Below are 144,179 nucleotides of genomic sequence, written 5' to 3' on the forward strand. Positions count from 1 at the left end.
TGTATGTATATACACAAACACAGAGACAGAGTTTGAGTTAGCAAGGGGAAGGAGAGAACTGTAAATGAGGGTCTGACATATTGTGATTACATGGAGACCATAGATAGCAGAAACCCATGTTCCACCAAGCCATTTAACAGCATATGATTCTAATTTCTTTCCAAAAAATTGTCTTTAACTCACAGTCGGGCTAATGAAATGGCCCAGTCTCCTGGCGAGCAGCATCCTCATGACCTGCTTTTCAGCATCTGGAGGTCTGAGGGTCAGCGTGACCTGTTCATATCACAAGATTTAATGATGTCTGGAAATGTTCCACTACCCAAACCTAACCTATTTTCCCATTTTCCTTGCAGAGTGAAAATGGAGCTTATTGAGTGATGAAGAAATGGAATTCCAAGCGATTAGCTGCCTTGGTAACCAGAATGTGAGTACGAACTGCACAGGAATCATGAGTGCTTAGACACTACAGTGGTACTACAGTACTGTTAGTCCTCTACCCCAAAAAACATCAGCTACATCAATAACATTACATCCAACAATACACAGGCTTTGTGAGGTTTTTTTTTTCTGTGTAGTGTCTGGTATGATGTACTTGATGAATGTTCAAAGTATAAACATGATTTGTATTTGTTGACCGCTCTAAACATCCAATGAGAAATAAATACCAACTGTCTTAGTCATCACTGATAAATACGTTGTCTTTGCTTTCAAAGTGTTCTTCAGGACTTTACTGTTGAAATGACAGAACCACATGATTAAAAAAAAAAAAAAGAAACCCTTTGGACAGGAGGAAGGGTGAAGTGGGCGGCTCTAAAACTCCGCTTATTATGTTCATGGTAAGACAGTTCAAGGTCATTAGAAAATTCAGTGAACTATCACTTCAAAGTAAAATGGACCCATAAGAGATGTTTTGTCTGTTGAACAACAAAGAGTAAAGGGGCGGCCAGAACCTCCCAAAGAATTTTTGGACCGGCGCCATTTAAGCGAATGCTCTTCTCTCTGGTTTGCACCTCTACACGGCCCTGTGCCGACCTCTTCTGGTTTGCACCTCTTTCTCAATTTGTGTTTTGGCTTAATTCCATGGGTTTTCACTCCATCTCTGCGATTTGTACCCTCTCTACCCTGTAATGCGACCAATACTTCAATACAAAAATGCATCTCATTTATAAACACTTATCAGACAGTAATATAAAGTTAGTGCAACGTGTTTGTTTTTCAGACAATCGTGTATTTTTATTTTATTTAATTACAAAAACAAAAGGGACATCTCTCATGAGAGAACAGTCAATTACTAAAGAAATTCATTTTAGAAAATCTATTCCTTATGAGTTTTGAGATGAATAAATGATCTAATGTATTTCAGATATAATAAGACAGAAACAGTGTACCTGTTTTTTTTCCCACAATATTTCTCAGACATCGTTTAATGAAGCCGCTAGAATGAACACGCTATCAGCTTTATTTATCTTTCTACACGATGGTCGTGTCACTTTGATCTCTATATACTAATGATCTCACTGAAATTTAACAGTTTTAGAGAAATCTCTCTTACAACTTTAAACTAAAAATTAAAAAAAAAAAAAAACTCTTCAAGGAAGTGTAATTTTGAATAGAATCATGCGTTATTTCAGTTATTTTCCGGACGGCTGACTGACCCCTGGTAATGAGTCGTTACTCCTGGTTGCGTAAGGCCTCTAAGATGTCTTTAAGCGGTGGTGGTGCAACAATTGACTAATCTTGAGAAGTGCGACAGACTTCTGACCTAAGCTGCTGATGACATAGTGTATAACAAATTTGCAGTGGCTCTATGCGCTTAGAGAATTAGGCAGTGAAATCAGGGAACAGCGCCATCTGCTGGACCTCTGGGTGCACAAGTGGTTTATCAAAGACATTCACACTAATATTACCACTGCAAACTGCACACGGTCATTGGACGGTGTTTACATTTCCCATATGAATATCTCAGACATGTCACATGCTTAAAATAAAATATATTTAAATACAATTAAACGAACAAACCTATAAAACCTCATATGATTGATACTCAGGATTTTTTTTTTCGTTATATATGAATGATTGAGATAAACTGCTTCGACAAAAATATTTCAATAAGTGTTCTGTGTAAGTTAATGGAAATTCTTCTCTCTCTCTCTCTCTCTCTCTCTCTCTCTCTCTCTCTCTCTCTCTCTCTCCTCTGAACCAGAGTCCACATAAGCTTGTATGAAGCAGTCTAGCACTGTATCGATAATACGACTTAACGACTTATTTATTTTCATTCATAGTTTTATGGAGTCCATGAATCGTAAATCTTTTTCCTTTCATGCTGAAGTGACAATGTTCATAACTAGAAATTACTTCTGCGTTCTTGCCATGGCTGGCATCATTGTGTTTAGATTGCCATCTGGTGGTGATCTTAAGAATAGGCCTGTGCTCACCGGAGACTCATTGTCAAAGCGCTGTTATATCAGTATTACCTCTTATAAAAACATTCGCTAATTGTTCTTGACAGTCTCAGGTTCCGATGGCTTAAAGAACCAGCATATCTCGAATAAGCTGTTACAGCGACTGGCGAATGAAATCTACCACTCAGTTCCCACCACTGTTGAGCATACTAGTAGACTTACTGAACTTCATATAAGGTAGGCCTATTTGTCTGCTGTTGATCGTTGGCAAGTTGTTCTTTAAGCTCTCGGAGGAGGAAAGGCGTCAGACGACTAGCAGTTCCGTTTCAAGAAATGAATTTCTTCCCCGCTGTTTACTCATAGATGTATCATAGTGCAACAGTCTAATCGTACACAATTTTTTAGGTACTTCCAACTAGCTTATCGGTTCCCCGTTCAATGAAGGTTAACAAAAAAATATATATATATTTTTTTTAAAAAAAGACAGGTGTCTAGCTACAAGCAACTGAGAGCACACATGCAACTTCTGACCCCAGTACTTGTGTAACTTCAAAGAGGTGACCCCTCAGTTCTTCTGGGCAAAATTGGCAGTTCAGAACACAAGGCCAAGAGATTTGCTGAAGTTCTTATTAAAGAGATTCATTCATTTTGAGATCATTCAGAGAACAATAAAAATACAAATTCCTCTTCATTGGTAAGAGTACATACTTTCAGGTTGCAGGTAAGAAAAGATCATTTACAAATGTACAAAGGTATCAGAAACAACCTATTTACAGAAACAAAAAAAAAAGAGGTAACATCGTGATAATATCATTTCAAGTCTTTAAACGCTCCTTTAGTCCATTTTCTCAGTAGTAAACTAATGTCATAGAAGTCATAGGACATCATTTAGAGCGTTACAAGATTACGACAACTAGCAGACCAACAGAAATGCTGACTAGGTCTTGTCACCTCTGGGTGTAAGGATTATTTTTAACAGCATGCCTTTAACTGATATACTGGGAAATGTCCCTGAGGATGTGAAATAGTTATGTATATGGAATTATGGATGCAAAAACAAGTAGTCCGTGGGAGTAACTTATATTACTTTGTAAACACTTCAGCAAAACCCAAAAAGGAACATAAAGCTTATATGTCTTTAAAATATAAATAGGTTTTCTCATTAATTGAACTGGTTACAAAAGAGCAGGACATCTTACATATTGCACCTTTGAATTTGATATGGCACTTCATACAATGCATACAATTACTGCTGTACAATACAAGTTGTTGTATTTCGCATTGCGGCACATTTGTAAATCTGATCAGCTGAGATATTTTTGACTTGTCCAGAGTTGAGGTATCCAAGGATAGAGTTACCAGTCCAGAGACTGGCTCCCACCAAGGCAAACCAGACACGCCCAGTGCTCCAGGTCGCCACGGTGAACTGAGAGCGAATGAGGAAGATGAGAAGTACGATGGTTCCCTGTAAGATCAACTTCACGGTCACTTACTGTGGTCTCAGCGCATTTTGTCTTGTGTGGTTAACACCAGCATGCAAATGGGGCAAATTATAATAATACTCTCCTGTTTGAACCTCATACATAGCCTCAGTTGTTTTAATTTAAACAAGACACTGATAAGTCAAGACAGAGGGTGAGAAAATGCAGTCATTCTCATACAGCCAGAGCCACCGATACAAATTAAAATGTAAATTTTATATATCCCCGGAGCAGTTTGTTCACATATTGTAACAGATGAATAATGAGTGATGAAAACTATGCTGCACACAAGTTGTACTTTTAAGGAATCAAAAGGTGTGTGTTCAGTTTGCATGTACTGACCCACAGGATATCATATACGCTCCATTTTTTTCCAACCACCCTTTAACGGTTGTATTAATAACATAAATTGTAAATCACATACCAGGGCTCTGCTGCTGAATTTAGATGCCTCAGCTTTGCTGTGTCGGTTCTGAATTGCAAAAGACACAAAGCTGTCTCCAACCATCATAGCCCCAAAGGCCCGGGTTAGGTGCAGTTGAAGTCCGTTCTCAGACTCTGTGATCTACAGGAATAATGGAACATTCTTTAGAAACATCATTTAATTCCTAGCTCATTTCACTTTAGAAGTGAAAACATTTCTCCATCTTAGTGGCATTATTCATTATGGCGTTTTTGTTTTTGTGTTGGGTTTTGGGTTTCTTTCTGTTGTTTTTTTTTTTTTTTTGTTTTTTTTTTAGAGTTGCAACACCAAATCCCATTTGCCATTTGATTCTGAATCTCAGATTGCATTGATTAGTAAGGTCTTCCAATTTCAAAAGACAATATCATCATATTTGTCCTGCTCCTATGAGAAATGGTTGTCTGAAGAATTACATTCCTCTATATATCACTTGCTCCTTAAGCCCAGATCAGCTGGCGCCGGTAAATAGAAATGGGACATATTTCAAGCAAAAAATAAGAGTGTACCTGTGAACCTAGCAACCAGTCAGGAAAGAGCACCCATAAAAAGCCAAAAACAAAAGTGGCTAAAAAGTCCATTTGAAGAAAAAACTTCTGAGGGTCACTAAAGACTGAATGAAGTTTCACGAATCCTTGTATATGTCTGCGATCCAAGGATATAAGTGTCACACTGCTCACAACGAGGAACAAAAATATCGCCACATCCACGAGAGGGAGCTGCCGAGCAGGAGAAACACAATTCAGTCTACACACAAAGAGTATGTTTCAGTTTTCTGATGCTGAATCTTATTTCATCTTAAATCTGCAGATCTATGTCTACATATTTTCCATCTTTTGACAGGAAAAGGTTACGGAAAATGTGATTAAGGAAAAGATATAAAAGTTTATTCTCTTTTTCCACATAAAACTTTCAGTCCATTTATATCTTGGGAATTCTTACTTGTTCTACGGGTCCTCTGGTAATGATATTTTCACTACAGGTACACAAAACCAGTGCAAGAGAAGCCTTGAAAGAGGTGGGTAAAAAAAACATTTCAGATTTATATCAGAACGTAATGCAAGATTAAACAAAACAACACATTTACTTTCTCTTAACTGAAACTGTAGCAGTTCAAATGAAGTATTTCCAAAAATGGGTAAGTGAACTTACAACAAGTCTGGAACTGGCATGTGCCGTCAGAGAAACGGAACTGTTGCCTTTTTTGAAGAGTAAGAATTTTACATTGCTCGCGAGCCACACACAAACTAGCGACCGCGTTGTTTCAAACTGCGCTCCATCGCCGCCAGGGACCATCCTCTTGAATGAGAGATAAGGGTATAAAAGTTGAACAACTAGTTGCACGTTATTGAATTTAAGTAAAATTTTGCTGTGGACATTTTGTTACGCTTCTAATGAGTGGTGGAAAAAGAACACATACCTCTGAGAAAAACAGATTTTTAGAAATAATCCTACATGCCATAGTTACAAGCAATCCCGCTGTAATTTCTGCTGCTATTATTTGGTTCTCCATTATGTTCATTTGCGTATTCGCTCGCATGTTTAATTATGGTCCAAGCTTTTTCAGTGAATTCAGTAGAAAACGGTTGCGAGACGACAGAGTAGTCTCACGTCTACAGTCTACTCACTCCAAGGCTTGGCTATGTAAGTTTTGCCTTACACAACCTAGTTATGAAACCTCTTTCGGAGGGGGTCCTTTGTGCGTTGGGTAACAAAACACAGCCCCTCAGTTTTTCAGCTGACAGCGGCTGGCTGCGCTCAGGAATGTCTGGCAAATCCTTAGCCTAACTAATGATCATATAGGATAAGAAACCAACACTGAAAACGTACGGGCCAGTGACCTAGTATCTCCTAAATCATTCATTTCCAGTCATTCTAACCCGGATTAAAGAGAGTAATCGTCTAGTCACCAATGTAAGGAGCATTTGTTCAAACATTTCTGAATGTAGGCTACGTTGCTGTGTCACACGTGACTGGTAGAATAGAACTAACAGAATAGAAAAAATTGTCAGGTAGATCTGTCAGAGACTATGCCACAACCATTGAGCCTACACAGAAGTTTAGCTTATGCCACAACCCATATTCAGAAATTCAGTTTATTTTCGAGTTTGAGAACTTTGTGGCCAATGGAACGGAATGAAACATGCTCTGTATGAAAAACTGAAGCAGCTAAATACTCCACAACGTTTACATCACACCCTGCAGAGACCCAGCATGTTACTGATCGTTTTTAAAATCTGTTCGTACGTCATTCTAATCTTTAGGAAGTCTAACATAGTAGGCCTACTCACAGTCTCTAAATTTACGGTTGTTCGCGTATACCACATTCTTGGCTAGGATTTGTCCACACGAGTGACATAACTGGATAAGATCCAATAGGTCTTTATTTTAGCTCTCACCAAAAAAAAAAACAACTTTCGAATGTTCCTTTGCTTAAACCCTATAGGCATTTTATTTATTTATTTCCCGAGAAAATGTTGTCACTAAATTTAAATGACGGTAAATCGATCATAACTTCGATGTACGGTAATCCAATTAATATCCATGGGTGGTCTTCTCCGATGAGTTTAACTGTGATGTCAGACAGGTCAAGCAAAGAATTATAAAGATTGAATAAAATTCAAAATAAGCTGCAGAAAGATACTGACCAGGTATTTACTCGTATTAGCAGCGTGGAGTGTAAAATTGTAAATGGCACGTTATATTCCTGGCACATCCACACGTGACATTCAATTCTGATTTGGCAATGACCCTAGAAACAGTGCAATAAGATTTTTTTGTTGTTTTTGTTGTTAAACACAGTGAAGCCAAAGTACTTCCCCCTCTAAAGTAGATTTCAATTGTAATACATACTTTGCTTTGCTCCCTTTGAGGTTACATTATTCTTAAAGTGATTAGGATGTGTGGGCCATTGTTAAAAGATGAAAAATATTTTTTGATCAAAGGACTTACTCTTACTTTTTTCGTTAGCTTTTTTCATGACGCCTTTTTAAGCCACACTAAGTTCTGAGTTTGTCAAAGTCCGCGTGTTATGGGCCATCTTCATTCTTCCACTGTTGGCACAATGAATGACACAACACATGGCAAGTTGTGTTTTGCTGGGGGCTGCGTGTTCTTTTAGTGCGCGCTGATTTTTGAGCCGTAACATTCACTGTTTTTGGTCTTTATTGATTTAACCCTTAAATGTGATTTTGTTTGTTGTTTGTATGTTTGTTTGTTTGTTGCTAAAGTAGGATTTATAAACTACTTTTAAATGGAAATCTTCAATGTTTAACCAAAGCGGTAAGTTCTTGCCAAAGGTGAGGAGTCTTCTAAAACAGACGGCTCAGGTCTCATCTATGCGTAGCCAGTGCAAGAATGTTCATTTCACAAAGTGTTGTGCTGTGTTGAGAGAAATGCAAACAAACACAGATAACAATATGATACACAGAGGCATAATGATAAGTCGCAGCCTACTATAAATTCTCAAAAAACAATTCAGCAGGCCTTGTGAAAGGCCATGGAACAGTGCTGTAGTAACAAATGAACTCAGTCATCTAAGAATGGCTAGGAACAGTTCGTTGTTCCACAGACCAGGCAGCTTAGTGCTTATTTTGATGCAGAGGTTCAGTAGTCAAATCTACTAGCTTTAATTCAAACTTTTTTTTCCTTACTGTGGTTCTTTTTGTCAACTTAGGGAGCAGCTAAACAGCTTAAATCTTTAACGACCATCAAACGGCTTTCTCGTTCACTCAGATGATTTCAGTAATTCCACTTTCAGGCTAGGTTTGCTTCTTTGCCAAATGGACACATTATTTGTCTTTTGTGGCCAGAAAAAAAGGAAGCTCCTTTATTATACTCAGAAAAAACGGGAATTACGCGTTGGTTTTTAAGTCTGAATGAAAGTGCTGTTGTTGCTTATATGCAAAGCCTTTGTCTGGCCCTGTTTTCCTCCTCGTCACATGTCCAGTACTGTGAAATGCTGAGCCTAAACCCCAAAACACTTGATACATGGTTTGCGGTTTCTCTGAACCACAGTCTAGTAATTTTCTTCCGACCAAAATTGACAAAATGTTGTATGCAAAATGTCCACTCTAATCTCTCTCTCTATTTTTTTTATTGTTTTGAGTTCTAAAACTACCACGGCTCTATAACCACAAGAACTCTAAGATTCATATGATTAGAAGAGGGTCATTTTATTCTAAACAGTCATTGACCACCTTATTGTTTTCATTTTTTAATTTTTGCAGCAGTAATGAAATTGAATCCAGGAATATTAATGTAAAAAATGATGTTAGATATGTGTGACCAAGCAGCATATGAACTCTTTTTTAGTACACTGAAACGAAATAGACTAATTTCACCACAGACTTCTTCTCAAGTTCCATAACTGTGAAATTGCATTAGTTTTTTAATATCCTTTCACGCATGTTTTGCTGAACTTCTAGAAACGTTCCAGTCTGAGATCGACCAGTGATCAGTCTTTCACAGTGGTAGTGAGAGATCAGTTTTTCCTACTGAAACACACTGAAAGCATTGAAGTGAACAAAGATGAAATATGTACATGTTTATGCTTTATAGTATGTATGGAGTTAATTCTGTGAGAACACACCTCACATATTTATTTCATATTTATTTTTCCTAGTTACTTCTGTTCAGAGATATGTAAATCAGTTTGTCTCTTTGAATTACAATTTCACACACACAATCAAATCCTTAACCAAAAAAAACCCATATAATTTTGCATTTATTTCTACAGCAACAAAGAAATGTGCAACATATGACAGAGGTATAAAAACTGGTGTTAATAACATGATCTCATGAGGGAGTGAAGTATTACAGAGGTATAAAAACTGGTGTTAATAACGTGATCTTATGAGACAGTCATTTTTTTTCTTTTTTCCCCCAGAAACAATGATAACCTCAGGGAAACAACTTCTTCCATAATCAGAATGCTCTGACATGAATATGGGCCTAATGGTGAATTACTGTCTTTGAAGTGTCCTCTAACATATCACAAAAGTCCCTGGGAAACCCAAATCATATTATCCAGTTTATGCAACCTTGGACTGGTTTACATTTTACAATTCTGTAAAGGAACAGCCTTTCTTGCAAATCAAGTTCTGATCAGTAGACACGTACTAGCACACCCTGTCATACTTGGATATCTGATTTTTCTATAGCCTATTCATGACCTCTACACTGGTTTTCACGGAAGAGTAGAGGAACAGAATAAGAGAAAGGAGAAGTGGTAAACTGTGGTAAAAGAAGTCAGTTTTTTCCCACCTCTCCTTCTAGCTCAACTACTTCAACACCACACTATTCTGAGAGAGGATGTAGTAATGTACCTATGAATGATGAACCATATGAATCATTTCTGAGACATCTAATGCATTCATCCACATTCTTGGCTGCTCTGTAAAACCCTTGAGTTGATGTTCAAATGTTAACCCACATAACGTGTGTCTTTAAAGTAATTAATACATTCTTTAACATATGCATATGTAAACACAGAAACAACATGGAGGACATTTCCACACAAGACATTAAAGAGTAATTCATGCGGTGAGAGTCCAAGAAATTACTTTATCAAAACACATCATCCCTTTATCGCGCGTCAATCGAGGATGGTGAACTTGCGTCCGGTGCGGAAATAGTTTTCGATCTCCTCTAAGGTTCTTCCCTTTGTTTCTGGCACACACACGGCAGTGAAAATAATATTCACCACACAGATTATACCATGGAACAGGAAAGGGACAAACAGTCCATAGGTGTCCTGTGGGAAAGAAGTTAGTTTTTCATTAAAAAGGAGAGACAACAATCAGACACCAGTGTTTCTGAACAGAATGGGCATCATAAGAAATGATCCCAATATCAAAGTGAAGTACGTGGAGCTATCCTTAAGTATAATGTTCAATGTGATTCTAAAACACCTCCTTTCTTTAATCAAGGAAAGTGATTTAAAATCTTCTGTTGACGGTTTGTGTTGTCCAAACAAACAAAACACACCAAATTCTAAACCTTTGAAAGATTTTTAAATAACATTAAAAGTAATGAAAACAGAAGAAATGAGTCATTGTGCCTGACCAGAAGTTCATTTTGAAATGATACTCACTGATGAAATCAAGTCATTGCATAGTATGGGGCAGTGGTAGGAAGTGAAATTGCTTATGCTTAACTGCGTGGATCCCTAGCGGGTAAGATCGTTTAAAATGAAAGAGAAAGCTGAAACTCACCACCACATGCATGAAGACCTGAGTCAGGATGAAAGCAGTTATCCAACTCACACCGACACACAGCCCAGAGGCCACGCCCCGGGCACCCAAGGGCAAAACCTCAGACATCAGCAACCACGTGATTGGACCCCAGCCCATAGCATAACCTGGACATACGATGGGGAAAAGATATTAAATGTGCACATGTGCGTGTGTGTGTGTGTGTGTGTGTGTGTGTATGTGTGTGTATGTCTCTACACACATGTGTGCAAGAGGACAGTCATTTCACATAAAAATCGATTAAGAGACATAAGCATGTAGACAGTTCACTAATGGCCAAAATTCATTTGCACAGCAGTCCGAGAACAGGAAGATTATCAGACAAATATGTCTTGGATTATGGATAGATAGTCTTTATCACTCACCGAATATAATGACCATTGTAGCGATAAGAGGAATGAGAGTGATGGGATTAAAGGCCTGAGGCGACGCGGATCCATACGTCTGCACGTCATCTGGCTGAAACGTGTGGTTACCAGGCTGACATGGTGTCACGTGGGTGTACATGGTCATTGTAAGCATGGACAAATACATCAAGAACCCTGAAGAGCAAGATAAAGGAAAAAGACAATTAATCATTTGGATGCAGTACATGGTCCCATTAATTCACGGCTATTACATAAATGTAATGAAACATCACAGCTCTCCCCTACTCTTCTGCATAATAATAATAATAATAATAATAATAATAATAATAATAATAATAATAATAATAATAATAATGACATTAACAAACCTAATGCACCGTGCTGGCATTGGAAGAGAAAGAGAGATAGCCAAATGACAATGAAATCATAAATTTGCAAAAAATTATATTTAGCAAACAATGTAGACAGCAAACCTGATGTGTAAAGGAGAGCTTTTCTGCCGGCCTTATCCATCAGACTAGCAGCAATGACAACAGACACTAATCTCACAGCCCCAACCAAAGCAGCGTCGTATTTGGGCTCCTGGATGAAGAGAAAGAGAAATAAGTACGGGAGATAAATAAATAGGAATACTGGTAAATGAACAGATTACATGAGAAATCACCAGTTTAAGTACTGTTAAAGGAACATGAGAGCTCAATGGCAAAAATGTGCCTGGAAGCTAACTGGTGTTTCAAAATATTCCATTTCATATCATATTCCTTGTCTTTTTATTTGACTCCTCTGAATCAGATATTAAATTCCAGCTCTGTGACATGACTGTACAAGTCTGAAACCGCTTTCTGTTGTTGTTCCTGTTTGCAGAACTGCATGTGAATGAATGTGTCTGTAGGCATAAAACTGTGGAAGTATCAAGGGTGTGTTTAAAGAGATCACAATCCGCTGAGTTTCTGGAATGTGTGACTCACCAGGGAGATGTTTGTCTTGTGGAAGATGGGCTCAAGGTACACTAAAATGGGTGTTATCCCAGTCATCTGCTGCAAAAATCGCATGCCTATGGAGATCAGGATGGGTTTGTAGTACCGCGGCTTGGTAAGCTCAGAGAACTGGAGTTTACCCTAGAAAAGGGAACATAAGGGGAACATAAAAGTATATATATATATGTCATAACACAACTCTACAAACTGTATGTAAATACAGAGAGTCCAGAACAAAATGTTTGAATTTTACAAAACAACACTGTGTCTGAGAATAAAATTACGATTGCCTTTTTAGTATCAACAGCAGAAGCAATTAAAAAGAAATTTCATGTAGATGACATCACTTCACGATGCTGACTGTGTCGTTTTTTTTCACCTGAGATTTAATGCTTCTCTCTATCTGGTTCAGTTCGGTCATATAGTCGGAGTCTGAGCCCCGGAGCCACTCCAGGGCCCTGCTGGCTTCCTCCTGTTTGCCGTTAGTGATGAGGTAACGGGGCGAACGGGGCATGAAACACAGTAAAACCACCATGATGACAGCAGGGACTTCTCCTGCCACGGCAAGCCATCTCCATGGCAACACCAGTCCTGCAGGGAGAAAGAAAAAAGTGTCAGAGAATTACATTATACTCAGGGCATATAATCACAGAATGTTAAACACAAAAAGTTAAGAATGTTTAAATTTGTGTGGAAAAATACAGCTGAGGATATGGTTGAAACTGAATTCTGCGCTGTGAGCAGAAAAGAGGACTGATTTGGTTGGGTGGTTCAAAATTGAGGAAGTTAAGGCTCTTACCCAGTGCATAGAGTGCCAGACTTCCAAAGACGGCGGTAATTTGAGGACATGAACCCATAGCACCTCTGACTGACGGATGTGAAATCTCGGACACGTAGACCTGCAATTCGATCAGATTATTAACGGCACATTCCACTTATTCACTTAATTCAGATTATAATAAATTCCCAAAACTTTTTGTCCAAAACCTTCAGCTAATGCAAATCACACAAAAACGCTTTTTTTTCTGACTGATTTACAACATTTTCCTCTAAACGATAAGTCCAAGTCCGAGTTTTTGGATTTTGTGTAGACATCTGTTATTATCTTATTCAAAACTATCACATGAATCTCATGTATTTTATCCTTCTCCTATTAGTAATTATAACTATTGCGCTCTAATTTACAGCACTTTAATAAGTGAGCTGTTTTAAAATACTATACATTACAAAACGTTAAGTGTAACGACACGCCTATTCAAACATATTGGTGAAAGTTATTGAAACTCATAGCAACCAGCTGACCTACAGGAATGGAAGCAGCAGTCATGCCACCCGCGATGCCGTTCAGGAATCGGCCCACTTGTAACATCCAGATCTCCTGGGCACTTGCCATCACCAGGTAGCCCACCACAGATGGGATGGAAGACATCATAATGCTCAGTTTCCGCCCAATCTTGTCATTCAGCAGCATGGCACCAAGGCCTCCTGCAGCCGCCCCCAGCGTGAACACCGACTAATGGGTACAACGGGGAAAAAAGTTAAAAAAAAAACAAAAACAAAACTGTAAACTTTAAACTGTAAACTGAGAAACTGGAAACTTTTTCAGAACTCAGTGGGTAATTCTGTTTATTCTATCTTTTAAACTGACATGGCTTTGGAAACTCCTGTGTCATGAAGATGGAAATTTGTGTCATGGAGTTGGAAATTTGTGTCATGGAGTTGGAAATTTGTGTCATGGAGTTGGAAATTTGTGTCATGGAGATGGAAATTTGTGTCATGGAGATGGAAATTCTGTCTTTTTTTACGTGCTCCTTTCCCCTTTTTTTCTTTCTTTCTTTCTTTCTTTTTCTCGCATTCTCTCTCACACACAAACACTCTCTCTCTGTTTCTCTCTCTCTCACACACACACACACACACACACAAATACACACATACAATCTCCTTTTCTTTTCTTTTTTCTTCTGAGAGAGTAACCATTTGTATTAAAACAAGAAACTCTTACCCCAAACCAGGACACCTGTTGAACATTCATCTTCATCCGTGGGTCATCATCCATTTGAAGCTGTGGGATAACTGGGGATGGGTACACCATGGAGAAACCAAAACTGAAATTGCCCAAGACAGCTGAAAACACAGCCAGGTAGAGCCTGCCATTTCTGGGAGGGTAAAATTACACATACAGTATTTTATTTATTTACTAAAAAGTAGAAACGTGATACTGAAAAAACACTCAAGTTGCACATCTACAACAGTTTAGAAACAAAAAAGATCAGATTTGTAATCTTAGAGAATTACCTTACTTTCCTCCTTGTATTTAGCAGCGGTGTGTTTTCATTCATGTTCTTTTCTCTAGTTTACGATGCAGACTGTCACTTTTTACAACATCTCCTTTAAGTCAAGTGTTCAGGCTGCAATTCGGGAATTTCTTTACTGGTCACAAAAAGGAAGAGAATACCCCACCCACAGAGACGACAGAGACGCCCGGAACATATATTTCTATACGTCATACCCGTTTATTCTGGGATTGCGCAAATCGGTTGTCAATTTTAGGGAAAAGAAAAGCTAGCAGTCAAGAGAATATTTGACTTTAAATTATATTACGTGGCCAAGGATTTTACACCAGTTTGTTGACAGCGCGAGCATGCGCAGTTTTTCGAATTTGTATCTGCTGGCAACACGTTGTAATGTTTACCGTTTCCTGGCACCCACGAAACACAACATTTAGCCATTAGAGTAATTTACAAATTGTATTTTTTCCGCTGAAGAAAACAAATGAAGATGGAAAATTATGTGGTAGCTACCTGTCATGTTCTTTGCATATGTACTTAGGGTTTAAGACACTAGCACCTCTGTGAAACGTTTCAGCGCTGAGCCAGGAGACAACCTAATTTTAGCTTGTAAATTTGTAGGGAGAATGCTAGCTACTTAGTGTAAGTTATATTGCGTTAAGCGCTGCACTGATTCTGTGCAAAACCAGAGATACCGGAACACTGCTCTGTCTCAGTCTTCAAATCTTATTCGTGTGCCTTTATTACACTTGTTTTGATCAGGTCTTAGACGCCATGTGCCCAAGGTCCACCGGTACAACTCTTTTTGTAGAGGACAGAGGCTCTGGCTCGGAACGCACGTTAAAAAAGGTAGTTCAAGCGTAATTGGCATGCTAAGGTGTAGCATAATTTCTGTGTTTTGTTCCCATAAAATAATATCAAAAGTGTCCTACAGGTCGAATGCCTGGATGAAGGAGCAGCCAATCAAGCTCTGCAGGAGGTTGTCCATCTTTCTTTCTCTACAATCAGTTATTTAACGAAACAGAGTTTACATCCTTCTAATCTCCTTAAAGATATAACTTAAACAGTGCTTGGTAAAACATAACAATATGATATCAATAATGTAAAATGACAGTGTCTACTGGATCACAGTAACTTAAAACATTACTCTTGTTTGTTTCCTCATTTCCCCTGATTTTGGCTTTTTTTTCCCCTCCCTTGGCATCATCCCTATCTCTGCATTTACAGGCACTTTGTTTGCTTCAGCTGAGTCACTCAAACATTGTCAAATACAGAGAAATGTTCATATCCTGGGACAAAAGTGTAAGCTCGCAACTTTTAATACTGCTTAAACATTTTTGACGCATTAGAGGAGAAACACATTTGAATTAGAGGAGAAACCCTTGGATTCAAATGCCTTGCTACAGCTTTTTGGCACTGCATGGAAATGCCTGTCTTTTTTGTGCCATTAAAAGTTTCCTGAGTGAATCTAAAAATGCACGTTTAATTTTAGATCTCCTCAGTAATACTTTCCATGGTGATGGATTGTCCTTACACAACAACTCTGAGTGATGCCATCTGTTACCATAGGGAGCAGAGACAGACGTTTGATAACAAGGTATACCAAATAAGAAAGCCTGGTAAGCATTTATCGACTGTCTAGACTCTCATTTCACGTTTTTTTTTTTTTTTTGCAGTCAAAACATTTAGAAACTCACAATTACCACGTTCAATTCATCAGGTCTTGTTAAACAACAAAGCGCTGCTGTCTCTCCCTCAGGTCATCCAGTTGTTCCTAGGACAGATGGTGGATGCTCTTACCTACCTACACAGGCACAATATTGTTCACAGGTTGTTTGTTTGTTTGTTTGTTTTCATTGTGTATCTTTCACAGTGCTGACATAAACGAGTCTGATTTTCCAGTTTTTTACGTTTACGTATGTGACCGTTAAGAAATCTGAAACCGTCGAACGTCTTGATGGATGAAGGGCCGTCGTTTCGCATGTTTGATTTCGGGACTGCGTCGATTCTCGAAGACAGGCTTGAGACGCTAAAATGGATTAAGTGCTCAGAGCGCACCCTCCACGCCCTGAAAGGTACGCTTGTGCCTTGTCTTCATCGATGACACTCATCATTTTTAATTATTATAACTGTAATGCTTCATTCACACTTCCCGTAGTGGCCAATGCGTGCATGGCTCCAGAGAGTGTGACCCAGCGACAGTGGACTGAGAAGACTGATGTTTGGTCTCTGGGCTGCATTCTGTTGGACATGCTCACCTGTCACGTGGTTGACGTATGTCTGACAGAACATTCTCTTTTTCTCAGCACCTTACCGTACAGCTGACACCGTAGGGCATTTGTCATCTGAAACATTTTACCAACATTGATTTTGCTGATGTTGTTGTTCTCTCTTCAGGACACTTGTTGTTTTTAGAACAGTGATGTAAATAATTCAGTTCGATTGTCACAACTCTAAGAATAATTGTCTTGGGCTTCAGTCACATGCCTTGTCAAAAAGAAATCCACTGGACATACTATGCATTTTGAGCGCCCTCTAGTGACGAGGTGCTGTGATAACATAACTACCTGAACTCATTGTAATGTCCATGCTCTTTCAGTGTCATTAATAATGTGGGGCACTGTGTGCTTTGTGTGTCCAGGTGGAGACCTCACAGAATCAGCTCTTTCAGATTAAAGAGAGTCTGAGCACGCTGAATATCGTCACATCCAAAGACTTTCACCTGCTCCTTACCATGATGTTTGACCCAAACCCCCAAACCAGGATCAATGTTTGGTTAGTGTCTTTGAGAGCCATATTCAAATATGATCACAGGATTCATTAATGTAGGGCAAGGGTTCAGACCAAGCAGAGACACATTTCTGATCATCAACAAATGTTTTTTTTAAATAGCCCCACTTTTGCATGCAGACTTGCTTAAGAACATCTTAAGATACATTGAACTTCGGCTACTTAGGTTATTCAGTGTCCAAAGCCTGAAGTCAATTCTGCCCTGTTTTAGATGATTTTATACTGGGTTTTTTGAACTGTAGACCCTGGTCAAAAAGCACATTTACTGAATATCTGGGCCTGAACCTCCGTTGAGCAAGCCAAAAAAAAAAAAACAAGTTCCACAAGTTGCACTTAATACACTGTTAGTATTAGCATTAGCTACAGAGTGAGAAAAACAGACAGAATAGATCATCTTTCTTTGTTGTGCTAATATAGGGAACTTGTGAATGAGGATGTTGTGAAACAGTGTCTTACCATCTGTGGCTCCACTCTGCATGTGGTGAAGAAGAGTCTTCCACCAGGGGTTGCTGGACCTCCATTCACTGAGGGGTTTGACAAAGTTCTCGGTATGTTTAAACAACATATAAAATCTAATCTCTGTGCCCGAATATAGTCATCTGTGTTCGGCGTCCCTGAAAGATACATGCTTAGAGTTAGGCATTTGAAAAACAATTCATCTTGTATTACGGGGGTTTCTGTCCTCTTGAATCACAGAGTTCATGCAGATTCACAGTTATGTCCAGAGTGTTCAGAATTCTGTCCTGTCCTATCTGCTGGAGGAAGAGAAGAAAGGTAATGCTTTTCACTTCTACCAAATGATCATTAATAGCAGTCACTTTCTATGGGTGTAACAGAACAGTCTGAAGAAACTCATCTTGTTGCTGACTGAGAATGATTTCTGATCATAGCACATGAGTTTAGAATTGGCTGCAAAAATGGATCAGTAGACAGATAATGTATATTTGATAATTATGTCAGCGGGGAAACTTTGAGCCCTGTTCAGCTAAAATAACTTCATCACAACATTTGTATCGCTAATACATGTCTGTGTCTGAATGCTGTTTCTTCTCCAGTACTGAACTGTATGGACCATTTAATAAACCTTATATCTCTTTATATCTCTGTTATGTATCTCAGTGTTGGACAGGGCCAGTGATGTGGTGAAGTCTGTGTCGTCTGCTATGCTGAATCATCTGGACTGTGCAGAGATCCAGCTGAAATCCTGCCAGCTATTACAGCGATGTTTACCAGCAGGTAAGTCAATAGAAGTCTGTTGTGCTGGCTCAGAGGAGGGGAGAGCCGTCCTTTAACACTGTTTATTATTTAGCTGTCGTCACACTTTACCATCACAGTCTTTTGTAGAATGGCCTTATTGAATGCTTGAAAAAGCCAGAGGCTGTATTTCCTGCTGCTGTGTTTACCTGCTGGATCCGAGTGACGTTTATCTTGACTCAGGTTGTTTTATTGGAACATTGTCTCAGTTCAGGGCAGCGGCATAAGTGTGCGTGTCAATGTGAGGAAGATTGTGACCTGCGCCCTCCGGACTGCGCAGACATATCCCACGCACACAGATCTGCTAACTCGTACCTTTCAAATCCTCAACCTCATCTCAGGGGATGGTGGGTGTTTTCTAAGCAGACGAAACCTCTGGTCTGGACACTTTTTCACTCAGAACTCTCATTAGCTCCCTTCTGATAACAGGCCTCAACAAAAGGGCTTCACTCAGTTCTGTTAATTACAAGTTTATATTCATACCCATACACACAGTTAAATGTGTATACATACAGTATATTCATGTAAAGAGTATATAGATCAAGGATGGGGAGAATGGCTGGGTGTGTGCATAAAAGCTTTATAGGAATTCATTCTCAAAAATGATTGTAATTTATAATGGTAACTTCAATATTACTCTCAAAATGTTGCTCTCTCTATCACTTTCCTTCTCTCTCTCAAAAAAAATGTGGATGCATATTTTTAGAGGAGACAGCTGAAGAAATTGTGGAACAAGGCGGAGTCCAGGAGGTGGTGAAGACACTAAAGGCATATCCAGAGAATGCAGAGATGGCCAACCTCTGTTTGAAGTGCCTCAAGAATGCTCTGACACAAGGTGACACACTTTTATAATTACAAAAGTAAACAATCACCGTCTGAATAACTGAACACCGGGCTCATTCTATCTACATGTCATTTGTTTTTGCCTGTGTGGTGTGACAGCGAAAACCCCCGTGTGTCTTTAAAACTCTCTAAGGTGGCAGTGCCATTGAATCGGTCGGAGGTGTTGTTGAGACAGTGTGTTTGGTTGGAGAGACTCACCTGCAGAATGAGGCTGTGACTGAGCGTGTGTGTGCCGTGCTTAAGTCCTTGACCAGACTAGGTGAGAGATTAACACCTGGAAGGTGTTGAGAACACTACAAAAGTACAATGCATATGGAAAACAGCTGGCCTTGAAAAGACTGTCATTTATCGCACTGTGTCTAATTATGTGATGAGTGACTGACACATATTGTATAATGCTTTATCCACTGAACATGGTTCAGCACTAATTTGTCAAAATACACATATATATAGCATATATATATATATCATATATTTCTGTGTGCCCATACTTGATACTACTGCAGCCTGAATTACCATAGAATTAAAAAATACAGTTATGGAAAAGTGGAAAGTAATTAGTTGGTCAGTGAGTTACTAGTATATGATGTGAACAGAATAAGAGTATTGAGCACTAACTCTCCCTTCCTGCTGTGCAGGTTTGTCTGAAGATAAACACATTGAGGATTCTGTCTTCGTCTTGATGCACTCTCTGAGTATTCATGCAAGCCAAAGCCGTATAATGAATGACATCTTCATAGCCCTGGCCAGCCTGGTCAGTGTATCAGGTGAGAGCAGAACACCTGGAACTGCCATAGTTACGCTACAGTAATTTTACCTTTAGGGGACAAAGTACACTAGAGAAGTGGTGGTAAAAAAATGTTAATGGTCTTTAAATGTTGGCAAATTTGCATGGGAGAGTAAATTCAATGCCGTTTTTTCAGCAGTTCTAGCTCTAATATTAAAGTGCGGCCCAGGTGCATTGTATGATTGGAAAAATAGGCAACACAGACTCAACTCAAGACAGACCACATCTCTGATAGAGTGCATGTGATGAAAAAATATGATGATGACAGACTGAATCTAGGTAATTAAGTTTCACAAGATAGCCAACTGCAAGAGAACTTGAGCTTTAAGGGTGGATGTCACTTGTTAACCATTTACTGTTGGAGGTCTAATGTACTCTATGAGAAAGCCCTGTTTTGCTGTAGTGTCTTGTGGTATGTGTAGTACTTGTATTAGGGAAATAATGTGGGTTTGAAGAAACATTAAAGTCACAGTAATGAGGAATGCATGGTAGACAACGCATTATCAAAACCCTGTTCTACCCGTTAGCACTGGCTGCTCGCAGACTCCTCTTCACCTCTAGTGGAGGAAGTGGCATAGCTCTTCTCAAGGAGGCCAGACTGAAACATCCTGGAGATCCAGAAGTTTCTGAGAACGTGTGCAGACTGTGGGATATGTTGACACAGTATGGTGAGTGTGTTATTTTCTGTGTTATGGACAGATCTAGATGTGAACCTCCGAGGGAAAAAAAGCACTTCATTTGTTTTGGGGTTTTGTTTTTTTTTTTGTTTTTTTTTATAGATGATATGATTCCAGAATTGCTTGTCGAGAATGTAGAAGAGGATCTGAGCCAGCTGCTGACAGAGTTTGCATTAAATAAGGTAAGATCGGAGAGGTGAAGTGTACAAATGCAACATGTAAGATTTCATGGTGGACAGATTAGACACTGAGGTCACATTCTTATTGTCATGTATTGTCATGTTTTTCTCTCTACTAGGAAATTACTCGGTTGACACAACAGACTATATTGCGACTGAAGAGCCTTGATGATGAAGAGACAACCATCTCTGCTTGACTTTTATCAACCTGTATTTAAATAAATGTCCAGATGGCAGTAAAAAATGATACGCATTTGCACATTGTACTTTCGCTGGCACTGTGTCAGATATTAAATGTCAGTATAATTTAACAATAAACGCAGAACCCTTTTAGATTGCTTTTGTGTGGGCTAACGTTGTAATGTTGTAATAATTCATTGTATGGTAAATTGAGCAATCCCCTAAATTACTTGTATTCTTCTCTCATAATAGTATAGCTTTAGAGACCACGTTTCATTACCAGAGGTAATTAAACTCCACAACTGCAAAAGCCGAATATCATGGAGTCTTGGGCAGGTAAATCATAACACGGAGAAATGCTTCACGTGACGCGCGCCCAATCGTTTTGAAGCCATTAAATCTGTGTGTTAACATAATAACCGCATGATGTCACTGTTTTCCAATATATCGAGTCGCAGTTAACAGCGCCCCTTAATCCAAAACACTGCAAAGCGGCGAGGGCAGTTCTCCATGCATGAACATTTTTCATTTTAAAATGGAATATCTATGAGCTGCAGTATCCCAGCCATTCTAGGCAAGAAATCAGAGAGAATGAGCTCAAGTTTGACGATTACGTTTACATGAACTCTCTGCCGCGACTTTTCAGAGATGCTAATGTTAGGTTACGGTGACTTAGGCAACATAAAATGCATTCTCGGTGTTACCTTTCGTTTTGAAGAGTCAAACTGTTGGCGTTATTTTCAGCACTGGACAGAGCAATTGGAGTAGCATCTGTCTGTCTTCCCGGAATACTTCTGGTTCGTGCGACGATTCATAGAGGACGTGTTCGAGGACCATAATCTGACTTAACATCAACATCTTTCGTTAATTATCATATCTAAGTGGTGATATGTATGTGTGACTTTATTGTCCGCAGGCGTTCTGTGCCTCTACGTGTCTCTCCTAGAGCGCGTGGCAGTCTACTTGACACAGGCGGGTGAATGCCCCGCGTTTCTTCATTTGCGGCAGCGTTAATTCCCTTTTCATTTGGCAGAATGCAGAGGTGAAAAAGAACCGGCAATACCGATCGAGGTGACTATCCTTGACGGTGATTTTATTACTGATACCTTTTAGCAACACGTCGGAAATCAACATAGACGCATGCATTCAAATCGAGGATTATCACGAAGACATTGCCTCGAAACCATGAACTGCAGCTGGGGAACAGAGCTGTGGGTACGTATAAAATCACTTGCAAATACGCCTTGATGCATAGCCACCCCAAACAAAATGCATTTGTTCATGAGTTTGATTAAAAGATTTAACCACAAAATATGAACGGACGATGAGGCAGCACTGTTAATATGTGAACATACAGTTAGCAAAAGCCCGCTAGCTAATGACTAAGATATCTTACTGGTGGCTTAATAGTTCGCCCTATTGCACATCTTACTGTTCATACAGACGAGAGACACGATTGTTTTAGGTGGACTGCTCATCGTAACAATGTCCACGATGCCTCCGACATGCATCCGTACACCATTACTTCATATCCTCATGCACATGTGTTATTTCAGTGTAATAACGGGCAAACATTGACACTAGATGTAGGCTAGCTAGCTAAAGCACTTAACGGGGCTAAATGGCAGTCTGCATTGTTAGCTAGCTTAATCAGTATGTTGCAAAGTGCATCCAGTAGTTGATGTGCTTTTGGCATTTTTGTAGACGCTGCGCTTGATGCAGAGGGAAATGATTCGTTAGTATGACGGATGTTAGTAGGCTATTTGCATCGTAAAGGGAAGGTTGCTGTCGGTCATTTTTGGAGGAGCAGCTTCAGATAAGGCACACAGCATATTCCCGTGTCAGGTTGGCTCAAATTTGGGTTTAAAGCATGATAAACTAACCGCTTACGGTCATTTTACATAGACTCCTGTTGAAAGCAAAACAGACAAGCGGAGAAGACAGTCTTGTGTAGGTATATATTATTTAATGAAAGGACACAGGCCGTAGTCATTTCACCCCTGCTGTATTAACAGGTGAAATAAGAGGCTCTCTGCGCATGTGATATATATACATGTACATATATACATATATATTTCCCCCCAGTAATATGTTTTTTTTCTTTTTCCCCCAAATGATGATTAAACCGTGTAAATTAAACGGTTTTCTTAACTGAGCTTCTTCGGTGCATTCTGAAAGAATGCAAAATGCAGGTTAGCTCAGGACTCGGATCGGTCCATGTCTGGGAAACAGGTATGGGATAGGCTACATCATGGAAGCCCAGAGCAGGGCATTGTATGGACATTGGACGTTGTTGTTATATCTGTCTCTGTGTTTCGTCTGCAAAACCTGAGTTTTGATTGTGAAAAAAGTAAAAAAAAAAAAAAATGATCATATGAAGTAGCACCTGCCTACAAAATTCCCTTTGCCCTAGAAGAGTTTCCTCAGGATTTGGTACAGCAGGAAGACATGCAGTAGCAAATAATGTTCCTTCGTAAACCTCAGCAGTTCTCACAGCAACCTTCCCTTTATTTGTAGTAAATGGGCTTACACAGAGACAAACCAATACAAACTTGTTTTAAGTGCCTTTGCAAGCCACATCACATGGCGGCTATGGATGTGACCCGTAGCATAGCGCAGTTACAGTGACGGCAGCTCTAACAGTCATCTTATAACTCGTCTTTTCAGTGGTTCTCTAGCCCTCTAGTTCTTAAAGCAGAACACCTACTTTGATCTATGTCCCCTTCTACGTGTCAGTTAAATGCAGACAGACAGGTTGCTAACTAAGCCACAAAACTGTCTTTGCACCATAACTACACTGTAACTATAAGTTAGCTTTTATATTGACTTCCCAAGGCTGACAGACTGTTTGCTCATTTGACATAAAGGACCTCCCCGATGTCATGTAAAAGCTAGGCCTTAGCATCCCCTCGACATAGGCCACTGATATATACATTTTTGCATAATTCATTCTGAGATTAAACATAAGTTTAGTCAACCGTCCTCTCTTGAACCATAAGTTGGATCTGTTTTCAAAGCCTCCTGGTTTTGACCTATGTCTATTGATGGACACGGTGTCATATTTTTGAGCATCTGCAAAGTTAGATGATCTGTTCTCTCATAAAGAGCATTTTGCTGTTGTGGTTAATCGATAGTGGTTGTCACCTCAAAAACCCTTTTTGTTTTACAGGATCAATTTGACAACTTGGAAAAGCACACGCAATGGGGCATCGAATTTGTGGAACGGTACACCAAGTTTGTGAAGGAGAGATCTGAAATCGAACTAAGCTATGCTAAGCAAATAAGGTATGATAAATGTCCAGGTTTCCTCAATCCAGGGTTTGAGAATGTATAGGCCTTTTGTAGTTATGGTCTTTTGACTATCCAAGAGCAAGGCGTGTTGCTTTGTTTTATAACTACTTTTGTTAAATTTATAAATGGTATGCATGGTACTAGAGGTATCACTTCTTACGAAGGGGTTTATGTACAGACAGTGAAAATGTTGATCATTAAATGGTTGTAAAGATCAGGTCATATAAATTCTAAAGATAACTCTTGTTTTGCTTTATCTGATGTTGCTGAAAACCCGTTTCATTTCGGTGACTGGTTGATTTAAATGATTTTTACAAATAGCTTTTACCCATGTTGTTGTTGTTGTTCCAACATTTACCCATTGAAGTTGTTGAGCTATCAGTCAGAAACATTGAAAAATACTGATAGGTAGATTGACAGGTGTATTTCTTAGTGTTATTTTTCCGACAGTTTATCGCTCTATTGGGCAGACAGTTAATCCAGTCCAGTTAATCCATAGATATCTGGCTACCAGCTTCTTCCCCCTGTACAGTTTACCCATGTTGTATCTGAACAAACACAACCCGTGGCGTGTGGACAGATGTACCCTCCCATGCTCTTTGTCTCTGTCTGTGAGAGCATTGTCGTGCTGGCCAGTGTTTTATTTTCGCTGTGTTGTCAGCGACGATGTTATTAAACCGAGATGTTTGCGGCGATGGAAAATGTACACAACGGGACGCGTTACATGTCAGGCGTGCATCGCCATGGTTACAGGGTTTCCACGGCACTGACCCAGATTTGAATATGCCATGGCTGGTCTTGGTTGCCTCTGACTGTCTGTGGCAGGAAGGCATGTTAGCCAGCGATTGTCTGTGACAGAGCAACCCCTGAGGAGAGCGGATGAGTAGCATCCCTGTCCTCTTCAGCAGTATACCCCCATAAACACATAAGCAGTAAACCTCTACATCCATAATTAATCCATCTTGAACAGAAATTTGTTTTTCAGGGTTTTTTTTTTTTTTTTTTCTTTGGAGCCAGTGGTGCAAGAAATAGGCCTCGGCATATGTTTTCAGCATTGACACACACACACACAAAAAAAGCAAGAAAGAATATCTGGGGTTATCAGTACACTGTAATCAGAATGGTGTTGATAAATTAATACACAATTATTGTCTCTGGAGAGGTCCACCCCCCCCCCAATGTGCTGCAGTTGGGTGGAGACTTGTCAAACGTTAAATGCTTGTTAGCTGGTTACAAAGAATAAAAAAAAAAAAATTATCATCATGCATCAAGCAGGAAGGAACCAGAACAATAGGCCCTTCACCAGATCATTTAAGGCTAGTTAATCATCAAGGATTCCTGGTGTGGTCCAACACTTCCTACCACGGCTCAGGTGAAGATGTGCTGAATGATGAGGAGTGTTCGTCCCTCTGTCAAGCTCTGAGAAAAAAACAATCAGCAACTGCAACGGTGTGGCCTGGCACAGAGCTGCAAGATGGTGATCTGCCTAGCAACACGTCAGACTCCGGGGAGGTACAGGAGGGTGTGTGCACAGAGAGAGAGAGATTGGAATTTACAGAGAGAGAGGGAGAGAGAGAGAGAGAGAATGGAATTTACAAAGAGAGAGAGAGAGAGAGAGAGAATGAGTGGGTGTGACACGGTCTTAATACATATACACGTTATTGGGATCATTTTGTGTCATCATGTTTTGTTCTCTCTCCCTCTCTCTCTCTCTCTCTGAATTGCTCTATCCTTCATACATACCCATGAACCAGCGATTTTTTCCCCCTTTTTTACTGGCTTCAAAGAATCGCCTCACATTGCTGCATTTTCCACTCTGATTGACAAAAGAGAAGGAGGTCAACAGCACTAATTAGAGGCCTTTAGCGATGGCATCGTTAAGAGCTAATTGTAATGTTTTAATGGTTCCAGCGATAAGCGTGTTTGTGTTTGTTGCTTCAAGCGAGCGCTTTATTTTGTGAAGTGGTTCCGCAGTTCTGTGGAACTCTCACAGTACAGCCAAGTAAACAGGCCACAGATGGAAATGAGAAAAAGTTAAAAGAATGAAACCTTTCATTACCATTTGACATGAAATAGTGTTGTTGCGCATATATGAATAAAATGTATCATAAAATTATTGCTATAGGAATTTTTTAAAAGAAAAGACTCCGTAATCTCATTTAAAGATGAATTAAGTAACTGGTAGAGACTGAGTGGGGATCAAGAGGGATTAACATCAATCTTCTATAAAATGACGGTCGTTTTTTTTTTACTCATAGAAACAGGCATATTTGTCTACATGTTATGGTGCAGGCTATATGAGTCAGACGCATTGAGTAGAATCCATTTGTTGTGGAGATGTTTCTGTGTGTTATTAAGCATTCTGCTTTGATTTAATCCCATCTCAAGGAACCTCTCCAAGAAGTATCAACCCAAGAAAAATTCGAAAGAGGAAGATGAATACAAGTGAGTGACTTTGTTCTTAGAGTTTTATCAAGATGAGCTTATTTCAAGAGGAGCTCAAGCTTTACTTCCAAAAACGAATGCAAAGTTTAGCTTTATATGACTCTATGTTTGAGAAACATAGTCACAGGGAGTAGTAACTATACAGTAACATGTGAAAACCAGTATCTTGAGTTAGACTTCCCGGATTCTCTGCAACTCTTGTTTTCCCTGGTTTTTCTGTATATCTCTATATGTATGTACATGCATTTTGCTATTGTGTGTTTTGCTGTGTTTTTTTGTTTTTGGTTTTTTTTTTGATGTTTTAACTTCTGTCTACAGGTACACGTCATGCAGGGCTTTCCTGATGACGCTAAATGAACTGAACGACTACGCTGGCCAGCACGAGGTCATCGCCGAAAACCTCTCCTCCCAAATCATCAGCGAACTCGCCCGGTACATTCAGGAGCTGAAGGCCGAGAGAAAATCGGTATAAACCTCTTGTTTTTTGGTCAGACAGACTAAGAAAACACAAAAGAGGTCCTGTTTTGCTGGACATTACAAAAAGAGATTATCTTTAAAAAGAAATGAAATCCGCAAATCAAACACAGAGGGGAAAAAAATCAATTATCCATGAAAGAAAAATATATTAAAAAAAACCCCAACAAAACGCCGTTCTCTGGAGAAAAGCATGTTGTTACAGCTTAAGATTGCTCTAACCCCTTTGTAAATCCTGAGCTAAAATTGGAAATATGGTATTTTTTTTCCTCTCATTGTTTGTGATTTTTTTTAACCCCCCACCCAATAAATCCTGAGGCTAAATCTCGGTCAGGAATCCAGGTCAGCGGAGAGCAGGTCGTTTCCTTCCCCCATCTCCCCCCACCATCAAAGTAGGAGGTTTCTGTCTGAAACTGGTGGCTGGAAGTAATGGGACAGAGAGAAAATATGACTTTGTGTGAACAGAACAAAAAAAGAAAACAAAAATGCTGACTCGCTTTTTTTTTGTGTGTGTGTGTGTGTGTGTGTTAAATCTCCTCAGGCTTTTGTCATTGTGTGTGTTGTCGCCCCCTTTTTCTGCTCAAATGTCACACGAGAAGAAAGAAAGCGTTCTTTATTCTCTTTTTGCAAATGTGATATTTTGTGGGTGGATGGGTCTACTGAGGGTCTCAAGCAGAACTGTAATATGAGGAGAATTGTTGATATGTGACGCTCCTAAATATGACTCTAGAATGACATGTTCTGGGCATTTCACGTTAATTACGCTTGGAATGGTCGTGACTTTGACCTTGTTTAGGTCTCCGTTACATATCCTCTCTGCTCCATCTGGTGTTTTTCAGTCAAATTAGCCTCAGATTTCATTGGTCTAAACCTCTTGAAAGATCTACACAAGAGCTTACCAGTAACTGTAAACTGGTTTGAGTAATTTTAGCACAGAGCATTTTAATAGTTATAATGAATAATTATCATTAATCACATAATCGCAGTCTTAGCATTACATGTTAGAACAGATTATTACAGTTGAAAAAGTTGAAAGCTTGGAGCTGAAGAGTAAATGTAATGTGATGGTAGTGTAATGTTGTGATAAGACTGTGAGCAGGTTTAATGACTGTTATGAAGAAGTTAGCATACCTTTAACTACAACTGAAGAAAATGTGATTGATCAAAAGTGAGTTGTCTGAGTAAACATGTAGTCTTTGACATGCCCACAGGTCAGAGATATAAACATGTATTCACACACTGATTCATTTTATCTCCACTTTTCTTTTTCTCTTTCATTTAACCAATTAGCATTTCCACGATGGGCGCAGAGCGCAGCAACATATTGAAAACTCCTGGAAACAGCTGGAATCGGTGAGCAGGCCAGGCTGATTAAAATTCAAAGGCATTGAAATTTTAGCAAAACAAATGGGGAGAGAATCCCTGTCACATTGAGGAATCGTAATGAAGATTGTGTATGTTTCGAAGAATATACAAAATGTACATAAAAATGTGTAATTCTTTTCTCGCTTAGAGCAAACGAAGGTTTGAAAGAGACTGTAAAGAGGCAGACAGAGCACAACAGTACTACGACAAGATGGACGCTGACATTAACGTTACGAAAGCGGACGTGGAAAAGGTACTTGTTTTTTTTTTCCTTTTTCTTTTTCTCTTTTTTTTTTTTTTTTTTTTTGACGGGCTTGGAGAACACCTCTCCCCTCTGCTTGCCCTTCATCGCTCTTCTGCATTTTTTATGTTCCATCTCACCGATGGAGACAGATGATACCCACTCTGCATTTTACACCTAGCAAGTGAACTCTCCCCCTGTCCAAAAAAAAAAAAAAAAATCACAAACTCAAACAAAAGCTTCAGGCCTTTTTGTGACCTCTCACCTGACCTTATGTGTCCAGTAAAAGGTCTGCTTCTCCTTAAAGGGTGTTTTGTTGTGGCGAACTGGGCACGCTTAGTCGAGAAGATTACCGTCGTGCCGTGGTCCGGATTAGAAGTTCTTTTTAAAGTCGTTTTAAATGGCAAAACAGCAAGATTTTTGCCGTCTTGTTGCTAAAGCCATTAGTTCAGCGTGGCGTGTGTTGGTTTCGGATGTCGTGTCAGGAACTGAAAAGGTTTCTCCTGAAAAGTATCCAGCGAAAACAGAAAATAAATGTTTTTTGTTTTGTTTTTGTTTTATGGCGTTTTTGCCTTTCAGCATCTGTGGATGTCATATGAATAATTCACATTAACCATATACTGAGCGAGATTTTCCGATACATTTTGTTATTGTTGCTGCTTGCTGTTGTTTTTCGTTGATGTTTCAATAGCTGAATGCACCACAACACTAAGGAGTGGTTTTGACCTGTAGGCTGTTATTTTGATAACCTCTTTGGGCAGAACCACATCTCCGGTGATATTGATAACATTACTGTGTCGTTGCTCTTGTTTGTTCTAAATGCAGAATAGGACAGTTTCAGTGGCCTAATTCAGCAGGATAAACTTCGCTTAATTTCCACCCACACTGAAGAGTGAAGGGTTTAGGGTTAAAGTTCCAATATGTACAAGTTCAGAATGGTTTGTACAGACATCTGGAGATTGTACAAACATTGCTTTGGGTTCTCGATCTGTGGATCAGCAGTTTTTCTCACAGATACAAATGAATGGTTGTATTTGAAAGTGCTGCTCTGTTTCCCGTAGCCATGAACCTTTGCTGGGCCGTTTTTTCTTCATTGAGTCTGCTGGTTCAGAGTAGGAAGAAGTGACTGATAAGGCAACTTCTTGCTTTTCGTTCTGCTGGTTATTTGAGTTTTTTAATATTTAAATATCTCTTTTTTTCCCTTCACTTGGGATTCTTGTGATTCAATGGTGTAAGATTAGCTAAAGTGAAGCAATATGTTTCTTCATCTTTCATGAGATGAATTTTTGCTTGGTTTTGCTTTAAAAAAGGGTGAACAGTGTCCATGTACCTGTTTACTAATAAACAGATAGCAAGTTGACCGCCGAAATCTCTATGCCTCAGTCAGTAGCTTTTGGTATAAAGGAACATAAAGGAATATTGACATATGCACTTGGAGCTGCAGTGATTATCCACCTTCTGTGTGCAGTATATAATTTAGGTTTTTACTGAAGCGGATCAGGGACGTACTCATTTGTCGACATTTATTTTACCATTCAAGTCCATTAGTAACCATACCAGTGCCCTGAAACTAATGCCTTCTGTCTTTGTTTTCTGACATGTCTTAAAGCGATGTTCACTCAAGGTAGGTTTACAACGCCTCGTTTTTTTGTTTTGGTTTGGTTTTGGTTTTTGGTTTTGTTTTTTTGTTTTTTGTCTGTGGGGACTTTGTTCAGTGTTCAGTGTGACGGACAGCCTGCATCAGGTCAACCGATATATATATTTTTTTGTTTTATCAGTTTTGTTTTGGGTTTCTTGTTTGTTTGTTTGTTTGTTTTTTGTCCTTTTTTTCTTTCAATTTCATGGTCAGACAAGGTGTCCTCAAAGTGTTTCGTTTGATATTACATTCTTGTCACTCACAGGTACAGTGACGGAGCACACTTGTGTGTTCATTAAAAGTCCATAGGCGTTTTCACCTCACCATAGAGTCTTCAGTGGAGAGTAAAAACAGAAATGTACTACAGCAGTAGTATATTAATCTAATCTGGCACACATGAGAGTGGAATGTAAGATTGACAGAGCGATACCTGTACTTGTCTGGTTCATTTACACTGTTTTACATTGAGAGCAGCAGCAACTGCGATCACGCCCAAGCCTTGTGTTTGATGTGTGCGATTCACCAAGACATTGGTGTTTTGATTCTATAAACGGAAAAGTAGCTTGTCTTTGACATTTTGTGTATCTCCTTCTTCTGTTAGTTGCGCTCCTGTGTTTATCTTAATGTAATTCAAGGGTGCATCTGTTTTTGGTGTTTTCCGCCTTTGTCCAACACTATTTTTCTGTCTTATTCCACCATCTTGAATCTTACTTCATTCTAACATGGGGCTTTGTCAACAAAATAGAAAAGGATTTTCTGTCACCTCCTTTTCTTCTTTTCCAGACGCTAACATTTTGTTTGTCACACTTTTCTTAGCATATGGTACAATTTGTTTTAAAAATGACCAGTGCTTATATTTCATGTTCTCCACACTGATCATACTATAGACTGTTTCAGATGTTTTCAGCTGCTACTAGTTTGGAAGGAATTCCTATCTCAATACAAGTCACCAGGGTCTGCCAGACAATGAAAACTCAACAGCTGTCTGTGCAAAACCAGCAAACATCTAAAATAATCGACTGTTTACCTCACTGGTATTGCATACAAAAATGTAAGCCTGTGGACATGTTAAAGTGATGTCTGGTTTGGGTCTGAAGCAGTAGCGTCTGTTTCCTTGTGGCGTTAATACCTTTTAGCCAGTGAGGATTTTAGCGTACAGTTTTTTGGAGTTAGTTGGATGTGTCACACAGCAGAACATCATCTTTGTGTTCATACAGGTTGACAAATGACCCTTTTGACTCATATTTCTGTAAAACAGACCAATCTTGATCTTTCGTGTAATGGGCATCTTTCCATCACTCAGTGTCTGGTGCTTTCCAGAATTTTCTTTTTCTTTTTTTTTTGTGTGTTTCCTGTGATGTTAGCTATCATCTCACGTGTCACGTCACAGCATTGTCACACATTCACGTTTTGTGTGTTAATCTTCCTGTGGGTGTCAGTGTTCATGGTTGTGGGTTCACACTCTCCAAAGTATTTGTGTGTTTGTGTGTGTGTGTATGTGTGTGTGTGTGTGTGTGTGTGTGTGTGTGCGTGGGCGTGTATGAATGCGTGAGCCTCCACCAGAATGCAGGTGTAGAGCGTCAGCCCTGTCACATCTGTCCACCCTGTTACTCTATGTGTTTGTAGGCCAGGCAGCAGGCTCAGATCAGGCAGCAGGTGGCTGAAGACAGTAAGAATGAATATTTGACAAACTTACAGAGGTTCAACAAGGACCAACACGAGCACTACTATACCCTCATACCTCACATCTTCCAGGTAACATGCACCCTAAACACACACAGACACACACACTAAAGTCCCTTACATAACTCTGTGACCACTCTTCTGTCTTCTCTCCTGAAGTCATTCCTAAGGAGCATCAGATCTTAATGTCTTATGAGCTGAACTCAGTTTTACAGTATAGTAATCTAAGGCATATTAGAGGCTACTTCTCAATGATTTATGTTAATCTTTGCGTTTTAAATCAAAACACTGGTTTTAGAATATGCCTCTTATCTGTTATGGACATTGTGTCTGGAGCTTAGACAACGGTTCCTCAACCAAAAGGGAAATTAATTTGAACGAACGGCATCTAAACCTCCAACCTATTTGTATGCTGTTCGTTGAGGCATTTCTGTCTGCTGCAGAGAATACAAGAAATGGAGGAGAAGAGGATTGAACGAGTTGGAGAGAGTATGAGGACCTACGCAGAGGTGGACCGTAAAGTGCTCCCCATAATTAGCAAGTGTCTGGACGGCATGACCAAGGCAGCTGAGTCCATCGAGCCCAAAATGGTAAATATACGGTCTAACGAGCGTAGCATTGTGAAGTATTCACCACCAAATTACTGACTGATGCAATAGCTTCTTTGAAATTCATTTTGGAGTGTTTAGCTTTTAGCTTCCGTTTCGAATTTCCATAAATGAAATACGCGTAATATATTCAGGCAGTCTGTGTTCGACGAACAACATTTAGCCAAAAATGAATAATTTACACGTACAAAATGCTGACGACTGAAATACTCTTAATTATCGGCGTCCTATTTTCATGTTAACGAGAGACTACTGGCGTATTTACTCCGGTTACCCAGGATAAATTTCCAGTGTGTCTTTTTCATCTGTTAAATCCTTGCATTTATCCGTCACGTGGGACTCGGATGCTCCGGCCAAATATGACAGATGGGGAGGCCAGCTACATTAGTTTAATTTCCACCGCAGCACTAATTGACTCTTATGAGCCCAGTTTTTTTGCGGACGATTTGAAAATGGCTTACTGACAATGGGAGTTAAGCTCTTGTGGTTTTCCCGGGGCTAAAACCGCACGTGTGTCAGAGCGACAGTTTACCTCGAAATTGACGTGTCCTCAAAATAACCCGCTCGCATTACAGACGTTAATGCGTGTGTCACAAAAAAAAATGAATACTGTCAAAAGCGTGAACCGAAAGCACAAGATTTTAGCGGGGTTTTTTTTTGTTTTTGTTTGTTTAGTTTTGTTTTCTCTTGCACCCTGAAATTGTTCTGTTTAGTGTAGTGTAATATGCCAGACATTTTCTGAGCAGTGGGTTTAAAGACAGTCTCACTGATAACATATGGCAACTGGTGTTGCTCTGGAGTAAATGATGAACAGATCTTATGAAGTACATCTTTAATCAGCTGTGTGTGTATTTGTGCTGTGTCCTCAGCAGAACCGCATGCAAGGACATGTCTAGATAAAGGCTGTGCATGTGTTGAATTGTGCAGATGTGCGGTTACTGTAAAGGGCTTATGAGGCTAAATACAATAAACAGATTGTATGAGATAGATCGCTGATTTCGAGTAAGTACGTTCTTCGCAAAACCAGACGAATTTAAAACCAGCGTGTGCCACGTACTTTGTCGCTAATCTCTTTTTGTTTTGAGGGTGTATCGTTTGAATTAAAAAATAAAGAAAGAGGATAAAAGCGGTGTCTTTTCTCTCCGCCCGCGTTTGCCCTAACAGGATACGAAACAGGTTGTGGAGACGTATAAGTCCGGGTTTGAGCCTCCGGGAGACGTGGAGTTTGAAGACTACAGTCTGTCCATGAAGAGAGCAGTGTCAGAGTCAAGCTTCCTCAATTCCCGCGGGGAGGGCAGGCGCAGGAGCAGGGGCAAACTGTGGCCTTTGATTAAGAGAAATAAGGTAAAGAGACGCCACAGCCAAGTCCGTAATACATCACGCATTTTGCACATCAAGATTCATCCTGAACAGTGAAGACATACGCACTGACTGTTCTCACTGCATAACAGTTTTTTACTCAGTGTCAACACAGCCCTTCACTTTGTTCTGCAGTCTGAAAGCTGTCATTCTGAGGACGTGAACACAGAAAACTGCTCTCTCTTTATGTCACTGGGCTAGTACTCTCTTGGCGTTGCTCTCCTCATCTTTCTCTCTCTCTCTCTCCCTCTCTTTGTCTTTCTTGTTCCATCCCTCCTTTTGTCATCATCAATATCACTCCATCACCCTCACCTGTAGCTTATGTCTTTGTTAGCCTCCCCCCGCCAGCCCCCTCCACCTCCCCCTACCTCTCCATCACCGGGTAGCGTAGCCAACGGCCCCCAGTCTCCCCAGCAGCAGAAGGAACCCTTGTCCCAGCGTCTCAACGACTTCATGAGCTCCAAACACAAAATGCATTGCCTGAGGAGCTTAAAGCGTGGGGTGAGTCCAACACTTGATTGATCCCTGATCGACCAATCAGGAGAGAGGAGGTAGTAGGGAATATTTCTCTGAGTGTATTGTGTTGTGACTGCTGTTGATTGAGTGCATGCTAGATTCCCCCCCCCCCCCCCCCCCATAACCCATCTTGACCAACTGCACTGTAGGCCTTTGTGTTCTTTCGTCTGATTGGTCTAGGAGTTCAGTTCTGTTCCAGAGTTACTTTTTAAATTTTGTATAGGGCAGTCTTGGGTTACAAGTATTGAAAGCCTAAGTATGGGGGAGTATAACTTCTGACCGCACATTTTCTGGATTAGAATGTCCCGTTCATGGTGTTCTTACGTTCTCAAATTTCACAGATATCCTGCCAGTTCTATCCAAAAGCATGCTCATTTTTGCATAGTCATCAGCTGACAAACACATGGTGAAGTTTGTCTCAAATTAATGCTGACTTGACTTTGTGTTTTCTTTTCCTCATCCTCAGCTTTCTCTTAAGCTGGTAAGTACAACTGTTTAAGAGGGTATCTGCACAGCTAACCTCTTACGAATGGCTTTGACGCAGATATGGAGAGATTGAATAATCGTTTAGAGAGGAGATTCTCTTTGTGCTGTGCTTATTGGCTCTGTCTTTTCAGGGAACCGCTTCAGAAGATTACAGTCATCTCCCTCCTGAACAAAGGAGGAGAAAACTCCAAGCCAAACTCAGTGACATCCATAGGGACATACAGAAAGAGTTAGATCAGAGGTAAAGACCACTCAACTGGAATCCACTCAAAAGATTAGCCCACCATCATGACTCCATCCTGAGCTAGCCATTACCTGTCTTTGTTAATATGGGTCATGACTGTAAAATGGTAGAATTATAGCCAGCAGCGGACAGCTCTAGCCAACAACATCATAGATCTCATTGGATTTGGTTTCTACCAAACAGCTGCTCACCTCTGATTGAACTTGAGCATGTTTTGTCAAAGTTAATCAAGTACTGTTATAATGTTGTGCCAAGTACTGTAAGTGTGAGTCTGAAGTCTTCAGAGCCTCAGTTCTATAGTTGCACGAGAGAGAACACGCTTTGGACTTATTTGGTCATAGAGTGGTAGTGATTCATGAAAGAGTTGTTTGAGCGCCCTCTTGCGTAATCTGATTGTAGTGCAGGGAACTGAAATTAAAAGTGTTCTCAACTTTTGAGAGTATAATAACTTTTTTTGAAAAATCCTCTTCTTACAGGGATGCGCTAACTAAAATGAAAGATGTGTATACGAAGAACCCTCACATGGGAGACGCCAGCAGTGTGGATCCACGTTTAGAAGAAATCAGTCAGAACCTCGAAAAGTTACAATTGGAAGCACAGAAGTTTGAGGTCAGTACTTTACCCAAACTCAGAACTTATATGTACATATATGAAACCAGTCAAATCTGGTTGTGCACTGAAGAGTGCCTATAGTATCTATTGTATATAGGGGTGTAACGATTCATCTTAGCGTGATACATCACAGTGCAAAAATGTGACAGCACGCATCATGTAAGTTGGCGGTACGTGTTATATAAATTCATCAGCGGTAGTAAATACATATATAAAATGAATCTGGTCACCTGTACCATTATTTGTGTTATCAGAGCACAAAGTCATGCGCCATGCTTCTTGCATTCCAACGGAGGCCTCACGTGTGACACGTTTCAGTCATAGAGAGAAAAAAGAGGTTTCAGTAACAGGCTAGCAGCGTCAGCGTGACACGTAATGAGTGTGGCTGAAGCTGAGATTGAAATCAAGGATGTGCCATCCTCCTTTAAATCAGACGTGTGGTAACATCTTGGCTTTCCGGTCATTCAACAGGAGACTGGCGAGAAATTAACTGACAAGACGAAGACGTTATGCAAGCACTGTAGAAAAACTGTCAGCTACACTACTGCTAAAACCAGAACTATGATGTAGCATCTACGACGCCAGCACAACGACAAACTCTGGTCAGGGGATGTGAGAAAGAAAGTGCTTAAAGCCCAAATTTCTCTTGAAAAAAGTTTTGCATCCCCTTTGCCTCATACATGTGCAAGAGCACGAGATATCACCAGATCCATAGGAGTGTTTATCTCTAAAGACTTGAGACAACTCTCGGTAGTAGACAACGAAGGATTTCGCCAACTACTTAAAGATACTAGAGCCCAAATTCAACACCCCGTCACGCCTTCACCTTAGTCAGTCTGTAATACCAGCCTTGTGCAACGAAGCAAAAACCAATGTGACAGAAATTCTGAAAAGTGCGGAGAGCGTGGCAATGACGACAGACAGTTGGATGTCCAGGGCTGTTCAGAGCTACATTATAATAACAGCGTGTGTTGTCAGTAGTGAGTGGGTACTGAACAGTTTTGTGCCCCAGACTCGTCCGCTTTTTGAGACGCACACAGGAGCAAACATAGCTGAAGTTTTAAAATCAGCAGTATCAGTAGTGTTTGTGACAGTATCTTAGCTCAGTACCCTGTGTCTAAATTTGATATTAATGTAATACAGACAGACCCATCCTATTTAATATTATTTTATGTTTGAAGACTATATATTTTTGTCTGGCTTTCAAAGAATTCCTCCCAGGGTCAAGCTGTCATCGCTTTTGGTCTAATGGTACAAAAAGACAACAACAGTTCAGCATTGTCAATTCATCGAAAATAAATACATTGTTTTCATTCCAGCGTCAGTTCAATTGATTTTCTTAAAAATATCATTGAACCGTAGACATAGTATTGTGAATCGAATCGAACTGTGAGCTGAGCGTATCGTTACAGCCCTAATAGTGACAAACCGTTGAATCACAGTTCACACAGTATGGCAGGATTACAGTCATTGTATTGTTTAACAGCATCCTAAAAAACCAAAGCATTTTTTCCTTTAATTTCTCTGTGGCTAATTATCTCAGTGATTATGTATACAAGCATTATGTTCAGTCTGGGGATGCTGGTGTGTTTTGGAGAGATTCTTGAAAGTGGGTTGCCTGCAAACCTTTAGTCGTTACTTGTTCTCTTAATCATAACTTTTGAATGCAGATGAGAAAAATGCAATAAGACAAGCCGTCAGAAACAACGCTGGTTTTGTTGGTCAGCGGGCACCGTACAGGTCTGAGTAAACATGCAGCAGACAAGTGACTTTACCCACTTTGAAACTGTGCGAATGTCTCCCGGCAGGGCTGGTTGTCAGACGTGGAGAGAAAGCTGCTGGAGAAAGGTGACACTCACAGGAGACAGAGCGCAAACTTTGACTCCCAAGGCAACACACCTGTCAGTAACAACTGCGCCCAGAATCGAGAGAGGTACACCGCACGCCCATGCAGCGCCCCTTCTGAGGACTTCTCTCCACTCTCTCAACACTGTCATTTTAATACCGTGTTTGAAACCAGTCCTTTAGACCACATAAAGAATCATGCACTGCTTTTCAGTGAACACTTCCATTACCTCTCTGGTCTTAGAAATCTCGCCATCTTTAAGGCGCACAGCTATGCATGCTTTTCCTGCTGACCAGTTCAACTGAGGGTATATTTACTTGTCAAATGTGGAAGAATTGAGTATAATACTTTCAGCGCGGTTCTATTTCATAACAAACCAACATGAAGAATTGTGCTGCATTGAAAAAAACTTTTGTTCGTAAAAACCTTTGTGTTAGGGTTTAGCCTGGATGTAACCTAAGGACGACATAGCCTGGTCTCACTGACATCCAGAGATATGAGAATGAAACATGATGCATCCAATAGCACTTCTCCTGGCTGTAGGCCTAAAGTCTGAACAGGGCCGTTTTGAGTTTAAGTGAAGTTTGAACAGAGGTAGAGGAGTTATTTGTGTCCCTCTGCACACAGCCCTGACGGCAGCTACACTGAGGACCACAGCACCGAGTCAGTTCCCTTTAAATCCCGCAGCACAGAGTTCGATGATGACTTTGAGGATGAAGACCCTCTGCCCACCATTGGAACCTGTAAAGCCCTCTACCCGTTTGAAGGTATCGTCACTGTATACCTTGACTCAGCATAACATAAGAAAGCAGATTTAAATCAGCTCTTGGTGAAGGTTTTTTGAAATTTGAAAATGGACATTTTTGATTTTTTTTTTTTGTTTTTCTTTATGGGTGGTAGTTGTTTCTGTTAGCACACATAAATTAGTACTTCTTCGTTTGGTGAAGTGTTGTTTCCAGTCTCCTTTGAAGATTCTGTCGCTATTATGTAGTGTTGTGAAGTGTCACACATATATATCTGTCCAAATATACAGAACTTAATCTCAAACAAACAAAAATAACATGACTTTCCCTTCAAGTTGCACTGAAGAATAAGTTACAGCACTTGTTTACATTACCTCACACTAGAACAGCCTTCCACAAATCCTTAAAAACTACACGTCTGTCACAGTTAACGTGACACATTCCTTGATCTGCTTTACACGTTTTATTTCTTGGGACCCGTGCATTGAATGACAGATTTTCCCAGCATTAGTCATGTGCGGAGAAACTCTTTTAGTCATTGTTTCTGCGTGTGTGTGTGTGTGTGTGTGTGTGCGCTGTTCCAGGTCAGAATGAAGGGACCATCTCCATGGCTGAAGGAGAGCTGCTGTACGTTATTGAGGAGGACAAAGGAGACGGCTGGACGCGCGTGCGCAGGAACGAAGACGAGGAGGGTTACGTTCCCACGTCCTACATCAAACTCTATTTCGACACAAACGCCAAAGGTGCTATGACATACATTTAAAGCTTCCCACGTGGTGAAATGAGGGAGGGAGGGAGGGAGGGGCAGAGGGCGGGGTGGGTGGTTGGTTGTGGTTTGGGTGTGGTTTAAGCCAAATTTCAAGAATCTTGTTCATCTCTCTCGACAGAGCGAGGCCCAAGAACTTGCTCGTTTTGTTCGTGGGGTTCCTCGCAGTATTTTAGAAGGCTTATATCCGTGTTTATGATTTGCTTTAGCAGGTTTTTTTTTTTTTACCTCCAAACTATAGCAGAAATAAACTGAGCCTGAGCAAGGCACACAAAATGCTGGTGAAATTTGGATCAGTTGTGATGTCACGGCTACATTATCCTTCCTATGCCAATTCTCCAGACCCTCCAATGGATTAGGGTTAGGGTCAGTAGGGGTTAGAGGTAGTGAAGTGGGTTTCCAGCAGAAGGACTATTTTTTTCAGTGTATACGTTGTTACAGAACACGAGGTCCTGGATAAGTCGAAGGAGACCTGAATAACCCAAGGATAACGTGTCTTTAAACATGGGAATCTTGGCAGTCATATTCATATTAAGTTTTGATAAGTTCACAAAATAAAATTCAAGTCATAACTTGTGTCTTAAAAATACTGTTTAACAGATCATATTTTTTCAAATTTATCATGACATTTTTATTTTTGGGTAACGTTTCTCTATGATGTCATTTAGAATATGAAATGTTTTCGAGAATACATGACAGATGGTGTAGTCCAGGCCTATTCAATTAGTGGCCTGCTGGACAAATTTGGCCTGGCAGTCATCTCCAGCGGCCCATAGGTGACCACGGTTGAATCCAAATCATATAACAGTTAGTTCTAGTCGGGTAATTTCATTGGACAAAAGGTATCCCGTGAGTGCTGATATACACAGTATAATGGCACTGGGACGTGTTACCATATATATCACTCTAAAATTACACTACCATAAAAATCTTGTTTGGCACACAAATTCGATTAAATAAATGTAAATATGTAAATTAAAATAGGCTGCCAAAAATTTCTGACCCATGAACAAGGTTTTGAAATCTGGCCCATTTGAAATTGTAAATTGAATAGCCCTGGTGTAGCCTAATGTTTACTCAGGTATATTTACTTTCTCACCTGTGTTTGTTTATATGTTTGATTCATACCGTGCAAGCTTGCGGTTTTCTTTTTTTTTTTTCCTCTTCTTCTTCTTCTTTTATTTTTGTTTTTCATTTTTTGTTTATCCCATCACAAGTACTTGCACTGATGCAAATTGCCCTGTTAAGGCTCCATTTCCTGAATGATTATTGCATGAAATCAGTTTAGAAAAAAAAAAAAAAATTCTGCCAGCTTTGCATATACTGAATTATTAAAAAGTCAAATCTTTGATCTATCGCTGTCACTGTAGAAGATTTTAAACTTTAAAAAACTATAAAATAAATAAATGAAATGCTTGCTAGGGTGGGGTTTAAGTTGCAGTAAAATGCGGCATGTGAATATAGAATGACGCAAAGCTTTCCACATGGTAGTGAGAACTAAAGCGCTGACAGAAATCTGCTTGCATGTTCTTTTTCGCTTGATTAGCGCTTGATTAGCATGGTACAGCTATTTACGAAATATATTATTATTAGGAAAAAAAAACATACTGCGTACTTTGTAATCCATAAGTGTACATTCAATATCAGAGCGGAGCCTGTTTTTACAAATGGAAACAAGAATTTTAAAATTTGCAGTGGAGTCTTGGACAGAGTGGGTGGGGGGGGACACATTTTGATCATCCGTCATTTTTGCGTTTGTGTTGTCGATCACAGCTCTGTGCGTGTGTTTTGGATACGTATGGAGCATAGTCACTGTCCTGTGACTGATCGAATCAGTTTCTGCTTTTCGTCAGGCAAAAATGCTGTAAATGCTGCTTTGTAACTTAACTGAATGGTACAAGATGAAGTTCTTTTTTTTTCCCTTTTACTTTAACTTTTTAATTTGTTTTTTGAGTAACATTCATTTTGTGATTCACAGTCAATGCCTCACAGTGGGGTTTTGATGCATATTTTTTGTATATTTAGCTCTCAAAGGTTAATAGTGTTTTTTATACCATTCTTTGATAGCATCATCTCTCTCGCACCTGGATAGCATATTCTGTGTGTGGAAAGAGTTCAAAAGAGAAAAAAAAAGGCGATTGTCGCGTTATGAAAGAATGTCAATAGTTTTCATATGCAACATCTCTAACCTATCTTGTGTAATGTTTTTTTTTTTTGTTGTTTGTTTGTTTGTTTTGGTTTTTTGTTTGTTTTTTCCTCTTTTTTGCAGATTCCTAAAAGTGTTTGGCTGACACAGGAATGGCAGGGCAAGCGTCCTTGCGTGAAAACACCTCCTCTTTAAAACTGTAGTCAGAGAGATGGCATGAGAGGAAAGCCAACGGAAATGGCAACTAAATTTTCGACTTCTCAGTACAGACATACATCCATTCTGTTTTCATTGTGACAGAAGCCAAAATCACAAAAAAAATGCTGCCAATTACCTTTATTATTTTTTTATCTAAACTGTTTTTTTTTTCTAAGCTTGCTTCTTGTATGGACCTATTGACTCTTATCTTTGTGTAGCGACTGCATTCTGTCATACCAAAGTCTGTAACTGCAAAGGTGGACACTAGACCAGAGCAGAGACTTCTAACAATCCAGTCAGTAGATAAATTCAGCGACTTATAGTCTTAATAATTATAGGTAATTATAGTTTTAAGGCTAAATGTTACTGCCGCAGCCTCATAAACGGACACATAGCAGTCATTTTGGAATGAAATAATCTCTAACAAACATGATTTGATAAACTCGTTTATTAGTCCAGACTAAATGATGGAAACTGCCCTTTATTTCGAGACAAAATATGAAGTTAAAAGGGAGTTGAACAGTAAACTTAACTCCTGCTTCACGCTGCAGGTAAAAAAAACTGGTAAGCACTGATCTGATCTCTCACTCCTTTTTCGTTTTTTTTTCTTTTTTTCCTCACGTGGAATCCAAAAAAAGAAAGAACAGTGTGGCTTCACTCATTCTCACTCTTTCTCTCCTGTGATGTGTGCTCACAGAAAAAAGAAAAAAAAAAAAAACACACACACACAGCCAGCTCCTCTCTCTGGCTACACATCAACTATTGCCCCTCCCAACCCCCTGCCTCACCCCACCCCCACCCCCCTCCAGGCAGTTACCATGGCAACCGACTTCAGTCAGCTCTTTTACTCTTGTCTCCTGGCTCCCGTCGGTGTGGCCGCGTGTCGTGTAGATATAGTGGTGCAGTTTAGTGGATGTTGGTGATCCTCTTCAGATGGTGCTGTGTTTCTACGCATGCATGCTTGCCCTGTCTCTTTTTTGTGTCTGCCAGTAATTTTAGGGGTCTGGTTTTTTCTGTCCCCACCTCTCCCCTTCCTTCATGATGAAGTTCTCCCATCTCTCTCTCCCTCTCTTTCTCCCTTTCTCTCTCTCTCTCTCTCTCTATATTGATGGCTGAACTCAAGCTTCTTTGAACTGTGTTTGTGCCTGTGTAGTTTTTTTTTTTTAATGATTATTTATTATTATCTTTTATTTTTATGTCTGATGCATGGCCACCTTGCTTCACAACCACTCTTTTATGTTTTTGTTTTGTTTTTTCTGTTGATGTTTCATGCAATCTAGCTCTGACTTTCTCTGCTTCTTCCTCCAGAGTCTCTTACTTTCTAAATGGTTGGCATTAGTTTTGATTTTTATTCTGATGTTATACACAAATGTTTACCTCATTTCTTATAGATTTCAGGCTCTACTTTGAATCAGTTGAGAAACGATAAATATCATTGTTGTTTACCTCTTTCATTTCTAAAAGAAAGACTATTCCAGAGCTGAAATGTTTGTGTACTCTGTATATTGTGAATTTGCTGGATTCCTTTCCCTTAAAGACCTCTTCATAAATATAAAACTGCCAAACAAGGTGTTAAACGTCTGTGACTATCCTTTTCTCCTTTTTTTGTACTAATGGAAATGGACTCTATAAGGATTAGAGTTAGTAGGATTATGCCAATTTTTATATCATTGAATACCTTTTTGGTATGTCCTGTGGGGAGTAAAACGGATTTTTTCCTCTGAAGTAACTCACTAATATAACTTAAATATTGTTATCTGTGTCAAAATAAGAGCATATGAGAGAGGGGAAATAACAGAAAAAGAATAATAGTTTATTTACAAAGTATTGTTTTGATTATCTTAATGAATATTACGCTGAATTTAGTCGGCAAGGAAATTTGTTTAGTGTGACCCCCACTGATGAAATTGAATTTGTGTTCAACTAGATTTTATAGGTAGTTAGTAATCGCCACTAGATGGCAGAATTTTTTTGCTCAGAATGCCTACAAATGTTTGGCGGTGTATATTTTGGACGTGCAATTCTTAACGCACTGTAGGTTTAATGATCTGTCGAAAATAACTTTGAAAGGAACTATGAAAATGGATCAGTACTAGCTGGTGTCAAATTATATCCCTTCAATATTTGCTGTCCATATGTAGTTTGACATATAGTTTTTTGGGGGTTTTTTTAATTTTTACTCAAGACAGTCTTAAAGGGTTAGACGACCACCAAATTAATACGTATCATATGGCCCACACAGTATAATGAAATACTTAACTTCGTTACTTGAAAGATCGTGTTACTTCTGCCACATTATTAAATACTACTTATCAGATCTGTATAAGATGATCAGTATGAGAAATTATTGACATTTCCCCCAGATTGCACCAAAATTACTCAAGCTCTTCTAAAAAGAAAGGAAAAAACAAAACAAAACAAAAAAAGCTCGTGCTGAAGTCGTTCTACACAGCTGTATTTTTGAACAGCAAGCTATCGCTCATTGCCTTACTTAGAATTTTGAAACACAACCGATGAATTATTGTCAGGGAAAGAATGAGCATAATAAAACCGCGCTGCACATAAGTAGCGAATAAAAGATGAACGTGAGTGCGACATTTAAGAGTGAGTTGTGCTTAAGACTGTCATAGCAGGAAAGTCTTAGACAAATGTTTTCCTGTCCCGCTGGTGGCTATTAAAAGTGCCGCGCACACTCCAGCGTTCAAAGTGGAGCTGAGCTGAAGGGAGGGGTGTAATTAGTTCAACAGGTGAAGACTGCGAGGGCCAGATAAAGACGAGAGCTTCTTACATCACATCCTTCGTTTGTTCGCCTCTTTATTTTCAAGTTCTGGAATGCGGTTCCTCTCAAAGGCTAAGGAATTCAAAACAAGTTCATCAAGTGTGTGTAGCAATGATTTCTCCCTCTCTCTCTCTCTCTCTTTATAGTGTGTACGTTTGTGGACCCCACCCTTTACACTGCTTTTGCATTTTCTTGTCCAGACTCAGATATATTTCCCTTCTCAGTTCCAGGACTATGTGGCCCTTTTTCTAGAATCAGTTAAACTGGCGACAACAATGTTTTACTTAGAGCTACATATGCGTCAACGGAATAACAGACTAATCAGATTCAAACCACTTTTGCTAAACATAGAAACCATAGAAACGGATGCTTTAAGAGATCATATTTGTGGAAGTGTCTTTACAGCTTCTTGGCTCCACATTTTTCCACTTTATTTTTAAATCTTCCCATTATAAATAGAACAACATAAAACAGCAACAATGAGCAGGGTTATGTGTCATAACTTTAATAATATGAACAGAGGAATTTGTGACCCTAAGGAGTTCTGAAATGTTAAGGTCACCAGAAAAAAAATGATAAGTATTATGTAAAACGAAATGGATTTCACTTCCTCTGATGGAATTTGTCAGAATGACTACGTGCATTTGTAAGGGAATAAAAGGTTTATTAAGGCATGTCCTTGTGTGGTTGCCAGGTCCACTGAGGTACAAAAAAAGGATGCCTGTACAGCAAAGCCAGGAAATTCCTGTTTGGCTTCCTGCTTTGGGAATCCTGACAGGACTGATGGACAGGGCCACCTGCCGACAGGGAGGAGAGATGTGGAAAATTATGTAAGGCTACGCCGACTTGCTTATCCCGCCAAAACTCACATTTGGATCTAATCGTTAACATTTTAGGCCGTGTCTTACTTCATTTTTGGTGAAATTCTATGTATATATGTTTATATCATAGACTATGTGAGTCTCCAAGACCATATATAAGTAATCTTACTGATTGACACAGATCCAAGGACCTGGAAGTGTCTGTTTCTGTTAGATTCCATGGATGGATGGAAGTGTCAGGCCAAATAAGATGATATTAAGTCTTAACAGGAGCTTGCTAATCCTTAGAAATGCCTACAAACATATTATTCCAGTGGTTCACGCAGCATCGTATGTTGAGTCTTCGAGTGACTGTTCCAAGGAGGAATTCCTCAACAGTGAGGGAATTGTTCTAGTTTTATAATCAAAGTGCAAAGTATTGTGTTTGGACTCTTTAGTGAAACAGTGATTTCTCCTGACTGTAGAGTTTTTTTTTTTTCACCGTTTGGCCTTTCTAAAATCTGTCAGGCTTTTCTGACGCAGATCCGTTTCCTCTGCTGGTGAGATTTCTGATTGTTCTGATGGATCAGACTCTAGTATCTCTCTCCGCCAGCCACTTCCTCTTTCCTCTCTGACAGGAAATGCTGCATTGCCCCCCCCCCTCCTCTTTTTTTCCTCAAGGCATAAATTAATCTTTGCTAGACCTCAAAGTTTTACCTCAAAGAAAGCCATTTTGTTCTCATTTTTTCAGAACAAAGATTAACATATGGATTGTACCAAAGTGGTTAATGTCATTCTAAAACACATAAGTAGAATTTTCCGCAGATTTCTTCCTTTAAACATAAAGCAACTGATAAACATTTGATGTGATTTCTATTAATGACACTGACATTGTTATAAATACTATTTTTTTCACAACAATTGGTGTCAGATCACAAACTGACAAAGAAGCTTTGACTTTTTTATGACAATGTACTGAACATTCAGAAGCTGAATGTAAGACTAATTTCTTCACTATCTTTCTTTTTAAACTCTTTTAAAATACAGTATACTGTTTGTTCAGCTTCACAGATAAGGATAGTTACTACCTGGAAACAACTTTTTTACATCTGCAGAGATCTTTGTTCAAATCAACACTCAAAGACATAAATGCTCACTCCTATACCTTAAAGGCCTTAAACCTGTGTGCAAGAGGGGTAAATTCATGACGGGTCTGATCATAAATGGTTTGTGGAGTTGCCAACAACTTGGCCATGTTGTGAAAATTACTATTTTTTAATAACAATTGCCAATACGAAGTATATGGTCGTATACTAATAAACATTTACCAATAGAGTGGAATGTGTGGTTTGGAGTTTGACACTAGCTTCAGCAGGATGAAGCAAGATTGTTCTTTATTGGCGTTTTATCGGTTCGAAACACACACAGGAATTCCGGTTTGGGAATGACCGTCCGATTCCCAGCTTCCACAGGAAGATTAGAATAAAAAGCACCTCTTAGTCGACAAAGGCATTTCATTTCTCGTTTGCCCGCCAAAGGTTGAGAAGAAAATCCAGACTTAAACCAAAATTTTGCGATCTCAAACGACCGTTATCATGGATATCTTACTTAAACCGCTGAGGGACCATGGGGGAGCGGATGAACCACGACGTATTTGACGTTAAATAAAGGTATTGTGTCATTCTCGGAACGTTAGAGAATTTGTACATTGAATCGCGTGCATTTACAAATGTTTTTGAAAAGGATATATACTTAACAAACATTTTGACCTGAAAAGTTCATAACTGTGCGGCAGTAAACTGTGCCAACTATGTTTGTTATAATTAATTCTAGGGAAGAGTTTGCAATTGCAGAACGTCACGTGCTTCTTGTCTTCGATTTAAATTTAATTCGTCCAGTCTAAATTTCTTAAATCTGCCAACTCTGGGAAAGCAAAAGGCATACCCACTCAGATGAGTTTTTAGGTCGGATATATTAAAACTAGTTTTCTTTCAGGGAGGGTGAGGATCTACCCATGTCTTCGGATAATCTTTTCGGCTACGTATATTCGCGAGAGGGCGCCACCTGTTGGATTCTTCAACTGGATTTTTCTTACCGTTATATGTCATTGAATAGAACCATATGCCAGCATGAAAATGCTCAAACGTTGCAGATATCACTTCGTTTCGTTTAAACATGTTATCAGGCATAAACATACTGATATCGAGATAGGGTACTTCATTTTAGTTTGCTTCACATGAAGACCGGTGACCGAGCACTTCCTCTCTTGCGGAATAGCTGTGTCAATACGTACGACTTCAAGACGATTCAGTTGGTTGTCACTGAATTCAGATTAGATATGTCAAACCAAGGTAAACCAGAAGGACCTAAGTAGAGCATTGCTTTTCATCAGTACATCTGCAGGGATGTCTAGTACTGTATTTCCTCATATGTCTGTCATGGAGACCACGACTTTTTCACTTTTTTGCTTTTAAATTCTGCTGTGTTGTTGACAGGTGGATTCTGGATTTGATTCTGGATTTTTCGACCACGGCTCTTAACACTGCACTGCTCAAGGCCAAAAAGTAGATTTTATGGAGCAACCCCAACCCAACCGAGACATCTCAGCTGAAAAAAAAAATATGTTTCACATATCTCAGTAACGGTCTTTTAATTGCCTCTGTATGCTTTCCTGATAGGCTATCCTAAAATCTGACTCTTTAATTCTTAATGTAACAGTGTGCTTGTATTTCCAGGTGTTAGATTACCTTACAAGGCTTTAAATTACAATGGTTAATAATAATGCTTTTTATAAAGCTTTTGATGTGTGCTTCATTCAGAGGAAGAGAGAAGAATAGGTACCTGTTTCACGGTACATTATTACTTTTGGTACGCGCTAGGCCTCTCTCAAACTCGTACCGTGAGTAATAATGCACTGTGGCAGTTATCATCAGCGTAAGACGACTCCACACACAGGTCTGAGAGCTATAAACCGCCAAATGTTTTGAATATGAATGTTTTCACCATGACAACAAAATGTAATGTGCTTTTCATTACAGGCAAATGTTGTTCTCAAAATGTGTTACTGTTTTTTTTATGTATGGGCTACCGTGGTATGTAGGCTATAGCCTGTTCTCTTAGCAGTAACTCGATGTGTTTGTCAAAAGTAGTTTACTTTTGGATTATTTATTTTCAATAATATTTACTGTCTATTTGTGTGCATTCATTTGTGTGCATGTGTGTGAGTGAGCGAGAGAGAGAGAGAGAGAGACAGGGTGTGGAAGAGCCGGGGGGGGGGGGGGGGGTGCAGAGGTCAATGATTGTTTCTGATATCCCATCAAGTGTCTGAATAATTACTCATAAACATCAAATAAATGATAATATCATCAAAAATATTTTGTTTGAAAATACTGTGTGTGTGTGTGTCTTAATTCCTCAAAAGGTGTAATGGTGTCCGTTTGAATCACTGGATAAGAGTTCTTTAGAAAGAGGAAAGAAAGCAGGGATAAACGTGCTGATCAAGCATTCAGATATTGATTTTGTTTGGCAGCTGCTTACTGGAACGACACCGATGTATATATAATGTTAATTAAACGTATGAGGCAGCTAAAAAGAGGAACCAGCGTTAAAATTACGTCACCTAGTAACCATGTTTGTAGCAACCATCACACTTTAGAACAAGCTGTAAACACCTCTGCCTCGACATCGACAATAAAATCCGGCATGGACGAAGAGAAACACATGAGTCATTCTCGATTTGATAATAACGCACAGATTAAAACCAGCGACGTTTACAAAGTGGACAGAAATTTGCCTAAACGTTTTAACAACCCGGATTGCTTTCAAGGCTACAGGTAGGTTTCAGGGAGAACTCATGAGTTTCGGTTCTGATTGGCTCACCGTGCGGTGTCAGCAAATTAACTGACCGTTTTATTTTAATTGACCAGTTCAATCAATAAACCTGCGAGTCTGCTGTCGAGAGGGCATACCGAATGTTGCTTTCCACCACTTCAGTGTTTATGGACATCAGAGCTAATTTTATATGTTTTGAACGCTCCCAAGCCTCTGTTAGACCTATATTTAGAGGTCTTTTCATATGTTATATTACATTACATTATTTTCGGTTTGCTCTTTATAAAACCTGTTTTGGGTACTTTGTATGTAGTTTGGTTTGATTAGGCCTACTATTTTTTTACATTCTAATTTTAATGTATTATGTGTTTTCAGGCACACGCACGAACTACGTTTTTGCTCATATTTGAATTTAAACTGGTATAAATAATATCTTCATACTCATAATATGGGTATGTAAGGATGATTGACAGTTAACTCCACTAACAACTCCCGCTATGAGTGTAACCGCAATTTCCCTCCCCCTGTCCCATCCTTCTGTTAAATCTAGTTAGTTTAAAACTTGGATTACACTGTTATTAGTGCTGTGACTGTGTGAGTTAAAAATCTGTTTAAACTGTTATTCAAGTCACCTGACTGAAAATCTGTACTTACCGTTTCAGTAAGAAGGTGAAGCACCCTTTCTACCAAACAACAAACCAAACATATGGTAGCAAAAGGCCCACAGTACATGAGATGCCGGTGAGTCTGTCAAAATATTTTCTCACAGCTAAAACACAGATGGGATTGACCATCGTAAACCTCAGTCAAACTCGGTTAGATTATAGTTCGGCTAATCCGGAGTAAACACGGCCAATCTGAGGCCAAGGAACTGGATTAGGGCTCATCCTTCTGGCCTAAACTGGTGTGTTTTAATACAAACCAGTTGGCACTTAACTCAGAATTTGGGCCATTCTTTAATTTAAATACTTTACATTTTCAGGTACTCAGATTTGTTTGCGGCAGTTGTATTACTTAGCCCTTTCCTCCCCGTTTTTGTTCTTTTTCAGACGACTTTTAACGGAACTTATCGGAAGTTCTCGGAGCACCTTCTCAAAAGCGGCATGTACAGAGACAACGGTTTTAACACTGCCACAGATAAGAGTCGAATCTGTGGCCCCAACACGATCGCCATGTTTCACGACAGAATCAATTTTCACTATTCTTACCACGTTGATGGGAACAGCCAGTCTGAGTGAAGAGCTACGCTAATACAACGCATGCTTTCTCTACTCACGATTCACAATAATTAACTTATAACAAAACCAAACAAAACCCATCAGTTTCATTTGTGATTCAAATATGCAGAACTGGTCTTAAGATGGGACATAAACAACCTAAGGGAATAAGTTGTGCGCAGTTCTGCCACGTACACTGTTATGTTGTCAAAGAGTCGAGGATTTCTCCAGTATGCTTACTGCTGTTTAGGTGCAAACATAGTGAACATTAGTCAAATTATTTCAGTCTACACAGTGTTGCTGAGAAGTGGTGAGAGCCATCATTAATGCAGAATGGTATTAATGTTACCTCAATAAAGAGTCACAACGAAGTAACAGACCTGCAGCTGGAAGTGCCAATTATTATTATTTGTACTGTTCCTTTAAAGACTGAGGTAATTCCAATAGTGAATGTTGTTGTAAAGTTGAATAATGTCAAATGAACACTGAAAAGAGACATCTTGCAAATTTTCTTGACCACTGAATGACCAGAAAACAAAATTCCCAGTCAAAGATTCCCAGTCTCCACTGACAGTCTTAGAAAAAGCCATTCCTTAGGTGATGAATGTCATGAAGCACATTAAGGTAAAGATATTTGATTTTATTTGGTGTTAAGTGAAGTTCCACAACAGACCTGAACACAAATGTTCATTCATTTCTCATTCTCTCTCTCTCTCTCTCTCTCTCTCACTGTGTGATCTCCACTCCAAGTGGAAGCCATAAAACTATAAACCCTTGAGTTGAAAAGCACTTTAAACCGAAAGGTGGTGGTTTAGCAGATCGATATACAATCAAGCATGTTACAAACAATGCGTGGAGTTGAAACACTGACAGAAAGAATGACTGTGACAAACGGAATAAACGCCACAGGTCAATCAAACGTTTTCTTATCTTCCCCCCCAAAACTCAACCTGTGAGTGGTTTTGGGAGCATCACCGGAAACAGGACCGATTCTCTGTTGCTTACACTGAGGACAAAGGGCAATGGGCGAACAATATTAAGGTTTTGGTGTCATGGTTTTTTTTTTTGTTTTGTTTTGTTTTTTTTTTCCCTGTTTTCCCTTTAAGCTTGTGAGCAGCAGTGTGTTATTGTCCCGAGGGGCTGGATTGTCAAGTCCCCCAAAACCTCGACATTATTCATAAAGTAAAAAAGGCACTTCAAAACATTGTAACAAAAAAAATCCAGTGTATAATTTTGTACTTCCACTGTATACACTCATGTGATCATAAAATGGAAGGAATGCAAAGATTTGAGAAGTAAAAACCTGGACAAGTGACCTTTTTTTTTTTAAATAGTTTTGGAAACATCTCTCTCGCTACCACACATACAAAAGAAAAAAAAAAAAAGAGTAACAAAAAAGCTGGTTTCTATATAGCACACACAGGCTTAAGGTTTTCATGGAGCACAGAATAGGGAATCGTGGCAAATAAATTTCAGTTGCTCAGTCAGAAACTGAAATATTTTGCATAGGCAAGAAAAAAGTGGTTCCTTGAAAACAAACAAACAAAACAAAACACAAATATATAGAAAAATGAGTTCCTGTCCAAACGGACAGAGACCTTGACTTCGCTGAAGCCCGAAAGAAAGAAAAGAAAAGAAAAAAAAAAAAAAACAGGGTGAAAAAGATAAAGGAGAGTGAGGAACTTAAAAGCGAAAAGGCTTCCAAGTCAGCAGCAGCAGTCTGGTGCAGGGCAGTGCCCCAGTGGAATGGTGAAGCTGGGTAGTAGGCCTAGCTTGGCTGCAGGAGGAGAAGGGAGGTGTGCGTGTATGTGTGTGTGTGTGTGCGTGCGTGTGTGTATGTGTCTATAATTCCGTGTCCTGATAATTCTGTGTGTTAGCGTAATAGCCCCGCTTGGTCTGCTCGGACAGTTGTCTTCGGTAAGCTTCCTCCTCTTCCTCGCTGAGGCATGGTTGGCGGATCTCTGAGTACGGCAGCTTGGAGGTCACGGTCTGAGGTTCTGGCCTTGAACTAGAGCTGTTACACACAACACACACACACAACCACACACATGCTATTAGCCCAGTAATCCCATGCTGACTAATCTACAGCATATGTGTACTATTAAAGAAGACAGGCGGGACGGTGTAGTTCTTTGACAATTAGATGTATAAGCTGGAGTCTTGGGCATCTACTTTGACATGCCTTACTGCCCATGAACATCAGGCTCTTACCCAATAGGCTGTGGCCGACTGTGGTCCAGTTTCTGTGATTTTATTGGAACAGCATAAATGTCTGGGTGTTTCTGAGCTATTTCCAACTAACCAAAAAAAAAGGAAACATTTGTTAAGAGTTTGAAAAACAGATGCTTTTAAAATTACACAGCGACACTTTTAGAGGAGCGTAGAATCATTTTTGCATGCAAGTGCGCACACTCACACACACACACACACACACACACGTGCGCGCAGGCTCACCCTAGCACTCTGTGCCTCCTGGAGCTCCACCAGTCTCTGTGCTCGTGCGTAGTGGTCCAGTCGTTCGAACGCCTTCACCTTTCCCAGGAAGGATTTCTGGGAGGGGTCCTCAGGGCTTTCTGCCACTCCCTCATGTTCCCTGGGTGGCGGGACGTCCACCGTGGCTATGGGGTTTCGGGACATGTAGTAAGGTTTGAGGGCTACGGGGGGCGGGGGGGCTTTGTAACCCCCCGGCGAGTCCTGGCTGCGGGGGTGGTCGCTGCTTGCGGGGCTGCTGGAGTGAGAGTCGTAGGCGCGAGAGGGGTCGTAATGCCCACGCGGTGCCTCGTCTCGGGGGGGCATTTTTGCCTAAGAGAGGAAGACAGGGAGAGTCAAATGTCTATGTTTGGCCAAAAACAAAACTCATGTCCTCACTGCACATACAGAACAATCAGGGCCACGACACTGACTGCAAGCTCTACTCTGTGTGGAAACTACCACATACAGAACTTACTAATTAAACAGCTCTTATTTACCACAGGCTTCATTACATGAATATACTCTCTCAATGAGTGAAACCCATTACAGCACAAATGACTAACACTGTGTGTTACTGGTTTTGCAGTAAAACTAAATTCTTTAACTCACACTGCAGTCATCAGTGAATCATTTTGTAAACAATGACTGGCAACACCACAAACTGAAACAATTTATAGCACAAAACCGATGATCTACAGACACAGGAAACTAAGGACAAAATTCTCTGGGAAACAAACTGCCCCCCCTACTCTTGTTACATTGGGCCAGCGTGTGAGGGCTATTGAACGATATATATTTCCCAGAGAATTTGGCATTTTGAAGTTTGAAGTCTAGCTGTAAATAGTGGACTCTATATCAAGAACAGAGGTTCTGTTGAACAGAACTGGGCTCATGGGAGCTTTGGGATGTACCAGACAATTCCACTGAACTGCTGCGGGATGAGTCAGAACTTCGGGAAAAATGATTTCGCCAAAACAGACCATTCTTCAGATAGACGTAAGACAAGGCAGAGACGGGCAGCATGAGTAATGATGAGCATTTTTCTTTCACATGTATAACACATTAATCACTGGCATTTGCTTAAAATACTGAATTCTAGCCCTTCGCTGAGGTCAGGAGTGAGTGTTAAAACAATGCGTAAGCAAAAGAAATCTAATTTCTCTTACTTTTATCATCAAGGCCCTACATAAACAAATGACTAAATAAACAAAACATCTGAATACAAGTTATTCCAGCACCACGCTGCAACGTGTACCGGGCTCTGATGAGAACAAAATAAAAAAAAAAAACTTGTACTGTATCACACACAACTTACAAAAAGTTCAATATTTTTGACTACTCTCTAAATCTTAAACGTCTACATAATGTAAACAGCGTATGGTGACAGGCTAGAGAAAGGAAAATGTATTGGAGCTGGGAGCCTGTGGGGGGGGGGGGGGGGGGGGGGGGGGAATTCACCTTGGCAGGGTCTGGTAAAAAGGTGGACATTAGCGGTGGGGGGGGGCTGGCCTCGCTCAGCATCTCTCTGCTCCCGACTCGGCGGATACGTCCCCGGATCTCTGGACTGGACTTCCTGAGGATCTACGCAGCCATGCGGGGGGTTGAGGCCACATGCAGGAAAAAAAAAGGAGAAGAAGGGGAGGGGGCGGGGGGTAGCGTGCAGCAGGGAGGGAGTTTCTGATTAGATTATCGGCATCCATTCGAGAGAAACACAAACATTCTGCTGAGACTGAGAGTGGTGACTGAAGAAAAGCAGTAAAAAGATAGCATGCTGCTATATGCTAACACAGGCACATACAGAGACTTTCATTTACATTCTGCCCGATCAGAACATCACTGCCTTCCATAAGAGACGGAAGTGGAAATACTGAAATATGCATGTTTGTAATGCGTCTAAGCATACAGATGTAGAGTGCAAAACAAACTGGGAGAAACTCATCCATGCCTCAAACCTAGTCTTTAGCATGCACTGGTTTCTGATACAATGCTAAAGAGATTTTATTTCTTTTAAAGGCGGTCTTTTCAAATACAAAAGACATGCAAACACCTTGGTTTTTCATTTTGTTTTCATGCGTGGCATCTGTGCATCGCTTCGAAGAAGAGCCGGCAGTGTAATTACATAATGCAACAGCAGGGGGCAGAAGTACCCCCTTACTTTTCTTAACGTTTATATGGCTTTTTTTTCCCCTACAAGAAGGTAAAAAAATTCTAATGACCTGCTTTGTATACTGTTGCCTGAAATACTGATGACTGAAATACTGATGTGTGATCATTCTGTGTGTTTTCACACAGCCAAGCAGACATCAAGCAACATCACGTTACAGTCCATTTAAATGTGTGAGTGTGTGTGCGCGTGTGTATGTGTATGAAGTATGTGTGTGTGTGTGTGTGTGTGAGTGAGTGTGAAAGAGAGAGGAAGACTGTATAACTTCAGCCCCTGTTTCCCCTGCGCCCTGACCTCCTCAGTGAGATGGCTGATAGCAGAGACATTTTGCTGAGCTGAGCTGGGCAGGGCAAGTGTGAAACGTTTGCGCGTGTAAATGTTTGTGTGTGTGTGTGTGAGAGAGAGAGACAGCCCGTTCCCATTCTAAATTCCTATGACATGATTTATTTTGGCAGCTAGTATATACACACTTCTGTGCATGTGTGTGAGTGCGTGTGTCTGTGTATGAAAACATTCCCAAACTCCTCCAATCTGAGATGGGAAGAGGCTGAGTGCAAAAGCAGCATTTTTGTATAAGTGTGCGTGTGTGTGTGTATGTGTGTGTGTGTGTGTGTCTATGTGCGTGTGTGTGTCTGTGTGTGTGTGTTCTCTAACCTCCTCTGGCATGACTGGCTCAGAGGAACGGCTGATAGCCGACACACGCTGGCGGTCCAACGGTTCGTCCAACTCATTGTCTGTGTAAGCCCCACCCTCGTCGGCCGTGTCATCATAGTCGCTGGCCAATCGGCTGTCCATGCTCAGGTAGTCGGCACTCATGGCCGACAAGTACGACATACGGTCGTCGTGTAGGTCAAGGTCCCCCTCCGTCCCTTCCAGCTAAAAGAGACACATGATGGATCTTTGTACAGAGAGGAGGCAGAACAAAAACAAAAACAAAAAAAAGAATCCAGCTGTAGAGAGCCACCAAAGAAAGATGAACAGTAAAAGCACAGAAAAAAACCACAGAGACAGAACTAATGATGATGTGGCCTGAATTAGCTTTAGCCGTTAGCATTAATCCCATTAGCCATCAGCTGACGAATACTCAAAGTATTGTAATGTAATGTAATGTGATCTAATACTTCAAACAGATGTGTAAGACTTCAAGCTAATCAGGCCACTGTTATCTAAAGAAGAAAGCATGCACTAGAAGGATTCTATGATTAGCTAAAGCAGGAGAGGTCGTGAAATAGTCTAGAATGAAGAAGGCCAAGTGGCGGAAAAGGGAAAAGAGGGTAACAGGTTTGAGATGTTCACGGTGGAGTTCCAGTTTTGGTTGTAGAGGTCTGGAGTTAGAGCACCAGACTGTCAGTTGGTTTTACCTTCCCCTCGGACACCCACACCGCCTGCGTCTGCTGCTGGCGAATAATATCCTTCACGCTGCCGTACCAGGCGTCGTTAGCCGAGTTCAGATCGATAACAGCTGTGGAAAGATGAAAGAGAGGAGGGGGGAGGAAAAGGTTTGAGTTTTCAATTACAGTTGACCGACTGCCCTCCGTGCTCACTTTATACTGATTGTTTTATTTAGCTGTGTTTCCATTCGAAGGATGCGATGAGGTCGTAATTTTTGCTAAAGATGTTGAACATGTATCAGCGTCAAACCTACTATATTTTCACAATGAGCAGCAAAAAATTTATTCTGCCACAGACAGTCTCAATCTATTCACAGAGCACCCATAATTACAGCTGTTTTCTATGCAGCCTCTGAGTAAGGAAACAGATCCCAAACACTTAACTTAAAATAACGGCAGTAAAAGATTAATCAAGCGCTATAGATCAGGGCTACACCAAATGCGCGAAACACCTGACAGTTAGGCTCTGAGAAAGATTGATGGAGCCCCGGGGTGTTGGGGTGGGGGTTACGCGTTCTCTCTGTAAACTGACCAGTGAAAAGATGTGAGCAGGTTTTCCTGAGCTTCACAGCCTGGTCGAAAAGTTTGCGGGCGCTCCGGTTGGATCCGGGGATGACTCTCTGGCGCATGATCTTGACCCCGTTCTTACTGTCTGGGTTGAAAAGGATGACAATAGGGTACCACTGTGTGTAGTTCAGAGTGTCCACAGCTTTTGGGGTCACGTCCAGGAGCGCATGTTTGTCCTGAAATTTCAGAAACACAAAAAAGGTCTTCATTCTCACTTGAAATTGTGGGTGTAGGGATTATGCAAAAGGAAACTGAAGAAAAACAGTCATCTCACTGGTAGACTCAAACACAGCTTAATATGTATTAGAAATGTGGAACTTTTTAACATTAAAGTCCATTTTCTAAATAGCAGCTCCATCTAATTAGTCCAATGAATGTGTGTGTGTGTGTGTGCCCGCGCGCATGTTTCACCTGTTCGATGATCTGGCGAATAGTGTTGAGGCGGACCACACCAGACGACTTCTCTGACCCTGCGTCTTTGGGCTCAGTTTCTGTGAAATGAAAGGGGGAGACAGAACCGAATTATTTCCATGGCGACGGATTATATTTCTGATTCAGCAAACGGCCCTATTTCACAGGTTTGGACTCATAGTAACAACACAGCAGCACATACAGGGATTAGCCAAGATATTTATCATGCAATGACCATGTTTTAACTATTCCAACAATTTCAATTAATCCATGGCTCTTTTTTTTTTTTTTTTTACTTTGGATACTGTTTCATGTAACTTGATGTTCTAAAGGTTTCTCTAGTACAGATATCTAGATTTGCAGTCAAATCAACATGAAGGATAAACGTTTCTTAGAAAAGGTTCTTACGAAGGGTTTGGCAAACCCCTCTTGGCTGCGGATTAAAAATGCAGGATATTATTGATGGAACTGCAGTAGGAAAGAAGCTCTCCACTCACTGGCAATGACAAACTCATCGGGGAGTTCGGTGGCCAGCTTGTTACTGGCAGCATCAGCAATTGGTCCAAACAGTACCACAGGTCTCCTAAAACCCGCTGTGGAAGAAAAAAAATTCCTTTTTATGTGCTGATCACATTTATACCCTCACGTAATATGCATCAAGAACAAAGAACAAATTAGTTTAATATTTCTGTTAAGCATGAACCAATCTTTGGCGAGATGGGGTGACATTTATGACAGAAGTTTGTAAGAATATTGTCATACATGTTATGTATAGTATAGGCTACGGCACAAAATGTCAGTTATACTTTTCAGAGGTAAAGCCTGTCCAGAATTTGGGAGAATCAGTAGAGATAATCACAGACAGTACTCAACCTCTGAAGGGCAAGACTTTTCTACAGTATATAAGACACCAATTTGTCCAGGTGTAAAAACAACTACTGCCCCCTACAGATTTCCATCATCACTACAGCTCTTCCACAAATGCAGTACGCTCACACGTCTGCTGCATGGAACCTTCCTTCACGATATTAAAATGATGGATGTTGAGGCGTGGATTTTAGGCTTCGCTGCATTTTATTGGGCTATTCATACTGACTGTTCTATCAATAACCCGTCCGGAAAATGACTGACGGTCCCGGTATGATTTCTGGAATGTTCTCGGGACCCCGTTAATGTGTCGCGGTCCATCGGCGCAATAATTACGTGGTGTGTCTTTCCTTTCCTCTCTCTGGAGTTATTTACCTTCTCTTAGCACCACTCTCTCGTAGGCGGGGAAACGGGTGGACAGGGCGGCTGAGGCGCTCATTTCCTCTTTGCTCTTGCGTATGTCTTTTTTCTTACTGGCCCTCTGGCCACGCAGCCTCCAGAAGTCTGCCCTGTCACTGCTACAGCCCTTATGAGAGACCTGCACGTTGGCCATCTGCTCCGCTCTGCTCATTAACAGGGAGAGAGAGAGAGAGAGAGAGAGAGAGAGAGAAGATAAGAGTAGGTTGAAGACATACGGCGGGTCTGTTTCAGGTAAGCCTGCAGCATGTACACAACTGCTTTGTGTTTAGTCACTGACAAAGCCTGTGATTGGTCAAGATGTAAATTTCATATGAGTACCAGTCGTATTTTTATACAGTCATATCCTGCCATTATCTGCTACATGTTTGCAACTGAAGAGAACTGCCCAAAGTTAAGGAGGAGATGCTTAAAAGTGATACACAAGATTTATTCACCTTAATAACACAAAATAAATGAATTCATAAACAAGATAAATGGTTAGTGCTCCTGCTCTATACCTGTGAGAAAAGTCGGTAACGAGGTATCACTAAAGCCAAAAACAGTATTATGGCAAGACTCAGACATATCCTCTACACACACAGGCACTTAAACATTACCCAAATTTACCCATGATGCACGCTGAGACCTCCGTCTGAAAGATGCTTGGCCCCTCTGCTCACCTGCTCTTGTTGGGAATGATGCCTTTCTCCAGCAGCTGGTTGTCTTTGCCCATGCGAATGGCCAGCCAGTTACCCAGTTTGCCATCGTATAGGGTGTCCACCACCTTAAAGATCTCTCCTCGCCCGAAAGCCAGACTCTGCGGAAGTTCCTTCTCAAACTCGAAGTGCGTCCTGATGAAGAACGAGTCCCCACGGCCCGACACCAGGATGTCTTCATAAACTAGGACATAAGAGAGAGAGAGAGAGAGAGAGAGAGAGAGAGAGAGAGAGAAAAGAAAGAAAGGATGCTTTTCAGTTTCTCAGCCGAATTTAGAAATAGACAGCATTGCCAAAGAAAAAAAAAAAATCCACGAAAGCGTGGCAGGGCAGGGTGTGTTTGGCAACGAGCTGCGGGATCCGGTTTGGACGGGACAGTCAGGGATTTTACAGTCCTGTACATTCACTTTCTCACGACAGTCACTGGGCACAAAGCCAGCACCTTTCTCTTTAACCCAATGGGCAGCATTTCCAATGACCTCTTATGTAACAATACTTAATAACAAGTAACATTTATGTTTTGGAGAAGAAGAAGGGGGCTTGGAGCTCACATGGATACACGCTCACAAGCAACAGAGATTTGTTGCTGGTGTTCCTGAATAGTTCCACTTCAGGGACTCTTAGGTTCCATCCCTGAGATGAGAGTGAGTTGACTTGAGAGTGCCAACCTGAGTGAAGCCGGCGGGTGGGGTTTAAAATCAGATGGCCCATGTTAACCACGTGTGTTAGTGGTGTCAGGATCTTGATTAAACCTGTGTTGTCCGAGTGCCGTTCGTTTTGATCGAGCACAAAACCAATGAGCTTCACATCAGTGCCAAACATCAGAGTCATTCGCCTGGGATGTGTTACAAAGAGGTAGACGCTGAGAAACAGAGCGAGAGAAGAGGAAAGAGAGGGAGAGAAAGGGAGAGAGTAACAGACAGACAGAGAAAGAGAAAGAGAAAGAGAAAGAGAGAGAGAGAGAGAGAGAGAAAGAGAAAGACGAGAGAGAGAGGGAGAGGGAGAGAGAGAGAGAGATGGGGGTGGAAGAAAAATGGGAAAGAGGTTGAGAGGGAGAGAGGGAGAGAGAGAAGGAAGAGAGAGGGAGAGAGAGAGAGAGAGAGAGAGAGAGAGAGAAGGAAGAGAGAGGAAGAGAGGAGGAGAGGACAGGGAGGAGGGTGATAAAGGGGGGAGCTGACAGCAGAGGTCACTGCTGCCCGTCCTTGTCGCTCTGTGTAATCGAGTGGTGTGGAGACAGGGAGGCAAAGTTTGGTTGGCTTCCAAATTCAATAGCAGCACAGCCCTACAACTCCAGCGGCTCATCTTACACAGAGTGTCCCTGCTCATAGATCAGCTCTCTCAACACACACAGCCACATAAGGCCCCTCTTTCTAACCCTCTCACCTACTGCCATACAGATCAGCCCTCACAGAAGAAGAGAAAGAGAAAGAGAAAAGAGAAGAGGGGGAAGGAGAGAGAGAGCGAGAGAGAGAGATGTGCTTTATGTACATACATATATGTACATGTGTGTCCATATGAAGGTCTGTATATGTGTATGTGTGTGTGTGTGTGTGTGTGACGGGGTTGGCTAAGCCAAAAACTGGCTGCAACTGGTTTCTTTAGTTGCCCATGGGCAACAAGCTGGTGCTGCTGTCATCACTTGAACACAAATCCGTGTGTGTGTGTGTGTGTGTGTGTGTGTGTGTAAGAAGAGAGAGAGCGAGAGATAGAGAGGCGGGTGAAAGCAGGGACTATTTACAGAGACTGGACTCAGGCCAGACCAGCAGCGAGTGAAGCGTTACACCAGATACCAGTAGAGCTCCAGTTTGGAGAATTCAGGCCACTGTGGGTCGGCTTAGTTCCCGGTTTGACTACTGCACTTCCTCACACGACCCCAAACAGATCAAACCTACCCCCAGTACAGATCATCTGCCCAAAATACAACTTGACAAAAATAGCCCTCTGTGTGTACGCAGGGACAGCGAGTTATGCAATTAGCATTTTTCAATTATAAATAGCAATAAAAAACATGAATCTGGGACATTTAGAAAAGCCGCTTCGTCTGTCTGAGATGATTATGACGCGCACTCCAAAAATCATCCAGGGACATCATCATAAAATATATCACACAAAAGATTTGACAAACGCGGACAGTGTGAACACAGACAAAATCAAACAGATGAAAGTCAGGCAAAGTTTTTGATGTGCAGATGACACGCGGCCTGTGTTTTAATCTAGCACTGCAGCGGTGATGGCTTCTCCTCATGTGTCTTACCGTCGGCTTTGTTCTGGGCCAGGATGGTGACGGTCTCACCCTTTGGAATCTCCAACAGGAAAAGAACTGCCTCCTCACGGACGATACCCCGGAAATCCACGCTGTTCACCTTTAGGGAGTCCAAACATAAACACACACGCACGCACGCACACACATAAATGCAGTGTACACTGATGGCGCAGAAACCTGATTAAACACAATAAAACATTCACACGCGTGTAAGACGCATGTGTGTGTGTGTCAAATGTTGCCTAGGTTGTTGCCTGTTTTCTGTGGTGATCTAACTCTATGAAGGGAGCAGAAGGAGAACAGTTGTGTCTAATACACTGACAGAGTCCAGGGGCAGCTGGGTGTGACCACAGCCTTGGACATCTCCCTGCCGCTTGTTATTTCTGTGCCAGAGAATTCCAACGCTGGTCCTCACATTTGCAGGCACCAATAATGAGGATATTAGAGCTATCCTTAGAGAGAAGGCAGATGGCTCTTCAATGAGCACAGACCTTTGACCCGAACCATAACTGAGCCGTCATTAATCAGAATGTGTCCAATGAACATGCTGACAAAGGAGACAGAATAGCATTCTGACAAACTCATAGAGTTAAAAACAGCTAGAGGGTGGGAGCTGGTTACTGATAAGTAAATTCCATTCATGGCCATTTGGTCTTTTTAAGGTGCAGGTCTTTGCTTTTTGGCATTGTATTCACAAGTAGCAGTGTGTTCCTAGCCTTAGTCTAAACTAGGTTAAAACATTGGAGAAGAAACGTGAGTCCTTCAAAACAGACCCAATATTCTATAACAGTCCCTCTTTTATGACAGAGGCACCAAAGGCAGGATAAGCGGAGATCCCTCTGGATGTTTTAAACTCTATGGCTTAAATCGACTTGCCGACGGTGCCAAGAGAGGGCGAGTTTAATGAGAGGAACCTTCATGATCTGATCTCCGACACGCAGGCCCTCCTCCTCGGCGGGACTGCCCTCCTGCACGCCGGCGATGAAGATGCCCACGTCGTTGCCCCCCGCCAGCCGCAGCCCTACGCTCTCGCCCTTCTGGAAGCTCACCATTACCGTGTTAGGCCTGCCAGAGGAGGACAGGGAGACAGGGCACAGACTGTTAGTCTGAGACGGAGAAAGGGGAGCAGTTTTACGCCGTGTGACAAAGCGCCGACGCTTTCACAGCAGCAGTCGCAGTGCTCTTCTCTCATACACACACACACACATAGACACACACAGACACGCACGTGCGCGCACACACACACACACACACACACACACACACACACACACACACTGTTCCTCAGATCTGTTCAAAAATTATGGAAATCGAGAAGTGGTTTTGACACAATTTCCATAAGGTAGAAAAATATATACGTATATATTCAACTTTATACAAGCAGACGCAAACATGCACATGGACATACACACACACAGACACACACACACAAGAGGTAAATATCAAACATTTCTTGAAGAGGGAAATCATATACACATTGGTGACATGTAATTAACAAATTAACAATTAACTGACAGCCCTTAAAAAAAAAAACAAACAATAAATAAATCAGCTAAAACACATGTTTAGACGCATGTGGAGTATGCACCAACATCATTTTTTCACAACTTCACTAAAACAAAGTCCTATTTTGAATTACAGATGAGTTTGGCCGCACCGGGGCAAAGCGAGCTAAACCAGCTCCTGTGTCCAAGACAAAAGCAGCTGAGTCAGCAAACACAGGAGCCCAAAATAAACCTCCTCCACCTCCCAGTGGACGGCAGCCACAGCCCCCACAGCAGCTACAGCCGTCACGGTAGCCACGGCAGCAGGCTCCTCCAGCCTCATGAATATGGACGACACCCAACCACACACGGCCCGCTGTTAACAGAGAGGACACGACCCGCGGCCCACCGTTAAGAGAGAGGAGACGACCCGCGGCCCACCGTTAAGAGAGAGGAGACGACCCGCGACCCACCGTTAAGAGAGAGGAGACGACCCGCGACCCACCGTTAAGAGAGAGGAGACGACCCGCGGCCCACCGTTAAGAGAGAGGACACGACCCGCGGCCCACCGTTAAGAGAGAGGACAGGACCCGCGGCCCACCGTTAAGAGAGAGGACACGACCCGCGGCCCACCGTTAAGAGAGAGGACACGACCCGCGGCCCACCGTTAAGAGAGAGGAGACGACCCGCCGCCCACCGTTAAGAGAGAGGACACGACCCGCGGCCCACCGTTAAGAGAGAGGACACGACCCGCGGCCCACCGTTAAGAGAGAGGAGACGACCCGCGGCCCACCGTTAAGAGAGAGGACACGACCCGCGGCCCACCGTTAAGAGAGAGAGGAAACGGAAGAAGGTGGGGGTGTGTGAGGAGGTATGCGGATGCTGAACCCCACCACACACACACACACACATGCAAATACACACACACACACCCCCCTCCATGTCCTTGTGTCACCCCTCCCTCCCAGTGGGCTCACGGTATAATCTTCCCCCCACAGTCCAGGTGTGTTTAATACGTTGGTGACAGAGGTAGCTCTGTGGGTGGCTGTTAAAACCTTAACACTGTCTCATCGCTGCACTGGCCCTACATGGCTCTCAGTTCAGTTTGAAGCAGACAGGCTTTGGCTTATTCACCGCACTGTGCAATGTTTGCTCAAGGGTCAAAGATAAAATTTAATCTTCCATATTTACATACCCGTATGTAGCTTCGTCCTCAGGGCTTGGCCGCAGCAAGATTTTTGGCGTTGTCTTGATCACTGAGGACATTGAAAAAAAAAAATCAGAAAAAAACATCTGGATTATCTAGAGTACAGTATCACATTCCTAGTAATAAGTTAATCATTTTAATATATTCTAATAAATAATAAGTTATAAGTGCCGATGAATTAGACTACACGGACCACTCTAAGCTGGTAAGATTCAACAGTAATAACACATGTTCAGTTTTTTACTTCAACTAATCACAGCAAATTCAATGTTCCCCTTTTAATCAAGATATGATGCGTTATTCCGTATCCAATATGATTTTAATCAAGATATGACGTATTATTCTTATCCAATATGATTTTAATCAAGATATGATGTATTATTCTTATTCAATATGATTTTAATCAAGATATGATGTATTATTCTTATCCAATATGATTTTAATCAAGATATGACGTATTATTCTTATTCAATATGATTTTAATCAAGATATGATGTATTATTCTTATCCAATCGGATTTTAATCAAGATATGATGTGTTATTCTGTATCCAATCTGATTTTATATCAAGATATGATGTGTTATTCCATATCCGATATGATTTTGATCAAGATATGATGTCTTATTCCATATCCAATATGATTTTAATCAAGATATGATGTATTATTCTGTATCCAGTATGATTTTAATCAAGATACGATGTGTTGTCCTGTATCTAATATGATTTTAATCAAGATATGATGTGTTATTCCATATCCAGTATGATTTTAATCAAGACATGATATACTATTCTGTATCCAACATGACTGTAATCAACTCATGAAGTATTATTCTTATCCAGTGTGATTTTAATCAAGATATGATGCCTTATCCTGTATCCATCAAGATTTTAATCTATATATGATGTATTATTCTTATCAAGTATGATTTTATATGATGTGCTACTCTGTATCTAATGTGATTTTAATTAAGATATGATGTCTTATCCTGTATCTAATATGATTTTTCCCACAGGGCCTGCCAGGTTCTAAACATGCAACTTCACAGGTGCTGCTCTTGATGTAAGATATGGTTTTAATGGATCTTAACACTGCTTAAAGTTTCCTCTGTGTTATATCATTAATCTGAAAGCTCCTGGCAGCCGTAGCTAGTGGTCAGACTGTATTAGGACAGCCCTTTCCAGCAGGAGCGTGCAGGGAGCTTTAATAGGACACGTTCAGTACCTGGAGGCTCCAGCGTCTGCGGCTGCGGCTGCGGCTGCGCTCTCTCCTCCTGGGCTGTGGGCTGCCCCTCTGGTGCCCTAAGGGGAGAGGGTGTGGGGACAGGCTTGGGCAGTCTGCTCTGAGGATCCTCCCTGGAGTAAGGAAAAAAACAACAGCAAACTCTAAACTTAAAAATCACATCAAACAGCATTACTGCAGAGGACTTCACAATGACACTGTTACGTGCTTATTGTTATTATTATTATTATTATTATTAATTTTATTATTATTATTAATAACAGTATTAGTAGTAATCATTGGCATCTTGAGAATCTTATTGTAGAAGCTTATTGTATTTCAGTTTGTTTAGTTTTCAACGTATAGCTGGTCATTTGTGTGCAGTGAAATAAAAAAAGAGCAGCGTTAGATACACGAGCGAGATGAGATAGGTTAACCTTGGGTTCTCTCGCGGTATGTCATTAGATGAGTGGGAGGAGAGGTCAGACTGCCGTGACCTTTGGTCATCCTGAGGGGAGTAGGAATGGTACGACTCCATTTCAGAGATATCTGCAAACGAAACACAGACGGATGGGAGTTCAGAGGTGGTTGAGCTTCTGATAATAACTCATCTGCTCCAACAAAAAAAAGCTGAGACCCAAGAAAAAAAAAAACAAAAACAAAAAACAGGATTTAGTGTCCCCATAACCACAGAACTCAGGCCTTAATGTCACAGTGCGTCTGAGAGAAGTTAGTAACATCTGCCCCATCATAACACAGCCATAAAACCACACGATAAACCGTAGAATTCAAAATATTATAATTAACCATCATTACGCCATTTTAGTGTGTCCGTGCATGCAATCTTGCATTTCTCCATAAACATGTCTAATGCAAAAAATGAGTTATTTTCAAAACAGTCTTAACTCTTTATGCTGTAAAATAAGATTACTGTACAAATGGCGACACGTAATTTTATGACCAACATAAACAAGTGTACTGCTGAAGTTGAGGGCTGTGTTATAAAGAGGCAGAGAAGAACGAAACACTTGTGAGAAGTGGATGGAAACCTAAGAGAACCAGACACCCTCTGAGTCCAACATGAGAAGTGAGTGAGAAACAGATGAGAAAGACAGACTGCTACAGAAAACTGTCCCAGTCACCCATGTCATTAAGAAACCGCATCAACTCACATGTATTCCTTAGGTATTGGTCCAAAGCAAATCATGTTATACACACACTGCCAAATCAGATTATTTTTTTCCCCATTTTTAGATTTCAATTTGTTTGTTTTGACAGAGAATGTAAGAGTAACACTTAGACCAGGACAGTTGAAGAACATTTTCATTAATCTGCAAAAGGTTAAATCCATGAAGACGGACACCCAGCCATTCTGATCAGTAGTGTCAATCATTCTGAGAGAGAGAGAGAGAGAGAGAGAAAGAAAGAGAAAGAGAAAGAGAAAGAGAAAGAGAAAGAGAGAGAGAGAGAGAAAGAGAAAGAGAAAGAGAAAGAGAGAGAGACAGAAAGATACAGAGAGACTAAGAGGCAAGAAGTGAGTCAGTTACTGTGTTTTTTTTGCTGGTGAGTCTAAGTGCATGTTCAGGGCTCTTCACAGTGCCGGTGGCCAGCAGTGCAGCATGCCTGTTCAATCTTCAATCTAAAATAAGACTCCACGGAAGAGCATATGACACAAATAAACCAGGCCCCGGCCGCCTGTTAACACAGCAGCCAGGAGTGTGAATGATGCACAGGGCTGGAGGACTAACAGAAGTGTGCTGAGACAGAACAAAGTGGGCACTAGCAGAATATAAATAAAGATTCAGAGCTGAAAAATGGGGGAAAGAAAAACATAAAAGTTTTTGGAGTTTAAAAAAAAAAACAAAACATAAAGTTCCGGAAGTGTGACAGATACAAGTGAAGGGGGTATTTTTCAGTGTTTGTGTAAACAGGATATTCTCTGAGCTGGAGGGGAGGAAATCTAGGATAATTTGGCATCATTATCCAGAGGGAAAGGGTGAAATTACAGGGTGTCTCCTCTGGGAGAGGCCCAAACCACACAGAGACAGCAGCTGTACACACACACACACACACACACACCCCTCCACTGTCCTCAATGACAAGGCAAAGGCCTTTGGGTAAGGTCAACACTCCATTTCTTTCACTATCCTACAACACACACACACACACACACACACACTCAGACACACACACGTACACACACGCACACACACACATGTGCTCGCACACGCAAACACACTCGCACACACACACACACACATTCAAACAGAGGAAAGACAGAGGAGGGAATGAGAAAGAACAATGTTAAGCATTCAGACAACAATCTAAACACACACACATGCATGCATGCACACCCACGCACTAACAGACACGCACACACTCAAACAGAGAGAGAGGGAGGGGGGGGGGGGGAGAGAGAGAGGGAGAGAGAGAGGAGAGAATGAGAGAGAACAATATCAAGCATTCGGCCAACAATCTAAACACACACACACACACACGCACGCACACACAGGCTTCAGACAGACAGTGCAGAAATCTCCTCTCTGTTACAGATTATCCCTCTGTGTGAGTCTCAGTCGGATGGTCTGGATTACGAGGTCAGAGGTCGACGCACATAAAAACTCCTCCTCTTGATTACACATTCTCACATCCTCATGATCCCTGGCCTTTGGGACAAGACCCCCTGTTTCACAGTGAAATCACGCAGAGTGCAGCAAACATCTCCAGTTTTCACACTCACATACAGTTATTTATTCTGCACTTATTCAGATCCATTTTCAAATTCACTCAGACGGATTCACTCACTGTCTTAGACACACAGTTATGAAAATGAACTTGAGGTAGACAATGAAAATGAAATAGACAACAGCATGACTCAAACTGTCACAACACCAACAGACTAAGATACACACACGAACATACAGTACTAAAACAAGACACTCAAATGTTTCAGAAATTGGCATTAAACAAATCTATAAAATAAAGAAGATATGGAGAAATACAGTAGTATGCTCTGTAAAGCAATTTCTCTATAGTTTCAGTCAAAACAGACAAGTACAACAGCAAGGCTAAATCTGGCCTGGAGTCACCACCATGTCAACATATCAGTAAATGGAAGGGATACTCATAAGCTTTCAGTTTGAGTTATGATACTCTATATGGAGGAGGGAATAGGTCTTTATGCATTCATATGACAGGCTGTAAATCATTTCTCTTTTCTAATTTGTGAAATGGTATTAAGCAAGTCAAACAGAGGCAGCGATTTCTCTCTCTACAGAGCTCCAACACAGAGTGATCTAAATGGATGGAGATACCTCAAGTGTCTTTCCTTACACACAAAAAAAAGCAGATTATCAGATTGCTCTGGAAACATGAATTTGATATGCTTTCTGGGCACTTTTTTTTGCATTTAAATACAAATAAAGTTACATAACAACTTAACGTACGAGTAAAATATGCCTCACATTGGAAAGTACAAATGATATAAAAGATGGTATCTGTATGAAAGTGAGCTTTGGTATTATTTAAACACGATTAAAGCAATCACCAGACGAAATAAACAGTGAATAAAATAGGTTTATTGATTTAGGAGAGTATTAAAAGTTTGAAGTTAGCAAAATAATAATAAGTGCAGAGAAGCGAAGGCTTTACAGGTTTGTTGTGGCACAGTCACGGTTTTCTAGTTTTAAAGGCAACCAAACTTTATGTGGTGTCTCTGCCATCCTTCAGCTAAAAGTATGACATATTATCTGTGAAAGAAAGAACACACAAAATAGAATTTCTCTTGTAGAAAATAATCAGTTACTGGGGTTTTGTTTTTTTTCTTCTTTGTTTCAACATGTGTGACTCAGTATGTGCTCAATGTCCTCAAACAAATGAGACTGACCAATCAAAATTTCACTTTGTTTTTTCTTTTTTTTGTTTAAACCAAATGGAAATCAGATGTCTTTCTCCTCGCATAGAGGAACAAGACTCAGCACATCTCAGAGAAAGCTCAAGTCAAATCATTGGACAGTAATAACATTGTAATTATTGGATGACAAACGTTCAAGTCAGATCCTTGGGAAATTCTCGTTTTAAACCCATCAATACTCATGTGTGCCATTACGAGCAATTAATCTGAAAAAAAAAAAAAAAACGTGCACACGACTTTAATGCAAGGCAGATAACAGAGATGAGAGCAGATAAATCTGACTAATAAAGTGTGGTGCTGGAGAACGAGCGGGGGATACACTTTGTCACTCTTGATTAAGGCTGTAATGACTCTAACTGTGTGTGGGAGGGACAGATGGGATGGGCCAGGGGCAAGGGGGCGGGGCCAGAGATTAAGACTCACCGTCGGGCTCTGAGTCACTGTCTACCAGGGGAGGGATTCGCACTAGGATCTGTCTTTTGTCCCTCTGTACCACCAGCTGCAGTTTGCCTCGCGACTTCTCAATCAGCTTCCCTGCGTCACTCAGGGACAGGTTTTCCGTCACCGTCCCGTTGATCTATCAGAGCACAAAAAAAGACGCAGAGTGAGAGACGGAAAGAATAACAGCAAAGGTGATAACTTCACAGACAGAGAGAGAGAGAGAGGGAGAGAGAGAGAGAGAGAGACGGTATTAGAGTCAGAGCATGCAGGACAGACGGAGTGAAAATTGGAAACAGAAATTATATGAGGGAGACAGACACGACATGGTAGACCTGATGAAAGATGAAAAGACAGAATAAAAAATGTAGATGGGGAGAGAGAGCGAGAGAGAAAGAGAGAGAGGAAATAAGTGAAGAAAAGAAATAGGAGACAATCCTTAGGACATCAGCTAGAAAAGACAGATACTGAACTTATAGATAAAGAACAGACAGAACTTCCAGAAGGTTCAGAGACAGCTTGTTCTGAGGCTAACTTAAACACAAACACAGTATTGCACATATGGTAAATACCTTCAGGATGATGTCACCTTCCTGCAGACTGCCATCTCGGGCAGCCAATCCCGTGCTGGTCATTTCTTTGATGAAGATCTGACTGCCCAAGCGGAGGCCATATTCTAAAACAGAATCCATAAACAGAAACAGTAAATCCCCACCCAAACGGCCTTATATGGTCATAGCTAATCACCTCCACCTCATGGTTTTGTGCTACGCTGGGAGGGGTGGGGGGGTGGGTGTCTGAGCTGTACCAGTAGGCTAAATCACAAGGCTGACAATCAAACCAACAACAAACCGGTGCCCAAATCAAGTGTTTTATTGATTAACAGGTCCGATGATAAAGTTTTTAAAAGGCATCTGAGAATTAGCTAATAAACACACCACCCAATCAGAGTAGGACATTTACACTCTGATGAAAGATGCTGCTGCAGAAATGAACATTTCGACTTGGGAAGCTGATAATGAAATTCCGCCCGACAATTTTTTTGTTTGTTTGTTTGTTTTTTGCCCTGCTGCTCGCTTGTGCTGCTTATTTCTGTGAAAATTATGCAAAGGGTTCAGATTGATTCTGTCTCTTCAGTGAGCATCTCCTCCTGTCTGCCTCTCCATAAATAAATCAGTCTAAAGCTTTGCGGTCACACTCAGATAAGACAGAATGAAGGAGTGAAGAGAAGGTGAGCGGTGAAAGACAGCTCATCTCTAATGCCACTTGGCCCCATTACGGCCAACGAGCGCCCATCGGGTTTTTATATTATGTATGTGAAAGTATGTGAAGTCCTCATTAGTCAGCTTTTACTCACAGAGGAACTTTTCAAGCAAGCCATTAACTTTTAGTCCTTCATCTGTAGTTCTTCAGTGAAATATTCAGTACCATTTTACTACTAACAGCGGTTAAAAATGATTCATGCCCGTATTAAAAGCACAAACTATTCATGTAACAGACATGAGAATAAAATAAAAAAAGTACTAGCGTTGTTATGTCAAAATCTTATTCTTTGAGGCATGATATTCAGTCCCCGTTGTATTTTAAGTGAAAACTACTGATGTATTAAACATAAAAATAAAATAATACCAGTCTACTCTCTCACCTTCATTTGGTCGGTTCTTGACCAGTAGGACATTGATGGGTTTCTCCAACGGTTCGTAGTTGTTTCGATCTCGTCCTCGCCCGTCACGGCTCGGGGACGGCGAGTGGTCCTGCAGCCGGTCCCTGCTGTAGCTCCTGCTTATCCTGTCGTCCGAGCGCGGCTCGTACCTGCGCGGGTCGTAGCTGCCCGCGGGGCTGGTGCCACGCCCCCTGCTGTGGTGACCGCGGTAACCTCTGTCCGGGCTCGGGCTCCGTTCCAGCGTCCGTCCCCGGCTGCCATCTCGGCGGTATCCGCGGTCGGGGCTGGGCGAGCGGTCCATGCTCCTGCCCCGGCTCCGTTCCCGCCGGTACCCCCCTCGTTCGGGCTCGTAGTCCGGTTCCAGGTAGCCTGGGCCGCGGCTCTTCTCCAGGCTGTGGTCGCGGTGGCGCGGGTAGCCCAGGCCGCCGTTTCCCCGGTGCCAGTCGGCGTCGGGGTCGCTGTGGGCGCTCCGGGTGTCGTCCGCGTAGTAGCCCGACGTGTTGTAGTCACGGCTATCGGTGCCTGGTGACGGGGGACGCTTGAGTACGGAGATTTTACGAGGTCTTTTCACTGTCTGCATATGAAAAGACAAAAAAAATTGTCTGGCTATACAGGCTGAAAAGGGAAAAGTTTCTCAAAAACAATAAGTAGTCTAATGACTGCTGTGTCTGAATTTCTGTGCAATTCAGCATAACAGTTCTGTAGAGCAGCTTTATATTAAACGTTACCCTGGCATTAATGTAATGCTTATGGAAACCACACTGTTTACAAAACAATGATCATTTATTTTGTTGCTCCTTTGTTAACACTGAATGCTCATGTCTATGCCCTTGAATAAGTGGTTTGATCTTTTTAATGAATCTAACTAATAACAATACTACTCATTATGTTAATAATTAAAAACACCCACTGATAAACTATTCCTCATTCAGTCACAAACATAAATGCGGCATCAGCAGATGGTCACACCACAGTAAATGCAGAGCAATGGGGACTAAGCTTGGGCAAATAAAAGTCCACACTCACAATCTTGGCCACCTTCCCGCATTTTCGGAGTTGCTGCACGGCGAAGGAATGAGGCACGTTTTCCATGGAGATGGCGTTGACCTGTATGACCCGGTCGTTCTCGCTGGGCAAAGACAAAAGAAAACAAAGGGAAAATGTGGTGGAACGTATTTAAAGTGACGGAGGAGAGAACCTGAGCACTGTGTAGAGGAATAAGGTTATGCAGATTTATGCAGCGGTCGTACTATAGCAGCCCGTCGGCCGGCCCTCCCTGCAGCACATCAGATACGATGATGGACGTCTCTCCGCTGTCCACGTTCGGGTTGTCACGGCCTCCGGAAACAGCGATTCCAAAGCCCATCTTGGAGTCCTGTCAGAATATGAGAGACAGAGAGAGAGAGAGAGAGAGAGAGAGAGAGAGAGGAGGAAATTGCTCTCAGTTTCAAAGGTCTTTTAAAGTGTTTTCTTCATGATGAAGCCATACATCACAGAACACAGGTGAAGCGACGTGGGAGTGGTGTGTGTGTGTGTGTGTGTGTGAGAGAGTGTGTGAGAGTGTGTGTGTGTGTGTGTGTGTGTGAGTGTGTGTGTGTGTGTGTGGGTGGGGGGGGGGGATTGCTCTATAGAGAAACTGCCTGGCTGAAACAGATTCCTCTGCCGTCATCCCAATTCCCTACGTGATGAATTTTTCAATAAAGTCTGTTTGAGGGCAGCCTTGGAGTGCACATTTGAACTGCATGCCACCATCGCAGAGGCTGCGGCTGATGGTTTCATGTTGGAACAAATGGAGACGCATTACCGCCTCATTGCTTTTCAGAATAATGTAACGACTGCTGTTCCTGCTAGAGCACAGGCCTGTGTAAATAAACTGGACATTCACAATGCCTTGGCAATAGCAACTTGCCGGCCTGGACAGCTTGCTGTGGAACTGCTTGCTAATCTGGACAAGTAAGCTGTACTGATGTTGAACAACTGTACAGTAAAACCACAGAGATGAATAAAAGGTTCAAACACAGTTTTAGTTGTTAACAAAAAACTGTAGAGTAGCGGTGGGCAATACAGACAAAATATCATATCACGATATTTTTATTCAGTATCACGATCCTTGATATTTATCGCGATTTCACTGTAAAGTACACCCAGCTGGAAATGACATATTACTCCATTTGCATAAATTCAAGAAAATGTATCTCTGCAAGAAAACACTGATTTTAGGGTATTTAAAATACAAATAAAATAACAACTGATAGACTGCATGTTTACAGATGGGAACTAGAGTTTCCAGTCATAAGTGAAATGGATAAAGAGACTCAAATCCAATGTATGGCTTGACCATGAGTTGCTTGCCATAGCAAAAAAGTTTACTTTTGGAATTCTACCCGTAATATTTTCCTGTCATTCAGCATACAGGCACGGAATGGCAGTGACTGAAAAGTTTTTGTGGCTAGGTAGGTCATAACACGGATCTGCAGTTTGTCTCAGTCTTCTTCAGTCAACTGTTTTAATCAGAACCACATCTTTGGTCAGGGAAAAGGTTAGCCTATCCGTCACCTCTTTCCAGCTTTTGCTTGAGTGAGGGATTTGTTCACTGGCTCTCTGAGAAGCATGCGTTTAGATCTCCTTGTGTCTCTGTTGGTGTGTGTGAAACTGTGGCTGTGGAACATCCACCCGGATGTGATGCTAGGCTCTCTGCACGGGCTGTTTGGGGTGCTTTCCTTTAAGGTGACTAAAATAAAGGTGCCCATTATTGACAGGGGGCCTTCAAGCATATGGTGGATAAAAATAAAACCAACATCATTGTATCGCCCAACTCTTCTGTAGAGGCACTTGACATCTGCAAGTTTATTCATGCAAATAATCGGAGGCAAACATTTCCAGCTTTCACATGACAAAGGTCAAATACATCTCTTTTGCAAACATTTTTGCAAATGTCTTTTGCATTGAAGCTCTCAGAGACTGTCCCATTCATGATGTGAGAGAGAGGCCAGTCTGACAGCACACGGGTAGAGCACTGACTAAGGCATTTCACTCTGTCCACAAACAGACTCTGTAAATGTGTGTCCAAAACAATCATACTCAGATGTCCGTTTAACAGATAAACCAGGAATGGAACAGAAAGATCTGAGAGTACTTTTCGGTACACACTAGACTTCCTGTCATTTTTGCAACCCACTTCAAGCTGAATTCTCTCGTTTATCTCTCTCTTCATTCAAATGAGTCACAAATGCCTTTTGATAATCTATTCTGCTAATCTAACGGGCAGTTGTGTGCCTTGCATGCTGAGTTTGCCAGCTATATGTGTCATTGGTAGAGAGATAATTAGTTTATAAATGTATCAGGGTGTGTTTAAACATGACTGTGGGCAGTCCTGCCCTGCCCTGTGATCTTCTCAGGCTGATAACAACCCTTTTCCATTAACACTGGAGGAGCAAAACGGACTGTCATCGTCTTTATAAGGTCGTGTGTGTGCGTGCGTGTGTGTGTGTGTGTGAAAGTGAAACAGAGAGACAGAGAAAGAGAGAGAGAAAAACAGAGAGAGGGAGAAGACAAGAGCGAGAGAGAGACAGGGAGAGAGAAAAGGAAGGAGATGTTTGGGTGTGTGACTGTGAAGTGGATACCAAAAGAAACTGGTCCAAAACTCAAACAAACTTCTCACCCACCATGTTTATGTATTATCATGTGAATATGTGAGTGGAGACCGGTGAGGCATAAACACATCTGCCACTGCCCCGGTCCCTTTCAAAGTCTCTCTGAACTCTCACCGCACAACAAGGAACTCTCACACCAGTGGTATGGCACCTTTTACACGATGAGGACTTTTCCTTTTCCTCGTCTGGGCTGGCTACGACATAAAACGTCCAGAAACGTGATACACAAAGAAAGGAAGAATAACAAGTCACCAGAGAGTAAAACGTGCACTTACCCGTTGTAGAGTCACAGTGTACTGCTCCCAAACCGTCTCCTCCATTCCTGAGGTCTGTGGGGAAAAAAATGATGGAATATCTGTCAATCATCCGAAACCAACGATTACGATTGGTCAATTTGTGTATGTACATGTGGTGTGTTTTCAGGGAGCAAAGAGGAACTGTCGACCTCATGGATGTGGCATTGAGCGGGTCTACTGAGAAAACTGAGAAGAGTTGTTCGTTTAAAGAGGGAGAGCAGTATACGGGAAGGTAGTTTTGTGGTGAGTCTGATCAGGTCTATATGAACTCTGCTGCCTTTGACTGAGTCACACGGCTGTCTTCTGTCCTGGAAACAAGGCCAGCGTCTCTTGTTAAAAGCCTCGGGGCTGTCCCGTACCGGGCTCACAGCAAACAGACAGACACGCGGATCGATAGAGATGATTAACTGAAAAGCAGTCATTGGGCTATCGCTGCATCTCACAGCACTCAATTATATGACACAGACAACCACCGGCTCTGACGACAGACAATACGTCCAGAAAAAAAAAAAAAAAAAAAAAAAAAACAAGACCAGTCTAATGATGATGTCCTGTTTTAAATGGAGCCAGTAAGATCTTCATACTATGCTGTTCAATCTACAAGGAGACAACCAACATACTGCCCTAAAACTGACCATTGCCTCTCTGACAGAAAGGGTACAGTCAGCCTGGGCTCCTGACCAGACACATCTGCTTTCATTCAGACAGGGGGTGGGAGGAGCTGTAAAGGAGGGCTTATTATACACATGATGAATACCCAGTGTTTCATTTACTCCATCTCTCTCTCTTTCTCTCCATCTCTTTCCCTTTCTCTCTTTCTAACAATCCCTCTGCTTTGTCCCAATCCCTCTCTGTCTCTCTCTCTTTCTCTTCCTTCCTCTCTCTAAGCAATGCTTTGCTCCAACCTCTCTCTCTCTCTCTCTTTCTACCCATCTCTTCCCCTTACACCAATTTCTATCTCTCTTTCTCTATCTCTCTGTGTCTCTCTCTAACTCACTCACACATGAACACTCTCTCTCTCTCTTAATTGGAGAATTCTGCCTGCAGATATTTGCCCTTAGACTTCAGCACGAACACACAATTAGTGTGGACGTGTGCATTTGTTTTATTTCTCTAGCGCAGCCCAAATAATGCACTGTGCAGAAAACAAATCTAATCCACTGAGACAAACTGCATTACGACTCGACACTGATGGGTGCCGACACACAAAGACTTCCCTGTGTTTTCATTCTTTCATCGTGTGGACAGAGGGGACTTGTTAGGAATATAACCAAGAAAGGCGTTGAGTCATAAGTATGGAGAAATGATTTGTGGATCTATAATTTTGTATGTTTTTTGGGGAGGGATGAAGTGACAGCTCAAATAAAATGCCTGAAGCGTTTTGGGTTTGTTTTTTTTTTTTTAGAAGTCCCTCATCTGAAGATATGTAATGGAAAATGCAATATGACATGGCACGTAAATGAACAAGCTTCCTTATGGAAACCAGCACAAAAGCATCTAACTGGACATCTGAATGAGCTAAACAACGACATCTCCGCTTAACTGGGTACAGTTTAAATATGCACACAGTCCACAGAAAGCCCGGGCACTGAGTCTGTTAGAATAGTTTTAGAAGTTACGTCAGCGCTGCAAGAACTGCGGTAAGATCAGAGCGTCGGTCAAGAACTTCCATGAAAACTCCTGAACCTCCTGAGCTTTGGTCTTCTCTGTGGGCACAGAGAACACTGATTCCCCTGATATCTAACCCAAAAACACGTCTAGCGGCACTGGGCTCTGCTCCTCCTCGCTCAGGAGACGCATCAAAAACAAGGTCAACATCTTCTCATCTCCTTGGGCCCCATCCTCTGGCCAAAGCCCCGACCAGCCCTGCCGCATCCGCTCAGCTCGCCTGAGAGAGGGGCACGGCCCCCGGGCACACGGGCTCCTCTGTCAAAAGTCTGGGGCCCCGTTCGCAGTTTCTCCCGGAGTCCTCCCTACGGGCTGGCGTGGAGGCGCAGCTCAACATGCCGTGCTAATCTGGTGTAGGGGCGTATCAGCTCCGAGGTCTCCTTAACCAGGCCTCAGTGAACCACCGTGTTTTTATGGTCCTCCAAATACTGCATAGACAAACGCGTGCTTAAGACCAAAAGTATATGTGAGACAATACATCTTCTATTAAGTCAATTAACACTCGCTCTCCAACGATAAAAGGGGTCTATGGGAAGAAATGCGTGGAAGATTTACATTGATTTTTATGGCCAGAGCGGGGCAGAGGGCTTTTGGAAGCAAAGGAAACGCAGTCAGCAGCGCTGGGCTGACTACCGCTAATGAGTCTTTACTGTGCATCATAATTCAAAGACAAAGGCTACTGGCGCACGACTAAAACATTAGACAAACGTCAGGCGAGCGAAACCGTGATGAGGTGATATCGAATTCAAATTTCTGCATGGGGAATTATGGTGCGGCAGTTACATTCACACTCTCTCTCTCTCTCTCGTTCACATACACACACACACACACACGCACACTCACACACGCACACTCGCACTCACACCGTCAGCCGAATACGCTAAAAATACATTCCTCTTACACCTGAGGGACCCGGAGACTGCAACACACCTGCTCCCGCACTCCACAGAAATGATAAGAGGCAAAATTACCATAAGAAACAGCATTTCAAAAGCCTGGTATAAAACAGATGTAGATCAGAGGATGCAAATCTCTGTCTGTTGTAGTCTAAGATAAAGAGATGGGTGATGTGGAGTGAGCTTTCTGCAGTGTCTCAGACTGCAATACAAAAATGCACCATCCGGCAGTGAGAACCACTGTAAGCATTATGATCAATCTAAAATGACACTCCTAAATGATCTGCATTGTCACACTACAGCATCAGCACAACTGCACCGTTAGAATAAACAACGCTTAACATTTTTCATTTCAACTTGAGGCTTGACTAGAAAGAAGCAAAGAATTGTACACACAAGCCCTGACAATAATGCAGTAAATCAAACTCTGTGGTGAATTTCTCAGTGGAATGATCACTGCCGCTGACAAAACAACTGTTCTGAGCTTTTAAACGAACACACAGCACGACTTCTAAATAGTTACAGCAACTTCGACTACAAACACACGCTGCACAACTCGCTACACAACTTTCACGCGCTTCTCGTATCGAAAGCGCAGGACGCTACAGGGTCAACACTCTCAAAGTGTTTTCAGGGAAAAAACTCCACGACACTAAAAGACAACTAGTGAGGATCTGTGAAAAGAGGGGGAGGAAAGGACAATCTTCTTCTCCGAACTGCAACGGCTAATGCTTTATCCTAAGGGATCAAGCCGACACACACGGAACAGGTCTGAGTTTCAGCCCCCACCAGTCTGAGGAGGTAAGAGGAGACTCGGCTGGGGGAGTATAGGATGATGAAGCTGTTCCTCAACTCCTCCGTCTCGCCCCGCACCTCGAAGCGAGCGCCGCCTTGCCGCCTCCATCGCCGAGCTCTCTGGAGCCGTACGCAGCAGCCAGCGAAAGGGAGCCAGTCCAGACTCATCTCTCCCCATGGCCGCCCGGACATCCAATCTAATTAAGCTCAGTGGCGGAAACAGATTAAGGGAGCCCACGCGAGAGGAGAGAGAGAGAGAGCGAGAGAGAGAGAGCGAGAGAGAGAGAGCGCGGGGGGAAAAAAAACGCTAAAAATAACTCACGGAGGATTCTGGGCGAGTCCCGAGCGTTGTTCGCACTGCACGCACCCACTTTCTGCACAGCGTGCTTTTCATGCCGCTGCTGCCGCCGCCGCTGCCGCTCCTGCTGGCGCTGTGGCTGCCGGTGTGTGAGCGGCAGGGGCAGGGGCTGCCCACAGCAGCACACACAGCTCAACCTGACAGTGCAGAGAGGTCTCATCCCCTCTCTACCCTTCAGCCTGCACCCTGTCTTACGTAACTCTAATACAACGCTGGCCTACATTCACACACACACACATACACCAACAATAATACTCACACTCATACACAACAAAGAGAGAGAGCGCGTGAGAGAAAGTGAGAGAGAGGGAGAGAGAGAGAGAGAGAGAGAGAGGGAGAGAGAGAGAGAGAGAGAGAAATGAGAGTTCTGCAGAGGATGCAGTTACAGAGGATACACAATAAAAAACCAAAACCAAAAAAAAAAAAAAACCCCTCTCCCACTCAGGACAAAGGGAAGTTGTTAAGTATTTTCAAACTGTGCTTTGCTCAGTAAAGTTTTCCTCTTCCTGTTTTTGGAGTGAATCAGCCAACAAATCCGACTTGCAAGCATGGGCAACATATGCCACCGCTCAAAAAAAAAAAAAAAAAAAATTAAGTCAACAGATCCTTGAACGGCCAATCACACTGTGATTAATTACGACCTTCAAAATATCTGAGTCACAGACATTATCTGAATAGATGACTTTGTGATGCAGTTAGCAATCAAACTGCCTTCTGCAATCAACACGAGAGGGAATTTAATTAAGGACGGAACTATCAGGCTGGAAGTTTCTGATTTAATCGACGATAGGAACTACATTTAATTAGCCACCGTGAGCACATGCAACTTGATAATGTTACTCAAAGAATAATACTTCAACAAACATGAAGAACCTTCCCCGCTTCAGTAAGTCTGGGTTGTCACTGGATATGTAGGACAAAAATACTGAGATCAAAGCAAATAAGAGAGCAGATATAATCAGATATGAGCTATAATTCAGATTGGAGATGTGATTAGATACGAGCTGTGATTCTGTGGCCAGAGTCGATGATCTAAAACCTGCTCTAATGGTCTTGGCTGTGCACTCAGGTAGTGTTAGTCCTGTGAAGCAGATTAGCATGGGATTACACACTGGGAACACCTGGCCACAGTTAGAGGGCTCCAGCACCGAGGTCACCCCGTGACCTTTCCTCGTCCCCACGCAACAGCCGACCTCCTACTGCCCAGTCCTCGATTCAACTCCGGCCGCCAGACAACACACACGCACAAGGACCCGAACACACCTGCACGCGCACACAAGCACGTGCACACATGCACGCACACGCACGCATACACGTCCATACACACACACACACACACACACACACACATTCAGGACGCACACGCACGCATACACGTCCACACACACACACACACGCACGCATACACGTCCACACACACACACATGCTTCACCACTAACTCAACATTTCTGCTCAGCTTGACGCCAGAACGAGTTCACACAGCATGTACTTCCTGAGAACAACTCTGAGAAGCTCAGACCATACATGGAGCTCCAGAGTTACAGATATACAAAAGATAGTAACCCACTCATTTTTTTACACAAACAATGTCATTTTTGTAAAAACCGATATGTCATGTCCCTAGACATCACAGACTCATTATGATGAACGTTACTGGAAAATAACCTCCAGATATGGCAACGCACGAATAAAACCTCAATCCAAGAACTCAAAATCCATCATTAGAGTAAAAAAATTCTAATGTAAGCATGGCTGGGAGCTACGCCGCTCAGAAAGATATGTGTGTATGATTATGGGGAGGAGCTTTTCACATGCAGTGAATGATAAAAAGACGAAACCTGGGAGGTGGTGCGTGGTCAGTTTGGTGCTCTGGCTCTAGTCTGAATTAGAGCTTGATGTTAAGTCTTTATGATTGACCTAATCACCATGTCTTGGAAAGCGGAGGCCCCGTCGAGAGCGCTCTCTTTGTCATCTCAATAAAGACGCCTAAAAATAGATAAAGCTTTCACACACAACCCAAGCTACACACAAAGGACGGCTTTCACTGGACAATGGGCTTTGTTTTGTCCACTACAGTGAGAGAGAGAGAGAGAGAAAGAGAGAAAGAGAGAGAGAGAACTCTGAATAAAGCATTCTCTGTCTGAGAAAAGTACTGTATCCATCTATACAGGAGGAATGCACTTTTTTCCTAAACATGGAGCACAGTCATAAACATTCACTGATATTTCAAAGACATGATATTATAAGATCAGTTTTTTAAGGTGTAATATTTGAGGCAACCTTAATGTAAAATAAAGTGCCAGATATCCAGTTCTTAATAGATTTAGGTGTGTGTGTGTGTGTGTGTGTGTGTGTGTGTGTGTGTGTGTGTATCCCAGGTCCCTGCTCTGCCTGTCTGCAGGTGGCCCTCACAGTTGTAGACAGGCTTCCCCCTGTTTAGTCATCACTGATTCTCGTCAAAGCGTATCCTCTCTCTCTCTCTCTCTTTCTCTCACACACATGCACTCACACACACACAAACACACAACACAACAACACAAACAGACAGACACACTGCCCTAGTCCTCATAGCCTCATGTTCCTTTGGTAAAACCGTTTTGATTGACGTGAAACACGGCCATGTCAAATGTCAAATTTAACTATTATAATATAAATTGTAATATACTTACATACTACACTGAACAGACACAGAACAGTTAAATGTATATTTTAAAATTGCTTTCATTTCACAGATAAAGGGGGGAAAAAAGCCTTGATCCACTTCAAATGGATGTAACATGACATACTGCCTTGTACAGGAAAAATGGAATATTACTTCATGAAATAATAATGAGAACAGCTGTCCTATTGCTTTACGAGAGCGTGTTTTTTGTAGCTATGCTATGTTTTTAAACGGTGGCATCCAACAATACCAAATGAAGAAATAAGTGAATCTGAGATACCTTTGAACTGGGACCAGTGGGCTACAGCTGTGCCAGCTTGGTTTAGGATGTGTGTCAAATATTCAATATTCAAAAGCAGTAATGTGTTCTCTGGTTTTGGAATCTTAAAGATGCTGGAAAACATCAAATATTCTTTACGGTTCCAAAACCAGAGGATGCATTAAGTTGAACAGACTCAAGTTTGAAACCAGATGTGTAAACAAGATACACTTTGACACTCACACATTTTAAAACTAAGAGGACAAATTTAGTACTCAGAAAATTTTTGAGTCTTCTGAGATGGGATCTTATTTTTTAAAAATGGAGCCGCATGCCAAAAAAAAAAAAAAAGAAAAAGAAAAGAAAAGAAACCAAATGCTCTTTAACCTCAGACTCCAAATTCTATCTCGGCGTCTAAATTCAAACAGTTGTACTGTTCTTTCGGAGTTGAAGCAGAGGATCTGTTTGGAGGTGAATATGTAAGTAATGGGGACAGCTTCACGCTTACACCAGTTCACCCACAGATGGGGTACATTCTCACTCTTTGTTTTGATCATTTCGAGACCTAGAGCACCGCTGGAGACGTGTCCTCCTGTGCAACGAATGCAGAGAGATCAGACGCGGAAGCAGGCTGGGGAAAGGAACCGCCCACTTCACCCCCGGGGCTGATGGGTAGCACTTGAGAACCATTAGGGAGCTCATCAGTCCAGATTAAAGAGAGAGCCTCTCGAAAAGATCTCTGGCCCGCACGACGAGAGCAAGACCACTCCCAGGCAAACGCTCTTTCTTCTAAAAATACGACGGTTTGTATTATGACCAAATAAATGTTCCTTTTCAACCTGCTTTCCCTCTTCAGTGTCTCTTTGACCGTTTCTACCCACCATACACCTCATCTGTGATCATCTCTTTTCCTCTCAACATCAAAGGCACGTACCAGAGCAAATTTCATTAAAAAAAAACAAAAAAACTATACAATAAAGCACAATGATGACTTTCTGCTTTAAACATACAGGCTACAAAGCAGTTTTAAATCAATGCCACGTCTGTTGATTCAGTGCATGAAAGCATCTTGGTTTCTTTTTGTAAAACTTTACAATTGCATATAGCAACGCAAGCATATTAAAAAAAATACTCTATAACTACACTGCTGTGTTTAGGTCATCAAAAAGACAAGATCAAAAGCAGGGTAGAGAATACATTTAGCCTGGTCCACACCCACTTCCTCAGCCTTCAATTACAAAACGATGCCACTGATCCAGCTCGTTAAAAATTGCGTTTAATCTTCAAAGGAAACAGGGCATGATGTGCCATGCAGGGACTTGATTATCACAAAAGCAAAACCTAAAATTGCTCCGAGAGCAAAGCAACACCAGTTCAGCACAAAGCACAAAGATACTTCACTCATAAAAAAAAAGGCTAAGAATGACCCCTAATTATACTGAGATAAGTTGGTCCAGGGATGATATTTCTTGGTGCTGTCAGCCAACTGTGACTAATAAAAGACTAAGATCTTAGGGCTGTGTGGAGCTGTTGATACACTTATCTTCTCCATATACAGGACAACCCTTCACCAAAACCAGTGACACATTCCTAATTCTTCCACGTATACAGCAACCAAACATTTACTGTCTGAAACCCTTATGTTGTCTGATGTTTGAGGGCTAACAAAAAACTCCAAATATCCACCTGACCCCTCCGCTCCTGCGATCTCATTGGCCAAGTCTGAAACTGATTGGCCCACCAAGCTGTAATTCATGTCAAGAAAGAGAGAGAGAGAGAAAGAGGGGGGGGGGGACAGTTTGGATTATTCCCTGTGACTGACAGGGATCCAGTACGTATCCATTAGGGAGAAGAAGGCGTGGATAGTCGCCCGGTGGGGCGAGATAAATCTTTGTGGTAGGGTGTGGATAGAGGAGTCAGTGCCAGCTGTGTCGGCAGATAAACATTTCAGGTTGGATTCGGACAGCTGACACAGGAGATGCCCATGGCAGCTGCCATTTTACTACCGGGGAGAGAGAGCGAGAGAGAGAGAGAAAGAGAGAGAGAGCGAGAGAGAGAGAGAGAGACAGAGAGAGAGAGAGAGAGAGAGGGTGCTTTAACAGTGCGCATTTGCCAAGACATCACTCCCCATATAAAAAAATTGGACAGAAGAGGGAGAGAAATCCTTCCTCTATTACATCTTTTGCTATTAATACCAGCTCCTCCTGCTGTTAATACAGTATCGGTAAATCAGTGACGAAGAGACAACATGTTACTTAGCAGAAACGCCCCGGAGGCACTCCAGCAATGTTATGTAAATAACACCATGAAGGGGACCACTGGCGCTGAATGTTGTAATACAATACACATAAACAGATAGACAATCTAGAAATAGTAATACCACTTCAGCCTGATAACTGCGTACCTGATATGCCAGCTTAAGGCGTGCTAAACGGAAAGGGATACAAGCAATAAAAAATATATGGAGGAAACGTGTTAATCGTATATCACAAAAGAGCGGCTTCTTGTTGCCGTCAATCAGGCTGAATCGCTTTGTGTGCTCAATATACAACCTTTAGCACTCCATCGACATCGCGCTCCTTTAAGTCACATTACCGCAAGTCAAATATGTTGGGCTTCGTCTCCTTGGCAACACTTAAGCAGAGAGCAAAGTAACTAGGAGGGCTGAGATATCACAGCTCATCATCCTAGAGTTGTCAATAGTTCTTCATTTAACAAACAATGTGCGTGTAAACAGTGATAACTGTCAGGAAGGGCCATTTATGTAGTTTCCAACAGCTCTACAGCTCTCACAGGTTGGTTGTCTCACAACCACAGGACTGCGGGACTCTGAGCCTGGCCAGGCGTCCCTGTACATACCACCTGAAGAGAGCAATGGAAAGTCGAAGCAGCGCAAGAACAATGCTCGTTTGTGAAACTCTGGACACTCCTCTCATAACCTCTTTTCAAATTACTCACCCTGGACGAGAAGCTGTCGCTTTGGACAGAAGGCTTGCCATGCCTCTTGTTACTGCAGTAAAAGACACGAGAAAGCTGCATCTTATATCTGGGCACCAAAGGGGCGTGACACTTCCTGCCTGCAGCCAGGGGTCCGAACAAGCGCTCTTGGGTGGGCGTTCTGGATATGATCGCTCCCTGTCCGGTCAACAGAAGTTACGGACACTCAGGCATCCATGGAGCTGCTGATATCGTGTGAATGGCTCTCACTTACAAGCCTGTCACGTTTCACATCAACACTGCACACCTCTTGGTGTTAGAAGACACAGTGGCAGGCTGACCATGTGTTGGAGAGAGGCTGCGATGGCCTCATTTATCTGCTCTGAGATGAAGGTGGAGACATCCGGGAAATCGTGTGGAACCAGACATTCCAAACTTAAGGAGAATGTGAAGGGATCGGATGGGGAATTAATCCGGCCAATGGCTCCGGTCACTAGACCGAAGTCCCGATGCTTCTATATCATTCGTATCAAATAGCCATCATGTCCTGGCCCGGCAAGTCTGAGCTCGTATCCGAAATGCCTGTGCCGTGAAATGGAAGAGGAATGAATATTGTGAAAATAGAGATGATGGAGGATGTCTAAGGAGTGGCATTTATTTTTAGAACATTCCAGAAGTCTTCAGGGCTGGAGGTGTGGGTTGAAGCTGCCAGTGTCTGATCGGATTGCCGAAATATTATAAGCAGCGCTGGTGACTGGTATCAACCTGCTGAGAGCTCCAGAACCATGTGTGACCAGACACATTTCTACGGTTAAAACAACAAAAAGCTTTGCTCTCAACTGAAGTTTTCAATGCAAACCTTTAGGTTTTTTGGGGCATAATATCACACCCCATCAGTATCTTTGAAGGGGGCAGGGAAGGGGGGGCAGATTAGGAGAGAACACTGAGATTTGGGAAAGAAATGAAAACCTGCAAACAAAAGTTAACACACAAACATAACATAAACATACTGTGGGGGTAATGGAGTGGATTTGATGTGTTCACACTCACTGGGCTGAGTGAATCTGGATTGAAGGGGTTGATATGTTCACACTCACTGGGCTGAGTGAATCTGGATTGAAGGGGTTGATGTGTTCACACTCACTGGGCTGAGTGAATCTGGATTGAGGGGGTTGAAAGGCCTCCTAATGAGGAGCAGAAACATGTTTCCCATGAACCACCACCATCACAAACGATGCACAGTCTGCGTGAGCGATGGGGGAGCGATGGGGGAGCGAATGTGAACGGCTGGTCAGCCTAATTACGTCAAAGACACGGCCGTCGCATCAGCACATCGTTTGTTACGACCGAACTAAAATAAACCGGCTACGCTGAGAAATGGGTCACGTCTCCATTCCTGACAATGACGACAAAACAATAACTGAGGGACTCTAATGTAAAGCCAAACATTAAAAAAAAAAAGAGGGATGTTTTTTCAGAAGCTGACAAAAGACATAGGTCACACAATAGGATGCATAATACTTAAAAACGATGTGAAAACATGCAGACCAAGTTACGTCTTGCCTGAGCCAGTTTCTTGGTCAGTCTGACTCATTTTCAGAACTGGCCTTATCATCCAAAAGGGAACACAGTATGTCTTCCTTTATCAGATATATTCATACGATCCTATGTCCACAGAGATCAAACTTTTATTCTACAATCTTATCACTTTACACAAATCACTATTTCAGCTGAGACAACAAACACAGGCACAGACACACACACACACACACACACACACCCATACACAAACACACACAGAAAATATTTTCCACTATATCAAGTCATTAAGAGAATGTTGTCAGCACTGATAAAGATGTGCTGATGTTTACATTCATCTAATCTACTTCCCGAAACAGAGCACAACTTGACCAGAACTGTGTGCTTTCATCTGAGTCCTCACTGCAGTTCTCAGCAAAATTCCAAAAAATACAAATAAAAGTTAAAAAAAAAAAACAACACAAGCTAGGGAATCTGATCAAAGCTCCCACTCCTACACTCAGAATTACTGAACAAAAAAAACCCAAAAACACACTGCATTCCATTGCAAGGGCAGAACCACAAAAGAGGACGTCCTGTGTTCTGTTCTGCAAAACATTTACTGTTTATGGCTCCTCCTGCACTTTTCAAATAGAGGTAGGAGATCACAAAACAACGCTAAAACGGTACAAATGCCTTTTGCCCCCGAGTGCAAATACCAAACGTTAGATCCTGATATGGGGGGAATGAATGTCAGCTTTCAAATCAAGACAAAAGGACATCATAGAAGATCCCTGAAGATTAGACTGTGCTCTGCTACATTTAATGTGATCCTGCAGTTCATCGCAAGGTCTGTTTATGTAACCCTGTTTACATCTGCATATGATGGTAACTCAAGCCATGCAGCAGGCCCTCAGTGCCAATGGCTGTAAATGGTCTGTAAACGTCCAACGGAGCAAATCATTGCTGCGCAAACCTCCCCACATGACGGGGGAAACAGAACACTTCGAGTCCCACAGGACGCTGCTCAGTTTGGGCATCTGTGATGTGTTAATGATTAAGTTATAGCCGGTGTCCTTACCTGCCGTCGAAACCTGACGGCCATCGCGTGCAGCGGAATAGTTTTACGCAAGCCACATGTAAACAAATCTCATTCAGTCTGCTGGAGGCCTCAAAAGTTCCAGTCGGATCAGTATTCAGGATGTACGTTAAGTTGCAATGCTAAAACTTCAGAGACTCTGAAACTAAACAGAATACAACAAAAACATGCAGCAGAGCACAGAAAGGAAAGAGGCAGCAGTCATCCAGGTAGCAGATTCCACCTACACTCGTGTTTCTCCCACAATGCACTGCATTGTGACAGAGCAGGTCAGCCTCAGGGGGGGAAAGCACTGCCCACACAACACCTTCCCCTGGTCAGCCAATCAGAGCCCTCCTCACCGAGCTGAAAGGTAATATGACGGACATTCGAGCTTCTTTCATCTCCTGTGTATGAGTACACGCGACTCACAGTCAGAGCAGCAGCACTGCCTCTGGGTGAGAAATAAAGGACTGAAGTAGTCTCCCAACTGGAAGTCATCTACAGAAACTTTTCTGTGTCATAAAAAAAAAAAAGTCACAAAACAAAGTCATGCTGCCTATGGAATAAAAAAAATCTAAGTCCTCCTACAGCAAAAAAAAAAAAATCGATGCTACGCCTTTCAAACAAACAAGTTGTCTCACCCTTTGAAACGCGGAAAAACCGCCTCCAAAATCAGCCACCCAGTTCAGTGACGCTTAATGTGTATCCTGCAGAACAGCAACGCTTAATATTTATCCTGCATTCTATTTCCTTTTGAAGTTAATTCACAGCATTTTTAAGAGCCACATCCGTTCTGATCAGTTTTATGCGCTAAAGTTTTGCGTGACACTGGCCTGCACGTGTCTGTCTTGGTTTTTGTTTTTTTCTCTCCTCAGCTTTTGGTCTTGGAGCCCTCACAATGCCAGGGTTTTTTTAACACTGGCCACTGCAGATGTGTCCTTGAAACGCTGAACTCCAGACCCTCAGCTCTGCTGTGCTCATGCAGTCACAACGCCGACATTCAAACACAGAGCTACTCTCTCCAAGACTGCATGCTTAGAACCACAAGACGTGGAAAAGATGACCGAAGATAAACCAAGACAAATCCAAGTTCCTTTAGGAAAACGTAATTACACAGTCAGACAGACAGTGATGCAAGGAAAAACTAAGAAAACATTTCATTAGTCTTTAGCAACAAATGTTCCAAAGATAGTTTAAAATGATTAAAAAATGAAAATAAAATGGAAAAAAGGTACCTCACTCTAGGGGAAATTAAAGTAATAAACAGATATAAGTGACATAAGTGGGTAAAATAAACACCACAGCGGAGTGTCAGTAATACCTTTTATAACCTTGATTAAAAGGTCATAAAAAATATTTGCATTAGGCTTTGCTTGTAAACAAACTCACTCATAAATCTTCATTCTGAAACACCCTCATCTTCCAATGACCAGGCCATGTAAATAGCCTTGTTGTTCAAGTGTCGTTGATTTCACTTTTCGAGTTTAGTTGTTATATCTAAACAATGCGTGGCTTTGAGTAGCAGACACTGGTTGCACTGGTATAAATAGTGCTATTCTTCATATCAACATGTCTGGTCTTAGCAGGGCTCCCTCTCCGGGCTCCACGTATTCAGCTGAGTATCTGAGGTTTCCACTGTCCAGCCTTCAACCGCCCCCCAGAACAAATATTCCTTCTCTTCAAATGTTTGGGATTCCTTGGTTTGTGAAGTGAATTTTAACCATAACAAATTAAGACCACAATCACTGATGAATGGGACCGGTGTTAACATCTTAAACATCCTTGACATCCTTAAGAGAGCTCTTTTTAATGATTATTAATTTATTTGTTTACTCCCTATTACAGAGACACTTTCACAGGAGAATAAGGTGAAATGATTAATTATTAGTACATTCTGAGGGAAAACATGCAAACTTATGTATTTGTGTAAACCAAAAAAAGAGCAAAGAGCTGAAATCCTAATTCCTAAGCCTAAGTTTTCTTTTCGCTTTGTTTTGTTTTGTTTTTTTTGCTGGAAAACAAGATGATTTAAAAGTCATTTGATTAGCCACATGTAATTTGGAGTGTTTACACAAATGTCCTTTTTCAGGCCTAGGCCCCTCCCTCCCTCGAGAACTATCCGCCATGCGATCAGTTGTTAAGGATCCGTCCATTGTTCAGAACAGGGTTTGGAGGAAGTTCCGTGCTAATTACGCTAGAGTAAATAGCCTACTTTGTCAGACTTACTGCTGTAAAAAAAGAGCTGTCGCAAAACCAAAGAAGCAGTTAGTAGAATAAACTCTAAATGATTATTTGTATCATAACAAACGAATCCAGGACCTTTGCTCAAAAATAAGTGCATTAATTGCCCTGCTGTTGAGAGACGTGGCACAGCCAAAATGTGTAATCTCACGGAGCAAAAAGGCCACCATTAATTAAATCTATTCCCCCGGGAAATCAAAATATCTCAAAGACATTCCTGCCCATCCTTAAACAAAAGACCGCTAGCTTTAGAACCCATCCAGTGATTACAAAGTAATTGGAGCGCGCTGAATGTAATTTTCAAATTTACACCAAATTAAGATCGCTGCTAATTAACTGCTCGACAAAAAAAAAAAAAAAAAAAAGATTGTGAAAGCTTCACAAGCGGAGTTACTCATCGTATGACGTCCACTACGTCCACGCTCACACCGAACAAAAGACCGCGATTGTGTGGTCACTGCCCCATGTGTTCTGGATGACCTCACTGGAGTCACGGGCTAAATACTGCAAGGAATTTAATTAGAACGTCAGCTTACAAACATGTTCAGAGAGAGAGCGGTTTAAACGGAGTGGTCTAGTCCTTTGCAAAGGCCCAGGAGCTCTGGGGTGTGGTGAGAGAAAGCAAAGCGAGGGAAGTAATCTCTAAACTGTTCCCTGTCCTGTAGTTTTTTTAGATAAGCTCTATCTTATTAGTCATGCACTGAGGGAAATAACAACTTCAGGAACATCACTGGACCTCAGTGGTCACAGGCGTCACACTTTCCATAAGCCAGCCTGAATATGAACCAATTCATCATCAAATTAATAGATGATACCACAACAGATTTAATAACTCTATTAAAAACATCACTATTTAAAAGGATCAAACAAAAAGAGAAGAAAATGATGCGGTTTAATATCCAAACATCCAAACGATGTTCAGATAATCTCAACACGCCAGCATTTACTGTATATATACACTGTTCTGTATATACTTCTGCATTCTTTATATCAGACTAAAAAAAAAACAAGCATGTGTGTCCGGGAAACTGGCGTTGGCTGACATGATGGCTGTAAGATAAAAATAGCTTCCCGCTCCCATTGTCGAGCTTAAAAAAAAAAAAAAAAAATTACATGTAATTACCATCGCAGGGAAGAGTAGTCCCAACAGAGGTGTGAGTGCAGATGTACAGGAAACAGTACTCAAGCTCAACTATTCAAAAAAATAAATAAGTTAAAAAATAAACAGAAGCAGCAGCAGCTCTGAAAAAAAAAATAAAAAATCACTGCTATTCTGTAGCCTACTGGAATCTTCTCCCATGGCATTTGACTCATTTAGCCCTAGTTCTAATGCAGTGCAGTTGAATATATACGCTTACACACAGCCATTACCATGCATGTTACTGCCACAGCCTTTTGTCATCGCATATCCCAAATACCATTAAGGTCTTTTTCAGGGAAGTTGGCGCTGACAAATGGCATCTGAATCCTTCTATTAAATTCCAATTAGCTAAACCATCGACACAGCATTGTGTCCATTGTCCTCCACAGAGCTGCATAATCTATGGGGATGAATCATACACCGTTGCCAGCAACTTGGAGTGATGAAGAAAACGATGTTCCTTAGGGAGACAGAGTTCCCCTGCTTCACAGAACAAAATAAAACAAACACATTCTGAACAGCTCTTTAATCCAAACATTTTGACTTGTTCATGTGATCAGATATTAACGTTGCAACATGCCCAGGCTACGGGAAAGCAAAAACAAATGAGAGGGAGTAGAAAAGAAAAAAGAAAAAAAAAACAACAACAACAAGAAGAAGTAAACTCATCAGGAATCAGTGCACAGAGAACAGCCTAATTAAAGAGTTTTGACGATGGCGAGGAGGCAAAGCCAAAAAAGCTCCAGGGTATTAAAAGAAAACCAGGCTGCACTGTTCCAGCCTTCTGGTAGATTACATTTAGTCCACCTTCTCCACATGTTCACACATGAGCTAATGTAGAGCAAACCATCCCTGTCACACACACACATACATACACACAATGGAGGCAGCTGGTTGACTCTCAGCTGGTCAACTCTCAGCTCTCCCTGCCATCAACTTCGTGTAGTCAGCATGTGACACAGAGGGCTATCAGTATATTTTTAATGTCTCTAGAAATCACAAAAAAAAGATCATTGTGGGAAAAATATTTCTCACTAGTCATGAGCATTAGCTAGTAAATATAGTCAGCTAGAAAATTCAGAGCAATAACACAGAGTTCAGGGATAGGTTTACACGCTAGATTACTATTTTTTGCTTCCATGTATAATGCACTCTCTAAGAGCGATGTTTCAGGTTACAACATGATTTTGATGGATCAGCATTTTTTTTCAGGACAATATCTTTGCTTGGAAAGCACCAAAACAAAAACAAAAATGCAAAACGAAAACAAGAACAACGTGAAAAAGCAATAGAACAGTAAAGACAGAATAAACGTCAAATACGTTAAATATATATTCATCTCATTTTTCTTTTTAAGAAAGAAAAGTGCAAAATTTGCAGAAATGATAATGCCTTATGAATCTAGTATTAAGTAGCTGGCGTTTAACAAGGTTTGCCTAACATACGTTTAAAAGAATACATAAGCACGTGTAAATAAGACTTTAGCGGATTGGACAGGCCTGGAGGATTTGATCAGGCAGCTGGCATTCATTGGTGTGATTATCTGACCTAAGTCACCCCGAGCTCTGCACCATATCCCTGCGCTTTCCTAAATCATGACTACTGGTAATCTGGGTTTAACGCTTCTCTCCCGCTGGGCCAAGCCAGACAGACAATATTGCGCCAAATGAGAGCTTCAGACGTGTATACTGCCTCATAACGCAACCGACGTATCGCACGACGTTTCATCAATTGTCTGAAACTTAGTAGTTTTTCCAGAATCTGGCCGTGGAGTCTTTACGCACATATATGTAAATCATATGCAAATATGAATTTTTCCCTCTCAAAGTAGAGCACTGTTTTTTAAAAAGTGATGACAAACATTGGTGGAATTCAGGAGGAGAAATATGACTTTGGGTGGACTTATGGAACACGGAATTACAAACAAGTATGAAATTAGAATAAATGGGGGTATTCTACACATGATATTAATGAACGGATCAAAAATTGGGTAACTTTGCAAGTGCGATTTAAAAGTGATTGGCAACTCAACAGGTTTCACTCCAGATTTAGATATCTTTAGTTAGTCAGGTAATTACTTGTTAATTATTCTCTCTGTTGTAGGGAGCAACTTAAACGTAGAAACGAAGCTGCGTATGGCTCCTATAGATTCTTGATGATAGCAACTGAAAATCACAGCTGAGAGACGCCACAGTGTGTCTGTGTGTCAAACACGAAAAGTCATTCTGCGTACTTCAGTTAGCGATGTCTGAGACTTAAGAGCTATGAACACGAAAATCCTGAAATGAAAACACTTTTCACCACATACAGCTGCGGTCAGCCTCCTACACAATCTCAGCTGTTTATACATATCTTATGTTCATACAAGTCTTACATATTTTAAAGTCAAATTTCAGAGAACTGTTTGTTGTCATCAGGGTGGAACGTGACATCACCAATGACAGTTGAACTTTTAACCAACGCAGGGGACGTGGTCAGTTCGAAGTATGACTAACTTTTAGCCAATGTCTCAGTTTTAATAAGCTATAAGCTACGTTACTCAACCAAGAACATGAATATCATCATAATTAATCACAATGAGAGCTGGCTTTTCTGAACCTGTAGTTACGGTAACGTGTGCGAAATTCTGACAGACTGTCTAAAACTAAAAACTATCCCTGAGATTACTTCGGCACGAGCTGTGTACAGTAGCTTCATACTTCGGCCCTGAAAATGGATACTCCTAGAACTCAACAGGTGAATCATATGATCTGACATTCCAGACACTATCTAATTACGCACATTGTACAAAATAAGTACAAACGACTGAGTTCACAGAAGGTCTGTGCTAAGACTACTGTGAAACCTTACGCTACAAGGAGAAAACTGTGAATACAAGCGCAATGTGCTTAACTATGTAAAAGCATGTACGTATTGTTACTCACTCCAACATTCCCGTTTTTTGTCGGGTATGCCACTCTTCCTCCTTTCACTGGCATCGTGTGCTTTTTGGAGGGTGAAGAATTTCAAACGAGGATGAAGCTTAAGTCTAATTTAACGTCTAAAACGAGTCCTCAGTCTCTGAAGTAATGCATGACGTTTGTCAGTGGTCCTTAAAAATCTTACTGACGCTGACTGCTCGGTCACACTGCCGCTTCTACGATCAGGCACAATTCCTGAGAAACATTTTTACAGCTAGCGAGTTTCAGTGAAGCCAACCTACTTTATGAGTGTACCAAATACGACATGGCACACGGAATAACTATTTGCTAACAGTAATAACGATATCATCTATAATACTGTTAAATATATTATTATGAATAAAAAACACTAAATACAGGTATAATTCAAATTTAAAAGTATGTCCGATCCGTATGTATCTCCGATTCTTTATATATTTACTCATCCCCCCTCTAAGCGGAATGGATTATTCCAGCTTGACAGCATTGATTTAACCACTCTCTGGAAGTTACAAAGTAATACAAATACAATAAGTATTGCGTCGCATTCCTGAAGCAGATGGAGTTCACTCAGGCAAAGGCGACGGTTAGCGGAAATACCTGCATGGTCAATAGAGATCGGCTTTGATAAAGTGAACACCACCTATGCAGATCAGTGGAAACTTCAGGGTTAACAGTGTCAGACAGATATTTGAATATTCAATTCATCTCCTATAGGCAATGCGTTACCAAGCAGGTAGTCTCAGGTAACAAACTATCCTGCATAATAACAAATGGTCATTCACGTATGGAATTATATCATATGAGAAACTGGCAGCTATCTGTGGAACGAACAAATTTATCACTGAAAACAATTTGAACCGTTCACTAATTTATCACATTAATAACGTTACATTTACTGTTTTAATCTCCAGATACAATTCAGATACTACCACTAACAAGGAAATTTAATTTATACTAAAACATAAAGAACAGCATTAAAACATTAAACTTTCACTCAGTGTTTTGCCCATTTATTCTTCATAGGCTAATGCTCTTTTCTTCCCCGATTTTCTCTGAGTAATGCTCCTCGAGCTGACGTATAAGCATGACTTCATTGGTCAGCTTCGCACTAAGTCATCATCATCGTACACCACGCTAAGCAGTCCTACCGGTCTCTTCCACAATCACCAGCCAACAGTACTGTTTTCAGCCGCTAACCCTCTCTGTTACGCTTGACGGCACTATCAAGTCTCATTAACGTTACAGAACAGTTTCCCCATCCAGGCCGTTGGGGGCATTAGTACTGTTGAAGAGAGAGGAGTAACTGTATGTTAGTGCCATAAAGTTTAAGGCGCCACAAATTCAATTGCATAATCATATTTTATGTAATTATATCCAAGCATCATTTGCCCTTTAAAATTAGCATTAACTTTCAGCGATACGTCAACAGCACAGTGTTTGGGACTTAGCGTTAGCCTCTTTGCACTTGTACCGATCTGAAATCCACTAAACTATAAACAGACCTGTTTGCATCGCCCCTATTTTGATGTTTTGATTGCATTGCCCGTGAGAAGAGAAAGCTGTGTGTGTGTGTGTGTGTGTTTGGAAGGGGGAAGAGTACTTCACTCCTTGCTGTGAAGAGCAAGCTGGTTGACCTTGCTGTACACATGACAGTAAGCTGTCAGACACGTCGTCTGATTTAATAATAAATGCCTGTCTCGTGACCAGTTTCACAGCTTTGCGCCATTTCGTTGGTAATTGAGGAGGCGGCAAAATATATTTAAGACTCCCGCCTCACCGTCTAGTTTTAACAGTCACAGGATAAGGCACAAGACGTTTGGAGGTCAGTGAAGACTTCAAGGGATTCTGTGTCTCTTCTGGATATGCATTACACAATATCCCACAGACTGTGTTTTAGTCGAAAATCGCTATTTTGTCTTTCTACTTGAGTTGAACATCTCGAATTTCGAATAATCACAATGTTGATTTATAACGACACGTAATATCATCCACTCATTCTTTTCCTTGACTGTACAGGCACGAGAGAGCCCTGAGAGAACAGGCTAATTATAATTAATTCACCATTGAAGCTTAATTAACACCAATCAGTGGGGGAGAAAAAAGCATTTTCACACAATGAATCATGAAAAGCTGTTTTGTTGCGGTTGTGAGAGACTGGGAGCGTGAACAGAAATTTCTATCGTAGGAAAAATGGTGTGAGTGACGAGTTAGACTGGGATATGAACAGTGGGGAGGGCTAAGACAGGTCATTACAACGAAGCCAGTTAAAAACATCTCTCAGCACATTCATTCCATTAAGCAACACAAGGCAGCAATATTCAACTCACTCAAGTCACATTAAGGAGAAGTTCCATTTCATATGTAAAATCGTACATCATTAAACAGAAGTGTTGGAAGATAAAATGCCGTAATAATTAATGCGAAAAACCTGGCTGTAGTCATTGTCGATATGGGCCGATAAACTTTCCCTGAGTGAAGAATGTACACTATAGCCCTCAGCACGTTTGCATCTGAACGTAGTGTACAACTGGGTTTTTTAATGCTTCTTTTCTAACACGCTAATCAAGGCTGCACAGTGTTAATAAGTAGTGAAACTGGTCAGATATCAGCAATTCCCTCGTGTCCTTCTCTACTTTAATATTACAGAGAGGATGTCAGACCCTCCTCTTCAACAGGTCATCCACATTGTGGGGGTGAAGGGATGGGGGGGGCATATGGGAGACAGACAGGAGAGCCAGGGTTATATGTCTGTGTGTGAGAGAGAGGAAGAATGAAGAGAAAGAGACTTTGTGTATGTGTGAGAGAGAGGGAGCAAGAGAGATAGATGGACTGTGTGTGTGCGTGTGTGTGTATGTTTGTGAGAAACTACACAATACAGAGGGGATTAACACTAATGAACCATGCAAATTATGTGGAAAATTTGAACTCTCAGAGAAAACATTTTAATTGCTCAGACAAATAATGTAAGACTATGCAGGCTATAGCTCTCCAGTCTTTCGCATGAATGAATGGATTTACTGTTACCTTAGTCCTGACCTTGAGTGTAAAGAAAAGAAAGGCCTTCAATTAGCAGCAACTCATAATTACAGGTCATAGTTCCTTTATAACTCTTTCTATTTCCCACACACAGAGCATCAGAGTAGGTTCTTCAGGACAGTTAGATGTACCCAGCAATGCAAGCCATTTCTATAGCTGTTGAAATATGCATTGACATAGAGGGTGAGGGTGTGCTCTCTAGATTACGTCGCCTTAGGCGAATGATGAATTAGTAATGCGTTTGAAAAACAGTTGCTGGCTAGGCCAAGACAAAAATAGCCCCCCAAAAATATTCTCAGATATTCTCATCACTCACTCCCCTGCATATCTCCGTCAGCCTGGTGTGATGTCATTAATCTGACATCAGTTAAGGGTCAGCATTTTCTGTCTCCGGAGTAACATCCTTTTTTCATTTCCCAAAGATGTTAAACTGACGGTGACTTCAGCGGGAGGTTAAGGTAAAAACTGTGTGCGTAATTTCAAATTTGGAAATGGGACCAAGAGATGTTCAGTTTTACGTGTCTGCAGTACTGCATTCCAACAGCAGAGGGAGGGAGGTTGCCCCCCCCACCCCCAAACATTTTATTCACAGAGGGAATTTTACATGTTAGAAAAAAGTCCATTGCGTTCAAGGTTATACAATCTAATTCCACATGGAAATGTGAAACATTCATACTTCTAAACATTTCTGTTCAACATAGCAGCATAACCAGAGTTTATGATACCTGATTGTAATTTATGTACTCACACACACACACACACACACACACACACACACACAGACTCATACACATAGACAAACACACACACACACACACACACACACACACACAATAAAATGCAAAATCAAAACTCCTCATTTGCAAACGACCCACACTACTGAACCACATAGGCCCAGATTAAATCAGTCTTGTTTCCTATCTGGCCATATTCTAATGTGTCCTCTACATCTTTACTCTGACCACTGCATTGATTCATCCATTTAACCTCATATTGGTCTGACCTCCTTCATTTCTCCTTCTATTCCAACATATGCAGGTCAATTGCAGTGATGAAAGCGTGCATGAGGTTAGATTTTGTGACTGGTTTTCTAAAGCCTTAAGCACATATGAAAGGTTTTTGCTTAATCAAAAATGAGCCAGTGATGGAACGATCTATTTGTCATGGACCAGTCCATGGTCAGTTTATCAGGGTTTTTTTTTTTAAATGTCCCATCAGTTGTTCCACTTCAAATCTAGACCCCAATATGATGGAAAGACACAGACTTTTTCTGCAGTGCCTACTGACCGGACAGTAATTACTACTACCTATCTTTATCAAAAGACAAATTAGACTTTGTCTCATAAAGGTAACACCACGCCTGTATTGACTGTACCGAGACAGTGAATGTTAAATGGTAACTAAAAGAGACTCTGGGTTTCTTTGGATTATCTTGCACATTAGAGGCTGGGTCATGCCTGGACAGATTGTGTAAAGTACAAGGTAGGTTCTGTGTGTCCAAACACAGAGGAAGAGGAGGAGGAGGAGGAGATCGATGGATGAAGGTCACCCTGACGATCTCCAACACACCACTCCCCCCTGCGGGCCGACGCATAAATCAGGGCTATGGATCTCCTGACTCAAAAATGCCAGCTCCTGCAAGGAAGTCCAAATCAGCAAGTAGCTTTAAAGGGGAAAGCCTGTCAGCCAATGGGAAAAAAAAAATCCCAAAACAAAACCCTGTAATAATTCACATGCCCACCTAGAGTTGAAACCACATCAGTAAGTTGTTTCATGCTATAGAACTACTATTGATGTTTGAAGGTGATATACATTGATCATAAACTTTTTAATGTTTGTTAATGTCCTGCTTGATTTTTTACTGACACATTTCAAACCTATACACATAACAGTCCCTGATTTTTTTTAATAATTCACTTAAATTAAAGAGGAGATGATTCTCAGAGGACGATGCTGTGCGTTTTTCCTCTCTCATCTGCTTCTATTCCATGGACAGGTTAAATCTCAAAAGTACCAGGTCACTCATTTGTAGCATAGCAGTTCGTAGCATGGGGTAGCCATTACTAATGCATGGTATTTTGAAATGTAAGGCAAATTCTGTATCAGCTGCCTACAAAAAAAAAACAGTTACTGTCACCAACTTTGATTATAACAGACCCTGATATATCAATAAAACAGAAACATCATTTCTGTCCTTTTGACCCTCATCAAGTCCCTCCACGCTGTTAGCTATCCTGATGTGGATGCTAGCCAGGTCTCTAAACATCTGAAAGGACACAGAAACTCAAGACAGATATACCAAACAAATTCTAAGACAGGATATCCGCCTGTGAAAGAGACAATCAAGTGACACTTAAGCCCTGAATAACTTTTTTTTTTTCCTTTTCCATTAGCTCGTTGAAGAATCGGAGTCTCCCAAAAAAAAAACAAAAAAAAACTTCTAATGCATTAAAACAATTCCACACTTCCTCTCTTGGCTCTTCGAGTAGAGTTTTAACAAAATGTTATATGAAGGACAAATAGGAGATCCAATCCTGTGAACATGTTTCTCTCCAGGGCCCAATGAGAACGCATTACTGACTGAATATTTCTCTCTCCAAGGCTCTGGCTGAATTCTAAAACAGAACCACATCTCATCTTGTATGGAAGGAATGAATCAGCATGTTGTTTAAACCAGACATCAAAGATGACTTTTTCCCTCTCACAAAAGCATACCAAACACCAGAACGCAGTTTCCCAATATTTCCTTCACAGACACATTCGGTAGGTTTTTTAAAAAAAACTGTAAAACTTAAATCAACTAAATAAACATTTCATGGTTGTTCTCTACTGTGTTCTAAGTTATGGAAGTGCAGTGTTTACATGGTCATCATAGTCATGTCATAGACAAATCGGTAAGTTACAGCTTATCTAGAGCATGGCATGAAAGCACCTACAGTGGATTTAAAGAATGTAGATCTCTTGTGAATGTATCCCTTTCTGTCTATTTAGCTGATGAAAACTCAATGCACTCAAATGCACAGTCAGGGCTTGTGGTTTCCTCTGAAGTGACAATGAACTAGGCAGAGACCATTACAGCAGCGACCGCAAGGGCCTGATCCTTAGGACACGGAAAAGGTCAAGGTCAAGAGATAAACCATCTTTAGCAAATAAAATGCGTTTATAATGTACATGGATGAATAAAAGGAAAGAAACCAAGGTCATAAAAGACACATTGAGATGATCCAGACGTGAATAAATATTCAGCAGAGCCATGAGAAAAATGACACAAAGCAAACAGAATCACTGATATGAATTAAAAAGAAAAAGGAAAATGAAAATGGAAAAATACCTGCCAGAGGTGAGTAAAACTGGGGACAGAGGGGCGTCGTATACCGGAGAAGTAGAGATACTGGGTGCCGCCGTTCCAGTAAAAGCTGTCCCTGCGGCAGCTTCCAGAAAACAAGTCTGAGGTGTACTGGTCCCTATAACGAAACAGCCAGATTAGCTCACAGACAGAACCTTCCGGAAACCAAACCCCATCATGGGCCAATTACATTCTCCACCTCAGAGCTTAGGGCACTTCATTACTTTTTTTTCATGGTTTATTATATTGTTGAATATTGTTATTATATTTTTCATTTGATATGGTGTTTGTAATTATAACATGTCTGCAGGGTTTATGTCTCTAAAAAATGAAGACAATATTGGTGTATAAAAAATGAAGACAATATTGGTGTATGAAGACAATGGGAACCTGAGCACTGCTATGCAGTAGAAATGTAACCAGATTTTCTATCTGCAGTAAAGATAATTTTAAAGTGACAGTTTTCACAAAGTTCACTGACAACTGCAAAGGCAAACTGTAACCCCAGGAGTCCGTCTGTGCGTGTGTGTGTGTGTGTGTGAGGTTTTAGTCTTTGTTTTCTCCATATGTCATACTGAGCCAGACCATGACATGACAAATAGCAGATGAGGGAGCAGTTGCTCAAGGCTGACCAGCGCCCAGCCATCCAGAAACTCGTTAGTCAAACCGCAGGGCCCTGGGCCAATCAATCCCTCCCTAACGAGCTGTTCCCTCAGGGTAACCCCACCCACCTCCTCTGCCACCACGGCACCACAGGTGACCGGAGTGTAATCGCACTTGTTCACTCTGAAATGTCTCTGAATGAAGACCCATCATCTCATTCACACCTGCACACACACATATACACCCTCGCGCACACACACACACACACACACACACACACATACAAAAAAAATCTTTCACGTGAACCAGTCCAGGTACCACAGGAGACTTGAATGAAATGAATAAAAGTGAGCTACCAAATCAGGGTTTGTATCAGATCCGCTACAACAAAATCTGGGAATTTTTGAGTCATGAATCCTGAAGTGATTTATCATTTTCCCATTAGTACTTCATGAACTGATATTTGGTCTGATATCAGTTACCCTTCTAATCACATCACACACGCTGCAAAACTTGCCTTTCATGTAAATCTATAAACCAAAGTTAAGTTTCCTGTAATAAGTCCCAAACCCTACGGAAACGCTGTACGTGCGTATGGGCAGATTTCAGATCAGTGGAGAGTAGAGGTTAGAAAAAAGGTAGGGTGTATGTAACGACGGTCATACGCAACACCCAGCTGTGACAGAGGCACTGGAGGATCGGAGCCCACACTGGGCACAAACACAACAAGCTACAGAAAGGGTCTAATAAAATGTGACAGGACAAGTTGGGATACATGGATGGACCTGCTCAGCTCTGAGCTGGAGGAGTGGGGGGGGGGGGGGGGGGTGTCTGTCTGTGTGTGTGTGTGTGGGGGGGGGGGGTGATCTCCAATAACACAATCTGTCTCTGGTAACTTTTTCAGTCTGAGAGAGATGAGACGAGATTGGAGACACACAGACGAGAGCCTGCCAGCTAGAGTGAGAGCGCTGAAAACAGACCGATGACTCCCTCCCTCCCTCTCTCTCCTTCCCTCCCTCTCTCTGTATCACTGATGGAGTGAATTTGGGTGAAACTGCTGGACTGTCACTACAGCAGGGGGTGCTGAAGGGCTTGGCAGAAAATCTCACCACACACACATATACACGCACAGACGCACATACACACACAGAAGGGGCGTATTCACACACAGACTCAGACTCAAGCTGGTGGTGACAGTGGCTCACTCCTGAACTATAACTGTAAACAACAACGCTTACTAGCAGCAGAGAGCTAAAACACATACACACTCACACCACACAGATAGACAGAGACAGGGGGAGGGTAAAGAGAGAGAAAGAGAGGATACAGAACAGTCATATGCCATGAGATTATTTTTCTATCAAATACATATGCATGGACACACCATACATTTTCAAAGAAGATTTGTTGTATATCCTTGTAATTACCATACTGGAAGACATCTATTTAGGCACACAGAGAGAGAGGGAGAGAGATAGAGAACAAGCAATATGTATGTATGTGTGTGTGTGTGTGTGTGTGTAAGGTGGGGATAGATAGATATGTAAATATGAAGGATACATACAGGGCAAGTGAATGCATATAAATGTATTTAAGGGCAAAAGTTACCCAGTGAGATTGTGGGAGTTTGTGATGGGTTTGCCTGGCAGCAGGCCTGTGTGTCAGAAACAGGGTTTTTAAAGAGGGCAACGTCACAGTGAGACCTCAGTCTCCAGCAGAGAGAAGAGGACCAGGGAGATGGCACTGCCTGACATGACACCTAAATATACAGATCACCAGAGGGAGGGAAACAGAGGCCTCATCTGCAATGACTCACACACACACACACACACACACACACAGATCCACATACACACATACACTCACACATACACAAACGCACAGGTACACACAAACATAGATCCACATACACACACACACACAAACACACAGTCAAACATGCAAACACGTACAAATGCAAGCACCCAAACACACACAAATACATACACAAATGCGCGCACACATGCGCCAGCACACACACAAACACACAAACACACACACACACACACACACAAATACACAAAGGCATTTTAAAACTGGCTGGATCATGAGATAAGAAAAGTGCTCAGAGACGGAGTTAGAGACACAACACCACAGAGGCCTGGGCTTAGCCGCTCACATTTGAAAAACGATGTTTATTTCAAGTTTGAAAAGTATTCAGAAACACCACTACAGCATGGGTGATGGATGAAAGCATCTGAGTTAAACACCAAAGGGTTTTTTGAAACTAAATAAGGAAATCTGAGATCTAATTTGGTCTTGTTGTTTCCTTTCAAACATTGCTCTAAAAAAGGAAGAGCAATTAAAAAGAGTCAAGAAGACTGTCACTGTCACGTAACAGTGAAAATATATTGTTCCCAGGGAGTCTGTTTAGTCAGGAGAAAAAAAAAAACATTCTGCCAAGAATTGAGAGCTAAAGAAAAAGATTTGTGCTAGTCTGTTCCTTTGTGAATGTCGCAATTAGCTTAAGGGCTCAATTCTGACACTTTGTTGTCTTGGACAAATTGAAGATTATAAAAGTCTTTCGCCTAGCAATAAGGCCGTCATCGATTTGACAACCTGGTCTGTCTAGACTGTAAGATTGTTCAAAGGAGGTCAAGGAATTAGGCTGGAGGTCTACTGTGTAACGTGCTTGGGGGTTGGGAGGTGGGGTGGGGTGGGGTAAGAAGTTGGACAGGGGGGGGATTAAGAAATTAGGTTTATATGTAGTTTGGGGGATGTGAGACAAGAATAACTCCAAAGCTGCATGGTTACTTTACAAAGTATCCTGTATCCCACATATGGGTCAAAACAGCTGGAGATGAAATGAGCTTGTCATCAAGATTACGATCACTCCGACAGTTCTCACACTGATACACTCTCTGCATCACTCCCTCTTCTCCAACATTGTCGACAAGCTACTCAAACATGCACATTTGTTGCTGATAAACATGAAATACAATGTAATTGCTCTTGCTGCTTTTTTTTCTTTCTTTTTTTTTTTTTTGCTAAACACACTCTAACAGTAGTATCTGTCTTTAACTAGCTACATTTTATCGCTCTAAAAAATATTTTTAAATGGTGGGAATAGGCTACAAATTACAAATATGGAGCCAAGTCACTCCTCAGTGAGAGAACACAGACTCTTTTCCATGAGAGCTATCAATGTTATGTAAAATATGAACAAATGTGATGGAATGTAATTCATACTGTACTAATTAATTGCATTCCTCTTGACAAAAAAAAGACTACACTTCACCTCTCTTAGGACTGGGAAATAACGATAATGACTGGTTGAATATTTGAGAAAATACAGTACGGATGAGTGTAAGTATGAGTGTAGCTTTGCTCTATCCAGTGTTTCAGCTGAGTCATCACTCTGTCAAGATATCACTGTTATAATCCAATCAATTCTCTTCCTTTTGTGCTTTCGCCTCATTTGCGTTCCCGTTTTTCTCTCGATATATACATGAAAGATTTGTTCTGAATTGGACACTAGGGAGGAATTGTGGGAAATTCTGAAAATCTGTCCAAGCGGACAGATGTCAGCGTTGCAGGTTATGATTTTTGCCCCATACTGAAGATTCGCTGTTTCACCACTCTGCCTAGCACCCCATGGGAAACGCCTGTCAAACCTGCCAGCGAACACAAGTTTGGCCTCTCGCTTGTCAACTGGGGTGTTGTAACTGTCAAGAAAGCCGCTAACATGTATCCCTTCCTCTCGAAAAAAAAAAAAAAAAGTGAGAGAGAGAGAGAGAACCTCTGCCCAGTCACTGATATTCTTACACTGATCTTCAACTCTGTCAGGTACCCTCCAAACCTTAGCGTTGTCTCCAGAGAATTAGCATGTAGCACAGTGTACAATCCTCATTAAGTGTTTATGGCCGCTATGACATTATAAATGTGCCAAAAAAAAAAAAAGAAAGAGAGAGAGAAAAAGAGAGGGAAAGGTTTAAGCTGAGTGGTATAAAATGAGTCCTCACACCCTGCGGAAGCGATGCTGACCTCATTGTCAAGGTCAAATATTTGCCCTTGATTATGCATACGGTGGAGAGGTAGCTTGCTGAGAAAGCCTTCTCTGGGGCACAACGCTGCACTGCACTGCGCTTTGCTTCCACAGGCACGGCCGGGAAGAAGGGGGAGGGGGAGGGGGGGGGGGGTGGAGGGGTCATGAATATTGAAGCCTGCTCCAACCTGATTCCCTCTGTGTCATTACGGGTCACTGACAGAAGCCAGTGCAGGAGAGACAAGTGTGTCTATCCTAAACCGAGAATAAAAACCCTGAATGATGGAGGAGATACTGATATTTGTATCACCTCACTTCAAAACAACTCAAAATACTAACCTTTACCAATACTATTTTTTTTTACCAAGGTCGTTTTAGAGGTCCTTTTATCTGTGCAACCAATCACGAGAAATTTGACTGTATACTACAATGTGCTGCATTCCTGGGCATTTGATGTTGTATAGTACAGTAGTTAGGTAGAAACTGTACACTACTGGTGAGAACTGTAATTATGAACATTGTAACTGTGCTGTGTGGTCTTTCCATCATCTCCTCCATCTGGCGTCACTTCATTATCACTTCTGTGTACTCAGGAGAGGGGTGGGGCAGGGAGAGAAAGAGAGTGAAAGAGAGAGAGAGAGGCAGAGAGAGGAGTCTAGGTATAGAGTAAGAGAGAGAGGTGGACTCAAATCTAATCATACTAATTGTTGTCAATGTTGATATTAATATGATTTCGGTCGCTTATCATTCTAGTGCTCATGTTTCACCTACGGTGTCTTAATGATCTTTTAATGGCCGTAAACCGTCGCGGGCTCTCCAGCTTGTGGAAACCATCTATTCAAATTACAGTTTAGAAGACACAGGGGAGCTGAGATCTCTGAGAGAAGGAGACAGTGTGGGAGAAAGGACGAGAGGAGAGACGGGAGGGAGCGTGGGGAGGATTAGAGGACAGAACATGATGAAAGAGAGAGGGCAGCCAAGGCCAGGGAAAAGGAAGAGGGAGAAAAAAAAAAAGAAAGAGGGAGAGTAAGAGAGAGGGAGGTGACCCTGTCCCCTTTGCTCCCTGTCTGACTGCTTACCAGCAGAGCTGTGGTCCCAGTTTTACCTGAGTTTTAAATAAACTGGGAAAGGTTGTGTGTGAAAGAAGGCTGTGGTAATATCTGATGTATAAAACAGCTGCAGAAAAGGGATGTAAAACGCACACACAGGGTCTGTGCCTCCAAGCTCTGCTTACACAACTGCCATATGTACAGAAAGGTCCGGAACTTTTCCCACAGAGGTTTTCTCTCATTGAGAAGCAGACACACTCTGCCATATTAACACCAGCGTTCTCTGTGGCTCAAGCCCAAGGGGCCCAGCAAGAGACCAAGGGACTGTGAAATATACACAATTTATTTATGCATACCATTTATATGTTTTTCATTTTGTAGTGATTCGAGAGACTGCTCTTCATGAAAGAAAAAATGAGGGAGAAGAGGAGAAGGAGGGAGAGGGTGCCCACACCCGTTTATTACAAAAAAAAAGAAAAAGAAATTTGCAGCTTGGGCATTTTGTGTTGTAGGTCAACTCAAAATTCAGTCAGAAAGCTGTACATTTCTAATCTTCCTGCTACTGGGTAAATTAAGACAATAACTGATGAGACATTGATCAGACACATTTAAACTGTCTATGATTCCAACCAGACCAGCAACATTAGCCTCAAGGTAACACAAGGCGTAGCGAGCTAGCTAGCTATAGCTAGCTTGCTAATGGCACTCTGACCACAGTCCAATGTGTTTCACGAAATCAGGGAGAAACTATGCACTAATGCCCTCATCTTAAAGTAATGATGATCTGTGAAGTTCTCGAGTCGTATTGACAGGGCCACAAGGTGATTTCTTCTTTTAGCTAACTTGGGGTTGATGTCACATTCTTTTGCATAATGTCCTCTAGTCTACATGGATGGATATGCTTATCTTATTAACTGTAACTGTAACTGTTGTAATCCTTATACAACAGTTTGACCACAGAACATTTGTGTCTTTGTGTGTGTGTGTGTGAGTGTGTGTGTGTGTCAGTGAGTGCTGGGCAGATGGTTATGTCCGTATACTCCACAAAGGCCTCTTAAACCACTCGTAAAAAACACACGGATGGTCCAGCACGCTAAATCAATAATTTAGTGTAGACAGGTGGCAGGTGGCGTGTGGCGTGTTTATATATGGTCTTTGTTCTCTGCATCAAGGACAGTTTCATTTTAGCACCTATCAACATGAAATTAGCCTGAGACTTGCTCAAAAAAATAAAAGGTCTAAAACTTGAGACCATCTTGTCTGATAACGTTCCTATAGGAATAAACAACAGAAATCAAACAATAAGTAATAAACAACAGGAATTAAAACAATAAAATTTCCAAAGTGTGACGATTCCTTGATTAGTAATGACGTCTTTAACGCTACAGTTCTCTGAAAACTTTTGGCTTTATACTTAAAAGCCCTTAGCTCTGTGTTACAGAGAACGAAGAAATTATGTAAAACTGTCAGATTCAAGGCTCCAATAAATTTTCCCAACCACCTACAATCTCTCCAACCAATCGCAATCTTCCTAGCCGATGGTGGGCCGGCAGCCTGTGGCTGTAAAGGCCAGAGCCCACGTCCACAGGATTCAGAGAGGTCTCCGTGGAGACTTGGTCTTCATCACTCTGAGACCTTGAGTGGATGGATGGATCTGCCTTGGACTCCAAACACTGAGCCAAACATCAATAACCCTCACCGCCAAACAGTGAGTCAACCCAGCCCCAGCGCCCCCCCCCCCCCCCCCCCTCGCCTCAGCCACCCTGAGCTTCCCCCGAGGGACTCCTCAGGACCTCAAACTCACTGTGTCTCACTGGGCATATCCATTCTCGCATTGTGTCCAATGCAAATCATTGACTCCAGCCCCCAAACAAACACACACACACACATTCCTACACACAAACAGCAAGTGAGTGAGGGAATGAGCGATGATGACTAAGATATGCCAAATTTAAGCAGAGACTGTGTGGGGGAGTATTGTGCTTACAGGGATGCTGAATCTGTTTTGCGTCAACTAAAATATACACAGGTGTACAGTCTGGCCAAAGATTGCTTTCAATCCAAAGAAAAAAACCCAAAAAACGAAGTCTCCAGTTTATTCCGCTCGTCGTTGTGCTAATTCTGCGCATGATTCATTATACAAAACATGCATAATTTAAACCTTCATCAAACTTTGAGCTGTGAAAAAAAAAAACAGCAAATGCTTGTTTTTCTTTCAGCTCCATTTATTGGCTTTAGACTGGTCTTCTTCACAATCCGTCCTGACAAGTATTGATGCTTTCGGACGGCGCTGGCGCGCTAGAAACGTGACAGTCCGTTATCGCCCTTCAGGTTTCAAACGCACACCTCGGAGGCTAGGATGTGTCAGCTTTTGAAGTACAGAGAGGAGACAGTCTCATGTGACAATGAAGCGACTGATTTTGATGAAACGAGACCCCCTCAAACAGACGTCTTGTGTGTAACAATCGCGGCGTTACATCTTTACAGTTCTGTCACTTTCTCAGAGTCAAGGTCAGGTCTTCCTATAAGAATGAGAGAGGCTAACGGAAATACGCATAGCATCCATGGACTGTGAAAAATTGACGCTGTTGCTGTTGTGAATCGTAGACTGATACTTAGTATCCGTTTCCCCCAAGACGGTCTGTACCCGGCCAATGTCCATTCCTCAAATCAAACACCATTTGCATTTTGCTTTGACAGCAAAGTTGTCTCTTCCCTTCATAAATAAAAAAAAAAGGGCAATTCTCTTTTTCATATACCCTCCCCAAAAAAAACCCCACTGAGCACGGGAAACTGCACTACACCAGACTGTGCCTGTGGTATTAACTTAGAGCTGAGAAAAGGCGTTGCTAGTTTATATAAAGAAGCCGTGGTTTAGATGCCAACCCCTGGGGGCGGAGGGACCAGTCTACCCAGAATGCCGTTGCTCCCAAGTGACAGGGGAGGATCTATTGGCATTTGAGCGTGTAAACAGAGTCAGGCAAAACTGAGGCTCCACACTCAGGGACATAGATCTCCACGTCCAAATTACCCAGTCAATATGAGAGACATTAATCTGCGGTTCAGGGCTATAACATGGATGGGACGGGCTGATTAGAATAAGAAATATTTTCTGCCTGGTTGTAATGTATATATGTAATATCAGCTATTTTAACTGTTCAAATTAAGGAAATGTGACACCCAACCTCCCCCCCACCCCTGCCCCTCCAACCCAATCCAGAAATGCTCATTCACTCACTGGCTTCACACACACAAACACAGACACACGCTTAGTTCTTCAGGAGCGATATTTCACAACATGCCTGAGAAGTTAACTGCTTAAATGACTGGCGCTCTTTATATGAATTTACCCATTACAGTCAAACGTGAACTTTCTCAGTAAAACGTATCATGTTTGACACTGGGCAACTAATTTCATTTGTTTTCTTCAGACTTGTTTTTTGTCGGGTACTGACCGTTAACGTTCACAAATAAAAGCACTTTTAAGGTCAGGTGGTCACAAACTTTGATACAGCGCTTGTCAGCACGTACGTTTCCCCTGCTGAGGTCAAAGGAAGACACGGTGTGGTTCGGCGAGAAAGCAGCAAACAAATCATTCCCAGACTCCCCTGCTCTCTCTCTCTCTCTCTCTCTCTCTCTCTCTCTCTCTCTCTCCTCCCGCCGCCACCACCCTGCGCTGAATCTAATGCTCTCGCAATCCCTGGAAACATCCATCAATCACACCCAGCTACACGGCAGGACTCACATACATACACACACACACACACACTATACTGGGCAACACGCCGGCTCTATCTACTACACATGGTAAACTGCTTGGCTGTAATAACTTAGTGAAAACAGTCAAGCAAATAAACTGAGTCTTCAAAAATAACTAACGCATATGCTTTTATGTTAACATCTTACTTAAGACAAAAAAATTTTACTGACAGGATATAGGAACATTATAGTCACAAGGTAGGTTTTGTACATGTAGTAAATCTATTATGTTTTTCTCTTTTTTCTTCTTTCCTTTCATTCCATCTCTGTCAAGAGTGAGGAAGCTGATAGGCTCGCTCACCGACACCAGTTCACATAAAGTCACAATGTGACACACACACACGCGCACACACACACAGGCACACGCACACGCACGCACACGTGCATGCACACACACATGCCAGAGAGTAATTCCAACTATAAATCTCACAATCCATTTCTGAAACAGCTCCCAGCTCTACTATCAGAAAAATATGCACACCAAACTACATACATCAACAAGACCCAGTGGAAAACATCAAAGAAACAGAGGCAACGGACTAGACGCATGCACTAGCTTAAACATATTAACAAATAAGGAGAAAGAGCAGAGAGAGAAAGAGAGAAAGAGAGAGAGAGAGAGAGAGAGAGAGAGAGAGAAAGACTTCTTCCAGTGAAGTTGTCTTCTTTCTCCACTCTTCCAAACCAGAGAACTGGCTCTACCTTTCCCTCCGCCCAGCAGAAACAGATGTTACTGGAGGTGCTGAGAATATCCGTGATGAAGTTGGAGATTCCCACACGCATGGTGACACGTTCACAAGGAGGGAGAAAGAGAAAGAGAGAGAGAGAGAGAGAGAAGATGAGGCAGAGTGAGAAGGAAGAGAGTGAGAGAAGGAAGAGAACGCGGGAGGAGAGGTTTGGGTCCCCTGGTCTTGTCAGAGCAGAGTGTGAGAGTGACTGAGGAGAGCAGGGGCTGTTACTGCTGCTGCCGTCTCTGCTGCAGGACCTGCGTGTGTGTGCGCGTGTGTGTGTGTGTGTGTGCGCGTATGTATGTGCAATGCCCTTTGCACACATGCACACATACACACACACACGCGCGCACACACACACACACGCACACAAATACACACACAACAGGTGCAGTTCAAGAACAAATGACCACCAATTCTCCTCTCTTCCTTACACACACGTGCACACACACACACACACACACAAGCAGATGTGCACACAAACAAACATCGCCAGAACAACAGTCTTTGTGCGTCTTTCTCTAAATCTCCATCAGCATGGATGGATTGGATGACACACTGTACATATGTTAAGAACGAGAGACATTCACACACACACACACACACACACACACGTTTAACTCTTCCCAACCCTGCCAACTTGTCATTTCACAATTCATTATTCACTAGTTTGAATAGTTAATTTTATTTGGATGCTTGCTTCTCTCTTTCTCTCCCTCCCTCCCTCCCTCCCGCTCTCTCTCTCCCTCTCTCTCCTTCTCTCTCTCTCTCGGGTCAAACACAGGGTGGTTGGCTGGTATTTTTGTGGGGAATGACAGAGAGAGGCTAAACGTAGCTGAGGGGCAGAGTGAGGCTACAGGACTGTAACCCAGAGTGGATCCGTTTTACACTCCTTCAGTGTCACCAGCGTGGGTGGGCTCCTCCTCCTGACATTCAAACCCAACCCAACAGACACAAACACACTATTCATTTCAACACTTGCCTTTTTTTTCATCCTGACATTTACAGAACTTTCTCTTGGCTCAAACTGACTAAAACATGGAAATATTTTATTAACATTATATTTAAACAATAACAACATAATAAACAGTAAGATTTTACTTTACTCACTTCATTGAGGTTTTTTCTATTAATATTAGCCATTCTAGTATGTTAGCCATTGATTATAATATTACAAGTGTTGATTAAAATATAAATTATCTCGTAAATTATGAAATGCAAATTAAATGTTCATAATCAAGAGGCAGTAAGTACCGCGTGCTGGCATCGGGTTTCTTTTTGATTTACATTAAAAAAAGAACTGGGACCATGTGGCAAAACAGAGGCTTCTATTTTGATAATAGACTAATAGGAGCATTATGTACTGTCTACAAAGCGACAAAAGCTGATTAAATTTATAAGACTTCTGCGTGATTCAATGATTCAAAAATGATTCAAAATACGGATTTTAACTTTCTCCATTCACAAGCTCATCTGTCCATAGTAAAGGGGGAAAAACAGTCCTCAATTTTATCAGAATTTCCTTACTTTAAAAAGATAAATACACACTAACTTAAAAAAAAACCCCAAAAAAAACACACTAACACCAACAAACACACCCACACACACACGCACACTTACTCATATAGCTTCCAGAGTCTTCGTGGTGGAGGGAGAAACTCCCGCTTGTTTAGGGGCACTATGCCAATGGCTGCCTGGATAACAGTGAAAAACTTTTTATACTTCATCTTGGCCTGCGATTCTGACTCTCCCCAGTCCTCTAAATAAAACCTTCCAAGGTCAACTTCAATATTTTTCCCGTCTACATATTTTTTTCACTTCAAAACTAAATTAAAAAAAAAAAAAAAAGCATCGAGCAACAATAGCAACATCCTCATGCACTGACTACTGAAACTCAACTCAGCAGCTGCCCATCACTATCACGTCTTAGTCGAAGGAAGGAAAAAAAAAAAAAAAGGCATTTTGAGATTTATGTGGGCGTCATTCTTACATAATTCAGAAAAGACCTCTCTAACATTAGACTAATGAAAGCACTGTGGAGGGATAATTGTGTTACTAAGCTCTGGCAGATAAAGCAGGGACTCACCACTCCCCCATAATCCTTAACTACAGCTTACCCACCCCACTGTGTGTGTGTGTTAACAGCGGTCCGTAAAAGACAACAAACTCTCCCCTTTCGCAAAAAGAACAGCATCCTCTTTCTCCTCCCATTCTGTTTGGGGAGAAAAACAGGTAGAAAGATAGAAAAAAAAAGCCTATGGATAAAAGTAGTTCTTCGTAGCCTGGGACCTAACAGAGGAAAAAAAAAAAACAAAACTATCCACACCCCCTTCATATCAACAAAGAAAAGAAAAAAAAAAAAGAAAGAAAAAATGAAGACAGATAATGAGTTGCAAGAGGAGCAGGTTTCAAGGCACAAAGCCAACGCAGGCTTTGAAAATGAAATTACGAGATGGCAGCTTGCACCATTGGATTACGGTGTGCTGCGGTTTCCGAACCACAAGACAACAAGAATTCTACCTTCAAAGACCATGGGGATGAGACTGGGGGGGAAATTCCAAGAGAGAGAATAATGTCTATAAATACACTTTGGGTTTTTTTTAATTCAGTTGAATGAAACAGGCTGAGGTAAATAGGGAGATTACCTCTGTTTAGCTGCTTTATTTTATGAATGTGGAGAATGAGAGAATGAATGCAAAGATAAGGCTGGGGTAGATTTTTATTGTCAAATCTTTTGACTGGGACGACAGAGATTAGGGGTCAGTTAACCATATTAAACTACTACAGCATCAAAACACCTTGTTCTTTTTTTTTACCATCATCAGGATTGCTAAAACTGTTTGATATCAATACAAACAGAAAAGCAATATTCTTTCTTTCTTTTGTTCATGCAACGGATCTTAACGAAATGAAGCAAGGAGGAATTTGAATTTTTGCCATATTGTCACTCAGACAGCCATTTGGGATACGTGATACATGAAGAGAAAATGTCAGTAATTCAAGAATTTGATAACTGACTTTCCTGGAAGCATTAATTGCTTTTTGATGACACCTATGGACTTTTTATAAATCACTTTACAGACCAATGAACTCTGCAATAACCACTGGAATGATCTTGTTTGTTTTCTTACGACTGACAAGCGTGAAAACACAAAATCTATGGACATATTAAGTGGTCAAATCCCGTGGTCCATTTCATGTTGACTGATGAACATTGTGTCGAGGGGACATGAATTTATTACCCTCTGCAAGAGACTAACAACCTCACCGACGGAGAAACAGCTAAAGTAAAGACACTTAAATATGTACAAAAAGACCTGATTCCACATTTAAGAGTACTTTAATTACAGTTATGAAGAAACCAGCAGAAGGGTTGGCATATGGTAAATATGGGATACAAAATTTATTGGAAAGCTAATCGCAACCATCTGTACATCAATCAGCATCTTATGGTGGGAAAAGGACAAAAAGACAACAATTACTGTTTACAATAAAAAAAAAAACAGGACATCATGAGGAAATATAATCCTCGAATAAATCCCATCATATTCTCATCTGTACAACGGGACTTTAGAATATCTCTCCAAACCCGCGTAAGCTCTGGTCAGTCCACGATTTCCCTCTGCTGAGACGTAAGCAAGGACAGGAATCCTCATAATGCCCTTTTATCCTTTAATTCAAACAAAGGAGATAAAGTCCTCGCTAGTCTGATGTAACTCCACACCAGCATCCCACCCACTCTGCATGGAATAGTCATACAAAAATCATTTCAAATCCCAGCATTACAACATTCATCATATGTTTCTCTTCCTTTTTTTTTTTTTTTTTTTTTTTACTTGTTTTGCGACCTTGGAAAATCTGTTTTCCTGTTTGAGGAATTAGTTGACACAATGAATCATCAGAACAATTGCTTTGTACAAATGATACAATTTGCTTCAAAACAAAAACGGAGAGAGGTGGACAGAGGGTGGTCAGGATCCTTCTGGACTTTGAGTGTTTTCCTTAATACTGTGCAAATGAATTCAAAGATTATTCAAATCGATTGCCTGGGCTCAGTTCTATGCAATGGGTTTAAATGGGACCCAAATTGATTGATGTATGCTAGGTCACTCCTGTACATACACCCACAGAGATGACGCTAGCATTTATAAATCTGAAACCGCCTGTGAGAGAAAGAGAGAGACAGAAAAAAAAGAAAGAGAGAGAGAGAGAGAGACAGAAACAGAGACAGAGGAAAGGGTGGTTATCTTTCTCAGTCACGGGTCACGAGTAATGTAACTGTCACAAACCACAAATCACGGGTGTGCGTTTCACATACATTTGCCGTGCATCTGGCTAAACACGCACCATAACATTTAACAAACTGACTTCATCTGGAGATGTTTGAGCTTGTTAACATTTTCATCAAGATTCAACAACATGCTTGAACACAAGTCATTGCTTCCGCTCGAAGCCTTGCATCCATTAACACAGCAATCCAATAGAGGACAGGACACAAATACACCATGTCAAGTGTTTCTCGCATGTACTTTTTTTTTTTTTTAACCAACTCTAATTAAATTCTACTGTCACACAGAGCATGAAAATAAATTAAAACTCAGAGGCACTGGCATAATAAAGAATTGGAGGCTTTGTGCTTCTGCAATAAAATATGCCCTTTAAAATGAGAATACGCAGTGTACCAAACCACATGTGAGGAAGATTAGATTGAGAAATATTGAGAGAGCCCTTTTCTGAATATGAAGTGGACATTAGAGATATTATCAGCCGTCCCACTTAGCAGCAGGTCGTTGTGGTTTCATGCCAAAAGGCCAGGTGACCCTGTCAAGACGTGTTGCCCACTCAATTTGTCTAAACAGCTCGCAGATGTGCTGATTAGTCTATATGTTACAGTCACTAATAGGTGAAGAGCGATTCTACAACAGTTATCTGTGTGTAGCATCGCAGGTAGTCGACAATCTATCCATCGCACGGTTAAATCACTCTGAAGTAACACACTTTACGATTTCTTGGGGGGTAAAAAAACCGTCAAGCTTTGAGTTTATGGATCCCCCCCCCCCCCCCCCAAAACTCCCTCCGTGTTATAAATAACCGCTAAATGGTGAAAAGGGAAGGCTAGGCGATTTGATCGAACCTAGCTCGGAATATTAAGCAGAGGCTGTCGAACGCGTTCCCACGCCACAGAAACTCAGGTATCAGCTGGCAACTCAGCAGGAAAACCGCATCAAGGACGTTCAAAACACCAACGTCATAGTTCTTCCCCTCTGGTTAAAAACTAGTACGAGCGATTCTCCTTGTTTGAGGCGCCTGCTGTAAGACTTGTCACTGCAACGTTGTTGTTATGCGTTTTCATATCATCATAATGACCGAGGTATTACTCGGTGTAGTATTTCTGCGTTTCAAGGCCCTAAATGAGCCACACCCTCTCAGTCAGAAAAAAAAATCACAAAGCGAAAGTGAACATATAAAACGGTAAAGCAAACAGGTTAGAGAGTAAACAGTAGTTTTAGGCTGGAATATATGGAGCGGTTGTGTGAGAAGGACGAATGATTGAACGCAAGGGCATGACCCAGTGTGACAGCTATACCGGGTGATCGGACACTTCATCACTTGGGAAGGACGTTGATCATGCAAAATAGCCAAATCAGCGTTATGGGAGCCGTTTCCCCTGCTGTTTATTTAAGCAAAAACACACGTGTAAGCACAACCATCATCGTCAAAGCTATAAGCAGTGGTGGACGGTTGACCATGTAACAGCAATACGGCTATTTTACCGACGAAGTGTGTTTTAAAGTGCCCACAATTTAATGCGTCTGTTATGAAGGCTGATATACTGAGCAAAGACAGAATCAAAAATTCACAAAGACTTTAATTATTATATCTTAAGGTCTATCCATCCCGTGACCCTTGTGCTCCTCGTGATATCTGTTGATTTAAATGACCATATTAATAAATCAGGGGACCTTCAGCGTAATGCATGAAAGATGGCCTCGAGTCATAAATACTCACAGCAGAGAGGATTTTAATCAACTGGAGCCAGCAATTCATTCTTTGGACTCCAGTATAATTCCAGAGGCGCTTTGTCACTTTGTCAGCCCCACACACATACACACACACACACACACACACAAATATCTGTAGTGTGACACCTAAGTTTGGCATGTGTGTGTGTGTGTGTGCTCATGCTTGCAAATGAACAAGCCTAGATAGAATTCATTAACCACACATGAAGCCAATTCCTCCAAGAAACTTCTAACTGGCACACAGCTCAAATATATAATAGCTCAATGCATCACCATTAAATTTCAAAGCACACCGCAGGACACCTCCTCATACACACACCATGCAACGCACTCCACTCGGCCAAGCTTTGAATTTTTTTTTTTTTTTTTTGACATGCTTACAATGCAAGTCACACACACACTGCACAGTTGCATAATGCAGGTGTTTTAGGAGGTGACTGATCTCTTGGATGGTGGTCCACTCCCCTGTAAGATATGACATCTCTATTTCACTTAATCTCGCTCTTCGATGTAACATCTCAACCTACATTATCTCGCTTCTTTGTGCCTCAGGCTGCTCTCCTGTCACCCCTCCTGTCCAACGTACGGGGCTTATCTCCATGAAACTGTCTAAGGTAACGTGTCACTCTTTAACACAAGGGCTTACTCAAAGGATGGATTCTCCATCTCTGTGTGGGCGAGTGTGTGTGTGTGTGTGTGTGTTAAAGGGGAGGAGTACATCGGAGCCTAATCAAATGAAACAGAAGCAAAACAAAGTACAGGCGTGCAAGGGTAGTTTATACTGCATACATTAGGCAAAGGTTATGGCGAACACCGAACAATATTTGCGGCACAATGTTCCTTCTCCCTTGTATGCCTGGAGACGAGATCTAAATTGTCATTTGCGTGACCAAGGCATTAGTGAGTTGACCTTTGCTCCATAAGAGTCATTCAGATGGAGCGTGACCTGGTGTGACCCATTCCATAACTGCAAGCAACAGATGAACGTTATAACCTCAAACGCATGCTCGGAGACTACATGTCAGTAGAAGGCAGTTTTCTGTTTATCTCAAGGTCAAAACCCAGAGCAATTAAACTAGCATGTGGTCCATCCAATCCTGTGTCAAAATGGTGGTTCCATTTAGCTCGACCCTATTGAACCACAGGCAAGCAATCCTGCTATATATTGTTTTTTGGCCTTGAGGCACCTAAAGCTAATAAGCACATGTGTTCATTACAAAGGGCTGCCTTACCTTCAGCTTTTGTAAAGACCTCGCGGACATTACTTTTAACTGGTTTATTTGCAGAAAAATAGGTCTCTGGGTAGAACTATGGGGAGATATTTGTGGAATTGCATTGTTTGAATTTTCCGCAAGACATTCAATGTTGAAGTTAACCTACTGGGCTGGGCTGGTCTTATTCCATCACTTACCACTTGGTGCGAGAACTGGTGTGAGTCACTGTGGTTTAGTGAAGCAATTAACTTTAGAAAAATCGCATCAATAGCGATGTGCTGCCGTTATCTCTCTCCAAATCCATAAAGGTCTGAGTCATTATAGTGGTAACATCATAGTTAATGAAGATGTGCACATAATGCAGATTAATAGAGTATTTGTTCTGCATACAGTAGGCTAAAGGACTAGGAGTGGTATTCTAAAACTTTACACAATGTATATTAGACTTCTTGACAGCAGACAATTTGACTAAGGGCTGTTTTCAAGAACATTAGTTGAGCTCAGGGTATAGCTCAAAAGTAGTTAAAAGATTAAACCAACACCACACTTAAAATCAGTTATTCGCATACAGAGAGACAATATGCGGCCCGTGATTTCCTTATACTTGGTGTACATTTTAATTACAGCGAACTTAATATCTTTAATTCTTTCCGAAGGCTGAAAGTAAATTTCTCTTTTTCTCGAGCACAGAAGAGTTTAATCTGAGGAGTCGACAGCAGGGTTCCGTGCAGACACGCGTTAGAGGGAAATTGAGACAAAGCACAGCACGAGGATTAATTTCTCATCTTTGACAGTGACCCTGGTGTATATTCGTCTTCGACAGCAGGCCAAATGTTTCTTCTCTTTTAACTCGCTGTTTAGTCCGTGAAGGAAAATCCTAGCACGTCTCCACTTCCTTCCCGCGTGATGAGGCCGCTTTTCTTGTTTGCCAGAAGAGGATCAATAAGTTATCAGCAAACGGGGTTTATCTATTCCACCGTCAGGCAAACGGTAACCCTTCATAAAATACTGTAGCTTCCCTTTCAGCCTAACTCTGTACAACAGTGTTTTATCTTTTTTCCCTAAATCGCTCCATTAATCCTCAATCATTCCTTCGAAGTGCTATGCGAATCAGCCGTGAACAAACTACTAGTTTACGTCACCATCAGTCAGTGAAAATCAAGAAGCATAATAGATGTTTGTTCGCTCGTTTATCTTTTGTGTATGTTATGGAATTAAAAGATGAGAAAGTTCTTTTGGACCCTACCGAACTGGCCTAGCCCGAGGCTCTTCCTTGAACAGCCAAGAGGGATTCTGTGGACGTTGTCATTTCCGAAACAATGTTTGCATTCAGCCTTAAGATCGAAAGATAGCGCGGGTCACAGGTACATGATGTCATTGAGACCTTTGAGCGATACCTTACTGTTGACCGAAACTTGAAAGATACGGTTATGTTTATGTCTCACAAGATGAATTCTGGCCATATTATTTTTCTTCTGTAGGCATGTAATAGCTAAAATATAGTTTTTCCAAAATAATTCCTTAACATACCGGCACAGCATATAGTATCATTCTAGAAACAAGGAAGTGTGCGCATTGCTGACAATTTTACCGGTTATCGAGAGCATGCGACTTACCTTTACTTTGGAACAGTGTTCTCTTGAATATGGGTATTTAAGTTTCAGCAGTGAGAAGACATTATTTCCAAAGATGTCAGCACTCCGAGAAAACTTTTCGAAAACATAGTTTCACGAAACCGGTTTTTCAGCTCAGGTGTTAAAGGGCGTGTCCTGGAATCAACCGACGTTTGTTGCCCAATGATTCTACCTACCCAGTTCGAGAGTGTAACCCCACGCCTGTCAAATGTGCAGGAATGGATGAAATTGCTTCCTGAATATTCATGGCTACCTAGTATTACGAAAGGTTACTGTCGCCTGTGACCAAGCCAATTTCACCGAAATCATTTCGCATGTTCTCCATTAAAACATGTATTCTTGGCCTCCATTTCTGTTTCTCATGGCTCTCGTCTGAGCTGGTGGAAGAACCAAGCCCAAAGCGGATAGTTGACATCAGTGGCCAATGATAAAGTCATGTTCCCATGGAAACTTGATGCTATTTCTGGAATTTATGAGTCAAGCGCTGCCAGGAAAAATTTGCATGTTCTTATCTACTATAAAAAAAAAAAAAAAGACGAGTTATGAGCAAATAATAAACAATAGCCAAATTACTATGTAATCTAAGTTAATCACCACCAGCACTCCAGCTGCCTGTCAAATGTTCTCCCCCTCTTCCTAACCAATCAGGAACTGCATCCCAGCTGTAACCTTCTTTACATTTAATATAGGCCTACGTCGTTTGATCGAACCAAAATCCAGTCCACTTTGTCACCCAGATATTGACAGTAGTATACACAAGACGTTGTTGGCTAACTTACATAATTTGGAGCCAAGCTTGCTCTCCTGACTCTTGTGGTTTAACAGGAGTTATGTCAGACAAGGACGATCATAGATTCATCGTCATATTAAGGGCTAAAGGAGAGGCCTAATCTGATAACAGTGTAAGCTCATTACAGCTGGTGAATGCCCAACAATTTTCAGTCACAGTGGCAAGAGTCAATCAGATCCCTGCAGGAAAGCTAGGCCTCTGATTTGTATTGATGAGTTTTGTGTTACATGAGAGAGAGAGAGAGAGAGAGAGAGAGAGAGAGAGGTGAAAAAAAACTTCTAAATTTAGAACAGCCTTAGAACATGTTGCGAAGACAGGGTGGCAGATATTTAAATAGGGATAGTTTATTTGATATATACAGATGCCTGTCATCAAAACAGTCTGTGGTTTTAAAAAAAAAACACGTCGCCAAACATTTACTTTAGAGGAAACCAACAAGAGATAGCATCGCAGACAAGTTACGCATCTCTGTTTTATATTGTGCGATCTATCTTGGATATAAGATGTAATTCAGCAAAGGCTGTCCACACATTTACACTGAAGTTCAAGTTCTTTTAACAGTGCTCAAGACGTCACATTTTAGCCGACGCCCGAGCTTAATTCCACAATAACAGTGATCGTTAACGTAAATGACAAAACCTTGCCGGCAGGAAGACGAATTTACCCGTCGTTACGCCGAACAATGAGCCGATGTGCTACAGCTGGCCACAAACCACACATTTACAGAAAAACAGACAGCTCCACAGAAGCACTGTATGTCTGTAAATGAACTGACACGATAAGGGATTGTACTCATCGCTTGCTGCTCCGTCTGTCTCCCGTAATCTCTTTTTCCTGTGGTTGCTAAACGGACTACACCTCATTCATTTCTACACATGACAACCCACCTGGATTAACCTCAAAGCTTTTAATGACAATTTGAACTTGCATGGTCCCCCAGTCTGAAAGCCATTAAAACAGGAGCATTTTAATCCTTTCTATATTGGTCTGTGATTATGAAAACATTTAATAGAATAGCAAAGAAAGCCGAACGAGATTCCGTCTAGCTTTGCCGTCGTTGAATTTTGGTAATTATGGAGAAGGGTGGTGCTTTAATGAACCTGAGTTGAGGTGAAGCCAAAAAAAAATATACTGAAGAGGCTCAAAAATAATGGGAGCTGCTCTCATCAAAAAAACAATAATAACACATTTATTCCAGCTATGACATTTTGGCAACTATTCATTATAATGAAGCTCGTGTGTGTAGACATAAAATGTCATGTTTTCTAATCAGTTTTTGATAAATTTCGATTTTTTTTTTCTTTACTTTCAATTAAGAGTATCTCGTATTATTCCTCAACTCTCTGAACTGTGGCGTAAAACAGAAGAGCTAAAAGACCGAGGTTTTAGATCATTCATATATCTGACTAATGTCGTTCATCTTCGCAAAAAGACCGTGAGGACGTTGGCAAAAGGAAAAGCCTCCAGACCCTCCCAATGCATATAACTTATATGACTGGCGTAAAGCTTGCGGTTAACTTCATATGCACGGTTTGTATAGTTTGCTGAGTTCTAACGTGTCTGTATTTTTGAGGAGACGTGAGGGGATTGCTGTGATGGTGGCTTTTTTAGGGTCATTTCTCTATTTAAATTCCCAATCAGGAATGAATGAGATCTGACAGGTCCACATCTCTCTGAAAGATTCTGGAAAATTCCTTAGAGAGCAGATTGTGCAAGGCGACGCCGTCGTGAGAGTACACCCAGCGGCTGCCTGTCCAGTCGTAGCGCTTTGGTCCACTGAAACAGAAGAGGAAGAAAATAGAACAGACTGCAGAATCAGAATCAGATGTTCAGAATCTCATACTATACCCTGTTATAGCTCATTAGTAAAAGGCAGAAGTCTTCAGAAACTTTGATGCACCATTAATTGAACAGCTCAGCTCTGACCACACCTGATTCAACTGATCACCAATCCCCTGAACTGGCTGAATCAGGTGCCAGGGCTGAACTGAGTTAGAAAAGCTGAGAGTAGAGAGGTTTGGCGTAAGGTTAGACCAGGGTAAAACACTGCTCTACTGTTATTTAACGTAGCCTAAATCTACAACAGCGGTTAGTCATAATGCTTTGCTGTCAAGATGAAGTAAGAGGCCTTTGTGTACCTTGTCGGTGAGGAGAGCCATATCTGCCGGTTGGGTGTTTGTTTGTTGATGACGTACGTGCCGTGGTCACCCCCCACTTTAATGGTCAGTACGCCACTCTGTCAAAAGGGAACAGAAAGAGAAAGAGTGAGAGGGAAAAAAATACTAGCCAGCTAAGCAGACTATGCCATACTGAAGAGGCACACAGTGGACACGGTCGCCAGTGAAGATAGATATGTCAGGTCTAAAAAGCTGTTAAAACAACTGAGACCAGGTAAACAGCGTTCCTTTTCATAAGGAAAAGGTTACGGTCTGCAGAGGAAAAATACCGGGCTTGTTACAAATGTACAAAGCTCATGTTTGCTGCAGACGGTTTGGCAGACTGCCAGAATATGAATTTCCCTCAGCAAAATGATCCAAACTGATCCTTCGAGCCTGTAATGACTGATATAGATTTTTATATCTTTCAATTAGCATTATTGCTCTGACGATACTGAAACCTCTCTCTCTCTCAGGGCATTGTTTGACCTTGTAGCAGAGCTGTATTGTGGCTTTGCTAAAAACTAGTCAATGTCTATTTCTATATCTGTTTAACCAATTAGACGCAAAGATTTTGTCTGGGTTTTGTGGACGGTCATAGAAGTCTTTTCTATTAGATTTTTAGTACACTCAGAGACTTGTATACCAAGTAATACATAAAAAGGAGGTCCAGTATCAAACAAAACATTCAAATTTCTGAAAACATGTCTTCAATGAGAAAAACTGAACAGACTGAGAAACATGCAGACAAGCTATACATGTTGCTTTGTGTCACGATTTACAGTTGGCAGGGAATCTCTCTTACATACACCTTGTTTAGAGACACACTTTCTGTTCCTTCAAAAACAAAAGAAACCAAAGAAAGTGATAGCATACAACCACTGTGTAACAAAGACAACACTATTAAACTCACAGTACATGAGCAGCTAATTCATCTCATTGAATAGCATGCCACATCTATGACACACTGTATATGGCTTATGAGTCTGGATGCACGTCCTGCTTTGATGGCCTGTGTTTGGTTTCACAGACACTGGCCAGAGCGAAGAGTGAGTTGAGAGACATTTGGTTGGTGTGGGGGGGGGGTTGTTTCTAATCTAGTGTGTCTTCTACGGCCGTTAAGAGAAGAGTCTGCCGGGGAGCAGGAAACGCTGGTCAATCAGTCAGCTCTGCCACAGACAGCACCTGTCCCTACTCGTGATTTAAAAAGTCATTCTTTTATTAATCATCTTTCCACAGGCAGCTTGTGTAGAGGTAGGGAGAGGGAGAGAGAGAGAGAGAGAGAGAGAGAACGGGGGGATGAATCTAACATCTGAGACAAGTGAAGAAGACGGTGCTCCTTGTCTTTCAAACGACTGTCACTTAGGAAACTGATCACAAAAAAAGGCAGAAAGATCTCAAAGCTGTCTAAGGAAGCACTCGCTGCTGCTGCTCCTGCTCCCCTGTGACGTCCCCTCCACCCCCCAATACCTCCTGAGCAGAAGACCTCAGAGATAGCCTGCTGTCTGACATTAATCTCACTGGGGAGGGAGGAGGTGGCGAGAACACAGTGTGAATGACCCATCAACCTGTCAGCACCTGCTACAGGGCTTACCAGCCATCAGCCTCTACTGTGGCATAGGGTCCAAGGGAGCAGCACTAATGCTAGCATGTTAACAAGAGGAGTATACTGTCTTTAATGGCTGAAGGTGTAAGGTAAAATGTTAAAGTTAAGCTCGGTCTTTTAAAAAAAAAGGAAGAAAAAAAAAAGAAACATAGAAATGAAAGAATTGTGGAGATATGGAAGCAATATGGGGAGATATACATGGGAACCACTCTTTAAACTCTATGAACTCTATTTTACTCAGTCCACTTCATCTCTGTAAACTCTTTTATGGATGAACTTTTTCTTAAATTTTGGTAAAAATCAAAATAAAACGGAGCAACCTCAAATTGCTGTGACGTAGAACTTGGAGATTTCTGAAGGAAATCTGAGGGACTTTTTTGTCTTTCTTCCTTTTTTTTTTTTTTTTATTTTTTTAATAGTCCCAGGGAACATGTGGCTTCGTCGTTTGTGCTCAAGAGGACTCGAGTGAAGTGAATTCCGAGGTAACCCCATCATGCTCCCCCATCACTTGTCCTGATGGCGGCCGTCAGTTCGGTGGTGCGCCGCTCAGACAGGAGGAAGAGCTCTATCTCGACTCTTTATGGCAGGTTGCAATTTTTCCTCATGACACCTGTGACCGATTGACGTGCCATTTAAAACACCCGGCTAGGAAAACGGTAAAAGTCTAAAACTCTGCACTCGGACAGAGCAGCCCTCTTCTGAACCCACCCAAGGAGGATGGTAAAATATACCCACACACTCTGACCGAGAGAGTAAATTTACACCGGCATTTCCCCTCGGAGAGCGGTCAGTGTTTACCACAATATACTCTGGGTATTTCCACTAAGGACTGCAACAGTGTGTCGTAAAGACATTTAAGTCTTAAAATCTTAATTCGCATGAGAATGAACAGGTTTTGCAATAAAGTGAAGGTCCATAAAACAGGCACTCTGGGGTGAATGGATTGACATGGAGTCTTTCTACGGGTGACGCGGCCACAAAAAGGCCTGTATGTAAAGGGTCAATGTTATGGCTACTAATGAGTAAACCTCATGAATTCTTCAAGGAAAAGCTTCATGAATTGTGCAAGGAAAGTCCATTTAGTCTAAAGAGTGCCACAACAATAGGTTCCACAAGGGTTATTAAGTCAACAGAGAAATCCTCAGCCAGATGGAACACTACACAATAACATAGGAAGAACATCTTGTTTTCACCCTAACGTAAAAGACACAATCATAAAAGTTTAAAGGCGCACTCTTGTCGTTAAGACGCTTGCGAATAACTGACAGCATACAGTGAAACTCCACATGGCTACACAACATGCTCTTGAATGTACAGTTATTGACTTGAGTCAAATGTTATTAAAAATGTATAACGCTCTCCAAAAGAGAAACTACCACCAGTACCAATATCCTTCTCTACAAGTGACAGTAACCCGTTTTAAAATAAACAGCTCTCTCTTTTTTTTTTTTTATAGTTCCGCTATTATGAAAATTTTATGCTGTGTTTATGGGTCAGAATAGCACCAGGGAAGGAGTTTTTTGCCTCACATATGCCCTGGCTTCAGTTGGCACAGTCCATAATGCCACCTACAGTGCAGCCCTAATTGCTAGTGCTGAACTAGGGCAGCAATCAATACAGAAACAGGGGCAGAAGCATATAGCCCACATGCGCCAGTGAGTCCATGGCCGGGGAGATAGTGTGAACTCAATTCCCACTGCCTTTCCATTTTGTCCAATCAGAAATATCGAACCATTGTTTGTTTGTTTGTTTGTTTTTTTAAAGGTCTTTTAGATAGACTTTAAATTTCACACTATATTAGTAACTGAGTTGAACTCTCTTCTGTCCAACAGTCCTTGGATTAGAGCAGTTATAACCAGCTGAGCTTGTTCAATACTGAGTTGGAGCCAAAGTCAACAGAACAGCAGCGTCTCTGGTAATGCATTTTTCTACCACCGCTGTGCAGTGTGATGTCTAGTTTTATCATCTCTCCACAGTCTGTTCTCAAATCAGAATGGGGTGTCTGCAACATCACCAGACTAGATTAAAGTATTCCAATCCTCTCCTTACATAAACCCATTTACTTCACATGCTTACCCCTTCCTAGAAATGGCTACTGTCGGCACTACAGTGAAACAGCTTTAGAAGTTTAGAATTGTGTTCTCAGTGTGTACAGAATATGAATTAGGTGTGTTGAAGCTCGCATGGAACGAACATGTGAAATGTCTGTGCGAATACCCTTACGCATAAGCGACTCTTTCATCCAATCAAGCGCCAGCACCAAGCTTTAACTATCATTCACTGGCCAAAGTGTCTACATATCAAGATAAATGCATTAAGGTCTAGTAAATCAGTATGTCTAGTATAAATGAGTCCATATTTGAAAATGAAGAGATGGGACCTTTATACTGGACATGTTATGTCCAGGGGGAAAAATAGCTTTAACTTGAGAAGGAAAGGGGAGACAGGTGGAACTGTGTGAGACTGGAGAGGAGGTAACTGGAGAGGAGATACAGAGGAGAGTAGATTTTGTGATTGGACAGGGTCACTCAAGGTCATAAGTAAGACTAAAACACTTTGCTTTGTGATGGAGAGATAGAAGCCTGCAAAGGGGTTACTGTTTTCTAGCAGTGACGCCCTCATTTTAGTAATGTAGAAATGACCACAATGTTCTGGAACGATCCATCTTTGGTCACAAATGGAGCTGCTGGCTGTTTCTTGTCTCAACTTATCTTGAATCTCAATCAACTTCATTGTACTTGCACGTCTCGGTCAATGTTACTGAACTATGGAACAACAGCACCACCTAGTGGTCAAATTATAGAAGTGGAAATTTTATTGCTAAATTCAGCTCGCCATTATCATGGATTAATTTTACAAACAGTCTCATTTAAGAATAGATTTACAAAAATTGTGCACTGTTAATAGGTACACCACACAGGCTTAACAGTGGGTGAAAGAGAAGCATTCAGAAGTTTATTATTTATTTTGTTAAGCAAGCTGTTTGGAGGGTAAGTCAGCCAAAGGTAAACTTGGTCCATGTGTCCAAACTAACCCTCTCTCCATCCTTACCTTCACTTTAAAGCTGTACTCTGAGCAATCACAAAACAGACATGATAAATTACACTTGGCCGATGTGCCTGTCACCCAATTACAAGCGTGTACTTACAGAGAACACAACATCGTAGTCTGTCCCTGTATATTTCTCATCGGCAAGGTCTTCAAAATATTCTGCTAACGCATCCAGTGTTTCATCTGCTAGTCTGTCATATGCAGCTTCACTTAAGTCACTGTGAAAGGAAGGAGAGAAGGAAGTTGTGGAAAAACAGAATGGAAGACGCCATTAGTTCACACTGGGATAGCAGTCTAGCACCTGATACTCTCACAGCAACCCTGTTCAAAAATGTGGGTGGGCACATTTAGGCTAAATGATCGATAGTTCACTGATACACCTTAATTAATGGCCATGTTAAATTGTGTGTTTGCAAAGTCTATCTGTGACTTAAGGAAGGGATAACACTAGGATAAAATTAGGGAATATGAACTCACATGAACTTCAGTGCATTTTCCTCTCCACAAACAGATGTTAAGTGAAGTCCTCTGCTCTGAGTGTTTCCATTAAGTCCAGCATCAAGCCACTAAGGTGTTGATGAATTTCGCAGTTAAAAGACCATCTTCAATGACGTGTATATTTAATGTTAGGATAAAAGGCGGGATACCTTTTGGGCTTTTTGTGAGCTCCAAATCGACGGTTTCAAGTTAAACCTCCAAGGCAAACCGCAGACAGACCGACTAATAACACAGACCGTCTATGGAACAAGAGAAACGAGTTTGATCTACGACAAACTGATTAAGCTGCATTTCAACATTTTATTGTACAACGCTGCTACCAAGTCTCTGCAGCAAGCTTCCTCAGCGTAAACATCTTATCTGGTTTCAGTTTAGTTGATCGCAAGAAATCGACAACTAATAATGTAATTAATTGACTTAAATGATGTCCACCGCACGAATAATTACGTAAAACATTTCCTATCCGTCCAAACATGTGGCATAAATTATTTGACAAGTCACGCTTGAAAAGAAAACTATTGGCTGGCTATCTGTCAAAGAAGCGAACATGCTACCACTTTGTTAGCAGGCAGGGTAGTAGGTACGTCAAATAAGTGTGAGTGTTATGTCGCTGTTCGCTAAGCAAATAATCTCACATATAACAAAGACGATTTAGAGTGTAAGAAAATAACAACATGACAACCAAATTCAACCTCACTAGATGTTTGTAAAAACTGACGCACGTTAGGTTTCAAGTAATGCCGCTGACCAGCATGGGACCTAGTTAGATAAGCTCGCTAACGTTACGTATTTCTTAGCCAGACCCTCAGAGAGATAACTTACTGTTGTCTCGCTTGACAGAATTTCGGTTCCAAATGTAGATACTCTGGCAGTTTGCTGGTGCTGTTTCCATCCTGTCCTCCGGATAATCTGAAAAAGACACTGGTATTTATTCGCTAACCTTGACATGTTTGCAGGCTTGTTTTGTTGCCGGCGCGCAGACTTAGTGCGTAAGCGCGATTGAGGTGGTCTAACGTCATCAGTTGAATGTCAATGTATTAAGGATGCCTGACTGACTTCTCGCGATATTTAAACTGTATACTCCTAAACAAACCCATCGCGCCTTTGGGGATTTACTGTAAACATTTTTTTAAAATCAAATTCTTAACAGATAAACTAGTCTCACACACATCTTTCTCTTTATGCTGAACGATGTTGTACATTCTTCATGCAATTTTGTTTTTCTTCCTTTTACCAAATGATAATTACGTAAGACGTACGCATTTCGTACACTTTTTTTTAATTTTGGAAAAATATATATGGCGATATGAAACAGAAGTTGTCATTTTAAGCGACACAGTGTCCACAACCAAATATAACACACTGTTCTTTTCCACAGAAAGAAGTATGAATATGATATTCTTAGAAACCATGAAGTATGAGTGCTTAGACAAACCCTTAACACTGTACAATAAAACAAATGACTGTGACTCCTTTCACAGACACAACGGCATTTTCTAGATTCGCATCTTGTGATAGTCGATTCTTGTCCATTCTATTCCGTTTGACTACTTTTCAATAATTTAAAAAAACTCAGTTTTATTCATTTTCATCTGCCTGAGCACTGGCCTATGTAGTCAGTGAATGGGTGAAAACTGCTCTCTTCTCCTTCGTGTGGGTATCAAACGAAGAAAGAGAGGGCCTCAACAAAAAGTTACCTGTTGGGCTCTGCTTGCTCTCTTGCCTCATGTTTCATTTACACAGAACACTTGCATTCTTGTGAGTTGACTTGTTTTAGGAGCCTCCAAGCATGTTCCCTGAGGGGCTTGAGCATTCTCTGTTTATGAGGGTAACTTTTCATATTATCAGCAGCTAACAAAGGTTGTGGACATAAGGTGAGAAAATTCACAGGCTCCTCAGTGCCCTTAGTCCCTGTATTACCTTTAACTGTTAAGAAAGGAAGCTGAACACATGAGCCTCAGAGAAAAGATGGGTTGAATGCCTCAGAGTAACTTGATCCTATAAGAGAATTTGCTAACATATTCACAAGCCTGCTTTTATTGAATGCTGTAAATTAGGCACAGCTGACTGCAATCTGGACTATGTCTTTCTCGTCTGTTTGCTCCATCTGTATGGATTCTTTATAAGGACCACTACTATGTGTATGTGTGGTCTACAGCTTGACTGTACATCATGCATTTAAAAAGCTGCAGTGTTTGTTCATGGTTGCAATGGTTGGTGGCAACTATGACATTCTGAAGATGCAATAGAATCGTCTGTAAGAAATTTGAAAAACATAAAAATATAATGACACATTTTTTCTTTTTTTTTTAATCGTTCATATATCATACAAGGAAAGAATATACAATGATTTAATAAATTACGGTCTAAGGACCAAAAAGGTGCAATAGTGGAATTCAGAGAGACGACTTCAATATGATCTACAAAATGGATCATTCACCGGCCTCTACACAGAATCTAACATATAGCTTACTAAAATTTAGCATGAAGTACTCAACTGGATATTTCAGTTTTGAAAAGGACATCCTGAGAAAATGCACTTTCAGTCACGAATCCCTCTGCTCCTCTCCTGGTACATTCTTTATGTTTCTCAGTGCAAGCAGATATATCCTTCACTTTCTGCGTCTAAACTATACACATAATGACAACAATGAAAAAGGAGAGATGTGCTGAATTTGCATATTCCACCACTGAAAAGTGTGCTCCGGTTTACAAGCCACCTAAACAAAGAACTGCAAAAGCCTACAGTATATATATCAACGACAAAGCTGTCTTTGCTAATATCAAAAAAGGCCATTTCACAGAACATGTTTTCTGCTCCTCTGCTCTGTGTCTTGGCCTGTGATCCAACCTCACATACAAGCCCTCGCTTGTCACTTGGATAAAGCAGTCTCTAATCTGTGCAAACTCTTTCCTCTTTTCTCCTCAGATGGACTTTCATAATTGAGTAACAGAACCTATGAAGAGATTTAGGATGATTTGATGTCTCTGGCTGCAGAGTTTCCTTGAACGTGCTTTTAAAAGTCTTGGCAGCCTACAGCGCAATCCTGTCCTCTTTATAGTCCTTCGGCGAAATGTTGTGCTTCATGCGTTGGGTCCGTTGATACGTAGGGTTTTGTTGATGTTGTTGTTGTATTTCTTTATTACAGTGTTTCTTTGTGTTTTTTCCCCCCTTCATTCTTATGGCGATAGGAGGAATGATTGTTGGTTCCCGGGTTACTTCCACTTCTTGGGGAAAAAATAATGCAATCAACTGTCCACTGATTATCCACTCAAGCCAATGTCCGAGGTGATGATAATTCTTTTCTGTTGTTTCTTACTGAAATTGAACAGAGAAAAAAGCCGAGTCAGTGAACATATGAAAATAGACTGCAAAAGGTAAGCAGTTAGAAAAAAACAAAAATAAAAAAACCCCAAACAACACCTGCAGGGAGCAGAGCTGCAGTGTAGGCAAATTAAAAAAAAAAAAAAAAAAAGACAACACCACATCAATATATATGGTTTATATATGATTCAGCCAAATAAGGTCCTTGACGGTAAAATCATTTTGTCATGGGCTGTAACACAGTTCTGCTGAGGCACAGCCATCTAACAGCAGGCTTGCCAACGCCTCTTATAACTTTGGTCATGTGACTGGTATTCGCATGATAATAGTAAATGATAAACAAAGTTTTTAATGTTACGCAAGTGGTCGCCCATCTGATGTGTGACATGAATAATGTGAGGAGTGATACTGGTATAATAAAGTCGACATGTGAGCAGTCACGTCGTAGCATAATAAACTCACAAGGTAAACGTCCAGCACAGAGCCGTCATCTCGGTCCATGTCCATTGTACTTTGCTCTGATGACAGACAGATGGCGCTGTCCTCCAGTGTGAACATAGACTCAGAACCTGCGTCATTTCTGCAGAGGCAAGGGGGACAAAGTCATTGAATGACGCAAACAGCAGAAAATTATTAGTTATTAATTATTATTAATCATTCATAATGTACTGACAAATTGGCACAGGCAAAAAACAACAACAACAACAACAACAAATAAACAAGAGATATACTATCCCTTTTGGCTCATCTAACTTGACTGTTCCCAAAAGTAAAACTGACTCTGCTTTGGATTCATTCAGTGTTAGAAAATTCAGCACAGAAATTGTATGATTATTCATCATGAAATATGACTCATAAATAGTGTTGACTGTGGATGTTCACATTTAAAAAAAAAAAAAAAGACTATTTTGTTGACTCAGCAAATGATGGGAAATGTTTTTGGGACAAAGTGTTTCTTTAATGTGAAATGGGTACAAATGTCCACTAGAAAAAATATTACATAATTATCTGGGCTTGTATCCATCAGCAAGGGGGTTGGGGTGTGGAAGAGATCACAAACGAGATGCTAGCCTCTGAGTTTTTTTGTCCTTTTACTGGATGGCCATCACCTGATTTTCCACCATAACTTCAGCACAGGAATGTGTTTACCTTTTATTGCCTACAATTATGGCTTAAGCTATTGCTGCCATGGCAACAGGCCCCAGGTTCACCTCCTGATCTTGCATGGAACTTCCCATGGTTATAGACTTGAACTCATCCGAGAAGTACTCATTAACTTGGGTTTTGCCCTTAATTCATTTAAACATTTCCAAGGTAATAAGCCATGTCAAGCCTTTTTTTTTTTTTTTTTTTTTTTAACAAATTGGTTATGTGAGTGGGTCCAAAGGTCGTCTTTCTGTTCTACTTACTGCCACAACATATCACTCAGTTCCACATTCTTAGACAAACCTAAGGAATCTGAGATTACTCAGACAATACACCCTACTGCTGCTTGTCTGTTATTTTTTCCACTTACATAAGGAACGTGTGTTGTCTGATAAAGCAAGGAGAGTTTACCGTCTCCTTCCATTCACCTTGTTAGTAAAGGAAAAGAATTGTATTAATGTTGTAATAGAATAATCGTTATCTAATGTTGTATTATTGTGCGTGGAAGCATTTCACTGGTGTCGTGTTACAGGTTCACCAACTCTAAGTACCCCTGACTGCTTGATTAAACAGGGAAGGGTTCTGTTGAACCTCTGCTTCGGGCAACTTAGCAGCACCAAATGGTGTCTTTTGTAACACTGCCTTTTGTCATAATAATGGCCTTCTCTAAGCCTATATTTAAATATTTAGTATAGCCTTTTCATACACGGTTTCAAGGGAAACAGGTGCAGGCCAGGAGCAAAGATCATTTCGGCATCTCGGCGGAAGAGCAACCTGCTGACTGGAGCGTGAAAATGCCAGAGGGAGGGAAGTCGTTGTGTTAGTGTGTGTACTGGTGGGCATGAATGGGAGGGGCTCAGTTTATGACTGAGTGGTATAGTTTACATGTTCCGCGTTGCTTGCGTAATTTTCACGTTAGCATGTTATTGGCTTATGTAAAAACTCATTACATGACCAATGTTTGAGGCACCCAGCATATACACAAACCAATCACTGATCACGTCACTGGTTTTACACTAGCTTAAGAAGTCTTCAGGGGTTTAAGAAGGTTGGAGAAAATCATGCTTTTTTGTGTTAATATCCCTAAATGTTTTGGTTTGCACAAGGCTACAAGAAACGCATACAACGGTAGCAGGTGGCAATGTCTAAAAGGATTTTTGTTTGACGAACCTGAATTTGTACAAGAGGATCGCTAATTAGATGCAACGTAATAGGGGGAAAAAAACTGTTTAAAGTTCAGAGGAATTACCTAGTTCTGACCTTGAACATCTTTAATGCACTCCTCCTATGACCATATTTGGTAAATGGGAAAAGCAGAGGTGTGGGAATTTATACAGGTGTGGGAGGCCAGAGTATATCTTTTATCTTTCAGAGTCTACATAGCATTTTACTATGGGCCTGGGTTTGAGATATGTGGTTGTACCTGTCCTTTGATCTGGCCTCTAGGTTTCCTTCACTGACAAAGATGGAGGAGGTGGAAATTGTAGTCCCCATGGAGGAGCCCTCGTAAAGCGACGGCGTCGTCAGAACCAGGTCAGGTTTGTTGTAAAAGCCAAACACTGTGGAAAGGAATGTTGGAATGTCGGTAGAGGATAACATCTCAGAACTCACTCAGGCGTAATATCCTCACACATCTCTTATGCCTCACACGTCTTTTAACTGAGTTATTCACATGAGCTCGTTGTTACTGCCCCTCAGATGTCCTAGCATGTGATTAGTATATGACCATACATTACCATTTTGGCGCCTAAAGATATGAATATGTATGAATATCACTTGTGAAGAAAAACTTAGATATGTAGTAGTTGAAACTACAATGAATTATTTAGAACAAGTAACATCTGTTTAGTGTGCAATATCACTGTCGCAAGAGGTAACAAACGGCTCAAGTAACTTTTTTTTTTTTTTTTTCGTTTTTTGCTTTTTTTCTTCTTCCCTCCTCTATTGTGCTGCCCATAGCAGCTGTCATCTCAGAGGAGGGTCAAGAGTTCATTCATCACTCGTTCATTTCTGCTGACTGCATCTCACACGCTCTGAGTTTCACAGACCAACCCTTAGACTGGGCAACCGCTCAGTGACCACTGACAATTCTCAGAAAGGAAAAGACTGACATTACTAATGGTCCACACACACACACTACACTCACACCCACGCACGCACACACACACCCACACTCACACACACGCACGCACACACACACTACACTCACACCCACGCACGCACACACACACCCACACTCACACACACGCACACACACAATGGTTTCACACAGCAAAACGCCACGATTGCAAGACACACCCAAATGAGAATCACTGAATTACAAGCTCATTTGATAAGAGCATAGTTGTGAAATATTCTCCTCACACCATCAGCATAACAGTGTTTAACAGATCCTAATACCTCAATAAAAAAAAAATGTGTAATTCTGAAAAATAATAAAGAGTACAGTAAACTTATTAAAGCCACACAACAACAGTCAGAGTCATGTCTATATGGTCACAGGCTAGAATTCTCTGGTAAATGTCTAGTGATGCGTTCCTTGAAATCTTGAAGAAAACAGTTCCAAGAAACAGAGTCAGATAATAGTCTGCTGCTGCGTTCAGTCCATCTGAATTAATGGAGTTCAAATGATGTAGCACAGAGACTAGTGGCTTGTGTCAAAAATGGTCTGTGTATGTGCGTGTGTGTACGTGTGTGTATGCGCGTGTGTCTGTGTGTGTGTCTGTGTATGTGTGTTTCTCTACCTTGTCCATCAAGACTGGCCAGGCTGCGTGCTCCTGTCAGTCTGTCCTTTTCCTCCTGCGTCTTGTCCTCCGTCTGAGACAGGATCTCCTGAGAAGACGATTTCAGTGGAGCTATGGAGTTACGAGTCCTCTTAGACGGGGAGAACCGGTTAACTACAAGCAGAAAAGAGGGAAATAAAAAGACATTTTTCTTTACAAAGAGAATAGTTGCCTTCGACATTTTCCCCTAACTACTTTGCTAAACTAACCCACAGAATATAAATTAACACTGATGCTGACATAACTAACATTCTTTGGTCTACTATGTTTTCTCTGGTCTCTGGTAGACATCACTCAGTTAGGGCATGGGAAAGCTAAATCACATGATATTTTAACAAAATCAACAGAGAATGGGTTGTACAATTATATAAGAAGGCATTGTTTGATCTTTCTCGTTAAGGTGTGTCTCCATATAATTAGAGATGAGTGCTCTCTGATTACTTAAAAAAAAGCCATTGCAGGAGAAAAAAAAAATAGCCACGTGACGAAAACATTTGAAGAAAACTACAAGGTTATGAGTGGAAGAAGTTTGTTGCATGGCTGTTAAATAAAGCAGTTACACTTTCCATACAGTTCCCTCTTATAACGAGTCCCCTCACACAAGGAGACCACTAAACGCCTTACACACAGCTCATTAAGTTTCCTTGTCCAAGTCATACTCACTCTGAATCTTCCGGAACACTGTGGTACTCATGAACTTTAGGAATCTGTTGGCATAGAAGCTCGGTCTGTGCACAGACACCGTATCCTAAAAAAGAAAGGGGAAAAAAAGAGGCTTTGTAAAAAAAAAAAAAAAAGGATGTTTTTGCCAGAGTGGCATCTTTAATAACGTAGTGTAGATGAATAGCCCATTCATATGAACATAGTTTTGAGTAATATTAACTTACACCATCGTACACAAGTGCTTTCCAAGAGTGTTCCAGTTTCTTAATAAACCTTTAGGGTAAAGGAAACACAAAAAGCCCTTGTCATAGAGTTCTTGACATTGTGCAAGGTCATTTAAAAAAAGGACTGGAAACTTAAATGCCAACCCCTTTAGCCACAAACGTACAACGGATAAATATGAAAATCAAAGTTATGGAACAGTTCATTTTTCGGGTCTCTATATTTGTTATAACTGTGGGCATGCGGGTGCAAAATTACACATTCATAACTGGTTATGAAATGACTATCTACTCTTGTTTGCATTAACAGCAGTGATAAGAGTATTGAGGTCAGATGGGAAATCTATAGTATATTTCATCTGATGGTTCCTTCTTTTTCTATGACCCTTTGATTCATCCAACCGTACTCTCTGTTCCTCTGAGACTGCTGTTAGACCACAATACGGCTACAATTACTAGAATACTTCCCCAACTCTCATTACAAAAGGATACAAAGTTTCCTAACACACTCTTCAGATGGTATATGAACACATGTCGGAAATTTTCCGACAGGGCTATAAGGTCACTTTAGGCCAACTCTGGGTATTGTGTTTGTTCCTTTTTTTTTTACATAACTTTCGGTCTTTCAAGGAAGTTGGTGGAGAAAAGGTAGTCCACAGTCAGAGAGGGGTTTACCTGTAAGACTGCAGGATGTCAATTATACCCAGATAAATAAGTAGCTTCTCATCTCTGTGTGTCTTGGCAGGAATGCCACCCATTCTGAAATATAAAAAAACAGAGATTATTTCTATTTTTTTCATGTTATGATCATCAAATCCTGCCAACATGTCAATACAATTCTCCTTGAAAGCATTATCAGAGATTACAGAATAATTGCTCTGTGTGTGTGTGTGTGTGTATGTGTGTGTGTGTGTGTGTGTGTGAGAGATAGAGAGAGAGAGAGAGAGAGAGAGAGAGAGAGAGTATTTATGTGCCTGTGTGCGTGTGTGCACATGTGTACATGTGTATTTGTCTTCTGGGCATGTCTGCATGTGCGTGAGCGTGTGCGTGCGCCCACTCACGTTTCATCGGTGGTCACTGCTTCGCCAGTTTTGCCGTTGCCCTGTATGGATTCCATAGCTGTTGAGTAAAGCACTCTCTGACCCACGGGTCGTTTGTCACCGCCCGTCTGACCCGTTTCCCCGTCCCTCTGGTTCTGGTCCAGCACATGAACCCCCAGCAGCAAGCTGTAGTCCATTATTTTAAAGCTCTCCAGCACCTGAACACAGTCACAAAACAACACAAAACAAAGAAAATTCCCATGTTCAGTTCCTGAGCATAGTCTGGCACTCATAGTACAGACAGAGAATTCAAGTGTTTGGAAAAGTCCTGAGTAAGGCATGAAACTACATACTGATATACTGATAGGAGACCAGTCAGGACAAGTCACTGAACTTCATAACCTCAGCTCTGCGAGCTCTGGCGCACGCAATATACGATCCACTAAAAGACTTGCTTTGTGAGACCAGCTGCAAAAATATGTGTTTACAATATATGTTTGTCCTCAAACTGCTACAGAGGACATTCACTGAGAAAAACGGGTTCAATTCTGGTCCAAGTGTATCATGACCAATTGTGTAAACTGTTTAACCGTGTTGCCGCGTGTTCTAAAAAGGCCATACCGGTTCTTAAAAGGCTGGAGATGTTTTCATGGATGAGTTATGTATTGGCTACAGCTAAGCTTTCGAGACTTCTGGTTTTCTCCAGCAGAAGAGGCACGTGACCGCACACCCTCAGACAGAACCTCGCTATTCGCATGAGGCCCGACAAACTGGGTCAAGGATGCCAAGACTTTTTTCTTTTTCTTTTTAAGAGGCGATTCAATCTAAGTTTGAAAACTCAAGACTGAGGTACTAAACCATCTGAAATGTACTTTTTTACTTTTTTTTTTTTTTTTTTAGCAGAAAAGTTTAGAATCAGACTTTTCACAGACAGACTTACAATACAAGCAAAGAAAGTGAAAAAAAGACATTTCTTCCATTATCATTCAGCATCAGAGAACGTGTTTACATGACAACATTTACAACCAAGGGTTGATTTCCGTGATAATGGAAAACATGTTTTTGTCCATGAACCATAAAATAGTGAGATTAAAAAAAAAGAAAAGAAAAGTGACTCATTAGCTGAAAAGCATCCCCCTTGAGTGCAGCTTATGTGACAGGAGCCAGGTGTGTATGTTAATTAAAGTAACAAAAAAACAAACAAACGAAAAACCCACCCAAATCATTGCTTAGCGTTGACGTGAAGGAACAGTCAATTTCCTGACTGCACTTACCTTGAAAAGCAGCACATGTTCGAGAACAAACAAAACACAAGGCTTAAAAAAAATTTCCTTCAAAATCATTTAAACATTTGGAATAGCTCATTGTATTGCCACAGGTGCTTGGATGTGGTTCATGTAGGCCACGGCAGATGATATCATTAGTACAACATTTCTGATCAAGGTCAGTTTTTGCATATGGTTAAAAAAAAAAGGAAAAGTGGTTTAAGCGTCCTAAAGGAACGCCCGAGCGTTGCCGTTGAACTTAAACATGTATACGAACACACACATATACACGCACGCAAGCAGACGGCGTAAATGGCTATGCTCATGTAATCTCTGCTTTGCATTGCTTTTCTCTCTTTTCCTAGGTCATCTGCTCCCTATTCAAATAATTTCCATTTTGAATGAGACCACACGACATCCTGGTGCTCATTTGCTTCCCAGCTGGTCAAACCCAAAACCTGACAACACTTTAAAAAAAAAAAACAAACAGCAGAGGCTTAAAGAGCAATGTGTGTATTCCATACAGTCTTCTCTGACACGTTTTTGGTTACAAATCTAAAATGAAATGAATCTACGAGTAAAACAGGAGTTCAAACGAGACACCCCCCCCCCTCAAAAAAACCCCAAACAAACAGTTGTCACTATTTCGTCAGAACAGCACGAGAGGGAAACCTCGGAGGCAAACGAGTTCGACAGGTTTATAGTTTCACTACTGTTCTAATATACTCGCGGGACAATAGACAAGCAAAAATATCCAGGATGACTCCCTCCTCATTTTACTGTACAGTTTTATAATATGTCTCTTTTTGTGGAAATGTCTCTTTGTTGTACAGATGTGACAACATTATCTTTGTTCTCACGGGTAAAAAAAAAAAAGTGATGGCTTGGTGCAGAGAAAAGAGGCATTTGCTGTTCGGGATGACATAGCATAACAGACAGAATGTCCTAATGCGGGGGAGTATGGCAGGGAGACAGACTTGATAACTTTTCAGCGCTGTTTTGACTCAGTAACAGTTGGCTCTTTATAACCCAGGCCTTGGTACCTGGTCATATTTCAGCGTGCTGTGTCAGACTGGACTTAAACAATGACGTTCTTTAAGAATAATCCCAAACTGATGTGAGTATTCATTACCTGATTTTTAACATATACCAATTAAGATTCTGTATGTTTTTGGCTGACACAAAGAGTTAGGTGCAGGTGCCCTTTTACTGGATTGTCTGGCTTTGTTTCAGATAAGTGAGACACGCCATTCAAAGTAAATGAACTTCCAGGTTCTTCTCCTGTTACCAAAAAAATCTCTTCCACCTGAATGGAAGAATTTAATCAAACACAGAGATCGTTCTACACAGCTTTGTGCTTCCATTACCTGAAATGTAATATGTAAGTGAAAATGTATGTGAAATATAAAACAAGCTAGTCAACACAAAAACATCCTCCATACACAATAATTGTAGGTCAGAGATCAATAATACTGAAACCAAAGAGTCATTGAAAAGAAAAAAACAAGTTTCCCTGGTTACCCTAAATGACTCAACGTTGTCCATCATTTATAACAAAGATGGCAAGAAAGACAGCTTAGCAAACCCACAGCAACCTACCAACCTATGAGCTCAAAGCTCAAATGCGTCACCATTTCTCCATGTATTAGCTGTACTGTCCCTTCTACACACACATCTCAAACTGTCTGCTCCAGGCCACAGAAACAATATTTATATTCTCTTTGTTTTTTTCTGTACCAAACTTAGCTCACCCTGAAGAAAGGGAAAGGAAGCAGTGCTATCTATGACGTATGTGATATTTACATTTTCAGCTCAGTTAGCATATGAGGGCTGCTGCTGGATCAGCTGTGTGAGTAGCCTACATTTCCCTCAAATGCCCCATTAAAACCAGCCAAAAAGAAAAAAAAAAAAAGAAAAGAAAAAGCCCCGCGGTGCCTTGCGGCGCTGCAGCACGCTGATGCGTGGCAGCAGGTTCAGAAACACTCCTGTTTGTTGCTTAGTCATGGAAAGTGAGAGGTTTTTGCTTATAGAGCATTTTAACTGCCGCTCCTGAGGTATGAGGCAGGAAGTGATAACGATAAAAACTTCAAAACTTATTACTGCTTCCATGTATTCTCTGTATTATGCTGTGCGTGTGTGTGTGTGTGTGTTTGTGGGTGTGTGTGCCTGTGTGGGTGTCTGTTTGTGTGTGTGTGTGAGGGGGGGGTGCGCGTGGGTGTGTGCGTGTGTGTGTGTGTGTGAGTGCGTGTGCGTGTGGGTGTGGGTGTTTGCCTCCATGTTTGTATGTAAAAAAAAACCAAAATGCAGTGTTGTTTCCAGTAAAAATGTTCTCTGAATCAATGAATTCATGTTATTATTAACCTGAAATTTTTCAGGGAGACATAAATAAACAGCTCTATTCAAGTGTATTGTTTTGGAACATGATTTAAAAAAAAGGAAAGAAAAGAAAAGAAAAGAAAAGAAGCACTAACAGGCTTTTTGAAGCATGTTGTTTTGGAAGACGACTGAGACAGATGCTGATCAGAGACATGAGTTGTTCCCACACTTTGTGGCTGACTGAACGCTCCTGCTCGGACCTACTCCTCTGTGAAATGACTGCCCCTTTTATACTTGGCACATGTGACTTGCATTACCAATGTTCAGGTGATGGAAAGAAAGAGAAAAAAAAAGATTTGTCATACTGAGAAAAAGAGGTCTAAAACACTTCAGAGAAGCAGCTGCTGTGGGTGGGACATTGTGTTCACATAACTGTTTTTTTTTTTTTTCTATTTCTGTCTGTTCAGTCTGGAATGCAGCAGAAATGGAAACATCCATGAGCTGGTTCGTTAGTAAACAAACAAGAGGCCGGCCGCCTGGGCGGGGTGGCGTGGGGAAAGGGGGGGGGGGGGGGGGGGGGTTGCATAGGCTAAACACAAGATAGCCATGGAGTGACGGGTTACCTAACACATCCAGATTTAGATGCTCCATCATGTTACTCATTTAGATAATTCAATCATTCTCTGGATTCCTCGACGTTTGTTGTTAAGCGCTTGATTAAGGGGAGAACAACATTGAACTCGACTCTAGAGAAAACAGTCTGCTGTCAAAAGTCCAGTTACACAATGCAGGGAGCCAAAGAAAGCTCGTAAGAACTGTCTCTTTTCTATCTAAGTCTGATCTGGTCTTCACGCCTGGTCTTCACGATAATTGGATGTTGTGGAAGAGGTTTCTTCAGTAGAGAGACGCCCTGTGGTGATGAAGAAGATGAGTGACATGTGATGGCGTCAGGGTAATACGAGACCAATCACTCAGCATCTCTTCACTTTCTTCATCAAAACAGTCGCCAAAAGCACAGTGAATAAAATAACTATTCAGCTCTATTAAGACCACAACACTTGGGGGTCATCCACTTTGATTGTACTCTGTTTTTTTTCGCTCTCTATTTTTCATCCACTCTGTTGTCTCTCACCTAACAAGGGTAATTAGGGATGCTGTCCAAGACAATAAAAAAGCCATTTGCTTATTCAAGACACGTTACTGCGATAATTAATCACCGGTCTATTTACAGTAGATATGTCATTTGTTTTCTTTTCCCAAGCACATCATGACAAGATAGAGACACTTCCTCACTGAAACCACGGATTGAAGTGACGTAAAACAGGCACTTGGACTTCTCCATTCACAGAACAGTCCATTCTAACTGGCAACAAACTAACTTCACACGTGAGAGCCAAAAACACAAGTTGGTCGGCATGCCTAGTAAGACAGTCACTGTTGAAGATATGACAAAGACACTGTACTTGTAGATGCCTCACTTCAAATGACATACATAATGACAAGTGAAAACAAAAGAAACTTCAAGCAAAACTCTGATACAAGAAGAACATGTGCCTGGAGCTTCCCCAAGTCAAGCAAATCTTCCTTTAAGAGCAGATGAAAGATTTATAAGACGTAGGCCTATTCATATAAAGGACATCGGTTTGGCTTTCAAGAAGAAGTCTTTAATGCTAAGGGGAACTGTTTGCTGTCGAGAATATTAATGCTTGTTACTGTTTGCCACAAAGATTAGAGGGAAAGAATCCCAAGGGTAGAAAGTCCACAGGCAAAGCAGTCAAGTCAATTCAGTCAAGTATGAAGTTTCTCAATAGACATCAGAGGAACACTGAAACTTAAAAAAAAACAGTGATAGTTCAAGTGTTGGGGAAAGATTGGGGGGGGGGGGGGCTAAATTAAATTTAATATTCAGGCACCGACCAAAGATTAAATTTTCAACTGAAATAAGCATTACAGACAGTCTGATTATTATGCCAGTTAAACTGCCTGTTTGAGTTAATTGCTTTTCAGAGCAAACTTTGGGTCTTAATTGTATTATTTGACGGATCAGCATCTATTTTGAGAGGGGAATACATTCTGTTAGCGTTAGTTAAGTGTTTTATTTTGATATTCTTTTCAACTGGAAAAAAAAAGGCTATCACATTCAACAATCTCTGTGGACTGAGAGATTGTGGCTAATGCTCTGAAATGGAAAGGTATGTAAAACTCCAGATCTTTTAGCCCTGTCGTTCGTCTGCACTACCTCTTTTGGTCAGGCATGGAACATTTTTAATCACATTCAAAGACTTCAGAGAGCCGACTTGTCCCGGGACAGAGGGCAGAGACCAAACTTGGGGCGGGGGGGGGGGGGGGGGGGGGGGGATGGACATACAGTCCCTCTGCTAGCTGCACAGAGAGTTCTACTTCCCAAAATACCCCGGTGAGAGCACAGGCACTGCTAGCATCTTAACAAGCTAACTCTACAAACCATTCTGTTCTTGTTTTTCCACTGTAGCATTATTGTTTTTCAGTGTACAAACGAAAAAAAAAGTCACACCTCTCGGATATAAAAACTACACTGATGAATGGTACACAAGGGTGCTAGACTCGAAGAATGGTAAACCTGTCACAATGACACTGCAGATACAAATCACAGACCAACCAGACAAGTTTTGTTTTTTGGGGTTTTTTTGTGAAACTAATTGACAATGTTGTTTGTTTCTTTTTGTGGAAGATGGAATGACAGCCTGGGTGATTGTGATCAGTGCATGTGCCCTTTCTTTCTACTTGTTAGTCATTCTGACATTAACCACTGCACTGAACGATAACTTGTGATACAGATGTACATATTTAAGCCCTGTGTCTTATATGCTAAACCAGGAAGTACAAAAAAGCTCAGAAATTCTAAAGAAACAGTTGACTGTTGCGGGGCTGTTGCTAAAGTAGCTGCTTATTTAAAACTTTGACCTTGAGAAGTTAGAGGGGTTCCCTTTCCCATTTCAAACAAAGGACTTCAGATTAATAGGATTCCATCGATTTACCACGTGAATAGCCTTAGTCGGTCAGATAAGATTTTAGTCATTGATTTCTTGCCCCTGCTGAAGTGGGAGGGGCTAGGTCTTACCCGACAGTCTCGCTGTAGCGTTTTCATCAGGGCGTTGTAAGTCTCCGTGTCAAAGTACAAGCCCTCGTGCATGTCCTGAAAGTCAAGGTCCTTGTAGGTGGGGCAGGCTTTTTCCCGCTCTTTTCTGGAGGCCCGCCGCTTGTACGTCGAGCCTTTCAAGTCATATTTTTGGTGCATTTTCACTGAACGGGGCAGCACATTGTTCATCACCACCAACCGAATGTTTATCCCGCCAGACTGCACGCAGTAAAGCCCATAGAATTTGGGCAGAAGAGTCCTTGGGTTCTGGTTGAGGTTCTGCAAAAACAGAGAAAAAGTGAGGGAAGAGGGAAGAAGGACATTATTGCTCGGAATCTAAAAGAATCAAATTAAACTTGTGTGCTGCACTACATTCGTATGCTAAAACAATTCGTTTCATGCTTGGAAACCTGTTTCGCGTTGGACTTTTATACTTGTGTGTGGACGAGTGACCTGGAAATGGTACTGCTTTCTGTTCTTTACTGCTGAACCTTTAACAGAGGGAATTAACTATCTCAGTACGAGGTCCCAAAAAGTCACAGAACACGATGGATTCCTGTAAAATAACGTTTCCCATAACATGCTTGTCAAGTATAAAACCACTTTATTTGTTCTGTTTCTCTCTTGTCCATGTGCCTCACAGCACATTCCATCAACGAAACCTTGTCAAACGTTCCAGGAAACGTAAAATTCCTGCATCTCTATATAGCACAGTCATGCAGTTCCAATCAGATTACCTCTGCTTCACAAGGCACAGATAACACGCAAATAATAACCATAGAACCATTAGAAATTGGCAGAAAGACCAAAGAATGTTCCGTACATTTCGCACGTGGTCATAAATATTAAGGTTCATTTTTCTGGGGAGCGTGTAGAACTATAAAAACCCGATAGCAGGTGCACGGGAGGACGCGGGAGGGGGCTCACCATGTAATAA

General features: G+C 41.4%; 7 protein-coding genes across 7 annotated transcripts in view; 3 read left to right on the forward strand and 4 right to left on the reverse strand.

Moving 5' to 3' along the window:
- Positions 1–9,939: 9,939 nt before the first annotated feature.
- Positions 9,940–14,281, reverse strand: slc2a6 (solute carrier family 2 member 6). Its single transcript, XM_030764760.1, has 10 exons — positions 14,250–14,281; positions 13,945–14,107; positions 13,249–13,455; positions 12,742–12,841; positions 12,322–12,533; positions 11,934–12,083; positions 11,439–11,547; positions 10,963–11,139; positions 10,559–10,704; positions 9,940–10,098 (listed from the first exon to the last, which is right to left on the reverse strand). The coding sequence occupies exons 1-10, from the start codon at positions 14,279–14,281 to the stop codon at positions 9,940–9,942; spliced, it is 1,455 nt and encodes a 484-aa protein (XP_030620620.1).
- Positions 14,282–14,720: 439 nt separating this feature from the next.
- LOC115804366 (serine/threonine kinase-like domain-containing protein STKLD1) lies at positions 14,721–20,957 on the forward strand. The gene is made up of 19 exons (XM_030764772.1): positions 14,721–14,735; positions 14,993–15,079; positions 15,165–15,209; positions 15,458–15,532; positions 15,723–15,827; positions 15,990–16,060; positions 16,163–16,284; positions 16,389–16,504; positions 16,872–17,005; positions 17,438–17,568; positions 17,717–17,794; positions 18,140–18,270; positions 18,555–18,621; positions 18,981–19,109; positions 19,251–19,376; positions 19,756–19,884; positions 20,432–20,572; positions 20,684–20,763; positions 20,880–20,957. The coding sequence occupies exons 1-19, from the start codon at positions 14,721–14,723 to the stop codon at positions 20,955–20,957; spliced, it is 1,860 nt and encodes a 619-aa protein (XP_030620632.1).
- A 1,123-nt stretch (positions 20,958–22,080) lies between these two features.
- fnbp1a (formin binding protein 1a) lies at positions 22,081–39,252 on the forward strand. The gene is made up of 17 exons (XM_030779554.1): positions 22,081–22,155; positions 24,110–24,225; positions 26,620–26,676; positions 26,995–27,142; positions 28,441–28,503; positions 28,664–28,768; positions 30,366–30,380; positions 32,019–32,147; positions 32,519–32,665; positions 33,848–34,027; positions 34,361–34,543; positions 35,025–35,039; positions 35,176–35,285; positions 35,765–35,897; positions 37,709–37,833; positions 38,374–38,513; positions 39,074–39,252. The coding sequence occupies exons 1-17, from the start codon at positions 22,081–22,083 to the stop codon at positions 39,250–39,252; spliced, it is 1,920 nt and encodes a 639-aa protein (XP_030635414.1).
- Positions 39,253–48,880: 9,628 nt separating this feature from the next.
- Positions 48,881–50,247, forward strand: pierce1 (piercer of microtubule wall 1). The gene is made up of 3 exons (XM_030764784.1): positions 48,881–49,011; positions 49,672–49,750; positions 50,059–50,247. The coding sequence occupies exons 1-3, from the start codon at positions 48,881–48,883 to the stop codon at positions 50,245–50,247; spliced, it is 399 nt and encodes a 132-aa protein (XP_030620644.1).
- Positions 50,248–51,569: 1,322 nt separating this feature from the next.
- On the reverse strand, positions 51,570–94,055 carry tjp2b (tight junction protein 2b (zona occludens 2)). The gene is made up of 23 exons (XM_030766852.1): positions 93,831–94,055; positions 75,329–75,382; positions 72,651–72,775; positions 72,427–72,529; positions 71,383–71,974; positions 70,310–70,413; positions 69,723–69,876; positions 65,824–65,935; positions 65,390–65,520; positions 64,156–64,216; positions 62,391–62,541; positions 61,468–61,576; positions 59,178–59,397; positions 58,474–58,661; positions 57,729–57,824; positions 57,232–57,311; positions 56,786–56,996; positions 56,224–56,324; positions 55,517–55,738; positions 54,157–54,279; positions 52,681–53,028; positions 52,438–52,523; positions 51,570–52,240 (listed from the first exon to the last, which is right to left on the reverse strand). Exons 1-23 carry the CDS (start codon positions 93,882–93,884, stop codon positions 52,069–52,071), a joined length of 3,597 nt encoding a protein of 1,198 aa, XP_030622712.1. The 5' UTR covers positions 93,885–94,055; the 3' UTR covers positions 51,570–52,068.
- Positions 94,056–121,431: 27,376 nt separating this feature from the next.
- Positions 121,432–127,430, reverse strand: fxn (frataxin; the record flags this gene model as incomplete). Its single annotated transcript, XM_030764796.1, has 4 exons — positions 121,432–121,830; positions 122,193–122,290; positions 126,965–127,085; positions 127,345–127,430. Coding segments are annotated over 4 exons (444 nt in total), but the record flags the coding sequence as incomplete, so codon positions are not given.
- Positions 127,431–129,977: 2,547 nt separating this feature from the next.
- The window catches only part of pip5k1bb (phosphatidylinositol-4-phosphate 5-kinase, type I, beta b), a 24,462-nt gene continuing 10,260 nt past the window's right edge, over positions 129,978–144,179 (reverse strand). Inside the window, exons 5-14 of the mRNA XM_030764808.1 lie at positions 144,170–144,179; positions 143,225–143,521; positions 136,565–136,761; positions 136,179–136,262; positions 135,507–135,555; positions 135,283–135,367; positions 134,581–134,733; positions 133,260–133,395; positions 131,153–131,270; positions 129,978–129,995 (exon numbers count right to left, since the gene is read on the reverse strand). The exon at positions 144,170–144,179 is cut by the window's right edge and continues 143 nt beyond it. Coding sequence (XP_030620668.1) covers positions 129,978–129,995; positions 131,153–131,270; positions 133,260–133,395; positions 134,581–134,733; positions 135,283–135,367; positions 135,507–135,555; positions 136,179–136,262; positions 136,565–136,761; positions 143,225–143,521; positions 144,170–144,179 — 1,147 coding nt within the window. The remainder of the gene's footprint in view (positions 129,996–131,152; positions 131,271–133,259; positions 133,396–134,580; positions 134,734–135,282; positions 135,368–135,506; positions 135,556–136,178; positions 136,263–136,564; positions 136,762–143,224; positions 143,522–144,169) is intronic.

The sequence above is a fragment of the Chanos chanos genome, chromosome 1, assembly GCF_902362185.1.
Source record: "Chanos chanos chromosome 1, fChaCha1.1, whole genome shotgun sequence".
Classification (NCBI taxonomy): Eukaryota; Metazoa; Chordata; class Actinopteri; order Gonorynchiformes; family Chanidae; genus Chanos; species Chanos chanos.

Excerpts from the sequence above, each read along its gene's own strand:
- slc2a6 (XM_030764760.1), bottom strand. The coding sequence starts at position 14,281 with ATGAATGAAAACACACCGCTGCTAAATACAAG. Across the intron at positions 11,140-11,438 it reads AGCTCTCCTTTACACATCAG|GGTTCTTGATGTATTTGTCC; the intron begins GTTTGCTGTCTA and ends CTTGCTCTTCAG. Across the intron at positions 10,705-10,962 it reads TACAATGGTCATTATATTCG|GTTATGCTATGGGCTGGGGT; the intron begins GTGAGTGATAAA and ends TCGTATGTCCAG.
- LOC115804366 (XM_030764772.1), top strand. Across the intron at positions 16,285-16,388 it reads ATGGATTAAGTGCTCAGAGC|TGGCCAATGCGTGCATGGCT; the intron begins GCACCCTCCACG and ends CACTTCCCGTAG. Across the intron at positions 19,110-19,250 it reads CAAGAATGCTCTGACACAAG|GTGGCAGTGCCATTGAATCG; the intron begins GTGACACACTTT and ends AAACTCTCTAAG.
- fnbp1a (XM_030779554.1), top strand. The coding sequence starts at position 22,081 with ATGCATTCAAATCGAGGATTATCACGAAGACATTGCCTCGAAACCATG. Across the intron at positions 24,226-26,619 it reads AGCTATGCTAAGCAAATAAG|GAACCTCTCCAAGAAGTATC; the intron begins GTATGATAAATG and ends TCCCATCTCAAG. Across the intron at positions 34,028-34,360 it reads CTTTGATTAAGAGAAATAAG|CTTATGTCTTTGTTAGCCTC; the intron begins GTAAAGAGACGC and ends CCTCACCTGTAG.
- pierce1 (XM_030764784.1), top strand. The coding sequence starts at position 48,881 with ATGGACGAAGAGAAACACATGAGTCATTCTCGATTTGATAATAACGCA. Across the intron at positions 49,012-49,671 it reads GATTGCTTTCAAGGCTACAG|TAAGAAGGTGAAGCACCCTT; the intron begins GTAGGTTTCAGG and ends TTACCGTTTCAG. Across the intron at positions 49,751-50,058 it reads CCACAGTACATGAGATGCCG|ACGACTTTTAACGGAACTTA; the intron begins GTGAGTCTGTCA and ends GTTCTTTTTCAG.
- tjp2b (XM_030766852.1), bottom strand. The coding sequence starts at position 93,884 with ATGCCAGTGAAAGGAGGAAGAGTGGCATACCCGACAAAAAACGGGAAT. Across the intron at positions 53,029-54,156 it reads TTTTACCAGACCCTGCCAAG|GCAAAAATGCCCCCCCGAGA; the intron begins GTGAATTCCCCC and ends TTCCTCTCTTAG. Across the intron at positions 52,241-52,437 it reads AGTCGGCCACAGCCTATTGG|CTCTAGTTCAAGGCCAGAAC; the intron begins GTAAGAGCCTGA and ends TGTGTGTAACAG.